At 42.6% G+C, this 144179-nt stretch overlaps 4 protein-coding genes and 1 long non-coding RNA gene across 8 annotated transcripts in view; 2 read left to right on the top strand and 3 right to left on the bottom strand.

Annotated features, from left to right (window-relative positions):
* LOC128426570 (cytochrome b-c1 complex subunit Rieske, mitochondrial) overlaps nucleotides 1-1220 on the top strand; it is a 3746-nt gene extending 2526 nt beyond the window's left edge. The window contains exon 2 of the mRNA XM_053413542.1: nucleotides 1-1220. This exon is cut by the window's left edge and continues 505 nt beyond it. Within this exon, the coding sequence (XP_053269517.1) occupies nucleotides 1-106 (106 nt within the window). The 3' untranslated portion in view covers nucleotides 107-1220.
* Nucleotides 1221-3688: 2468 nt separating this feature from the next.
* On the bottom strand, nucleotides 3689-15924 carry LOC128426628 (uncharacterized). Its single transcript, XR_008333280.1, has 2 exons — nucleotides 15778-15924; nucleotides 3689-10316 (listed from the first exon to the last, which is right to left on the bottom strand). It is a non-coding gene; the product is annotated as an uncharacterized LOC128426628 (long non-coding RNA).
* A 21317-nt stretch (nucleotides 15925-37241) lies between these two features.
* On the bottom strand, nucleotides 37242-113161 carry ubap1lb (ubiquitin associated protein 1-like b). Its single transcript, XM_053426002.1, is given in 5 exon segments — nucleotides 37242-37387; nucleotides 37390-37558; nucleotides 57615-57824; nucleotides 79731-80363; nucleotides 113060-113161. Coding segments are annotated over 5 exon segments (1260 nt in total).
* An 8512-nt stretch (nucleotides 113162-121673) lies between these two features.
* On the top strand, nucleotides 121674-123549 carry LOC128443728 (uncharacterized). 3 transcript variants are annotated; one of them, XM_053426000.1, is made up of 8 exons: nucleotides 121674-122021; nucleotides 122115-122185; nucleotides 122436-122612; nucleotides 122876-122934; nucleotides 123008-123070; nucleotides 123158-123220; nucleotides 123309-123440; nucleotides 123524-123549. In XM_053426000.1, the coding sequence occupies exons 1-8, from the start codon at nucleotides 121849-121851 to the stop codon at nucleotides 123542-123544; spliced, it is 759 nt and encodes a 252-aa protein (XP_053281975.1). In that variant the 5' UTR covers nucleotides 121674-121848; the 3' UTR covers nucleotides 123545-123549. The 3 variants fall into 3 exon arrangements, with proteins under 3 accessions (XP_053281975.1, XP_053281976.1, XP_053281974.1); XM_053426001.1 differs by having other exon boundaries at nucleotides 121674-121861; nucleotides 123309-123549; XM_053425999.1 differs by having other exon boundaries at nucleotides 123309-123549.
* Nucleotides 123435-125112, bottom strand: LOC128443702 (putative nuclease HARBI1). 2 transcript variants are annotated; one of them, XM_053425997.1, is made up of 4 exons: nucleotides 124459-125112; nucleotides 124265-124377; nucleotides 124073-124184; nucleotides 123435-123964 (listed from the first exon to the last, which is right to left on the bottom strand). In XM_053425997.1, the coding sequence occupies exons 1-4, from the start codon at nucleotides 124889-124891 to the stop codon at nucleotides 123594-123596; spliced, it is 1029 nt and encodes a 342-aa protein (XP_053281972.1). In that variant the 5' UTR covers nucleotides 124892-125112; the 3' UTR covers nucleotides 123435-123593. The 2 variants fall into 2 exon arrangements, with proteins under 2 accessions (XP_053281972.1, XP_053281973.1); XM_053425998.1 differs by having other exon boundaries at nucleotides 123435-123961.
* Nucleotides 125113-144179: the final 19067 nt, after the last annotated feature.

Below are 144179 nucleotides of genomic sequence, written 5' to 3'. Positions count from 1 at the left end.
CTCGCACTACGATGCTTCAGGCCGAATCAGAAAGGGTCCTGCACCCCTCAACCTAGAAGTCCCCTACTATGAGTTCCCAGATGACGACACGGTGGTGGTGGGATAGACGACTGCGTCAGACTGAAATCACATAGTACAACAGTTTTTTCTCTGGCTGTAACACAGCTTATATTAATCTGATAAAGGAAATGTTGAGGGGTATTTGTACTCTGTTTGTCTTATTGCTTTTGCTAGCAAAATAAACTGTTGACAGCAGCTTCCTAGAGGAAATAACACTGATGACCCCAAAACGTTATGACCGACATGCGTGTTATGAAAAACTTCTCCCGAACCAAGCAGTTTGTGATCGGGAGCACTCCACCTGTCTCATTGCATCTGAGAATTTCCAACCTATTCATTTGCCTATCTCTCCTGCATCCAACACATAGACTAGCAAAACTTTTAACATGACATACATCATACAGGGTTCCTACGGTCATGAAAAACCTGGAAAAGTCATGGAATTGTAAAATATTTGCAGGCCTGGAGAAGTGTTTGAAAAAAATTAAATCTCAAAAGTTTTGGAGAGGTCATGGAGATTTGTTATATTCATATTTTCATGTCGTTCATTTACCCTGCGTTTCAAATAATTCATGTACTTTTAAAAGAAATACGCTCAAAATATAAGCAGGCTTACACTCCTACTAATTGAAAAGTTCGGTTGGGAAGCAGGCAGGATAATGCTATATGCCAGGGAAGTGTAGATTTAACCATACTTGACTACAAATGGAAAAGTATATGTCATGGGTTACAACAGACAAAGACCTCAATCAAAGCATTGTCTGTCGTTCATTTGAGTCATTTAAGGTGTACTGTATGCTTTGTAATTCTCAGCTTAAATACAAATTGTCACTTTTTCATGTATACGAGATTTCACAAAATGTTTGATCATGAAAATTTGGTTTAAAGTTAATGAAAGGTCATTCAAAATGTGTATGAACCCTGATCATATTCCAGATGTTGACTTGTGGTATTGTTACGAGATAATCTACCACCTGTTAACAGTCTTAATGTTGTAGCTCATCACTGTATAACTGTCTCCCAATTTTTCCAAAGATGACAAAATTTTTCCAGTCTACTTCTGTTGACAGTCCTGAAATATTTAATGCCATGCAGCTGCTTCACATAATGAAAGGAGCAATCGGGTATGTCAATAAATATAAAAAAAGTATTTGACATCCCGCTCTGTGTTAGGACTTTCTTTGATTTAAATGATGATACAGTTGTAATTGGTGAAATATGAGTGCAGTATACATACAGCATCTGTATTTCTGGTGCTGCATGCAGGGTGGGGTCTTATCTTTGAAGAGTTGAACCACTTATGCAACCTGACTGGGCTGCAGGCACTGCTCATGCCACCAGTAGTGACAAGGACACTAGCAGATTACAAAACTAGAGAAGGGTAAGGAGAGAGCAATTGTCTGTTGCCACTGACAGTAACATGAGCAATTGTAATCCCCAAGTCTGAAGATGTATTCCACAGCAATCCCATATAACTTCCTCTATTCGATTCTAACAGTACATCCATGAATGGCTAGAACGGTCTCTATGTTACATGTAGTAATTCACATCTTATTAGATAGTTAAGCGTAAAGTATGCATAACCAAATCACAGTGTGTCCTTGCATCTTGCCAATAGTGAAATACGCAAAAGACTATGTCGGTGAGAGTTGAAGTTGGTGCCGCTGTCTGGGGCATCCGAGTTAGATATGGAAATCCCTAAGTGTAGACACAACAATGCACTGTTGGTTGGCCCTTTTTCTTTAACCTAACCTTGGGTACTGATGGAGTGTAGAGAGTATCTATGGAATTTGGACATCCAGGTTTTTCTGACTACCCATACGTGTGCCTCCCATCTAAATTTGTCATCTGAATTATATCCCTCTTAAATGTTATGTAGAGCCATTTCTTGGACATGGCTGACAGCGTATCTATTTGGGCCTGGAACAGTTTCAATTACATTGGCAGCACTAAGTCTACCCTGTTTTTCAATTGGAGAATGGGACCATCATAACTTCACATTTTTGGAAGGAAACGTGTCTGCTGGTAGTTGACAGACAACAGGAGTATCTCCACTAAGGTTCTTATTCTCATCACAGGAGGATGGCACATATTCAGGGTCCTACACATTATCCTTTGTCGCTTTTACTTTGACAAAATCTCACTGGCAGAAAACCTTTCGTCAGATCTTGTTTTTAGTTGAGTGAGCAGGAAGAGAAGCACACAACACCCAGATAAATGGTTTAGAAGGCTGCTGTGCAAGCCTCTCCATGTCGGGTGAACCATTAGTGGTTTGTGCACTACAGATATAAGTGAAAATCGGCCCCAAACAGGTGGAATTTTTTTAAAGTTTAGAATATATATGTTGAAAGGACCTGACTATCATCCTAAACATAAAAAAATCAAATGTGTGTAAAATATTGATTCTTCAAACATGTTCTATACACCTAAAACAGCCCAATTGACCCCAAATAACACTGATGTGTACAATATGCATACAGGACATTGAAAATACATAATCATGTAAATGTTATGCCTACCCAGCTGTCCCCATTAAATTAGGAAAAGTCATTAAATATAAACCCCAAAAAATTACATTAACCATTTATCTAGAGCAGGGGTTTTCAACCAGGGGTCTGCGGCCCCCTGGTGGTCCGCGACGGCATTGCAGGGGGTCCGCGAAATTCGCTTTGATATTTCAACAAATTTCCAGATTACTCTTGACTATCGTGAAAAATATTTAAAATAAGAAAAATATGTCTGAAATAATATAAAGGTGATGAGGGGAACCTTAAAACCGGCTTGGGGCTAGAAACTGCCGGTAGTTTGCCCCTGTGCATGTGTGTTAAAGGTAGATGTAGAAGAGCTAGGTAGAAAAACTCTCAGGAGGTCTTGGAGATGTAATTTGTATGATGGGAATTTGTATTCTCCCAAAAAGAAGACCCAAAAGGGCAGAGTTAATAATGAAAATATTAGATAAAACAAAAGAGCGAAAAACAAATACTTTGTAAAAATAAAAATAAATTGGCATAATAGCCTAAACAGTTAATTGCAATAACAGTCAACTTTTCCACGTTCGCTGGTTGAGAAACAATTTCTTAGGAGAGCTCTAGACATACACACATGGCAGTACTACTCACTTAGTAGGTCGGATTTGCTGCTGGTGATCATGAACTTAAGCTTAAACTTAAGTAGGCCTCAATTGTTTCTGTGATATTTTATGATTATCATTTGTGACATATTCTGTATTACTTTGTCATCTTCCCTAATCAGTTGTAGCCCCAGTTTATGTTGATTGTTATTGATCACCGTTACTTAAACGTTCTCTCAACATGTCAGCTACATGTCTGTACATTTAATTCATGAACGTTATATATTGACGTACATATGGTTCTGAGAAGCAGTACAACTACAAACTGCATTTTAATTTTGTTTTCAATTCTTAAGCACTGAAAATCAACCGTTTTTTGTTTGGGTTTTTTAAATAAAACCAACATGGAAAGCCAAATGTTAAAACTTCCTTCTATCCACATGCACGCGCGCGGCACACACACGCACGCGCTTCTTAGGCACATCAGTTGGCCACGGATTACTTTGTAGTCAGAATGGTGGTCCCTGGGATAAAAAAAACAGTCAAATACCCCTGATCTAGAGTACTGTGTGGTCATCTGATGACCAATTTGTTTTCTTTAATTAGTGTACTGATTGAACAACACCTACCATCATGTGGTTACATTACATTGCATAATTTAACATTACATTACGTAATGTAACCATGCTTTTATCCATGGCGACTTCTAATAAGAGCATTCAACAAGAGTTCCTTCCTGGAAACTTAAAAAATGATGGACATACACACTTAATAACACAGTAGCGTCACCTTGCTTAATCCAAATCAGTCACATTTAACAATCCTGCATGTTTTAATGTTGAGTTTGTTTTGCAGCTTGGTTTTTTAATATTTGGTCCACTATTTTCATATCAGTCATCAATTATAAACTAACTAATAAACAGTCATCACTCTAACACAAACTATTTCAACATCCCCAAAATATTTCTGCAGTTCAATTTACATGTGTAAGACAGACAGTGCACAAAATAATAATGCATTTGTGGATGCAGGTTTGTCTTAACCCTCTGTTCGAAATTGTATTATACAGGCCAAGGTGAAGTAAACTTCACACTAAGTTAAATAATGAAACACAGTCACAACACAAACCAACCTGTGAAACTACAGTTTTGTATGTACACAAAAAAAAAAAACATTTAACAATTTCCTCTTCACAGCGAATAGCTAATATTCCTAATAATTTTTTTATTACTGCTTTGATCTGGAAAATTATTACCTCTGCAACAAGAGGATTTCAACTGACTTAAATTTTTCTATATAGTTCTGATGAGGATGTTGTGAGTTGAATAATCTTTTTAACTTAACTCCTGACTGGCCAGATGTGTGAATCAGGAGCTCATACAATCATTTGAAAAATTGACATCAGTTTTGTATCATGTCAGGAAATTAACAATGCTGTTCAGTTTTTTTTGGTGGCTTAGGGTTAGTTGCTGCTTCAATCTCTCTGTTCCTTTCATAGAGGATGTTTCATTGTTTCTTACGCAAAAGAGGTAGGAAGCCTTGAAGTTCCTTTCCCTATCATTTAAAGAATTTAATCTAAAAATGGAGGTTGTTGATATACTCCAGGGTCATTTTACTCAGCAACATTCCGAGGCAAAATGGACTATTCAACCAAACCTAGGTTCACCCAATGCTCACAATTTGCAAACAATATGAAACCTTTGTGAAAAAAAGTAAAACACTGTATGCAGGTATGTTGTGAATCTGTATAATTAGTTTTATGACTGATAAATGGCTTTCAAAGAAACAGTAAGTCAGCTATTTAAAAAAAGCCACACAATGGAAGCATTTCTCTTGGCTAGAGTCAGGCTCCCCCCACGGGTGGGAGGCGTAACTCACTGTAGTAAATACAAGTTGCTGTTGGAGTTTTTCCATAGACAGTGGTACATGCACATTTGCTTACACGTAGATAAAAAAGGAACCAGCAACCACAGAACCTAAAGAGCCACGTGGACTAACAAGGTTGAGAAATGTTAAATTTTAGATGGATATACATAGTTTTATATATATCATATCATATGATTGCTATCGGATGGTAAATTATCGCTGAATATGTACTTTTCATTGACATGCAGACATTAGTATATGGGTTGAAAATGGACAATAAAATGGTACATGTTTAATGTCTATGGACTGTCCCATGCAGGCCAGTGGACAGACTAACTGCTTGAAGGGTCCATGGTCTGAAATTGTGGATTTCTTTCTGATAAAGTGTAACTCTGACTGTTCACCTTATCAGCTTTAGACTTGCATGATTATTCTTCATGACCTGAGGAAGTGCAGTATTGAATTTGGTGCGGTTTGGATGCAATACGTTCAAATTAATACAACCTTGCATTACAGGCAAACAACACAATGAAGTCAGTTGGGGCAGGGCTATGTGCCTTATCATTCAAGTCTTTTTCAATCTCCTCAGAAAAATGACAACAGGGGCTTGTCAGCTAAAAATACATGTAATACATGCAATATATGAAAAAAGAATACCAGTCATGTCCAACATGTCCATGGCAAACTAAGATGTTGACTCTGCTGAAATTCCCTCTTAATTTGAACTTCAATTGTCCTATTGTTGTTATTAAACTTTCTCAGTATTCCATTAAAACTCTCAACACTTTTATCCAAAGCGACTTACAATAAGAGCATTCAACTATGAAACACAGAACTACTATGAACAACTATGAAACAAACACAGAACAGCCAGAATCATGTAAGTACATTTACTAACACCAGAAAGAATAAACGGGTCCTCAGTCACATACTCATCCAATATAAAAGTATAATTTAAAAACGGTTATAACCGCTGCTTTGAGCAGCTGCCGTGTGAGTTCGTAGGAGGTGATGTAATTGTCGCAGGTGACGTTACGACCATGTAGTACCTCCGTTAAATCAAGCACTACCCGCAACCCCAATTTCCGTTCTGGGCGTCTGTTGCCCGGCTTTCAATCAATCAAATTTTATTTGTATAGCCCATATTCCCAAATTACAATTCGTCTCATAGGGCTTTAACAGGGTGTGACATCCTCTGTCCTTCACCCTCAGCAAGAGTAAGGAAAAACTACTAAAAACCCTTTTAACAGGGAAAAAATGCGTAGAAACCTCAGAGAGAGCCACATGTGGGGGATCCCTCTCCCAGGACGGACAGAAGTGCAATAGATGACACGTGCAGGAAAACATCATCAAGATTAAAGTGTTCAAGATTAAAGATTAAAGTCTCTAGCAGCATTTGATGAGGGTAAGCATCCCGAAGGAAAACCCCAACATGACATGCCAAGCAGTCCCGCTGCAATCACAGTCCATGGTCAGCAACCAGCAGGACCACGATCCACCATCCAGACCAGAACGCCACTCCAGTCCTGAGTCACCGTCCACCGCTCCCCACCACGAGCCGCCACCGCGGTCCAGGTCCAATGCCCGTACCCGATGCCAACGCGACACAGGATCAACCCACACGACACAGAATCCGCCACACTGGATCCACCACGCGACCCCCGGTGCGCGATCACCAAACCGCAATCCATGGTGCGGCCACAGAGGCCCTGGATCTGCGGGAGATAAAGCAAAGGGATTCCGGGGAAGGGGGATAGGGATGGAGAAGAGAAAGGAGAAGCTGGAAAAAGAAGCTCCATGTGTCATGTGTCATAAAATAGAACAAGTTACGTTCTGCCGCACTAATTAGCTCTAACTATAAGCTTTATCAAAAAGGAAGGTTTTGAGCCTACTCTTAAACGAACAGATGGTGTCTGCCTCCCGAACTGAAAGTGGTAGTTTATTCCACAGCAGAGGAGCTTGATGGCTAAAAGCTCTGGCTCCTACTCTACTTTTAGAAACTTTAGGGACAACAAGTAGGCCTAAATTCTGGGAGCGGAGTGCTCTAGTGGGTTTATAAGGTACTAACAACTCTTTAAGGTAAAAAGGCGCTATATTATTAAGGGCCTTGAAGGTGAGGAGGAGAATTTTAAATTCTATTCTAGATTTAACTGGAAGCCAGTGTAGGGATGCTAATACTGGAGAAATGTGCTATCTTTTCTTTGTTCTCGTCAGGACACGTGCTGCGGTATTTTGGACAAGCTGTAGAGTCTTTAACAACTTACTGCTGGAGCCTGATAATAATGAATTACAATAGTCCAGTCTCAATGTAACAAAGGCGTGGACTAGTTTTTCTGCATCTTTTTGCGAAAGGACGTCTGATTTTTGAGATATTACGCAAGTGGAAAAAGGCGGTCCTAGAAATTTGTTTTAAGTGACTATTAAAGGATAAATCAGGATCGAAGATCACTCCCAAGTTCCTGACTGCTTTGTTGGAAGCAAGGGCAATGTCGTCTAGCGCAGCTATATCATTAGATAATGTATCTCTAAGGTGTTTGGGGCCAAGTATTATAACCTCTGTTTTGTCTGAGTTTAATAATAGAAAATTGCGGGTCATCCAGGTTTTTATGTCCTTGAGACATGCTCGAAGTTTAGTTAATTGATTACTTTGTTCAGGTTTTATTGACAAGTATAACTGGGTGTCATCCGCATAGCAGTGGAAATTTACAGAGTGTGTCCTAATAATGTTTCCTAGTGGAAGCATATATGATGAGAATAAATTCGGGCCGAGCATAGAGCCCTGTGGAACACCAAGATTTACTTTGATGCGCACAGATAACTCATCATTAATTTGCACGAATTGGGAGCGATCAGAAAAGTACGATTTCAACCAGTTAAGGGCGGTTTCATTAATGTTAATTAACTGTTTGAGTCTTTGCAATAAAATTTGATGGTCAATTGTGTCGAAGGCTGCACTGAGATCTAACAGAACAAGGAGAGACACAAGTCCCTGATCTGAGGCTATTAAAAGGTCATTAGTGACTTTTGCCAAGGCTGTCTCTGTGCTGTGATTGGCTTTAAACCCCGACTGAAAGTTTTTTATATATTTTATATTATTTAACACTATTCTTCCAGTCTGTGGTTTACAACATGGTTGCTGGAGCGCCACTTCCTTTCTAGTTTTCTTGATAATTGTTTTAACTCATTTGTCTGGGAATTATACCACGGAGCTAATTTACTATGTTTGACATTTTTCTTTTTTAGAGGGGCTATGGAATTTAATGTTAATCGTAATGAGTCTGCAGAGCTATCGACGAGGTGGTCGATCTCAATGGAGCTCGGGTTTTTAAAGAATTTGTTCTTTATATCTACGGATAATACGGGTTTAAATGTAATTGGAATTATTCCCTTAAATTTTGCTACAGCACTATCTGGTAGACATCTAGAAAATGAGTTTTTTATTAGTGGCATATATTCAGTTATTGAAAAATCGAAGGTTATTAAATTATGGTCTAAGTTTGATAAAAACTCAGGGAATTCTGTTAAAAATTCAGTATAAGCCCTGGGAGCATGGTAAACTACAGCAAATATGATTGGCTGTTGGTGTTTCCTGGATTGGCGTGGAAGACTAAGAACCAGACATTCAAATGATTTGTAGCTGAGTTTAGGTTTAGGATTAATTGATAGACTAGAGTTAAAAATAGCAGCAACTCCACCTCCTCGCCCAAATTCTCTGGGAACCTGTGAATTTATGACTGGGGGGAGTAGATTCATTTAGACTGACATATTCATCAGGATGCAGCCACGTCTCAGTGAGGGATAATAAATCTATGTTGTAATCGGAGACTATTTCATTAACTAAAATAGCTTTTGATGACAGGGATCTAATGTTTAAAAGACCACATTTAAAAGTCTTAGTTCCCTGTGTTGTTTCAGAGGTTGTTTTAATTTGTATAAGATTATTGTGTGGAGTTCTCGCTCTGTTATTGTTTAATTTCAATAATTTAATCGGACGGTGGACAGACACAATCTCTATGGGGTTTTGTGACTGATCCAGAGGGAACGCAGAGAAGTGTTTAGCACTGCAGCTCTGCTTCCTGGTCCCAACTATGGGTTGTCATGTTATAGACTTAGTAATATTCCTAGATAAGAGAGCTGCTCCATCCTAAGTGGGATGAACGCCGTCTCTCATAACAAGACCAGGTTTCCTCAAAAAAGTTAGCCAATTATCTACAAAGCTCACGCCGTTTACAGGACACCACCTCGACAGCCAGCGGTTAAAAGACAACATGCGGCTAAACATGTCATCACCTGTTGTGTTAGGGAGCGGGCCAGAGAAAACTACTGTGTCTGACATCGTTTTTGCGAAAGCACACAACGACTCAACATTCACTTTAGTGACCTCCGACATGCGAAGCCGGGAGTCATTGCTGCCGACGTGAATTACGATTTTATTGTATCTACGTTTAGTTTTAGACAGCAGCTTTAGTTTAGATGCGATGTCGCCTGCTCTGGCCCCTGGGATACAATTAACTATGGTCGCTGGTGTCGCTAACCTGACGTTTCTCAGAACCGAGTTGCCAATAATCAGAGTTTGTTTATCAGCGGGTGCCTCGCTGAGTGTAGAGAATCTATTTGAAACGTGAGCTGGTGGCTCTTTAATCGTGGGCTTTTTAAGACTAGCACTATGCCCCCCTCCGGACCGTCACCCTGGGCTCCCTGCTGCACGGGACTAGTCAGGGGGCTGCTAGTTAAGGCTAGGCTACGTGCTAAGCTAGGTGGCTCCGCGGCTAGCGGTAGCCGGCTAACTACAGCTAACAGAGTTTCTAAGCTGCGGAGCCGAGCTTCTAAGTCGCTAAGCCTCGCCTCCATCGCTACCAACACACTACATTTATTACAAGTACCTCTACTGTTAAGGGAGGCAGAGGAGTAGGTAAACATAAGACACTCGGAGCAAGAGAGAGCAGTGGAGCAACAGGGAGAAAGAGAAGACATCGCTGCTATAGAGCTACGAGGGTGAGCTCAAACAGAACACAGAATCACTAAGCAAGATAGAGTATGGGTTGTTATGTGTGGGTGTTTAACTACAGACCGGTGATTTTAGCCGTAGTGCTACAGAGAAACAGCTGTGTTTAGCGGAGGAGATAATACAGAGAGCGACCACCGCCAGCAGCAAGAAAACATGAAATGATGCAGCACGCTTACCGTAATGACGTCACCGGCTTTCCGGTGTACACTTGCATCTTCCAAGCGTAGCTGGATTTTGCATTGCAGGTCACCCATGACTTGATCCCGTATTTAGCCGGCTTGCTGGGCATGTACTGGTGGAAAGGACACCGGCCTATGGAGAAGGATAAGAAGAAGAAGAAGGAGACATAATAATAACAATAATAATATTAACCCTACCGGTTCATCATCTCCAGGATGATGTTCTCTACCGTCGGCGTGATGAACAAGCGAAACGTCAAGGCTATTCACCGGCGAGGGACTTCGCATGCATCGTGGGGCCCAGACAGACCCCACTTAGAGCCGCATCAACGGCTGAGGAGGAGCAGCAGCTCCCCTCTCGGCCGTACGCCTGCGATGCCCATATTATTTCCCCGTTTCTTGACTTGAAGGTCTTTCTTTCCAAGCGTCCGGTGGGGGTGGGGGTGGGGGTGCAGCCGTGGTCTTGTCCCTCTTCTTCTTCGTCCAAGGATGACAAATCTGCAGAAGCATCACCCACTGGGTCGTAGTCCTTGTCGTCTCCGTTGTCTTCAACCTCATCATCCAAGTTGTCCTCCGCGTCGTCCTCAAAGTCGTCTCTGTCTTCTTCCCGGTCTGCCACTCATCTGGTTGTCTATCTGCTTCTAGGTCTGGCTCTTTTGCGTCCTCTTCGGGCTCAGAGGAGGGATCCTCGGAGAATAGCTGTTTCAATCGTGCAAACGCGCCAACGTGATTATCGTGGCATGGTCAGGGAGGGTGGCACACTGTGAATGGGACACCGGCTTCTATATATACCCCTCTTGATTACAATTGGAATCAGGTGTGGGTCTGGCTGATCACACATTGCAGCACCCCAGCGTCCTCCCTCGGGTCCAATTGCCCCATCTTTGGGTTACCCTAATCCTCTACGTGAAAAGACAGGGCTTGCACACACACACACACAAGGTAATACAACTTACATAACAATTCAGTAACTTCAGCCTTTTTTAACAGACTCAACAGTGCTTTCATGTACAAATTTGAAATAAAAAAGTCCATCTTCAGAGGAGTAGTACCTAAACAATTATGTAGCTTTAGCTGAGAATACTCACTCGCTGAATCTATGAAAACATCAAAACTGATCCTATTGACACTCCTTAACAAATACTGTTAAGGAGAGTGAATATATGGCACTCCTCTGCATAAAAATATCCCCTTCAAAGTAAAAGCACAGGATGTTTTTCTTAAAATATTTTTTTGGACAGGCAAAGGCCCGCAACCCACTGAAAACTGTTGGGAATCACTTTTCTAGACCCTACATATAAAGATCCCCCAAAACCCAATTTGTGACCTGGAGGCCTATAATTTGATACGAAACACTGCAGCTCACAAAAAAAAGGGGGGTTTGAACCTTCCAAAATCGAAGGAATAATTTTATGCCGCCCAGCTAAAATGTATAGTAAACTGGTGTGAACCAGACTACATAGCAAAGTGGAAAGAGACGGAAAAGAAATTGGGTGACCATCCCATTCAATTACATTGTTTACTTAAAAATGATGTTACATGTAGCCAATAGTAATTAGCCATTACAACCATTAGGTTGTACACAAGCCCTTTGAAGGACCAGGGTAAGCAGAAAAACTAGGAAAGCAAGGATTAGTAAAAAAAAGATTTTATTCACCCAAAGTATTTACTAAACTTGACATGGGTAACAAATTGTTAATTTGTTTTAACCTTAAGGTTTAACAAGACAAATTACACCATCTTAGCTCCTAACTGCAGGTATATCTAGTCTATGCTTGCCAGTCCTTAGATTACAGCTATCGCACAGATGAAGGTGACTCCTGAGAACAACCCCTAAAGTCTACAGCAGAATGGTGTAGTCCAACCATTCATCCTCCTCTACTTAAGCTGTGGTGTTGTAGCAGCTCAGTCTGTGCCAGGTTGCCGGGAGAATACAGGAAAGTAATTAACAATGCAATTTTAACCTCAGTAAATTTGACCAATTGGGTACACTCAATTTAGAAAAATAAATTGGGCTAAAGCAAAGATATTGTGTGTGGTGTTTCAATAATAAATACAACTTCACATTTAAGGGGCAGCAGCCACAACACAATCCACTCCCTCTGCTCTCACACACTGGAAGCTTGACAGGACCTTTGCAGTGATGTTGTTACGCCCAGGTCTATGCTGGATGGTGAAGTGATACGGCTGCATCGCCAGGTACCAGCAGGTGATACTGCTGTTGGCATCTTTCATTCCTTTCATCCACTTCTGGGCTTTGTGGTCAGTTTCCAGGATAAACTCACTCCCCAAGAGAGATTTTCCAGTGAGTCAAATGCAAGACACTTGTTTTCCACAGCGAAATAAGGAGTCTACCTTGGTACAACTTCCTGCTAAGCCACAGGGTGATAATCATGATCCTCTCCCTTTAAAAGTTCCCTGTTTGCAACACAAAGTCTTTATTAAAGATTGGACTACACAAAAGAGTGTTCTTAATTCCATGAGGTCCTTAAAAGCATGTTAATCCTCCTCACTCCATTGTAGCTGAGTAGGGCACATTCGGCGGTTCATATCTGTGATAGCAAGCAGTACAAGAGTAATAGTTTTGCACAAATCGTCTGCACCAACCCGACAGTCCAAGGAATGACTTCAATTGGCTGTTTGTTTGTGGACGCAGATATTTGTAGGTGTGTAGGTCTGAAGCCTAATAACCCTGTTGCCAATAATATAACCAAGATATTCTGTCTCCATCTTAGCAAACTGGCCCTTTGCAGGGTTGGGAGTTAGTTCAGCTTCCTGGAGGCTAATAGCTGCCTTCATGTAGTCCATATGCTCCTCCCATGTTTCACTGTGAACATTAATACAAGAAGCTGGATAGGAATCAAACTGAGATTTTATTTAGGGAGCAGAAATCTGTGCAAAATCTCGTGGTGCCATCAAAAGGCAGAAACAAACTAAAGAGTTAGACCCAGCTTGGCCAAAGGGGGTTACATTTGACGTGAGTGTGTGTAATGATATAGAGCTCAGAATAAAAAAATATACACCAAAGGATACATGATTAACATACCGTAAATGAAGAAGTACAGGATTGGCCAGCGGATGTTCGAAACCCTTATACGCTTCTCACTAAAGTGCCTACTGAAGCTACCTTTTTCACAGTAATTGATTTATGTTCTGCCTTCTTTAGCATTACATTAGCTGAAGACTCAAGACAGATGTTTGCATTCACATATAAAAGGTAAACAATACACATATGCAAGAATGCAGGAGCAGGTGAGCACAGTGTCTGGCAGCAAAGGGGAGCAACGTGGGACTTTAGAGGTCCATGAGGGTCCAATGGTTTCACCTGTAGTGTTGTTGACTTTGTTGGTAACTGAATCCATGATCTAATTAAATTAATTCAAACAGTAGCTGTTAAGTGCAGACAATGTGAACAGTAACCCAAGAGTAGCATCAAGGATAGAAACAAGAAAAAAAAAAATTAAGCAATAATGTATTATGTATATTGTATTTCTCCAAAAAAAACACGTTTAACACCTGCAGGTGCTTGTAAACAACATGAAAAATACTTTCTCTCAAAAAAAGCACATTGCTTCCCTTACTTTTCAAAGTACAATCAGAAAGACAATGTTATCACTTTTAGGTGCTTGTAAAGATGAAAAATATACTTTATTTTCTGAGAAACTGAAAAAAATGCACATTGCTTCCTTTATTGTTCGAAGTGCAAACAGAATGGATCTTTGTAAAAGAACAGCAGAAATGGGGCGCTGTCCTGTAGCCATCACTGATCACAGGATTTCCTTAGAATTATCGTGCCCGACAGAGCAGTCGGAGGTGGAAAGTTTGGAAAGTTCTGACATTAAAATTTATTTTGAAAATGACCCGTCTATTTGCCGATCAAGGCTTTAGATCAGGGTTCTTCAATTAGTTTGGAGCTGGGGCCGGTTCTTGAAACTGAGGCAAAGTCAGGGGCCGGAGGACATGAGTGATCACGGTAACAAGAAATTACAACAACATACTGAAGTTAATATATTTTATTTTGTAAAAGCTTTACAACATATGCCCAAGAGTACGCATAGGCCCAAGGATTCAACAATCAAACAAGGTGAGCAATAACCAAGCCATATTAACAGACAATTGGAGAAATGCAATTAACTAACAAAAACATGCACTTCATTGTACAAAGCTGTACCAACACAACTTTACTGGTCATTATCCTCAATACTTAAGATTAAACTGATTTGAGTGACAGGCAGAATCAAATGTATCTCCACCAACAACATGCATCGCATGGAACTTGATAGAATTGCAACAACTTAAAAGTGCATGGTAGTCTATCAAGGAAATGTGTTTAAAAATGAATCACTCAGTTCAGATGAACTGTATCAGTTGTTTGGAATTTACTCAGAACAACTTCTAAGTGCACCAACAAATACAAAATAAAACTGCATAGTAGGCCTCTGAATTGAATTACAACATAACAATGCATGACAATTAATGAGGTGAATAACATCATAATTAAATCATACTGTTACAAAAATGAACCTTAATTGCTTGCTTGACTAACATGCCTATTAACTTTCATGTAATTTGCCTACATTTGCCATCTAATGAGAGAAATGGCATCTTTTTGACTTGGCAAGAGCAGTGAAGTCAGGTTTATAAGTTGTCAGGGCAATGCGCATGCAGTCATGTAGATGCTGGTCAGTAAGGGATATGCGCTTGTGAGTTTTAATGGCATTCATGTGTGAGAATGATGACGCACAAGTGTATGTTGAACCAAACATTGTCAGAACAAAAAGTGCAAGATCCCTTGAGTGTGGCAATTTCTCACAGCTGACTTCATGGGTCCAGAATTTTTCAAAACCTGCCTGCTGCCATGGCTGACGCAAGTCACCTGATGACTGAATGTCAATGGTTTCCAGTTGTAAAGACCCCTCATCCACAGAGGATAAAAGCTCCTTTCCTTTCAATGCAAAGTCAGATTGAACGTTCACAGAGAAAGGATCCTTTACAAATGTCATAATGCCACTGGGGATTTATTTTATTTTATTTTATTCAATTTATTTAAAATTACAAATTAATTCCTTAATTAAAAGAAATTCAACCGATGTCACTAGAGTGTGGCAGATAAATACGACAAAATATAATGATATACGTCTAGCATAAAAACTGGGGTATTTTCTAAATATAATAATAACAAATGTGAAACTGATGTGTATTCTTATGCAACTTTATTAGCAGCGTCCTCGTAACATTGCACCAACAACACAACAGTGAGTAACAATGAATCAATCACAAATAAAAAACAATTATAAAGTGCATGAAAAATATATCTAACCACAACGCTGAATCAGTGGAAGCCCTGAGCCTGTTTCTCTGCAACAAGGCGGTCCCATCTAGGGCTAATAGTGACAATAACACCCGAAGTGTGTTGCTGATGTCTAGTCTACTCCGTAATTTCGTTTTGGTTGCCGTCACAGCAGAAAACTCCGCTTCGCACAGATATGATGTCGTAAATGGCAACAGAGTTTTTAGTGCTCTTGTGGCGATCTCAGGGTTTTCTGCCGTGACTTTAATCCAGAACACCGGTAGAGTTGTTTTCTTGAACATACTTTTAAGGCCGCCATCATTTGCGATCTCCAGCAGCTGATCTTCTCCTTGCACAGACATGCTGGATTCACCTGGTTTGTTGACAAATGGGTCCGACAAATACCGTCTGCGTTTGTGTTCAGCGAAAACGTGACGTGACCGAGACAAGCGTCTTGGCAAATACGTAAAGCATGAGTCATAACGGAGAGGATCCGGTCATTTTTCAAAATAAAACACCGTTCAGAATCAGATTATAAATAAAACGGAAATAGTGTAAGTTGTTTATTCTTTCTGGGCGGCCTGGTACCAAATGACCCACGGCCCGGTTCAAAATAAAGCGAAACTATAAAGTGCTATGAGTGAGTGCCATTTAAGTGCTACTTAATTGTTAGTTTAAACATTTATTGTATTTAAAAAATAAATAAATAAATATATATATTTTTTTTTATTCAAGCACTTTTCGAGCACACTCTGGGGGCCAGTCCAAAGCAGCTTGGGGGCCGGATTCGGCCCGCGGGCCGCCTATTGAAGAGCCCTGCTTTAGATTGATCTGTACCCCGCTAACATAGGATTGAGAAGGTCTCAGACCAGATGTCTCTGTGTCGATTGTTATGAGGGGCCAATCAGGCATAAAGTTGCCCAAGAATCTTGTAGTGTGAGGACAGAATTTGCATTTGTTTTTGTATGTGTGTGAGCGAGCATCCTCCATATTCCAATAGGTTATTTGATGAAGTACTTACAGGGGACTTCGGCATCGCCATCAACCTCATCTCAACCAGCCACCAGTGACTGAGGTGAGACATCTTCTCTATTAACCTCAAACCAACCAGCTCCCAGTGACCACAATGACCAACCTCTCCATCTACCTGTTGGCAATTTAATTCTTCTTCCACTTTTACTAGTGATGAAGAGGATCCTAGCTGCTCATATACATCCACAGTACCACCATTTGCTGCTGGAAAGAGCACAGGCTCTTCTACAACTGAATTTATCCATGTTGTTGGAGAGCCTGTCGAACCACCACCAATGGATCCTGCCAACTGGCTTACCCTCTCTGATAAAGTTAGGACAAAATTAATCAACAGAGAACCTTATAAGGTTGAGAGGTAATCTCTATTTTCGCTAAAAGAGAGGATGGAGGGAGTTGCCATTGTCATTACTTTTACTCAATATTAGTCAGTGGTGAGAAGCTAATTAGAAGCTGGCTTATCTACTCCATGAAAAAAAGAAGTCTGTTTTGCTTTTGCTGCAAGTTCTTTTCACAGAAGGAGAAGAAGAGGCTGGAAGAGCTGAACATACCCTTTGATGACTGCAGAGGGCAGTCATATGATTATGGTGCAAATATGAAGGGTAAAAGAAAGGTGTACAGGCCAGATTACTGGCAATCAACCCCCAGAGCTTTATATGTTCCATGTGCAGCTCACACATTAATCCTGGTGATGGCTGATGCTGCAGGAAGCTCCCAAGAGGCTGTTGGTTATTTTGGCTGGTCACAACCCGGCTCAGTGGCCTTGGCGAACTCACATTTTGCCAAGTTAACCGTTAGTTTGGCGTCGCGCAGGTGGACAAACAGCTTAATAATACGGCAGACATGATCTTCCCAGGTATCACTATAAATGACCACATCATCAAGATACATAGCAAGGGCCTCCAGCCCAGACACTACAATGTTCATATGACGCTGGGAAGTTGCCGGTGCATTCCTCAACCCAAAACTCATCACAGAATAGGAAAAAAGTCCAAATGGGGTAATAAAGTAGAGATCTCTCTCCCTCTCTGGGACAGCGGTACTTGCAAATACCCTCTGAGCAGATCAAATTTGCTAACAAAGTAGCTGAACCAACCTGATCTACACAGTCTTCCATGCGACCGACAACTCAGCAGCCCGCTTAGGTGCCAAATGGCCAAATACAGATTTTAAATCACGTAGTGACTCAACCATGCAGCCGGCGTTCATCGGGTGAAATCACAGCATCTTCCTCCTCTACAGACACCCCAACATCAGGTGAGCGTCTTCCAACAGTGAATGTCCCTAACAAAAGTTTCATAGTCTGCTGCGGCACTCTCCCTCCAGTTTCACAAAATGGCGACTCACATGGTTTACATGGCAGAGCTGAGTTGACTTTCTAAGTTTTGGCATAGAGGTAATTCTGCTCAGACACCTTCCACAAAACTGTAAAAGGGCCGTGGAACATGGCCTGAAGCAGTGAACACACGGGTGGTAACAAACCATTCGGGTGGTAACAAACCATTCACCTAATCAAGCAGAGGGTTCAGATTGAGCAACTTCATCATGCAGAAACGTTAATGGTCCACGCACCATATGACCAAACACAAGCTGGTAAGGACTAAATCCTGTGCTCTCCTGAACTACCCCACTGGCAACAAACAACAAACAGGGTTAACCTTCCTCCAAATCCTGACTCAACTCTACACAATAAATACTCAACAGAGATTTAAGGGTTTGATGAAACCTTTCCAACGCGCCTCAACTCTGAGCGGGGTAAGCTGAGGCCTGATTATGTTTTACACCCAGCTGTTTCAAAGCTTTGGAAAACAGACTGGATTTAAAATTTGTACCCTGGTCACTTTGCATCACCGTAGGGATCCAAAAACAGATATTAATAAAATTAAAGCTTTAATTACGGATTTATCAGTAATGGAGGATAACGCTTATGTAACCGGCACCAGATCTAGGGGAATCTGGACCAGCAGCAAGGGTTACACAGGCTAGGGAGCACTGCATAACCAATAGATACACACATCTGTGGATTTAAGAAGAGAGACTAGTTACACACGTCTTGCTCAGAAGGACCTCAGATTTAATATATTATATCACAACTTATAAATCTTCACACATCATTCATCTCAATTCTGTAAACATTATACTCAAAAATAAATACAAAGATGAAATGACATATACATAAATAATAATTAACAAGAATGACACACATTCACTGGACATAAATTACTACACTGACTAATACACACGCTACTCTGATTACACACATAGACACACACACCCTGAATATCTCTCATACACAAGTAACATAAACCAATTCCTGTTTATAACACTCTCTTCCATCACACATATCGCCATTTTACACTAAGCACGCACACACTCCAACTCATCAGTGGCCTCTCACAACATGGCGCGAACCGGCTGTGGCCGATAAAGTAAAGCTTATGCGCCAAGAGCTGGCTACAAATACTTTTACACCTTTAAGAACAATGTTACATTACAGAATTATTACAACAGTGGTTAAAACTTCAAAAAAGAAAAAGTACGTGCACCCGCCGACGGAGCCCTTAAGGAAGTCGAGTCACTAAACTATACATTTTCGTACTTTAACCACACGTTTTACTATCATCAACACTCATCTTAACTCTGACACTATACTGGTTATGAAACTGACTTTTGTCTTACTTGTGGATTTAAGAAGAGAGACTAGTTACACATGTCTTGCTCAGAAGGACCTCAGATTTAATATGAGGTGCGCACTACCTGAGCCTGTGCATACAGACGCCCCTCAGATCCACCGCTGCACCACAGCGCCACCTACTGACGTGGATTATAATTGTCATGACAAACTGTTTTAATGATTCAGTTGTCTTTTAAAAATAGGGGGGGGGGGGGTCTCTGTTAAACTAAAAACTAATTTCATTTCATTTTCAACCTATTACACATATGCAGCCGGATATCTCGTGGTCAGACACATTACTGTAAGCAAGTAATTACATCCCGACTTTGAGCGTGGTAAGGGACCAACACCCCTGCCATAGACTGTAAAACAAGTACAGAGTAAGAGTAGCGATTTACACTGAAAACCAGAACTAAAAAGCAGATGGCATCAACCCACCTTGTTTAATGTGTCCGGTCTTTTGCTGTCAAACGCGTGACACCCTCAGCCAAATGTCTCTGTCAAAAAAGAGAAAAGCGGACACAGAGTGCAGAGTTTTCCAAGAAAATTTGACCACATCCTATTTTTTAACAAAGGTAACTGGAAAACCTGTGTGTTTGCTGTGTTAGCAGCAAGTTTCTGTGCTCAAAGAATATAATATTCGGCGCCACTAAGAGACTCACCATGGCGAAAAATACGACCGCTTGCTAGGACAACTGAGAAAAGAGAACATAAATGACCTGCTAGCAGATCCGTTTATACCTGGAGCCGAGAGATAAGTGATGCAGCTTCAGCGATACTGTGAGGGTGAGTTCATGAAAACATGCAGGCTTTTGCCAACATAAGCCTTACGAGGAATACTGTGACGGATAGGATTGCCGATCTTTCAGCAGATTTTGATAGCCAAAATAACCATAAAGTCAAATCAAATCAAATCAAAGTTTATTGTCAAATGCACCAATGACAGCGGCATCGGAGCAGTGAAATTCTTGTGACATGGCAGGCAACATCTACGCAGTAGACGACTTTACAAAATAGAAAAATAACATACTATGTAACATAACATATAAAATAACATCGTAACATATAACATAGTCAAATGAAGCAGCAGTTTACAGGGTGAAGGAGTGGGGAATATTAAATTAAATAATATGAATATATGTATAACATATAACATAGGCTGATCAAAGTCCAAATGAAGCAGCAGTTTACAGGGTGAAGAAGTGGGGAATATTAAATAAAATTAATATATGTGAAGTAAGTGTATTTGTATGAGTGGGGGAGCAGAATGTACGTGGTGACTGTTCAAAGGGTCTGTGTTGATTGTTCAGAAGCCTAATGGCCTGGGGGAAGAAGCTGTTTGTGAGTCTGGTAGTCCGTGCTCGGATGCTCCGGTAACGTCTGCCAGACGGCAGCAGTGTGAGAAGTCCACAGCCTGGGTGGCTGTGGTCCTTGAAGATCTTCCTTGCTTTTCTCAAGCATCTTGTGCTGTAGATGCCTTGCACGGAAGGGAGATGGCAACCGATGATGCGCTTCGCTGTCTTTACCACCCTCTGCAGGGCCTTGCGATCAGCAGCGGAGCAGCTACCATACCAGGCAGTGATGCAGCCTGAGAGGATGCTCTCAATGGTGCACCTGTAAAGTTTGTTAAAGTTTTTGCAGCCATGCCAAACGTCTTGAGTCTCCTCAGGAAGTATAAGCGCTTTTGTGCAGTTTTGACCACAGAGTCTGCTTGTTTGGACCAGGTAAGGTCATCTGTGATGAACACACGAGGAACTTGAACTCTGAGACTCTCTCCACTACAGCTCCATCGATGGGTAACGGACCGTGACCCCCCCTCTGCAGCTTCCTGAAGTCCACGATCATCTCCTTGGTCTTGCAGACGTTGAGAGACAGGTTGTTCTCTTGGCACCATGTTTCCAAGCCTCTGACCTCATCTCTATAGGCGGTTTCGTTGTTGTTGGAGATGAGACCCAGGATGATGGTGTCGTCTGCAACTTTGAGGATGATGTTGGAACTGTGTGTTGCCATACAGTCCTGCGTGTACAGAGGGTACAGGAGGGGGCTGAGTACGCGGCCCTGAAGGGCCCTGATACTCAGAGTCAGTGAGGAGGAGGTGTGGTTGCCCATTCTCACCACCTGGGGTCTGCTCGTCAGGAAGTCCAAGATCCAGTTACACAGGGGGGTTTTAAGACCCAGGCTCCTGAGCTTGGGGACGAGCTTGGCAGGCACAATTGTGTTGAACGCGGAGCTGTAGTCCACGAACAGCATCCTCACATATGTGTTGACCTTTTCTAGGTGGGAGAGGGTGGTGTGTGTTGCCAGGGCGATGGCATCGTCCGTGGATCGGTTTGGGCGGTATGCAACTTGGAAGGGGTCAAGGGTGTTCGGAAGGATCAAGCAGATGTGGGTTTTGACCAGCCGCTCGAAGCACTTCATGATGGTGGAGGTCAGTGCTACAGGGCGGTAGTCATTTAAACAGGTGATGGATGATTTCTTAGGTATGGGGATGATGATGGCCTGCTTGAAGCAGGTGGGGACTGTTGATAGTTGTAGGGAGAGGTTGAATATGGAGGTGAAGACCTCCGCTAGCTGGTTGGCGCACCCCCTGAGGACACGGCCTGGAACTCCATCGGGCCCAGATGACTTTCGAGGCTTCACTCTTTGAAGCTCTCGCCTCACGTCAGCAACGGTCAGGGACAGAGTCCAGTCATCGTCTCGGTCCTCAGCCAGTCTCGCGGATGGAAGGGTGTTGGTTGCCTCAAACCGTGCGTAGAAGGTGTTGAGGTCATCAGATAGGGAGGCAGCATGTTGATCAAGACAGCTATTTCTCCCTTTATAGCCAGTGATGTGTAGCAGGCCACCCCACAAGCGTCGGGGGTCAGAGCTGAGGTAGTTGGATTCCAGCTTGTCCCTGAAGTCTCTTTTTCCATCTCTGATGGCCCTCCGCAGGTCACATCTCGACTTCCTCAAAGCCTCCGGGTCACCAGATTTATAGGCAGCACGGACATTACCATTTACCCAGGGCTTTTGGTTAGGGAAAGGGGAGGGGTTTGTAGCTGTTCCATATTTGCGAGTAACAATGGTCAAGAGTCTGGTCACCCCGGGTGGGAAAGTTAATATGCTGATGATATTTAGGCAGAACTTTACTCATATTAGCCCTATTAAAGTCACCAACAAAACAATAGAGACTGCCTCAGGGTGTGCATCCTCAAGTCTATTGTTACCTTTCTGGCGCAGTATCTCGGCTTCTCAACCCTAGTTGAAAGCTCACTGTTGACTCGGCTCGTTGTCTGGCCGGTAACCAGCCGTCCGGACCACTTTTCTCAAGGAGGAGGAGACGTTGTGGGAGTTTAACACCGCCACTTTCTTTATTCCGCAGGAGTCACACACTTTACACGCTATATCCTCTATCACTTTTCGTTGTTCCACACAATGTGTCGCCCCATCCCACAATGCACAGGTGCACTACCCACAATCCTTAGGGGTACTACGTCACACAAAACAACAACTAAGTTAAAGGGACAGGCCATACCTGCAACACTACCCCCACCTGGATGATGATTAAACCCTTAACATCACTCCAGCATGTATACATTATAAAGGAAAAGCATGAGACACAAATGGTACAAACACATTCCCCATAACCAAAAGCCCTGAATTCCCACAGTTCTTGAAGGCATCTTTACCCAGTGGAAACAGCTTAAAGCAGGAGGCAATGTCCATATAATGTCCATGAAGCATACTGCATAGATCCTTTTTTTATGCAAAACAAAGATGTCTGTGACACATACTGAATATAGTGATGCTATTAATCGTTCCAGTTACCTTATACTTGAAAATGTGACTAAAATGATACTGTTGTCAAACAACAATAAACATTCCATCTTCTTTCCGGTTGTTTACTCTCATACTGTGATCTCTATGGCGACATATTGTATAGCGAATTCAAAACAATAGAACAGTCAAAGGACTCTTTGACAACAATAAATAACTAGAAAAATAGGCCCATAAATAATGTGCAAAACATTATGAGGCAACTTTCATTGAACACTTTTAGTTACAACATGGAATCTTACAATTCAGGAACTCTTTTCTTATTTCTCTAAGTAGGGCAGCGATCCGCCTACACCCTGACTCAGGTTGAAGGCTTTGCACACTTCAGTGACCGACAAAGTTACCAAACCTGTCTGGTGCTCCTCTGGTCCGCTGGGACCTCCGGGCAGAGGTAATTGGCAGAGGGGAGTCACTTGCTGCTCCCCTTACCGGATGCTGAGTCCCAGGCTCATCCAGCTGTGACTGAGAATGGGGGTCAGGAAACAGGCTGATATCCGGCGTAGCAGGTGACGAAGAACTGGGGCCCTGGAGGTCCTCCACAGCAGGATCCTCTGTGTCTGATGATGTGTCCCACAGGTTGAGGGGCCCGATGACTGTGTCAGATGAGTTGAGATCTGGCTGAGGGGGCTCCACCTCTACAGGTGCCCAGGTGTCAGTGTCGTTGAAGACCCAGCTGTTGTCCAGTGGGGCCCTGGAATAATAGTGTTTGAGCTTGTCGTGGTGGACTACTTTGGCCTTGGCTCTTGGGCTCTTTTTAATCCTGTAGATCAAGTCGTCCAGTAGGCCCACGATGAAGTAGGGGCCCTCATAGGCGGGAAGAAACTTTCGCACCCTGTCTTTAACTCTTTTGGTGCCTTTAATCAGGTGCCAGACGGCATTTCCGACCTTATGTTGGACTCGACAGATGTTTTTGTCGTACTGTCTTTTAGCACGTTCAGAAGATTTCCCCAGAGCTTCTCGTGCCAGCTGGTGAGACAACTCTAACCTTTCTCTGAGCTGCATGACATACTCTGGTGGGGTGTTTTCATTGTCACTGTCAGGTGGCAAACCAGCGACCAGGTCAACTGGCTCAGTGATTTCTCTTCCAAAGAGCATCATGTTTGGTTGCTCTATAAGCCATGAGTGCATAGGGAATCATCAGATCCCAGTCCCAGTGACATCTCTCCGCAGTGGTAGCCAGGATTTTCTGAAGGGTGGCATTAAAGCGCTCCACTTGTCCATCTGACTGAGGGTGAAATGGTGTGGTTCGGGTCTTTTCAATTCCAAGGAGTTTACACATCCCCTGGAAAACAGCTGACTCAAAGTTAGTGCCCTGATCGCTGTGCAGGCTCAGGGGTGCTCCATACCTACACACCCACTCAGAAGCAATCTTTTCCGCCACTGTGGATGCCTGTTGATCTGGAACTGGATAGGCTTCTACCCATTTACTAAAATAGTCCTGAACTACCAGTATGTAGCGGTTATGTCTATCTGTTTCATTTAAAGGTCCCATCAGATCGACTGCAACCCTCTCCATGGGAGCACCAACTCGCACTGTGCCCATGGCGGCCCTAGGCGTTTTCTTTGGGCGAGCTTTTGCAGCACAGCTGGGGCAAGTGCGACACCAGAGAGTGACATCGTCCTTCATGTTGTACCAGTAATACCTGGTCTTAAGGCGTGTGAGAGTTCTTTCTACTCCAAAGTGTCCACCCACTGGACCGTCGTGCATCTGTTCCATCACTGAGTTGCAATACTTGTGAGGCAGTAAGATCTGAGGGTAAAACTCACTTCCTTCAGTGCAATAGAATTTCCTTAGTAGGACTCCGTCTTTCTGATAAAGTCTTTTCCACTGTGCCCAGACGGCTTTGGTGGTGGGACTGCAGTGTGCTATATCTGCATATGGTGGCCTGTCTCTCCCTTCATCCATCCACTTTTTCACTGGTCCTATGTCAGGGTCAGACTCCTGGGCAGTGCTAATCTGTTCTTGAGTCCAACCAGCGAATAAGTTGGTGTTGGGAGGCTCACTCACCCTGTTGATGCTTGGATGTAACAGGTCCTCACTGCAGGCATCCTCTACCCCCACTAGTGGTTGCTCTGTCGGAATCACCATGGCGATGTCAGCAGTGATGTCTGTTAGGTCACACTGGACCCCTTTGTGCTGGTGTTGGTCAATATTTTGCTCGGGCTCTGGCATCGTGCAGGGGCATGACTCCCTGCAGGGCCTCCTGGAGAGTGCGTCAGCATTTTGGTGGTGCTTCCCTGGGCGATGGACCACCTGAAAGTCGTACTCTGCCAGCTTCTCAAGCCAGCGAGCGAGTTGCCCCTCTGGCTCCTTAAACCTGGTTAACCAGCGCAGGCTGCTGTGATCAGTTCGGAGTGTGAACGTTCTTCCTAACAGATACTGCCTGAAGTGGGAGGTGAACTCTATGGCTGCCAGGAGTTCTCGTCTGGTGGTGCAATAGTTTTGTTCTGTGGATGACAGCCTCCTGCTTCCAAAGGCTAACACCCTCTCCTCGCCCCCTTGAACTTGGGAGAGGACCGCTCCGATCCCCCAGTCACTTGCATCAGTGTCGAGAAGCATCTCACCACTATCGAGGGGGTAGCCTAGGACAGGAGCTGTTGTCAGATGTTCTTTCAGTTCATTGAATGCTCCCTGGCATTCTTCTGTCCAGTTAAAGCGTGCATACTTTTTGGTGAGTTCGTGGAGCGGCTTAGCTATGGTAGCAAAGTTTTCTACAAATCTTCTGTAATAGGAAGCTAGGCCTACAAATTGACGCACCTCAGAGATGTTACGAGGTGCAGGCCAACCTGCCACCTTTTTCACCTTCTCAGGGTCGGTTGCTACACCCTGGGCAGAGACAATGTGCCCTAGATAGGCCACTTTTTCCTGGAACAGGCAGCACTTTGATGGTTTAAGCTTGAGATTAGCTTCACGTAGCCTGGTGAAAACTTGGCTGAGTCGTTCTAGCATTTCTGCGCCATCCCTCCCCAGGACGATGATGTCGTCGAGATACACCAGGCATGTTTCCCACTGCAGCCCAGCCAACACCCGATCCATCAACCTTTGGAACGTGGCAGGCGCGTTGCACAATCCAAAAGGCATCACATTCCATTCGAATAATCCTTTGCGGGTGCAGAAAGCTGCAGCTTTACGGGCTCTTGGTGTCAACTCAACCTGCCAGTAGCCTGATGTTAAATCCAGTGTGCTGAAATACTTGGCATTGGAAAGAGTGTCCAACGTGTCCTGGATACGTGGTAAGGGATAAGCATCCTTAATAGTTCTTTCATTGAGGAGTCTATAATCCACACATAGTCGTGTGCTTTGGTCCTTTTTCTTCACCATTACAATTGGGGCAGCCCAGCTGCTGTTGCAGGGTTGTGCTACTCCAGTCTCTAGGCTCTGTTGCACTTGTTGATCTGCTGCAATCTGTTTGTCTCTGGCCATCCTGCGTGGTGCCTGTTTTACAGGTGGCCCTTGGCTGGTCAATATATCATGCTGCACTAAGCTAGTGCGGCCAAGGTCTGTAGGACCCGTTGAGAAGACATCTCCATACGTCCGTAATACGCCAGCTAGCCGGACTCTGTCTTCCTCAGAGAGGCGGGCACCACTCTCAGCATACAGGTCCTGGAGGTGTCTGGGTACGTAGGCAGATGGGGCGTCAGTGGGCGCAGGTGCTGCTCGGGTGCTGCCGGTTGGGGATCCAGCTCCCCCAACACCTCTGCTGGCTGGAGAACCCCTGCAACCGTCCCTCTCTTCAGGGTGATAGACTCAGAACCAGGATTATAGACTCTGATGGGGATCTTAGAGGGTTGCTGAGTCTGAACAACGACGCGGGCCACCAGGACACGGTGCCTCTCAATAAAACCTTTGGTTGGGGTCAACATCATTTCTCCAGCTGTTGATGGACGGAGTCGGGCGGTGCCCGGCACTATATATTCACACCTAGACTGCAATATTGTGGTGCGGGCTACTCTGACAATATGCACCTCAGGCTGTGGGCTGGACTTGAAGCGAGGTATCTTCTCACCGAAGAGAGTTATTTCTCTGTGACCATAATCCAAGTGAGCCTGTGCCTGCAGCAGAAAAGGGTGACCCAGGATAACTTCCATGTTATTAGCTGTGTCTGCCATAATAAAGTTCACATTTGTAACCCTGCCTCCGGTTCGCACTGGCAGATTGACTTCCCCTTGGACTGTCAGACCCTCAGGACCGATGCCCTGCAGAACTTGCACGATGGATGGCTGGATTTGAGGTCTTGATTCATGGGGGATGGCGTTGAAATGACGAAGGGGCAGTACATTCCTCCGAGCACCAGAGTCTAGCAGAGCACATAATTCGAGTCCATATATCCGTATTGGAATACTCATTTCATCTTCTGAGCCTTTGGTGCAGGTGACCACTGTACCTGAGTCAGGAACCGGAGCCGTGCTGGCCCTGGGTGCATATTGTTTGGATTTACGGGGAGAAGTGCAGTTCCTCTGTATATGCCCCACCCCAGAACAGTTGTGGCAAATTACTTCTTCAAAGTTCGTTTTTACAGGCTTAGCTTTGTTGGACTGCCAGTGCTGGGGAGATCTTTGCGTTCTTACTGGTGTATAAGCAGGCTCCGCAGCTCGCTCATCAGCGACCCCCACTGGCTCTTTAAAGGCTGAAACACGGGCGCTCTCATGCCCCATAGTGGCCCTGGGTCTCCGTTCTGCAGCATTTCGTAGACCTGGCTGCATAAGTTGTGTGACGGCTCTGGCTGTCCGTCTGGTGGTTTCACGCCTGTGTGCTATCTCGTAGGCTCTCGCCAGGGTGGGGGGCTTCTCCTCCAGCAACTTTTGAACTAACTCAGCGTCAGCCAGGGCATTAATGAAGATCTCCACACTGATGCTGTCCTGCTCCGATTCTCTCCGGTCAGCATACACAATAGAAACCTTCTCGTAGATGTCGTCTCTTAGAATATGCAGGGGCTCGCCTGATCCTCTGACCCTCTGTCTCAGTTCGATGCCGATGGCTGCAGCATATTCGGAGCACGGCCCGTAGGCTGCCTCAATCTCATTCACAATCCTCTGATAACTCCACTGAGCAGATCTAGGATTCTTGTGGACGATGGCACCTGCGGCACCGGTCAGGTTGAATCTTAGCTGAACAGTCATAGTCTTTTCTGACCAGTGGTTTGCTTTAGCACAACTTTCAAACTGGTAAAGGAAGTCTTTCCATGAGCCCGTCCCATCAAACTGACTTGGGTGTAATGTGGGAATTCTTTCTCTCTCTCCATAACGGTCATCATCATCATCACTAATGTCCATATATTCACGCTCCTGCGCTGGGCAGCTGCGTGGTTCAGGCAGAGCCCTCCTGTCAGGCCGGCCACATTCACACCGGTCAAACTCCACGCTCCGTCGCGGTGCTGCTCCACAGTGGGCGGCTGGGCTGGGTTGAACTTGTGCTCCATAATGCTGTGTAACATGTTGGGGCATGCATGGGGTGAAAGGTACCACGGCTGGCTGAAGGCACGATGCATACGCTGAATCGGATGGGTTTGCCGACATCGAATGAATATTGTCCGTTGAAATGAAAGGGTTAGCTACCCTGCTTTGCACAGCTTTCATCGGTGTGGATGCAATGTTCTTTAAACAGTCACAATTGCGCTGAAAAGCGCTTATAAACTCACTGTTCGTGGGCACGTGCTTATCTGTCGGCTGGATAAAAGGGTTTGACGGCGCGCAGCAGCCGTACTCTGCCGCTCCATGCGCAGCTAACGTTAGCTCCATGCTCGTCATGAAGGGGTTAGTGCTGTCGCCATCCCCGGCGTATCCTCCGCGCGCCCGGTCAGCGATGTCCGCGCTAACCCGGGCAGCCTCTTGAATGTCCACCAGAAACGGATTCGTGTCGGAGTATGGTCTCACGACATTAGCATTAGCATTAGCTCCGATCACCGACATCTCCTCCGTTAATCCGCTCCAAACTTTTCTTGAAGTGATCCCGGACGAGCCCCCAATGTTACCTTTCTGGCGCAGTATCTCGGCTTCTCAACCGTAGTTGAAAGCTCACTGTTGACTCGGCTCGTTGTCTGGCCGGTAACCAGCCGTCCGGACCACTTTTCTCAAGGAGGAGGAGACGTTGTGGGAGTTTAACACCGCCACTTTCTTTATTCCGCAGGAGTCACCCACTTTACACGCTATATCCTCTATCACTTTTCGTTGTTCCACACAATGTGTCGCCCCATCCCACAATGCACAGGTGCACTACCCACAATCCTTAGGGGTACTACGTCACACAAAACAACAACTAAGTTAAAGGGACAGGCCATACCTGCAACACTATTAATAACTCCGTACAGATCGTCTAACGCGCACGTTTTGTCTGCCTGCTGCGGAATTTAAACAGCTGTGATTATAACGGAGCTGAATTCACGGGGAAGGTAAAAAGGGCGCACTTTTATCGATAGCAGCTCCAGGTCTGGTGAACAGCGTGTAGAAAGCACAACAACATCCGAGCTCCAGCCCCTCCACCTCTGCTCTTACCTGACTCGGAGGTTCTGTCCTGCTGGTTAATGGAAAACCGTCCAGAGTAACGGCGGAGTCAGGCACCATGGGATCAAGCCAGGTCTCCGTGAACGCCAGCACACAGCAGTTTGCGATGTCCCGCTGGAAGTCAATCCTTGCGTGTAGCTCGTCCGTTTTATTGTCCAGGGATTGAACATTCGCGAGTAGAATGCTCGGCAACGGAGGATTGCAGCATCTCGTCCGAGACCTACCTATGACATACACCACTACAGCGAATAACATTTTTAACACTCTCGTTGAAGTGCTGAACCGGGTCGGAGTGGACTGGACCTGTGCTGTCAGTGTGGCTACAGACGGCCAACCATCAATGATCGGGAGAAAAACAGGCGTTGTGACGAAATTCAGGGGAAGGTATAAGCTGCAAATGGAGGTCAAAGTTTTGGAAAATTTCGCTGTATTTTGCAACAGTAGGCATTGTGTTGCAAGTCATTCAAAATGGATCACGTCAAAACTGTTAACTTCATCTGAGCCAGAGGGCTGAATCACCGTCAGTTTGACAGCCTCCTCAGTGATAAAGACATCACTTGTGGCCTACCATACCACACTGAAGTAAGGTGGTTAAGCCGAGGTGCCATGCTGAAGCGTTTCTTTGATCTACGAGAGGAAATTTCGACAGTTCATGGAGAAAAAGGGCAGAATGGCTGCAGGACCTTTGCATTTATTGTGGATATTACAAAGCACTTGAATAACCTGAACAAGATGCTGTAAGGCCGTAAGAAAGTTGTGACACAATATTATGACAGCATACAGGCATTTAAGTTGAAGCTGACTTAATGGGAGACACAGCTGTCAAGTGGTGCTGCTTCTCATTTCCCTCATCTAAGAAATGTGCAAATGACCTGAGTTACTGCTGACATGAGTCGCTACAAAGACGGAATTGCTGCGGAAGTTTGAGCAGCGGTTTCAGGTCTTTGGTGAGCTTGAGACTGAGTTTGCAGTTTTTCGCTAACCATTTACAATTAAGGCTGCGGATCTGCCCGTTGACATACAGCTTGAGATAATTGACTTACAATGTGATCAGGATTTAAAGGACAAATTTGCCTCATCAGACTTGGACACATTTTATTGGTATATTTTGCCAGGATACCCCAAATTGACAGTCCTGGCAGCAAAAGTGTTGCGCAAGTTTGGGACAAAGTGTTCTATGTAATGAACATCACAAAAACAAAGCTTCGCTCAAGACTCACACACAAGCACTTGAATGATATTCTTAAATTGGCTGCTACGCTACTCACTGCGATTTTAAGCCTGACATTGATGCACTTGTGAGGGCTAAAAATGCCAAGTTTCAGGAGAAAATTAATCGGTGAGTTGACCTACTTCATGAAAGATAAGGCTTCAGACACTTTTGCATCCTGAAGAACACAGTTCTGTGAAAATGAAAACGTACTGTTGAAATATTTGACACTGAACATTGTGCAATATAATGTCAATCAGCAGCTTCAGTACAAATGAATTTGGTTTGATGTAACACTGTGGCTCGTGCACTGCCCGAACTTTCTTTCAATGTATAAATCCTATATTTTCAAGGCAGGAGGGGTAACTTAACCTGCTTACTTAATAGCTCCGTTTGTTTGTATTTTGTGGTGAGTCAGTTCAGGTGTACAGATAAATACACAGATGTGGAGATTTATCTATTTTAAATGTTTTTTAGATCTTGAGAAGTTTATTTTGTTATAAAGTCAAATACCATATTTTTCAGTTCCAAATGCCTGTGACTAAATGTTTTGCTCTGTAGATCAACTGTGATCTAAAGTTGTAATGCACATGTGTAAATGATAAACTGAGCACAGTATTGGTGAAATTAAACTTGTTTTTCTTAATAAATTTCAAGGGTTGTGAATCAGAATGTCTCTTACGAATATGGAGGTTTATGAGGACAAACGTTTAGTAATTTTTTTAATCAATCCAGTAATTGCTTCAATATCTGCGTAAATATGATGTCTGTTCCGGAGGCAGAAGCACTCATTGCCACAGGCAGCAGGGCTCGCTGCTCGCTTTGTGACGCGTTCGGCGTTAAAGCGAGGGAATCAGCAGAGGAGAGCCCAGGCAGATAAACAGCGAGCTGAGGTCTGAGTTTTTGGTCTTTATGTTTCTAGCTTATTGTAGAAAGACCTTAAAATAGGCCTTATCATCCAAAAACCTTCACCAATGATTTAAACATAGAGAAATATTGTCGTTATGTATGCGTTATTATGCTATGATTTTACAGGTCTGGCCCACTTGAGATCAAAGTGGGCAGTATGTGGCCCCTTAACTAAAATGACTTTGACACCCATGATCTTGGGTTTTTGAAGAATTTGTTGGTTATATCGACGGATAATACAGGTTTAAATGTAATTGGAATTATTTCCTTAAATTTAGCTACAGCATTATCAGGTAGACACCTAAAAAAGGAGTTTAATATTAGTGGCATATATTCTGATAATGAAAAATCGAAGGTTAATAAATTATGGTCTGAAAGAATTGGCTTACGCAGAAGTACTATTAGATGTTTAATTTTGACACCGTATGATAATACAAGGTCAAGTGTGTGGTTACAACAATGAGTAGGTAGGTGTACACACTGACTGAAACCAATTGAGTCTAGTACTGAAATAAAAGCTATGCTAAGGCCATCATTATTATTGTCAACATGAATATTAAAGTCACCAACAATAATATTTGTATCGTTCTTTAGGACTAGTTCTGAATAATTCTGAATAAGCCCCAGAAGCACAGTAAACTACAACAAATATGACTAAGAACAAGACATTCAAATGATTTGTAGCTTAGTTCAGGTTTAGGATTAATTGATAGACTGGAGTTAAAAATAGCAGCAACTCAACCTCCTTGGCCAAATGCTTGGGGAACAGGTGCATTTACATGACTGGGTAGATTAGATTCATTTAGGCTGACATTTTCATCGCGATGCAGTCACGTCTCAGTGAGGGACAATAAATACATTTTTTGATCTGAGACTAGTTCATTAACTTAAATAGTAGGGATGAGCGAGTACAGCATTATCTGTATCTGTATCTGTATCTGTTAACCATATGAATTATCTGTATCCGTATCCGTACTCGGAGTGGGCGGGGCCTAACCCGAAAGTGGGTGTGATTTAACCCGGAAGTGGGCTGGATTTCACCCGGAAGTAGGCCGGGTTGTCTTGAAATGGGCGGGGCTTTAACCAGTATGTTATTTTAAGCATGCAATTGATATGGGTTGATCAGAAATTGTTATATTTATTGCTGATTAGAAAACTATTACAGGACAGCATCAGCATTGAGCTTCAGATCAATGATTTTGATCACAATAGCAAACGAACTATTTACAGAACAAGTTTTGCAACAATGAATACAACACATGCTGTTGCAATTATGAAGTGAAATGTAATAACAAGTGTTTTCATACTCAATATAACTTTCTTTTTTAACTTTGAAATTTTTTTATGATTTTTTTATTTTAATTATTTTTTAATTTATTTCCACACCAGGTGTGTGTGAGTGTGTGTGTGAGTGTGTGTATGAGTGAGTAAGAGAGAGACAGAGAGAGAGAGTGGGAGTGTGTGTGTGTGTGTGTAGCTTAATTTGTAATATTTTTTATACAACTACTACCTAGAAAGTGTCAGACACTCAGTGCGTGAAGTAAAATAAAACTGGTTAGAGCCAACTGACGGTTTAATCTGCCGGTCCAACAAACTGACGGTTTACTAGCAAACTGACGGTTGGACCGGCAGAGAGAGGGAGAGAGAGAGAGAGAGTAGCCAGACGCTAGAGAGTAGTCAGACACTCAATGCGTGAAGTAAAAAAAAAAAAATCTCCGACAGGCAGAGACGCAACGCGAGTCGCTTTCTACCAGCACCACGTCTGAACGAACCCACGTTTAACAGAACTCTACTGGTTAATAAGTAAGTACAAACTGAAATAAAAACAAACTTCAAGCTGAAGAAACCCTAAACGTTAACGGAAAAGACCCGCGAACCTGAGTGACTGAGAGACAGAGAGCTGTTCTTTGAGTGAGTGAGCAGAGCGGTGTGTGAAGGGGAGGAGCGCTGTGACGCTGTGTGAGGATTTTCATTCAGTCCGAGCACAGATATTGACTCGTATTACTCGTATAATACTCGTGCTCGGCAAAAGTGCTTCATCCGTACCGGATACTCGTTTCAGCCGAGTATCCGGCTCATCTCTATTAAATAGACTTTGAGAGCTGCCCCATCCTAAGTGGGATGAACGCCATAGGTAGCACTTTGCCCCCTCCGGACAGTCACCCAGCCACCCTGGGCTCCCGGCTGCACGGGACAAGTCGAGGGACGGCTAGCGGGGGCTGGCTAACTACAACTAACGGAGGTTCTAAACTGCGGTGCCGAGCTTCTAAGTCACTAAGCCTCGCCTCCATCGCTACCAATACACTACATTTGTTACATGTACCACTACTGTTAAAGGAGGCAGAGGAGTAAGTGAACATTAGCCGATCAGAGTAGGAGAGAGCAGTGGAGCAAGAGGGAGGGAGAGAAGCCATCGCTGATATATTCGCCTCTTATACTACGAGGGTGAGCTCAAACACAGACATCCGGTGACACGCAGATGGAAAGACACAGAATAGCTAAAGCACCAAATAGTAGGGGTTGGTATGTGTAGATGTTTAACTATAGGCTGGCGATCTAGCCGTAGTATTATAGAGAAATAGATGTGATAGCAGAGGAGCTAGTTCAGAGAGAGCGACGACCACCAGCGGGAGGAAAACATGAATTGACTCAATTTGCTTATGGTAGTATGTCCTTGCTTACCGTATTACGGGATCTCGCTTGTCCGAAAAGCTGTGTGATTTCTTGCCAGATTTGCTCAAACTGTGTATTGAACTAGTCCGGAAGTTATTACTACCATTGCAGATGCCGGAGGAGCATGAAGCTCTGCACTGCTGTTTGACCTACAGCCTGCACAGCTGCATCAGTTAACATGGGCAGTCAAGTAATCATTTGAAAAACAAAATAAAATATATATTAATGAATTTAAATTTATTTTTCCTAGGCACGTGTTATTGAGAATATCACCTTTGTCTTCACAATGTCTTTGCTTTTTTCATGCCCCATTGTCAATGCTGCAGTACTCCTCCTACCATCAGTCTTCAAAGGCAACGCACAACAGCTGTTTTTAACTGAGGTGAAGTGTTCTGTCTCATGGTCTGTAATTATTTTGAGTTTTGTGTTTGTTGTACAACACATTCAAACACAACGTTTATTCTACTTTAAGGTTTCAAATTCATGTTTACAATACAATACATATTTTTTAATTCATCAGAATCTGATCAATCCAATAGACCAGAGTCTATTGGTCAGGAACAACATCAAGTTTCTTCTTTTTTTTGAATATATTAACTTTTCCCCAGCCTTCTTGCCTAACTGTTGGGACAAGTTTGAATGTGTTTCGTTAAAACATCTTGCCTATCCCCAAATTAATAAGACATTGTAAAGAAAATAGATGAGAAAATAGATGAACCAGTTCCCTCCTACACAGAAGGCCATCACTGTGAAGATGGATGGCACTTAGATGCTTATTGAAGGTGCCAGCGTGGACATCACCCATGACCTGGAATCTGCCTTTTTATTATATCACATCGTCCATGTTGAGTATCCTAAAAAGTTTAGAAAGACAATGCACTTGCCTGATGCGCTGTGGTGTCATGGAGGATTACTTAGATGTTCAACCATACTTTTAATTTGATGTTGCTTTTACATATGTTGTAATGAAAAGCTAAAACTGTTAATCTGATCACCAACACAATGGGGAAAATGCTGTTGTCAAGGTAAAGTCTATTTTTATTGTGAGGTTGAACTACTAATTCAAATGTTACACTGGAACACTGGACTGAATTGCTTTTTCAATAATAATAAATAATATTCCTTTCATAACTAATGTGCTATTGTTTTTCCAACGGAAAAACTTAATGGAGCAAGAACTTGGTTTAAGCAGGTAAATTTCAAAATAAGTAGTTTTAGTTTTCTAAAACAATTGTAGATTTTCAACAAACTCTTGCTGAGTTCTATCCATCCGCCTGAATATGTATGTACGTATGTTCATATGTATGTAAGGATAGATGGATACATTATTGATCCCGAAGGAAATTTTGTTTAGTTAGTCTAGTTCTCTTTTGGTTTTCTAAAGCACCCAATTGAACTGGTTCTTCAGGGAACCTATAACAAACGATTCTTTGTGGAACCTTATATGTTAGTTCTTTAAAAACCCCAAAAGGTTCATAAGAGAACTTATTGAAAAATGTTTCTTTGAAGAACCAATTAGTAAAAGGTTCTTTGCAGAAGCTAAAAAGGTTCCCCTATGACATTGCAGCGGAGAACAACTTTTGTTTTTTTTCAGGAGTTTAGGATCTTACGTGTCAAGTATAAGAACAAGACTCTGGTTTAATACATCTCACTATTACTTGTATTAGTTTTAATAATACATTTTTATGCCAAAACAAAGTGTGAAAATAACACACATCAAACATACATCCCCACCATTATTAGGTGTATTTATCACAGGGGGGAAAAAGCATTAAAAAAAACATCAAATAATAATAGACAGTGCACGGGGAGGCAGAAAATCCAGTAGGCTTATTTTGAAGCCTCTGCCTGAATATAGTTACAATTTCGAGTATTACGCCGGGTTCACACCGGACGCGGAAGCGACGCCGAAGTGTGGCGTAAGCGCAGCGCCAAGCCTTAAAAAACAGCTGGCTCCCATCCACTTCCATGTTAAACATTTGTGCTGGTCACACCAGACGAGGAAGTGCCGCGCTGCGCCGCGGCTGCCTAGCGCCGTGAAGCGATCATTTCGGCGTCGAGTCTTTTTTTTCCGCTTGACGCGAGCGTATCGTGCCAGGAAACACACTGAAAAATGATATTAAAAGATGTTGATGAAATATTTTATATGATATAAATAATCAAATATGCATCCCATACTTTGTATTCACCTTCTGTTGTCCTGGAGATTTAATTTTTACCACTTTTACCAACCACATTATTGTGGTTGGTAAAACCACAATCTGCCCATCCACTACAGCCACACAAGCAGCGATAAAGATAAAAAGAGAGAGAGGGGGAGGGGGGGGGGGCTACGTATTCTCCACATAGGCTTGAGTGGAGAATACGTAATTTACCCTCGACACCCGACATTTAACGGAGCAAACAGCGGAGATGTTCTTCAACATGGATGACATTAAATTAATAATTGAAGTGGAGAAGTACAGTGAGTTGAATGATCCTCGGAACATGTTGTATAAAGACAACACCAAGAAAGACACATGTTGGGACGTCGTTGCTTAATGTTGGAGCAACAAGTAAGTATATGCTTGAATACTACTGGATCAATTGGTGATATTATTAGCGCTGCCCGGCGCTTCAGCGTCGCTTCAGTGTCCGGTGTGAACAGCCAAGTGCCGGCGCGATAGGGATTAGCGCTTACGCCACGCTTACGCGTCGCTTCCGCGTCCGGTGTGAACCCGGCGTTAGACAATACAAAGTTGAGATCCAGATAATTATATTACCCATGAGAGTCAACAAATCAACAACAACATACATAATCTGGTAAAAAGGAAAACAACTATCCAAAAAACCTCATCATTATCCCCATAATCACACATTTAGTTACACTGTCAAATTTTGACTTCCCATAGAGGTTGCAGTTATGTAAAGTGTGAGTGTGTGTCTGTTTATCTGCTCCATCATGCCACACGCATCATCAGCTCCTCGAGGGCTCGTTCTCTGTGGTTCTCGTGGACCAGCAGAACCTCTTTGATGGTGTTCTGCTGGAAGCCCATCTCATTGAACTGACTCAGCAAATGAAGGAACTCCTCCGCCTCAAGAAGAAGAGATTATATATTGATTATTAATCTGTAATGTCTTGTTGTCTCTAAGATGATTAAAGAAGATGCTGTGGCTCTTTGAATGTCCCACCTTTGTTTCACAGTTTTGAAACATCTCCAAAGCCTCTTCTACCTCAGCCATGACATAACCCAGCTGACACAGGTGGTCACATGCTACCAGGTAACTTAATATCTGCAGACACAAACACACAAAAGTTTATTCATACAGGACACATCAAGAAGTTGTTGGACAAAAACAAATGTAGAAAAAATGCTCAAATTAAAGTTGTCTTTCACTGTCTGCATTCACCTGATCTGAGAGGGATGAGAAAAATGGTGGTCACCAATCTTACTGTATCGTTTACTGTGGTAAAAAAAAGTATCAAACTGTAAAAAGTATTAATTACAAAAGTATTCAATGCAGACTATGGGTGTTACACTATATTAATGATACATCATTGATATTGGTCGTACATATATTTAGGGCCTGAGCACTGACAGGGAGAGGCTAGAAAGTGGTCAAAATCTACGTATTCTGGAGGACCTTTCAATGGGGGTCGCAAATGGCTCAATGGCTCAATGGTGCCCCCCGAGACCCCCGGAACGTGTTCACATTGACCGATCTTCACATAAATCGATACACAGGTGTATCATGACAAGACAAACAAAAACGTTTAGGTGCAATTGGAAAAAAACGCAACAGGAAGCCTGCTATTTTGCATTTAATGTTCCACATTCCACATTTTTTACTTTGAGGTACTTGTACCAGGGCTTTCATCAGATCAACTTCAAACTGAGATGAGTGTCATCACAACAAGATGGAGATACAAAGTTATTAAGATAGATTTTTCGTCACACGGTGTGACCGTGGCGTGACGTCAAAGTTTGATTACGCGCCATTAAAACATGAGCTTCTGTATCTTGGACACATTTGGTCCAATCCAGTCCAAACCAGACATGTAAGACAAGAGTCGCGACCTGATGACATCTACAAAGACACCATGATTTAAAACGATAGCACCACCTGCTGGTTACAGAAAGTGAGGCATTTATCCTCGCTGCAGTGCCCAAACACATGTAACACGGAGACGAGCGCTTGGTCATCGAACGCTCTTTCTTCACCAACCGCAACAGACTTGAAATTGCCTGTGCTCGGGCCCGTTAGTGCTACAACGTAGCCCTAGTTAGGGCCCGAGCACCTCTGGTGAGAGGCCCTATTGAAATTAAAAGGATTATTCTGAGAATTTTTAAACATGCTCAAAAAGTTGTAAAAGTTTGCAGTAAATTAGAAAGTGGTTTAAATTGATGTATTCTGGAGTACTTGGAAATGGGCGTGGCAAAATGGCTCAACACCGCCACCTACGGAAAAGCCCCTCATTTAGCATTCACCGATCCTCACGAAAATCAAGACAGTTGTGTATCATCACCAGATGTACAAAAAAGCCTCTTGGAGCATTATGAAAAACGCAACAGGAAGCCCGCCATTTTTGATTTAGTGACTATTTTGGTCATATTCCATAATTTTTTACTTTAATACACTTCTCGTAGAGCTTTCATCAGATCAACTTAAAATTTAGACGACTGTCATCACAACAAAATGAAGATCTAAAGTTATCAAAGAAAAAACTTTTTGCCACACCGTCTGACTGTGGCGGGGCGTCCAATCAGCTCGCCATGACACACGAAAACGCTTTAACTTCCGTGTTTATGGGTCCATCTCCCCCAAACTACATATGTGTATCAACAGCCCCCCCCCCCCAAGATATTCAGATAGATTTAAGGAATGGGCGTGGCAAAATAACTGATTAGCGCCCCCTAAAGGGCAGCCATGGCACTACGATTGGTCTACATCTACAAAAATACATAAGGACATGTGTCTTTTCATGACAAAGAAATAAGTCTCTTGAACAGATATGCTACACCACACAGGAAGCCTGCCATTTTGAATTTGGAGGCCATTTTGCCCACTTTTACTTTGATGCACTTGTGGTAGAGCTTTCATCACATCAACTTAAATTTGAGATGAGTGTCATCACAACAAGATGGAGATAAAAAGTTATTAAAAGATACATTTCTACTCAGACGGTGTGACCTTGGCGTGGCCTCAAAGCTTGATTAAACGCCATCAAAACACAGGCTCCTGTATCTTGGACATATTTTGTCCAATCGAGTCCAAACTATGCACATAAGACAAGAGGCGCGACCTGAAGACATCTACAAAGACACCATGACTTCAAATCATAGCGCCACCTGCTGGCTACAGGAAGTGAAGCGTTTATCCTTGCTGCAGAACTTAAAACGCACGCAAGGCAGAGACTTGCGCTTGGTCATCGATCACGCTCTCTTCCCCGACCGCAACAGACTTGAAATCGTCTGTGCTCGGGCCCGTTAGTGCTACAACGTAGCCCTAGTTAGGGCCCGAGCACCGAAATCGGTGGGAGGCCCTATTGAAATTGAAAGGATTATTCTGAGAATTTTTAAACATGCTCAAAAAGTTGTAAAAGTTTGCAGTAAATTAGAAAGTGGTTTAAATTTACGTATTCTGGAGTATTTGGAAATGGGCGTGGCAAAGTGGCTCAACAGCGCCACCTACGGAAAAGCCCCTCATTTAGCATTCATCGATCCTCACGAAAATCTAGACAGTTGTGTATCATGACCAGAGGCACAAAAAAACCTCAAGGACCATAATGAAAGAATTAACAGGAAGCCCGCCATTCTGGATTAAGTGGCCATTTTGGTCATATTCCATATTTTTACTTTGATGTACTTCTCGTAGAGTTTTCACCATACCAACTTAAAATTTAGACCAGTGTCATCACAACAAAATGGAGATCAAAAGTTATTGAAAGATCAACTTTTCGTCATACCGTCTGACCGTGGCGTAGCGTCAAAGTTAGATGAAACGCCATCAAAACACGAGCTTCTATATCTCAGACATATTTGGTCCCATGGACTCCAAACTACACATGTAAGATAAGAGTCGCGACCTGAAGACAACAACACAAAAATCTTGACTTAAAATCACAGCGCCTCCTGGTGGCAGCAGGAAATGTCTTGTTTTTGGAACATTTTACACTTGGATGTATTTCTCCTCATCCACTTTGTGAAACCATGTCAAACTGTGTCAAATAGGTCTCAAGACTTACGATTACTGTGACTTTTCATCATGCGGATTATTAATGGCGTGTCATCAAAGCTCAACTCGCCATGACACACGGAATTGCTGTAACTTCCGTGTTCATGGGTCCAGCTCCCTCAAACTACATGTGTGTATCAACAGCCCACCCCTGAAGATATACAGATAGTTTTAAGGACTGGGCGTGTCAAAATAACTGACTAGCGCCCCCTAAAGGGTAGCCCCGGCACTACAATTGGTCTACATCTACAAAAATCGATAGGGACAAGTGTCTTTTCATGACAAAGAAATAAGTCTCTTGGACAGATATGCTAAAATACACAGGAAGCCCGCCATTTTGGATTTGGTAGCGATTTTGGCCATATTCCACACTTTTACTTTGATGTACTTGTTGTAGAGCTTTCATCAGATCAACGTGAAATTTAGTTGAGTGTCATCACAACAAGATGGTGATGAAAAGTTATTAAAAGATATATTTCTTGTCTCACGGTGTGACCTTGGCTTGACGTCAAAGTTTGATTACACGCCATTAAAACATGAGCTTCTGTATCTTGGACATATTTGGTCCAATCCAGTCCAAACCAGACTTGTAAGACAAGAGTCGCGAACTGATGACATCTTCAAAGACACAATGATTTAAAACGATAGCACCACCTGCTGACTGCAGAGAGTGAGGCGTTTATCCTTGCTGCAGTGCCGAAACGCTTGTAACACGGAGACGAGCGCTTGGTCATCGAACGCTCTTTCTTCACCGACCGCAACAGACTTGAAATCGCCTGTGCTCGGGCCCGTTAGTGCTACAACGTAGCCCTAGTTAGGGCCCGAGCACCGAATGGTGAGAGGCCCTATTGAAATTGTAGGCATTATTCTTATTATTATTAGGGCCTGAGCACCGAAATCGGTGAGAGGACCTATTGAAATTGAAATGATTATTATTAGGGCCCGAGCACCGAAATCGGTGAGAGGACCTATTGAAATTGAAAGGATTATTATTAGGGCCCGAGCACCGAAATCGGTGAGAGGACCTATTGAAATTGAAATGATTATTATTATTATTATTATTAGGGCCCGAGCACCGAAATCGGTGAGAGGACCTATTGAAATTGAAATGATTATTATTATTCTTATTAGGGCCCGAGCACCGAAATCGGTGAGAGGACCTATTGAAATTGAAATGATTATTATTATTATTAATATTATTATTATTTTGCTGTGTCGTTAATGAATTGGCTTTTTGAGGGTTTTACCATGCTCAAAAAGTTGTAAAAGTTTGCAGTAAGTTAGAAAGTCGTGAAAATTTACGTATTCTGGGGTATTTGGAAATGGGCGTGGCAAAATGGCTCAACAGCGCCACCAACGGAGAGCCCCTCATTTACGGAGATGCACCTCATTTAGCATTCACTGATCCTCACGAAATTGAAGACAGTTGTGTATCATCACCAGATGTACAAAAAAGCCTCTTGGAGCATTATGAAAAACGCAACAGGAAGCCCGCCATTTTTGATTTAGTGACTATTTTGGTCATATTCCATAATTTTTTACTTTAATGTACTTCTCGTAGAGCTTTCATCAGATCAACTTAAAATTTAGACGACTGTCATCACAACAAAATGAAGATCTAAAGTTATCAAAGAAAAAACTTTTCGCCACACCGTCTGACTGTGGCGGGGCGTCAAAGTGTGACGAAACGCCATCAAAACACGAGCTTCTATATCTCAGACATATTTGGTCCCATGGACTCCAAACTACACATGTAAGACAAGAGTCGCGACCTGAAGACAACAACACAAAAATCTTGACTTAAAATGATAGCGCCCCCTGGTGGCAGCAGGAAATGTCTTGTTTTTGGTACATGTTCTATTTTTATGTACTTCTCGGAGAGCTTTCATCAGATCAACAAAAAATTTAGATGAGTGTCATCACAACAATATGGAGATAAAAAGTTATCAAAGAAACAACTTTCTGACACACCGTCTGACCGTGGCGTGGCGGCAAAGTGTGATGAACGCCATGAAAACACAAGCTTCTATATCTTAGACATATTTGGTCCCATCGACTCCAAACTAGACATGTAAGACAAGAGTCGCGACCTGATGACGTCTACAAAGACACCATGACTTAAAATCATAGCGCCACCTGCTGGCTACAGGAAGTGAAGCGTTTATTCTTGCTGCAGAGCTTAAAACGCACGCAAGGCAGAGACGTGCGCTTGGTCATTGATCGCTCTCTCTTCCCCGACCGCAACAGACTTGAAATTGCCTGTGCTCGGGCCCGTTAGTGCTACAACGTAGCCCTAGTTATTATTATTATTATTTTGCTGTGTCGTTAATGAATTGGCTTTTTGAGGGCTTTACCATGCTCAAAAAGTTGTAAAAGTTTGCAGTAAGTTAGAAAGTCGTGAAAATTTACGTATTCTGGGGTATTTGGAAATGGGCGTGGCAAAATGGCTCAACAGCGCCACCAACGGAGAGCCCCTCATTTACGGAGAAGCACCTCATTTAGCATTCACTGATCCTCACGAAATTGAAGACAGTTGTGTATCATCACCAGATGTACAAAAAAGCCTCTTGGAGCATTATGAAAAACGCAACAGGAAGCCCGCCATTTTTGATTTAGTGACTATTTTGGTCATATTCCATAATTTTTTACTTTAATGTACTTCTCGTAGAGCTTTCATCTGATCAACTTAAAATTTAGACGACTGTCATCACAACAAAATGAAGATCTAAAGTTATCAAAGAAAAAACTTTTCGCCACACCGTCTGACTGTGGCGGGGCGTCAAAGTGTGACGAAACGCCATCAAAACACGAGCTTCTATATCTCAGACATATTTGGTCCCATGGACTCCAAACTACACATGTAATACAAGAGTCGCGATCTGAAGACAACAACACAAAAATCTTGACTTAAAATGACAGCGCCCCCTGGTGGCAGCAGGAAATGTCTTGTTTTTGGTACATGTTCTATTTTTATGTACTTCTCGGAGAGCTTTCATCAGATCAACAAAAAATTTAGATGAGTGTCATCACAACAATATGGAGATAAAAAGTTATCAAAGAAACAACTTTCTGACACACCGTCTGACCGTGGCGTGGCGGCAAAGTGTGATGAACGCTATGAAAACACAAGCTTCTATATCTTAGACATATTTGGTCCCATCGACTCCAAACTAGACATGTAAGACAAGAGTTGCGACCTGATGACATCTACAAAGACACCATGACTTAAAATCATAGCGCCACCTGATGGCTACAGGAAGTGAAGCGTTTATTCTTGCTGCAGAGCTTAAAACGCACGCAAGGCAGAGACGTGCGCTTGGTCATCGATCGCTCTCTCTTCCCCGACCGCAACAGACTTGAAATTGCCTGTGCTCGGGCCCGTTAGTGCTACAACGTAGCCCTAGTTCTTATTATTCTCCGAACAATGAATTGGCTTTTTGAGGGCTTCAACGTGCTCAAAAAGTTTTTAAACTTTCCAGTAAATTAGAGATTGGTGAAAATTTACGTAATCTGGAGTATTTGGAAATGGGCGTGGCAAAACGGCTCAACAGCGCCCCCTGGAACCAGCCCTTAGGTTCCCACATAAGCGATTTTCACCAAAATCTAGACACTGGTGTAACGTGAATAATCATAGAAAAAAGTCTCTTGGAGCATTATGAAAAACGCAACAGGAAGCCCGCCATTTTGGATTTAGTGGCCATTTTTGCCAAATTCCACATTTTTAGTTTAATGTACTTGTCGTAGAGCTTTCATCAGATCAACTTAAAAATTAGACGCGTGTCATCACAACAAGATTGAGAAAAAAAATGATCAACGGAATTTTTTTCCGTCACTTCGTGTGACCGTGGCTTGTCGTCAAAGTTTGGTTCCACGCCATCAAAACACGTGCATCTGTATCTCGAACATACATGGTCCAATCAAGTCCAAACTAGACATGTAAGAGAAGAGTCCCGGCCTGATGACATCTACACAGAAATAATGACTTAAAATCACAGCGCCCCCTGGTGGCACCAGGAAATGTCTTGTTTTTTGCTTGTCTTACACTTGGATGTATTCCTCCTCATCCACTGACCTCAACCATGTCAAACTGTATCAAATGGGTCTCAAGACATTGACAATGAAGGCATAAGATAACTGTACCTTTTCGTCAAACGCCATATTAATGGCGTGGCATCAAAGTTCATCAACTCGCCGCGAAACACGAAATTGCTCTAACTTCAGTGTTCATGGCTCTATCTCACTCAAACTAAATGTGTGCAACAACATCCCCCCCCTGAAGATTTTCATATGGTTTTAAGGAATGGGCGTGGCAAAATAACTGACTAGCGCCCCCTAACGGGCAGCCCCGGCACTACGATTGGCCGACATGTACAAAAATCGATTTGGGCATGTGTCTTTTCATAACAAACAAATAAGTCTCTTGGATAGATATGCTAGACTAAACAGGAAGCCCGCCATTTTGGATTTAGTGGCCATTTTAGCCCTATTCCACATTTTTACTTTGATTTACTTGTCGTAGAGCTTTCATCAGATCAACTTCAAATTCAGATGAGTGTCATCACAACAAGATTGAGATAAAAACTGATTAAGGGATTTCTTTCCCTTCACACCGTGTGACCGTGGCGTGGGGTTAAAGTTTGGTTACACGCCATCAAAACACGAGCATCTGTATCTCGAACATACATGGTCCAATCAAGTCCAAACTAGACATGTAAGACAAGAGTTTCGGCCTGATGACATCTACACAGAAATTATGACTTGAAATCACAGCGCCCCCTGGTGGCAACATGAATTGACATGTTTTACTCTTTGATGAACTGCTCCTGACTGCTTTAAGATATACAGCTCAAATGAGCTCAGTCAAGTCATTGAATCAAGGTCAGAATTGTGACATTTCCTCAAACCATTTAAACATTGAGGTGCGGCGAAGGATCATCCTTCGCCAAAGGACACGATGTTTTCATAAGTCCACTGTGCATTGTCCTATCACTACCAAACTTCTGTCACATGATAAGAGTACAAGCCTGAACAGCTCTATGTGTCAATATTTCCTCAGTGTCATAGCGCCACCTACTGATTATCCATGAAACAGGAAGTACTTTGTTAATCCACACTGCCTTATCCAACCGGCTCCAAACTTCTGACCTATGATCACAATCCTGATCTGAACAGCTCCATATATAAACATTAGTTCAGGGGCATAGCGCCACCTACTGATCAGTGTGAAAATTACATTGTGGTAAAATTTTCCAATTGACACGAAACTGCTCACGCTACATCAGAGCGGCTACTTGAACAGATCTATAAGTCTGTGTGTAATAATAGTGATGGCGCCACCTACTGGCAAACCTACTGCCGCAGAGCGCAAAACGCATGCAACGTGGAGAAGTGCATGCTCGATCGATGATGTGCGCTTAGTCATCGATCGCTCTCTCCACCGACCGCAACAGGCTTCAACGTGCGGGTGCTCGGGCCCGCAAGTGCTACAACGTAGCCCTAGTTATTATTATTTTGCTGTGTCGTTAATGAATTGGCTTTTTGAGGGCTTTACCATGCTCAAAAAGTTGTAAAAGTTTGCAGTAAGTTAGAAAGTCGTGAAAATTTACGTATTCTGGGGTATTTGGAAATGGGCGTGGCAAAATGGCTCAACAGCGCCACCAACGGAGAGCCCCTCATTTACGGAGATGCACCTCATTTAGCATTCACTGATTCTCACGAAATTGAAGACAGTTGTGTATCATCACCAGATGTACAAAAAAGCCTCTTGGAGCATTATGAAAAACGCAACAGGAAGCCCGCCATTTTTGATTTAGTGACTATTTTGGTCATATTCCATAATTTTTTACTTTAATGCACTTCTCGTAGAGCTTTCATCAGATCAACTTAAAATTTAGACGACTGTCATCACAACAAAATGAAGATCTAAAGTTATCAAAGAAAAAACTTTTCGCCACACCGTCTGACTGTGGCGGGGCGTCAAAGTGTGACGAAACGCCATCGAAACACGAGCTTCTATATCTCAGACATATTTGGTCCCATGGACTCCAAACTACACATGTAAGACAAGAGTCGCGACCTGAAGACAACAACACAAAAATCTTGACTTAAAATGACAGCGCCCCCTGGTGGCAGCAGGAAATGTCTTGTTTTTGGTACATGTTCTATTTTTATGTACTTCTCGGAGAGCTTTCATCAGATCAACAAAAAATGTAGATGAGTGTCATCACAACAATATGGAGATAAAAAGTTATCAAAGAAACAACTTTCTGACACACCGTCTGACCGTGGCGTGGCGGCAAATTGTGATGAACGCCATGAAAACACAAGCTTCTATATCTTAGACATATTTGGTCCCATCGACTCCAAACTAGACATGTAAGACAAGAGTCGCGACCTGATGACATCTACAAAGACACCATGACTTAAAATCATAGCGCCACCTGCTGGCTACAGGAAGTGAAGCGTTTATTCTTGCTGCAGAGCTTAAAACGCACGCAAGGCAGAGACGTGCGCTTGGTCATCGATCGCTCTCTCTTCCCCGACCGCAACAGACTTGAAATTGCCTGTGCTCGGGCCCGTTAGTGCTACAACGTAGCCCTAGTTAGGGCCCGAGCACCGAAATCGGTGGGAGGCCCTATTGAAATTGAAATGATTATTATTATTATTATTATTATTATTATTATTTATTTTTTTTTCCGATTAAACTTATTGGCTTTTTGAGGGCTTTAATGTGCTCAAAAAGTTGTAGGAGTTTGCAGTAAATTCGAAGGCGGCTTAAATTTACGTATTCTGGAGTATTTTGAAAAGGGCGTGGCAAAATGGCTCAAGAGCGCCACCTACGGAAAAGCCCCTCATTTAGCATTCACCGATCCTCAAAAAAAACAAAGACTATTGTGTATCATGACTAGATGCACAAAAAAGTCCATCAGTGCATTATGAATAACGCAACAGGAAGCCCGCCAGTTTGACTTTAGTGGCCATTTTGGTCATATTCCATATTTTTTCTTTGATGTACTTGTCGTACAGCTTTCATCAGATCAACTTCAAATTTAGACGATCGTCATCACAACAAATTGGAGATCTAAAGTTATTGAAGGATTACGTTTTAGCAAAACCGTCTGACCGTGGTGTGGCGTTAAAGTTTGATGAAACGCCATCAAAACACAAGCTTCCATATTTCAGACATAGTTTGTCCAATTGAGTCCAAACTAGACACATACGACAAGAGTCGCGACCAGAAGACATCACTGCAGAAATTGTGACTTACAATCACAGCGCCCCCTGGTGGCAACAGGAAATGTCTTGTTTTTAAGACGTGTTATGTTTTTATGTACTACTCGGAGAGCTTTCATCAGATCAACTTAAAAATTAGATGAGACTCTACAAAACAAGATGAAGATCTAAAGTTATCAATATTTAAACTTTTCATCATACCGTGTGACCGTGGTGAGGTCTCAAAGTTCGACTAAACGCCAATATAAGCGAGCTTCTGTAACTTAGACATATTTTGTCCAATCGACTCCAAACTACACATATAAGACAAGAGTCGCGACCGGAAGACATCTACCTAGAAATCATGACTTAAAAGGAAAGCGCCCCCTGGTGGCATCAGGAAATGTCTTGTTTTTGTACATCGTGCGCTTTGATTTATTTGTCGGAGAGCTTTCATCACATCAATTTAAAATTTAGACGGGTGGCATCACAACAAGATGGAGATCTAAAGTTATCAAAGAAACAACTTTTCGACACACCGTCTGACTGTGGCGGGGCGTCAAATCAGCTCGCCATGACACACGAAAACGCTTTAAAGGGGACATATTCGCTTTAAAGGGGACATATTATTTCCATTTCACCACAGTTGATATGGTTCCTTGGGTTCTTAATGAAATGTCTGTAAAATATTTTGGTAAAAATACCCCAAGGATAATTTAAAACAGCACCTTTATACTCTGTCTAAAACAGACCTCCTCAGATCAACCTGTTTTGAAGGCCCCGCCCCCCTCTCACCCCGCCCCCATCTTACCCCACCCCCTTTCACCCCTCTCATCCCTCTCATCCCTCCCCCTTCTCACCCCTCCCCCCTCTCATGGAGGTGTAGGACATGTGCTTGAATGTGTTCTCACTACAGAATGCATTCAACATCTATAGAGCAGATTATGGGCCTCGTGAAAATTTACGTATTCTGGGGTATTTGGAAATGGGTGTGGCAAAATGGCTCAACAGCGCCACCAATGGTGCTTTCCCTCATTTACGGAGAAACACCTCATTTAGCATTCACTGATCCCCACGAAATTGAAGACAGTTGTGTATCATCACCAGATGCACAAAAAACGCGCTCGGAGCAATATGAAAAACGCAACAGGAAGCACGCCATTTTCGATTTCGTGGCCATTTTGGTCATATTCCATAATCTTTTACTTTGATATACTTCTCGTACAGCTTTCATCACATCAACTGAAAATTTAGACCAGTGTCATCACAACAAGATGGAGATCTAAAGTTATCAAAGAAACAACTTTTCGTCACACTGTCTGACTGTGGCGGGGCGTCACATCAGCTCGCCATGACACACGAAAACGCTTTAACTTCCGTGTTCATGGGTCCATCTCCCTCAAACTACATGTGTGTATCATCAGCCCCCCTCCCTTGAAGATATTCAGATGGTTTTAAAGAATGGGCGTGGCAAAATGGCTCAACAGCGCCACCAACAGAGCTTCCCCTCATTTATGGAGAAACACCTCATTTAGAATTCACTGATCCTCACGAAATTGAAGACAGTTGTGTATCATCACCAGATGCACAAAAAACGCGCCGGAGCAATTTGAAAAACGCAACAGGAACCCCGCCATTTTCGATTTGGACCATATTCCATGTTTTTTATTTTCAAGTACTTCTTGGAGAGCTTTCATCAGATCAACTGAAAATTTAGACGAGTGTCATCACAACAAGATTGAGATCTAAAGTTATTGAAAGATCAATTTTTCGCCACACCGTGTGACCGTGGCGAGGCGTCAAAATGTGACTAAACGCCATCAAAACACAAGCTTCTGTATCTTGGACATATTTGGTCCAATCGAGTTCAAACTACACATGTAAGACAAGAAGCGCGACCTGATGACATCAACAAAGACACCATGACTTAAAATCATAGCGCCACCTGCTGGCTACAGGAAGTGAAGCGTTTATCTTGCAGCAGTGCGCAAATGCATGCAACGCTGAGACGAGCGCTTGGTCATCGAACGTTCTCTCTTCCCCGACCGCAACAGACTTGAAATTGCCTGTGCTCGGGCCCGTTAGTGCTACAACGTAGCCCTAGTTAGGGCCCGAGCACCGAAATCGGTGAGAGGACCTATTGAAATTGAAAAGATTATTATTATTATTATTTTTCTTCGCTCAGTGAATTGGCTTTTTGAGGGCTTTAACGTGCTCAAAAAGTTTCTAAAGTGTACAGTAAATTAGAAATGTGCGCAAGTTTACGTATTCTGAAGTATTTGGGAACGGGTGTGTCAAAACCGCTCAATAGCGCCACCTACGGAAAAGCCCCTCATTTAGCATTCACCGATCATCAAAAAAAACAAAGACTATTGTGTATCATGACTAGATGCACAAAAAAGTCCATCAGTGCATTATGAATAACGCAACAGGAAGCCCGCCAGTTTGACTTTAGTGGCCAGTTTGGTCATATTCGATATTTTTTCTTTTAAGTACTCCTCCTACAGCTTTCATCAAATCAACTTACAATTTAGACGATCGTCATCACAACAAAATGGAGATCTAAAGTTATTGAAGGATTAAGTTTTAGCAAAACCGTCTGACCGTGGTGTGGCCTCAAAGTTTGATTAAACGCCATCAAAACACAGGCTCCTGTATCTTGGACATATTTTGTCCAATCGAGTCCAAACTATACACATAAGACAAGAGTCGCGACCTGAAGACATCGGTACAGAAATCGTGACTTAAAATCACAGCGTCCCCTGGTGGCAACAGCAAATGTCTTGTTTTTCTATGTCTTACAGTTTGACTCACTTCTCGTAGGGCCTTCATCAAATCAACGTAAAAATTTGATGCATGTGTACAAAACAAGATGAAGATCTAAAGTTATCAAAATTTAAACTTTTCATCAATCTGTGTGACCGTGGTGAGGCTTATAAATTTGATAAACAAAATGAAAACACCATGTCTGTAGTTAATGGTCCAACACTGCTCTCTAGTGACTTAATATTGAATTACACCTGTAGTGCCAATATTAAGGCACCAGAGGTCAGTGTAACACCATGGTTTGATCAAGACACAAAATGTAACTATTGAAAAAGCCATTTCGTCCCCTCTTCCCCCAATTTAAATCTGTCTGGAGCCGCACAACATATTTGATAACACAGGTTATAAAGTTATATATATACATATATATATATATAGTTATACAATATATATAAAAACTATAGTTTGTTGCATTTATTAAATAACAGAACGACAATAAAGACAACTGTTGACATTTAACTGGTATTTTTACCTGCTACAAAATAGGAAAACACCATACTCTGACCATGGCGTGGAGTCAAAGTCTGATCACATGCCATCAAAACACGAGCGTCTGTATCTTGGACATATTTGGTCCAATCAACTCCAAACTAGACATGTAAGACAAGAGTCGCGATCTGATGACATCTACAAGGACACCATGACTTAAAATCCTAGCGCCACCTGCTGGCTACAGGAAGTGAAGAGTTTATTCTTGCTGCAGAGCTTAAAACGCACGCAAGGCAGAGACGTGCGCTTGGTCATCGATCGCTCTCTCTTCCCCGACCGCAACAGACTTGAAATTGCCTGTGCTCGGGCCCGTTAGTGCTACAACGTAGCCCTAGTTATTATTATTTTGCTGTGTCGTTAATGAATTGGCTTTTTGAGGGCTTTACCATGCTCAAAAAGTTGTAAAAGTTTGCAGTAAGTTAGAAAGTCGTGAAAATTTACGTATTCTGGGGTATTTGGAAATGGGCGTGGCAAAATGGCTCAACAGCGCCACCAACGGAGAGCCCCTCATTTACGGAGATGCATCTCATTTAGCATTCACTGATCCTCACGAAATTGAAGACAGTTGTGTATCATCACCAGATGTACAAAAAAGCCTCTTGGAGCATTATGAAAAACGCAACAGGAAGCCCGCCATTTTTGATTTAGTGACTATTTTGGTCATATTCCATAATTTTTTACTTTAATGCACTTCTCGTAGAGCTTTCATCAGATCAACTTAAAATTTAGACGACTGTCATCACAACAAAATGAAGATCTAAAGTTATCAAAGAAAAAACTTTTCGCCACACCGTCTGACTGTGGCGGGGCGTCAAAGTGTGACGAAACGCCATCAAAACACGAGCTTCTATATCTCAGACATATTTGGTCCCATGGACTCCAAACTACACATGTAAGACAAGAGTCGCGACCTGAAGACAACAACACAAAAATCTTGACTTAAAATTACAGCGCCCCCTGGTGGCAGCAGGAAATGTCTTGTTTTTGGTACATGTTCTATTTTTATGTACTTCTCGGAGAGCTTTCATCAGATCAACAAAAAATTTAGATGAGTGTCATCACAACAATATGGAGATAAAAAGTTATCAAAGAAACAACTTTCTGACACACCGTCTGACCGTGGCGTGGCGGCAAAGTGTGATGAACGCCATGAAAACACAAGCTTCTATATCTTAGACATATTTGGTCCCATCGACTCCAAACTAGACATGTAAGACAAGAGTCGCGACCTGATGACATCTATAAAGACACCGTGACTTAAAATCATAGCGCCACCTGCTGGCTACAGGAAGTGAAGCGTTTATTCTTGCTGCAGAGCTTAAAACGCACGCAAGGCAGAGACGTGCGCTTGGTCATCGATCGCTCTCTCTTCCCCGACCGCAACAGACTTGAAATTGCCTGTGCTCGGGCCCGTTAGTGCTACAACGTAGCCCTAGTTCTTATTATTCTCCGAACAATGAATTGGCTTTTTGAGGGCTTCAACGTGCTCAAAAAGTTTTTAAACTTTCCAGTAAATTAGAGATTGGTGAAAATTTACGTAATCTGGAGTATTTGGAAATGGGCGTGGCAAAACGGCTCAACAGCGCCCCCTGGAACCAGCCCTTAGGTTTCCACATAAGCGATTTTCACCAAAATCTAGACACTGGTGTAACGTGAATAATCATAGAAAAAAGTCTCTTGGAGCATTATGAAAAACGCAACAGGAAGCCCGCCATTTTGGATTTAGTGGCCATTTTTGCCAAATTCCACATTTTTAGTTTAATGTACTTGTCGTAGAGCTTCCATCAGATCAACTTAAAAATTAGACGCGTGTCATCACAACAAGATTGAGAAAAAAAATGATCAACGGAATTTTTTTCCGTCACTTCGTGTGACCGTGGCTTGTCGTCAAAGTTTGGTTCCACGCCATCAAAACACGTGCATCTGTATCTCGAACATACATGGTCCAATCAAGTCCAAACTAGACATGTAAGAGAAGAGTCCCGGCCTGATGACATCTACACAGAAATAATGACTTAAAATCACAGCGCCCCCTGGTGGCACCAGGAAATGTCTTGTTTTTTGCTTGTCTTACACTTGGATGTATTCCTCCTCATCCACTGACCTCAACCATGTCAAACTGTATCAAATGGGTCTCAAGACATTGACAATGAAGGCATAAGATAACTGTACCTTTTCGTCAAACGCCATATTAATGGCGTGGCATCAAAGTTCATCAACTCGCCGCGAAACACGAAATTGCTCTAACTTCAGTGTTCATGGCTCTATCTCACTCAAACTAAATGTGTGCAACAACATCCCCCCCCTGAAGATTTTCATATGGTTTTAAGGAATGGGCGTGGCAAAATAACTGACTAGCGCCCCCTAACGGGCAGCCCCGGCACTACGATTGGCCGACATGTACAAAAATCGATTTGGGCATGTGTCTTTTCATAACAAACAAATAAGTCTCTTGGATAGATATGCTAGACTAAACAGGAAGCCCGCCATTTTGGATTTAGTGGCCATTTTAGCCCTATTCCACATTTTTACTTTGATTTACTTGTCGTAGAGCTTTCATCAGATCAACTTCAAATTCAGATGAGTGTCATCACAACAAGATTGAGATAAAAACTGATTAAGGGATTTCTTTCCCTTCACACCGTGTGACCGTGGCGTGGGGTTAAAGTTTGGTTACACGCCATCAAAACACGAGCATCTGTATCTCGAACATACATGGTCCAATCAAGTCCAAACTAGACATGTAAGACAAGAGTTTCGGCCTGATGACATCTACACAGAAATTATGACTTGAAATCACAGCGCCCCCTGGTGGCAACATGAATTGACATGTTTTACTCTTTGATGAACTGCTCCTGACTGCTTTAAGATATACAGCTCAAATGAGCTCAGTCAAGTCATTGAATCAAGGTCAGAATTGTGACATTTCCTCAAACCATTTAAACATTGAGGTGCGGCGAAGGATCATCCTTCGCCAAAGGACACGATGTTTTCATAAGTCCACTGTGCATTGTCCTATCACTACCAAACTTCTGTCACATGATAAGAGTACAAGCCTGAACAGCTCTATGTGTCAATATTTCCTCAGTGTCATAGCGCCACCTACTGATTATCCATGAAACAGGAAGTACTTTGTTAATCCACACTGCCTTATCCAACCGGCTCCAAACTTCTGACCTATGATCACAATCCTGATCTGAACAGCTCCATATATAAACATTAGTTCAGGGGCATAGCGCCACCTACTGATCAGTGTGAAAATTACATTGTGGTAAAATTTTCCAATTGACACGAAACTGCTCACGCTACATCAGAGCGGCTACTTGAACAGATCTATAAGTCTGTGTGTAATAATAGTGATGGCGCCACCTACTGGCAAACCTACTGCCGCAGAGCGCAAAACGCATGCAACGTGGAGAAGTGCATGCTCGATCGATGATGTGCGCTTAGTCATCGATCGCTCTCTCCACCGACCGCAACAGGCTTCAACGTGCGGGTGCTCGGGCCCGCAAGTGCTACAACGTAGCCCTAGTTATTATTATTTTGCTGTGTCGTTAATGAATTGGCTTTTTGAGGGCTTTACCATGCTCAAAAAGTTGTAAAAGTTTGCAGTAAGTTAGAAAGTCGTGAAAATTTACGTATTCTGGGGTATTTGGAAATGGGCGTGGCAAAATGGCTCAACAGCGCCACCAACGGAGAGCCCCTCATTTACGGAGATGCACCTCATTTAGCATTCACTGATTCTCACGAAATTGAAGACAGTTGTGTATCATCACCAGATGTACAAAAAAGCCTCTTGGAGCATTATGAAAAACGCAACAGGAAGCCCGCCATTTTTGATTTAGTGACTATTTTGGTCATATTCCATAATTTTTTACTTTAATGCACTTCTCGTAGAGCTTTCATCAGATCAACTTAAAATTTAGACGACTGTCATCACAACAAAATGAAGATCTAAAGTTATCAAAGAAAAAACTTTTCGCCACACCGTCTGACCGTGGCGTGGCGGCAAAGTGTGACGAAACGCCATCGAAACACGAGCTTCTATATCTCAGACATATTTGGTCCCATCGACTCCAAACTAGACATGTAAGACAAGAGTCGCGACCTGATGACATCTACAAAGACACCATGACTTAAAATCATAGCGCCACCTGCTGGCTACAGGAAGTGAAGCGTTTATTCTTGCTGCAGAGCTTAAAACGCACGCAAGGCAGAGACGTGCGCTTGGTCATCGATCGCTCTCTCTTCCCCGACCGCAACAGACTTGAAATTGCCTGTGCTCGGGCCCGTTAGTGCTACAACGTAGCCCTAGTTAGGGCCCGAGCACCGAAATCGGTGAGAGGACCTATTGAAATTTAAATGATTATTATTATTCTTATTAGGGCCCGAGCACCGAAATCGGTGAGAGGACCTATTGAAATTGAAATGATTATTATTATTCCTATTATTATTATTTTGCTGTGTCGTTAATGAATTGGCTTTTTGAGGGCTTTACCATGCTCAAAAAGTTGTAAAAGTTTGCAGTAAGTTAGAAAGTCGTGAAAATTTACGTATTCTGGGGTATTTGGAAATGGGCGTGGCAAAATGGCTCAACAGCGCCACCAACGGAGAGCCCCTCATTTACGGAGATGCACCTCATTTAACATTCACTGATCCTCACGAAATTGAAGACAGTTGTGTATCATCACCAGATGTACAAAAAAGCCTCTTGGAGCATTATGAAAAACGCAACAGGAAGCCCGCCATTTTTGATTTAGTGACTATTTTGGTCATATTCCATAATTTTTTACTTTAATGCACTTCTCGTAGAGCTTTCATCAGATCAACTTAAAATTTAGACGACTGTCATCATAACAAAATGAAGATCTAAAGTTATCAAAGAAAACACTTTTCGCCACACCGTCTGACTGTGGCGGGGCGTCAAAGTGTGACGAAACGCCATCAAAACACGAGCTTCTATATCTCAGACATATTTGGTCCCATGGACTCCAAACTACACATGTAAGACAAGAGTCGCGACCTGAAGACAACAACACAAACATCTTGACTTAAAATGACAGCGCCCCCTGGTGGCAGCAGGAAATGTCTTGTTTTTGGTACATGTTCTATTTTTATGTACTTCTCGGAGAGCTTTCATCAGATCAACAAAAAATTTTGATGAGTGTCATCACAACAATATGGAGATAAAAAGTTATCAAAGAAACAACTTTCTGACACACCGTCTGACCGTGGCGTGGCGGCAAAGTGTGATGAACGCCATGAAAACACAAGCTTCTATATCTTAGACATATTTGGTCCCATCGACTCCAAACTAGACATGTAAGACAAGAGTCGCGACCTGATGACATCTACAAAGACACCATGACTTAAAATCATAGCGCCACCTGCTGGCTACAGGAAGTGAAGCGTTTATTCTTGCTGCAGAGCTTAAAACGCACGCAAGGCAGAGACGTGCGCTTGGTCATCGATTGCTCTCTCTTCCCTGACCGCAACAGACTTGAAATTGCCTGTGCTCGGGCCCGTTAGTGCTACAACGTAGCCCTAGTTATTATTATTTTTCTCCAGTTTAAATGAATTGGCTTTTTGAGTTTTTTAATGTGCTCAAAAAGTTGTAGGAGTTTGCAGTAAATTCGAAGGCGGCGAAAATTTACGTATTCTGGAGTATTTTGAAAATGGCGTGGCAAAATGGCTCAAGAGCGCCACCTACGGAAAAGCCCCTCATTTAGCATTCACCGATCCTCAAAAAAAACAAAGACTATTGTGTATCATGACTAGATGCACAAAAAAGTCCATCAGTGCATTATGAATAACGCAACAGGAAGCCCGCCAGTTTGACTTTAGTGGCCATTTTGGTCATATTCCATATTTTTTCTTTTAAGTACTCCTCCTACAGCTTTCATCAAATCAACTTACAATTTAGACGATCGTCATCACAACAAAATGGAGATCTAAAGTTATTGAAGGATTAACTTTTAGCAAAACCGTCTGACCGCGGTGTGGCGTTAAAGTTTGATGAAACACCATCAAAACACAAGGTCCTGTACCTCGGACATATTTGGTCCAATCGAGTCCAAACTTGACATGTAAGACAAGAGTCCCGACTGTGTCATATTGCTGCCAGTTATTTCAGCCCCTCCACCACCCCAGCATCCATCTGTAGGCTCCGACAGGGTGGGTGACAAGTACCTGCTAATCACTCCAATAATATCTATATAATCATATCCGGGTGAGTGATTAAGTTGGAGCCTAGATGCCAAACTTACCTGTTGCAATAAATATTTGACCTTGTTTGACCTATGTTTGACTGAATATGATTTATCACAATAATTTCTGGCACAATATATTTTCCGACAATTATTATTGTCATGACAGGCATTATCGGAAAGTGGGAATCATGTAAAATGTTAACTTTTGGACCCCACTGTTTACAGCAGATATGATGTTTTAATGTATGTGTCTTTATGTGTGCCCATACATGCACACTACACACGTATTGACCAGTATAATATAGCTGTCTGAGTTCTGTTTGAAGTGCAGAGAGCAAAGAAAAAGTCAGAGGTATCACTGTATGTGAATGACTCACCTGATCTGGGCTCTGCCGACCTGTCCTCTGCAGGGCAATGATGGCAGTATGGACAGGGTAGCCCTGGGCTGTGAAGGTCCCCAGTAGCTCTCTCTCCTCTGGGCTCAGAACTGACAGTAGCTCTGCAAACGAGTCTGAACCAGATGAGGGGATACTTCTGGGGTTCAAGGTCACAGGTGGGTTCACACAGGAATCTGGATTGGGATATTTCTTGAAAACAACACAGTGAAGTGAGTGTATGCGTTTCTAGAGCAGACAAAAGCAGTTAGGATAGAAAATGTAGCCTGGATGCCAGACGAACTTAGCCCCGCCCACAACATTTGAGGTCGGGAAGTTCGGTCTGGCATCGCTCCGTTGGGGAGAAACTGTCCCCGAACAGAAGCTGTTTGGACCAATCAAATTGTCAGGGGGGGCTTTATACGATAATGGACAGATGAATAACACTAACGTAATCAACCACGTCACCAAAGAGCGCTCGGGCCCCCGGTCTCTTTTCTCTGATGCCTCAGATGAACACACTTCTTCAGCCTGGTCTCCTTCGTCGTCTACCAATTTTTTTAACACGGTACCGCGCTATCCAAATCGTAAGCGCAGCGCCAAGCCTTAAATAACAGCTGGCTCCCATCCACTCCCATGTTAAACCTTTGTGCGGGTTCACACCGGAGGCTGAAGCCCTAGCACATTTGGCGCTCTAGGCAAGCTTCACTCCTGGCGCCCCCCCCTCCCCCAAAAAAAGAAAGTTTTCCATGAAAACTTATACAATTATTTCTTTCTTCGTCAAAGTTGCTTGGACACACACACTCTAACCATAAGCCTCAATGTGCTAGCATGTCATTTTACCCTAATGTTATATTCATTTTTTTAATGTCAAAATATTGGTTGGAGATATATGTTATGGGTCCCAAGATTGATACCACAGCAACAAAGTATATCTGTAAAATACAGCATATATGCAGCAGCAATAACGACACGGAGCCTTCAGTTCCTCATCCGGACTGCCTCTTATTCAAATTAAACACAATTTCAAGTACAAGCATTTCTCTGAGTGTAACTGCATTTTAAAGTGCATAAAACATACATTCAATTATTATGGTGTCCATTTCCTCCAAACATCTTAATATAATTATCACTCATAAAGAAATATAAACATTTACAATATAGACCTATTGAACATGAGCTTATAACTGGTCTTTATAAGGCACAACAACAATACATGACTTAATTACAGTCAGAGCTGAACTACACACTGTAAAGTAAACAATATACTATCGCAACCCGCCTGCAAGACGACGTGCAGGTAAAATAAACACCTATACAGGCAAAGGTAGCCCCTCCACCTAGTGCGCGAGTGTCTCCCCTCACTGCCCAGCGGAGTTTCTGAGTTTTTACCAGTCAACACGTCTCAATGACACCCTTGGTGATCAAGCGAAGCTTTAGGAGCTAACGTAGGGGACTCTCACCCAATACTAACCTGTAGAATACAGGATGAATGCAGCAGCAATAAAGACACGGAGCATTCAGTTCCTCATCCAGACTGCACCTGGCATGTGGGCGGACGTTACCCCCAAAGAGACAGTACGGGGTATGTTACGACCCTGGCTGTGTATATATGTTACTGTTCTGTTCCTCCTCCTAGAGTGTGAGCAGTCTTCTTGAGTGAGTGTGTGTGTGTGTGGGTGCCTGATTGCTAGCAGGTTGGACCTGCTGATTGGCGTGAGCCGCCTGATTGCTGCTCCAGGATTGGCCAGAGTGAAGAGAGGAGCCTACTTGAACCACTGACTGACTGCAGTCTTCCTCTCTCCACCAATTCTCTCAGATCCAACTGGGACCAGTGTCAGGCTGAATTATTGTTGTGTTGCGTATGTATGAAAATAGAAAAACTGTGTATGGTAGCCCTGTAGGAGGGAGAAGCCATTTTCTTTTACCCTTTTTTTCTCCTGTGTTTGAGAAAAAAGTTAGGGTAGGGTTAGGGAGTTAGGTAAGCTTTTGTCTTTTTGTTAACATTTTTGGTTTGTAGAAGGAAGGTAGATAAATAGATTGTTTTTGTTTGTTGTGTTGGCCTTCTCTTCCTCTGAAGTTAAAATAAAAAGCTACCCCTAAACAAAAATACACTCCTGATCAAAATCTTAAGACCAGTTAAAAAATTGCATGAATTTGCATTTTGCACTGTTGGATCTTAGGAAGATTCTAAGTAGAGCTTCAAAATGCAAAAAGAGGAAATGGGAACAAGAGACCAAAAGTTGTGAGCAGGCAATTTATTGAAAACAACAATTTAACTCAAATAGGCTGTTCATCAGCTAATCAAAAGTTTAAGACCACAGCCTTTAAAAGCCAAAATCTGTGCAAAAATTTGGATTCCATGTCAGTAATCACACTGTGAAGATCTCAAGATGGCAAAGGAAAAAAAGCTCACCGTCTTTGAACGTGGTAGGATTGTTGAACTGCATAAACAAGGCCTCTCACAACGTGTCATCGCTGCTGAGGTTGGACGCAGTAAGACAGTCATTTTGCATTTCTTAAAAGATCCTCAGGGTTATGGAACAAAAAAATCAAGTGGTAGACCCAAAAAAATCTCACCGGCGCTGAGCCGGAGGATCCGAATGACTGTCCATCAAGACACGGGACGATCCTCGTCCCAAATTAAGGCCATTACTGGTGCTGACTGCAGCCCAATAACCATCAGACGGCATCTGCGAAGGAAGGGCTTCAAAAAGAAGAAACCTCTTCAAAGGCCACATCTCCTTCAACGCCACGAAATTACCCGTTTAGACTTTGCAAGGGAGCATCCAACATTGGACATTCAAAGGTGGAAGAAAGTTTTATTCTCTGACAAGAATTTTTTTTACCTTGATGGTCCTGATGGCTTCCAACGTTACTGGCATGACAAGGAGATGCCACCTGAGATGTTTTCTAAGCGGCAAAGTGGAGGGGGCGCCATCATGATCTGGGGTGTTTTTTCCTTCAATGGAACAATGGAGCTCCAGGTTGTGCAGGGGCGTCAAACAGCAGCTGGCTATGTGGAGATGTTGCAGCGGGCATCCCTCATGACTGAGGGCCCTCGTCTGTGTGGTAACGACTGGGTTTTTCAGCGGGACAACGCTCCAATTCACAATGCCCGTCTGACCAAGACTTTTTTCCAGGAGAATAACATCACTCTTTTGGACCATCCTGTGTGTTCCCCTGATCTTAATCCAATTGAGAAAATTGGGGGATGGATGGCAAGGGAAGTTTACAAAAATGGACTTCAGTTCCAGACAGTGGATGCCCTTCGTGAAGCCATCTTCACCACTTGGCGGAACATTCGCACTAGCCTTTTGGAAACACTTGCATCAAGCATGCCAAAACGAATTTTTTAAGTGATCAACAATAATGGTGGAGCTACTCATTACTGAGTCAGTTTTTGACACTTTAATTTCTGTTTTAGGAGTTTTTTTTTTTTTTCTTTAGCTGTGGTCTTAAACTTTTGATCAGCTGATGAACAGCCTACTTCAGTTAAATTGTTGTTTTCAATAAATTGCCTTTTCACAACTTTTGGTCTCTTGTTCCCATTTCTTGTTTTTGCATTTTGGAGCTCTACTTAGAATCTTCCTAAGATTCAACAGTGCAAAATGCAAATTCATGCAATTTTTTAACTGGTCTTAAGATTTTGATCAGGAGTGTACCTTGTGACACTGGCCTACTTGGGAGTGGGAGAATGGGAGAAGCACCACATGTTATGTCTCTGGTTTCCCCTAGACCAGGGGCGTAACATGATTTGGGGGCTCGTCCATTCTTTTCTGTGTCGATCGTCGTCGTGAATCGGGTGAGTTTGATTGTTCTTTTTGTCCTCATCTCTGCTTGTTTGTTTGGCAGTTTTTTCTTTTGTGGGGGACGGCAATTATGGAGTTTAAATTGAAAGAGTTTACTTTAAGTCCGTCGATTGAGACATTAAAAAAATGTAAGAAAGCTGATTTAATTTTGATTGCAGAGTTTTTTGAGGTGGCTGTGCCAGGCAAATTTAAAAAGCGGGCGTTAAAGGAGCTCCTACTGGATAAACTGACTGAAAGGGGCTTGTTGGAGGAGCCAGCTCCTGTAGCGGGAGCTGAGCAGGGTGTACTGGCTGGCACTCCTGCCCCACTCCATGCCCTTCCCATACAGACTGGTATGTCTGCAGAGGAATTGTCATTGACTCTGCGCATAAGGGAGTTGGAGGTGGAGGCCATGCATCTTAGGTTGAGGGCTCTTGAGATGGAGCAGGGAGCTTCGGCTGCGGCCGTCCCTATACCACACAGTCACCCTTCCCGACCCCCCAGGACAGTTTTGATGTGAGCAGGCACATCGCATTAGTTCCACCATTTAGAGAGTCTGAAGTGGACTCGTATTTCAACGCGTTTGAACGCATCGCTGCTACGTTGAAGTGGCCGAAAAATGTGTGGTCTCTTCTGTTACAGTGTAAGCTCGTGGGTAAAGCCCAAGAGGTGTGCACGTCGCTGTCAATTGAGGACAGCTTAAATTATGAGGTAATGAAAGCCACCGTGCTGCGTGCATATCAGTTAGTGCCAGAGGCTTATAGACAAAAATTCTGAAAGTGTGAAAAAACTGTCACCCAAACATATGGGGAGTTTGCTAGGGAAAAAGGTGCTATGTTTGACAAATGGTGCCAAGCCTGCAAAGTTGAAACCTTTGAGGGCCTGCGTGAGCTCTTGCTAATGGAAGAGTTTAAAAATCGGCCATTTGTTTCAGACGGTTCGTGCTCTCTGGTCGGTGACAAACAGCGCGTATCGATCACTATCCTGCGGGATACCGGCGCTATGCAGTCACTCATTCGGGGCAGCATCCTTCCCTTGTCTGCGCATTCTTACTGTGGGTCGGATGTGTTGGCATGGTGGTTGAAAATGAGTGTTATTCGTGCCCCCTTGCACTTTGTTCAGTTACATTCGCAATTTGTTTCAGGTGAATTCCAGATTGCCGTGCGTCCTGAGTTACCGATAGCGGGGGTGGATTTTATCCTCGGTAATGATATAGCAGGAGGGAAAGTTTTCCCAACCCCGAGGTAATCGAAAACCCGACTGTAAATATGTGTGTTTCTGACCCAGAAGGGCCAGTTTCGTTTCCCCTGTTTCCCGTGTGTGCCATAACCCGTGCTCAGGCACGGAAATTTGAAGACTTGGTGGATCTGAGTGACTCGTTCATGGGCTCCTCTGACTCACCAAGCTCACCTTCCGAGGGTGAAATATGTGCACCGGTGACAGAGCTCCAGCCTGACGACGAACCCCTCAACTTACCGGTAAACAAGGAACAGCTAATTAAGGCTCAAGAAATTGACACTACTTTGTCCCATTGTTTTTCACTTGTAAATACGTCTGCATGCAAAAAGGCTGTGTCCTACCTGGTTGCTGATGGTGTGTTAATGCACCACTGGTCTATTGAATCTGTTTTTACGCACCAGTCTGTGCGCCAAATTGTAGTGCCACAGCCCTTCCGTCCTCAGGTCCTGAGTCTGGCTCATGATCACAGTATGTCCGGCCATTTGGGTGTCAGAAAAACATATCAGCGTGTCTTCCGTTACTACTTCTGGCCTGGACTTAAATCTAACGTGAAATTCTGCCGTTCGTGCCACACTTGCCAGATCTCCGGTAAACCCAATCAGGTGATTCCAGCTGCTTCATTAAAGCCAATCCCTGTCATCGGAGAGCCATTCGAGCATGTCATTGTTGACTGCGTTGGGCCCCTTCCATAAACAAAATCCGGTAACCAATACCTCCTCACCATAATGTGTGCCGCCACCCGGTACCCTGAAGCAGTCCCACTGCGCTCGTTGAAAGCCCCAGTCATCGTGAAGGCACTAGTCAAATTCTTTTCCACATTCGGCCTTCCCAGACATATCCAAAGCGACCAAGGCTCAAACTTTATGTCCAAAATATTTGCCTAGGTCATGATCGAGTTGAATATTAAGCCCCGTACCTCCAGTGCTTATCACCCAGAGAGCCAGGGTGCATTGGAGAGGTTTCACCAAACACTCAAAAGCCTGCTTCGTAAATTCTGCGTATGTATGAACGACGCAAGAGTCCCTTGGTTTTAGTCCAGCCGATCTAGTTTTTGGGCACACTGTGCGCGGTCCGTTACGTCTGCACCATTACCTGGTTGATCGGTAAAACTCAGGGAGACGTATTATGTAATCCTAACACCTGACCGCAGAAAGAAAACTCGCGTATGCCACATCAACATGCTTAAAAAGTATGTGGGTCGTGAGAACTGTGCCGACCCGTCCCCTGTTGTTGCACCTGTAGCCTCCATGTCTGTCATACAGCCCCCATACAATGCCGCGGATGATGGGCTGAATGACAGGCACAACTCTGTCCCCTGTGCGCCTCCGAAATTCTGAGGTTTTGAGTAAGTTAGATGTCTACCTTGAACATCTACTCGACTCCGCCAGGTCCGATATACGTGGTCTCATCCAAGACTTTCCGACTCTCTTTGGTGACATTCCCACCCAAACGAATGTAATCAAACATGATATTGTGGTTGAAAATCACAAACCTCTTAAACAGCGGGCTTATCGTGTCCATCCAATAAAACGTGCCATGATGCAAAAAGAAGTACAATACCTTCTTGATCACGGTTTTGCTGTCCCAAGCAGTAGCTCTTGGAGTTCCCCATCGACACTTGTCCCAAAGTCCGACCAGACCCCACGTTTCTGTAATGATTACCGTAAGGTTAACGCCAATACCAAGCCAGACTCCTTCCCGTTGCCGCTCATGGATGACCTCATTGATCGCGTAGGATCTGCCAAGTATGTGACAAAGTTAGACCTCCTGAAAGGGTACTGGCAGGTCCCACTAACTCGCCGTGGGTCCGAGATCAGCACCTTTGTCACGCCTGATCATTTCTTACAGTACACCGTCATGCCGTTCGGACTGAGGAATGCACCTGCCACCTTCCAGCGGCTGATGAATACTGTCCTGTGAGGAATAGGTGACTGTGAAGTCTATTTAGATGACATTGTGGCATATTCATCTACTTGGACCAAACATGTAAAAACCCTCCGTACGATTTTCGACCATTTGTGTGCCGCTTCCCTTACCCTTAACCCTTAACCTAGCGAAATGTGAGTTCGGAAAGGCCATCGTTACATATCTGGGCAAACAGGTGGGGCAAGGTCAGGTTTGCCCAGTGAGAGTAAAGGTGCAAGCCATCATTGATTTTCCCGTGCCCCAAATGTGTCGTGAGCTCCGTCGGTTCCTGGGGATGGCGGGGTACTACAGGGCCTTCTGTAGGAATTTCTCTGAGGTAGTAGCTCCGCTCACAAGCTTGGCAAGCCCAAAAACCCAATTCAAGTGGTCAGAGAAATGTCAGGCGGCATTCGAGGCCGCCAAAGCTCTCCTCTGCAGCGCTCCGGTTCTGGCCGCTCCGAACTTTCTACGTCCCTTTAAGCTGGAGGTAGACGCCAGCGCTCTCGGTGCGGGCGCGGTGCTCCTACAGGAGGATTAGTGTGGCGTTGATCACCCGATTTGCTATTTTTCAAGGAAGTTCAAAAAACATCAGCTTCACTATAGCACCATCGAGAAAGAGGCTTTAGCCCTTCTCTTGGCGCTACAGCACTTCGAGGTGTACCTTGGTTCCAGCTCGGTGCCTACAGTCGTGTTCTCCGACCACAACCCGTTAGTGTTTTTGACCCAGATGCAGAACAGTAACCAGCGACTTCAACATTGAGATCCGTTATAAAAAGAGGTTGGACAACGATTTTCAGGTGGGGAGATGTTACGACCCTGGCTGTGTATATATGTTACTGTTCTGTTCCTCCTGCTAGAGTGTGAGCAGTCTTCTTGAGTGAGTGTGTGGGTGCCTGATTGCTAGCAGGTTGGACCTGCTGATTGGCGTGAGCCGCCTGATTGCTGCTCCAGGATTGGCCAGAGTGAAGAGAGGAGCCTACTTGAACCAGTGACTGACTGCAGTCTTCCTCTCTCCACCAATTCTCCCAGATCCAACTGGGACCAGTGTCAGGCTGAATTATTGTTGTGTTGCGTATGTATGAAAATAGATAAACTGTGTGTGGTAGCCCTGCAGGAGGGAGAAGCCATTTTCTTTTACCCTTTTTTTCTCCTGTGTTTGAGAAAAAGAAGAGTTAGGTAAGCTTTTGTCTTTTTGTTAACATTTTTGGTTTGTAGAAGGAAGGTAGGGAAATAGATTGTTTTTGTTTGTTGTGTTGGCCTTCTCTTCCTCTGAAGTTAAAATAAAAAGCTACCCCTAAACAAAAATACCTTGTGACACTGGCCTGCTTGGGAGTGGGAGAATGGGAGAAGCACCACATGTTATGTCTCTGGTTTCCCCTACACCAGGGGAGTAACAGGTGCAACTGCTCCCGTGCCAAACGTTCCTCCTGAGTGCTGCGGTCATTCACTGATTTCTCTAATGAAACCACTTAAATTACTGTTAAAGTGATTAAATACAATATTTTGTAAAACTCTTTTTTTGTGCTCGGCGCAGTTTTTGGCGCCCCCCTCTGTGTGGCACCCTAGGCAACCGCCTATGTCGCCTGTAGGAAAGACCGGCCCTGGCGCCGCACTGCGCCAAGGCGGCCTAGCAACATGCAGCGATCTTTTCGGCGTCGAGTCAATTTTTTGCACTTGACACGAGCGTATCGCGCCAGGAAACACACTGAAAAAGGATTTTAAACGATATTGATGACATTTCACTCTGCATATGCTTCTTTTAGTCATTAATCAGAAAGCATCACATACTGTCATAGTTATCTGTTTAAGTTCTGTGTTTCCTGTTTTATTTTGAAGTTCTGATCTCCCTAATGTGTTTCCGTGGCGTGGCATTAAAGTTGATAACACGCCATCAAAACAACTGCACCGTGTCGGCTGTACAGATGTACAGATCTGTGCGGATCTGTGTAGTTGGCCACAGCACATCTTGAGTGCTTCATTTGCTTCATGCTGCTAGCTAGCTATTTCAGGTGTATCCGAGGTTTGCAAAAACGAAATTACATTACATTTGGCTGACGCTTTTGTCCAAAGCGACCTACAATTAGTACACTCAACATTTATGAGGGGCCATTTAGGGGTTCAGTATCTTGTCAAGGACACTTCGGCATGCAGATGGGAGAGAGTGGGGTTTGAGCCGGCAACCTTCTTGTTGGAGAACCACCACTCTAACCACTAGGCCACACCGCCACCGCCAATGAAGTGCTTTGGCAAATATCGTATCTATAATAAGTGTAGGGGGGCGGAGGGGATGAGATGGGGGAGGGGGGGGGGCATGTAAGAGAGACTCCCTTTTGGCATGTGACGAGAGAAGCATACGGGAGCTCCCACTGCTCCCACTGCGGGGCTGCGCTGGGGAGCTGGGGCTCTCGCAGCCAGGCTCACTGGGGGTGAGGGGGGCGGGGCACTCAAAACAGGTCATTCTGAGGAGGGCTCATTTTAAATGATCCTTGTGGTATTTTAACCAAAATATGTTACATATTTAACATGTCACATATGTTAAAGACCCCAAGGAACCATATCAACTGTGGTAAAATGGGCATAATATGTCCCCTTTAAAGGAACCACACCAAATCGCGGGAGTGTATTTTTCCAGAGTTTTTGGGTCGGTAGACATGTCAGATACCCAAATTAACGTGTAGAAGCACTACAAAAGTGGAATTTTTCCATAATATGTCCCCTTTAACAACCAGTACAGAGAGTACACTGGACATTAGAACCCACATTGCACCAGCCATCACCATCAACCAAAATATCGCAGTATCCTACCCCTGTCATTCTAATTAGCAATTTTCAGCATATTTCAATTCCTGACTTCATCAACACTGTATTGCACATGCGATAATTGTCAAGCCCTGTCCACATTTCAAAACCCCCATTCATATCCAAAATTCTTGGAAAGGTGGTTGACCCATTGGTTGCAGCGTTCTTTAGTCCGTGATGTTTATTTTATGATCTGGCGCAGGGCCTTTTCTGTGGATTCCCAGATAGCTGAACAGTCTGCACTAGACGAAAAGCTGAATTTCCGTCAGAGGAAACCTCTCGGAATTCACCCAAATTTCCCGCCAGTTAGTGCCTATTTACAGGACACGAGTTCCGCGCTTGCCAGCGACAATAACGGGTGGTAAAGGGCGGAAACATACAACAGGTCTGGAGAAGAAAGGAGGAGAGCCGCCAGGGAGCCACGGAGCGAAGGTGCAATCTAATTAGCATATGAATAAGAGTGAAGCCGCTGGTGAGAGCTTCTCTCGAGACACCATTGGATAAAACCACAGACCCTTGAAACGAAAAGTCAATAGTGATTGGCTGGTAGATCTTCTGCTATTGTTCACCCTGGATCATTGTAGTACACATGGGTAAACCCCTTCCACACAATATTAATGATATTAATTAATATACAGTTGTTACTAATAATTTATATATATTATTATTTATCAGTAAGCCTTTACCAAAAGCACTGCAGTTAATGAAGATTATACATGCATTCATGTGATGCTTGATGTAATATATTGAACATATTGTACAGGGGAAAAACATGAACAAGGTATATGTTGATTCAAAGCTTTATTAAATATTGTACAAACACAATTGGCCTAGCTAGTGAAAAACTAATCATGTGAAGCTTGAAATGTCTCTTTGCCGCCTCTTGGTCATACGTTCTTTGTGGGACTCTGTCCGAATCTGCCCCAGTGTTTATCCATGTCATCTGTCCCGCTGTCAACTGTAAACACAATCATTACAATTAGCACAGTTCCATGACAACATACACCTATAAATGTAACAATGATCTAATGCAGTGGTTCTCAACCTTTTTTCAGTGACGTACCCCCTTTGAAAAAAAAAATTCTGCCAAGTACCCCCTAACCAGCACAAAGCATTTTTTGTTGAAAGAAAGATGTAATGTGATTTATTAATCCTTGTAACTAGACACATTCAAATTTAAAACTCCATCAATGTCCATAACATTGCTCATTTGTAGTGGTCTCTCTTGAACTATTTGGAAATAAAAAGATATAAAAATAACTAAAGACTTTTATTATTATCTCAATATAAATGAAGATTTGTGCACATCAAAATAATTATCAACTTAAAGTGACCTCTTTTGGGATCATAATAAAGATATGTTCTCAAACTGAACTCATGAACTTAATTATAGCTAAACACAATTCCCAAAAATAAAAATAAATCATTAACTTAGTTTTAAATAAAAGATTAGCTCTCTTTTTAAATATTTATCATCTTAAAATATCTTCTTTAAGGATCGAAAAGAATACTGACAGGTAGCTTCTTTCCGTTTGCTTCTGGGAGGCTTTTCGCATCGTGTCTTGAGATGACCTGAATTCAGAAAGTTTCCTCTTAAAAAACTCAGGTGGCTTAGCAACATGACTTTCATGTTTTGTCTGGAGATACCACTGAAGATGTGGTGGCTTAATGTCACTGTTGGCTAATCTCTCCCAACAGAAAAAACAAAAAGTGAAAATAACCCAGTCTATGTTATTGTTAATAAGTGTCTTTCTGTTATTTTATTGTGAAATATTTGCTCGCTTTAAGGTCATACAATTTCATTTCCGCTTTTGTATTACATGCTTTTATTTTGAAAGGGTACCGGTAGAGACGCGGACTTCTTGTTATGAATCATTAACTTCACAATGGAAAACTTTTACGTAGGGAAGGCTCTCTGCTCTGGTTTCGCCTTCTTTGGTACTTGTCCCTCCGTGTTTCAGCAGCATTGCTGTTGCACTTCAACTCGACTCCATTGTTGAAGTTTTCAAGGCAGGCTATGACAGGTGATGACAGGTGGCGTGTGCCAGGTTGGGTCAAACCATCGGCATAATTAAATTGAAAAGCCTACTGAATATAAAATTGAGTTCATGAACTTACACTTATATTTTATTAAATATTTGTTAAATAACAATTTTTCAAGGATTTTTGATTGGATGCTAATTTTAAATTTATTTAAAAAAAATCTCAAGTACCCCCTGGAGTACCTTCAAGTACCCCCAGGGGTACGCATACCCCCATTTGAGAATCACTGATCTAATGAATCTAACCTTACCCTCTTTCTTCTCTGTCGACTCCAAAACTTCTAAATGCTGCTACAAGAGCTGCAAGCTGTGGTTGGATGTACAAGAAGCTCCTTCATACTGGCTCATAGTGGGTCTTAGTATGTCATAGTACAGGCAGCTGGAAAACAACATGAGTAACATGAGTATATTATTAATAAATGGAAATAGCCTCGCTGCATCACCGTTGGAAGCAACAAAACAGAATCACACAAAAACAGTTACTTACATAAAATGGCGTCATTTTCCGCACTGCAAATCCGGACCTGCAGCGAGTCAAGGCCTAATGTGCAGTAACTGCCTTGTTGTGTTGGCTCAGGCTGTGAAAACACGATGATGAAATTGATCAGATAAAGTAAACCTGGAGAATTTATTTTATACAGCACAGCGCATCTCTTCTTTAATCCTACCCTCATCCGGTTCGTGGTGCTGGCCATTTGCATCAGCGGTGTGAAGAGACAGAGATTTTTTTTCTTCAAAATACAACAGGACAAAAAGTCACGTTTATGAAAACTTAACAAGAACAAACTGTTAAATTTAAGCAGTTCATACATATTTAAACATGCGCTACTTCTGCACAGGCACTCGATGCTCTATTCTTATTTTAGAAACTTTCTTGCTAATCCAACCGTTGTTAACACGCTTGTAGCTTACCGTAAAAATTGGTGCTGTGCGCCCGTCTTCTTCACCTATTCTCGGCCACACTAGGACCACGGCTTTGCTTTCCCAAGCACTCATCCTCTCCTCCTGAGAAACAGTGTCTAGTCGACTTCAGCAAGTTATCTACCCCGGAAACAGAGTCACTCGTTGGTCCTCGCAAACACGAGCCGGAAGTTTCATGTCTGCGGGAGAAAGACGCTCCATTCACAAAAATGTGATTGGACGAGCCCTCAGGTGATGACGCTAACGACTGACGGGACGTTTTCTGAGTAAAACTTCACAAATGTCCTTTTCACATTTGAAGCATAATAGTTTTCAAATGTACTTTTATATGGGATGAGTATGTGACTGAGGACCAGTCTATTCTTTCTGGTGTTAAGTAAATGTACTTGCATGATTCTTGCGGTTCTGTGTTTGTAGCCTCATATTTGAGGCATGGAATACTGAGAAAGTTTATAACAACAATCAAATTATGAGGGAATTTAAGCATAGTGAACAGCTTTTTTTTGTGCATTTATTAGTCCCAAACACATGCACAGACATGCAGGTAGGGAAATTTAACCTCTGCTTTTGACCCATCTGGTGCAGGACACACAGAGCACAGAAAGCAAGAAATTGACCATGTACGGCGCCCGGGGAGCAGATGCTGGGGGAGTAAGGTGCCTTGCTCAGGGGCACTAGACAGGGTAGGAAGAATCCTCTTGGATTTTTGGACAGATCAAGGTTCGTCTTTTAGTTTTTTCTCCGTGGAGTCGAACCAGAGACAAACCAGAGACCTTTTCTGCCCATAGTCCAAGTTTCTGCCACTAGTCCACCGCCTCTTCCATGGACATGTGAATATGGTGCTCCCCATCCGGACAGATATTTTTATGGAAAGCGAGTAGAACTTTGGAGCTTCCAGGGCACAAAAAAACCTCATACCCAGCATAATTTCCTCCTGTTGAGCGGATTGCTGGTAGATGTGTGGTTAACACATCCACTGTGCATTTAACCAACACAAAAGAAAAAGTAACTGTAATCATGCCAATCTGCACAGTGGTTGAGGTTTGGGATAGTGTTCATGGGCAATTAAGCCGGAAGAGGTGGGTTGTCAGTCCTGTTCAGGGAAACAGACTTACTGAGCCTCATTGTTTTGGATTATAATAAAATGTTGAAATAAAGTGCACTGTTACAATTTTTTTTTCATAGCATTGACCTTTGCTCATGGTATACAATGATATTCATTATAGCACACTTACTTACTTAAGGGAAACAATTTACAAATTCAGGTTTTATATTTATGTTAAGCCTGGCGCGCTTACGCCAGATAGTTTAGTTGAAACCTTTTAGAAAAAGGTGTTGTCTGCTCTGAGTGAAACTATCCTGATTTGAAATTGTAAAGCTCAGAGCATTGTCATTTGCATTTGAAAGCCTCCCCTAGGCTTAGGAGCAGGGCGGTCACCTCCAAACATTCCCAGGCTTGTAAAACTGCCAGAAACTGTCAATTCATGACAGTTTTCTGTGCTGCCTGCAGATTCCTGTGAACAGCCTTTTACCGAAAATTCTCCCAAAATTTTCTGCGACACTTACTGACAACTAACTAAATCTTCTTTTCATGCAGTGCTGATGCTGGATGGCCCAATAAAACCCCTGCAGCCAACCTCCACAGGTAAAATTATTGCTTTCGCAGGATGTTGGACCAGAGTATCAGGTCTGGTCTTAGGTTAGTAGTGACAATATGTGATGGGACTGTAAGCTGCTTGCCCCACGTCCACCTACATTTCCTAGTCTTGTGACAAACTTATAATGCGTTATGTGTTATTAGGGTTGCAAAATTCCGGGAATATTAAAAGTTGGAAGCTTTCCATGGGAATATACGGGAATTAACGGGAATTATTTGTGTAATTTATACTAACTGTATTTACCTTGTCATATACACACATAAATATAAACATTTTGTTTTGTCATAGGCTGATTTGAGCCCTGAGGAAACTTTTGGCACTTGACTATATGCTTCTGCATCTTTGTGTCATTCTTAACATAGGTCTTTGCACAGTATTTGCAAATGTACACAGCCTTTCCTTCTACATTGGCTGGGGTGAAATGTCTCGATACATGAGATAGTGCAGTTGGAATTGTTCTTTAGAATAAGATGTAGTGTGCATGATGCTGGGAATTATGTTTTCATTGCTCAGCGTTAAATTTTCATTTTTTTTTTTTCAAAATTCTCATCTCCTCGTGTTGTAATGAGCACGGACGTAATTTGGGGGGGGGGGACACAGGGGACATGTCCCCTGCGCTTTTTCAAAAGGCCGTTCTGGTCCCCTGCAGTTTTCACCGTCCGGAAAACCATGTTACGCTATGGTAAACAGAGACTCGTCAGGCACTAGGACCAAGCGGAAAACGGCCGCTCGAGCTGAAGCCAGTTTGCTTTCGTTTAGACCTGCCCACAAGCTCCTCCATTGGCTCTGCATTCCTTGTGTGATTGGCCATCCCCGCTGTCACTCCATCAGGTTATAAACAGCACCAGGACGCACACTGGTCTGCCAGTTGGGGAGGAGGCCGTGTTAATCTTCCGCTGTAAGTTGGGCGTTTGTTTTGCCTGGGCCACGTCAGCTGGAAGGATTGTAATATCAGAGGTTTCATTTAAATTAACGTTTGAATCGGTGTGTGTGTGTTTGGTAATTAGGCGCAGCCAGGATGTCTAAAAAAAGAAAAGTGGACATAAGCGACTTCTTTCAAAGTCAAAGTGTAAGTTACTCAAAGAAATGCGTTACACCATCCTGCGACACCTTCACTGGCTCCCAATAAAGCAGCACGTCCACTTCAAGATCCTCCTCATCAATTACAAAGCTCTCAGTAATCTTGTAAGGCTTCAGGAAGAGCTCAGGATGCTCACAGTGAAGCCGGTTCAATGATAGGAACTAACTACAGTTTGGCCAAAAATGCTTCGGTTTCAGTGGTTTGTCTCTCAGCGGTGTCAAATGTCACAGGAGCCGCTGCGGGTGACTGCTCTGCTCTGATTGGTGGGCTCCACCAGGCCCTGACAAAATTTCTTTAGAAATGTTCTAGTTGTTGTTATTATTATTATTATCATTATTATTATAACAGTAGAGCCTCAACAATGCAACGGATTTTAAAAAGCTTATATTTAATGCCAAAGAGATACACTTATTTTCATGTATTATTTTTTATGTTGAAAAGCAGCAACATGTTATGTTGTAAAACACTAACAATGAAAGATTTAGGGAAAAATACAATAAAACCTCGGATTACAAATGTGATTTTATACATCAATACTCATAATAATTGTGAAAAAAAAAGTTTTTTCCTCTATAACCGTATCATTAAAATTGATGATTGTTGCACCCCAAACTGTCCCACTGCTCATGTCACATGCATCAATATATTTTTGTCAGGTGACGGATAGTAGAGATGCAGAAGGAGATCTAGGAGGAGAGGCTGGAGGAGGGAGAGCAGGAGAGGCTGGAGGAGATAGAGGAGAAGAGGCTGGAGGAGGGAGAGCAGGAGAGGCTGGAGGAGATAGAGGAGAAGAGGCTGGAGGCTCACAGGTGAGGTTGAAAGAATAAACATATGTTAGTTATGAGATTAAACATTGTGACAAATGTTAGGGTGATGATAATCTGTATCAGAGCTTTCAAAGTTCAAACATCAACAACAAAGTTCAACGTCATTATTGTAATTAATTAAATTATAAGTTGCTCATAGATATTCCACCTTTTGTTATGTCTATCTTAGCTGGATCAGCAGCAGCCAGGGGTCAGTGGATGCTCAGGCAATAAAGGAGAAAAAGGTGAAAGAGCAGGGCCAGATCAGATAACTCAGCCATATCAGCCCAATCCAAAAGAAATAGCGGTTCAAAAACTTGCAAACAGAACCCTACATTTCCAAGAGAAATGGTTTAAAGAATTTCCTTGGATTCATTACAGTCATAATGTGAATGGAGTCCTGTGCTTTTACTGTGTTTCAACTTGACAAGTCTTCACTGGCGAAAAACACTGATTCAGCATTTGTCTCTGCTGGGTTCAGAAATTGGAAAAAGGCTGTGGAGAAATTTACAGATCATATAAAAAGCAAGTCTCATAAGCTTGCAGTTACTACACATTGTCAAAAAGCAAATCCAATTAATTCTCAGCTTTCTAGTGCATTGGCAGCATCACAGCAAAAGGCAAGGGCATGCTTGATGAAGATCATGAGCTGTGTGCAATTCCTAGGCAGACAAGGCCTGGCTCTCAGAGGCAATGAATCTGAGGAAGGAAATCTTTCTCAGTTACTCAAGTTGAGATCAGATGATGACTCCGTGCTGTTCGAGTGGCTTAATTCACGTTCTCATGATTACACAAGCCCCAAAATCCAAAATGAGATGTTGAGCATAATGGCAAACTACATTGTCAGAGATATAGCCACTGAAATCAGATCACAACCACAGTTTGTCACATACACCAAGAAAGGATTGATGCCTTGGACAGGAAGAAACTCTGCCAGGAATTCATCATTGCCAATGACCGAAGACAACATGTGTTTGGAAGCTTCATGTAGCTGAGAAGCCGCAAATATACTAACTGAGGCTGGTGGATCTGTTAACCTCGTCACTGTGTGAAAGAAACAAAGAGATAACAAATACAGTGTTATCAGACAAACCGTGTAATTATAAATATACACCCTTTCACACCTTAATTGCCACGATCATCCTGTAAGGCTTAACAAGACGAGAAACTACTATAACTGCCTAAAATGACAGTGGTTCTGTGTTACATTAATTTTAAATAAATTTGATCACTTGACTACTTACACTGAATTATGGACATTTTATTCAATTTCTCCCCACCTGTGATATTCCTGCCAGTTTGACCTGCCCACCACTGGGTAGTGCTATGTAAATGAGGTCTGTTTACCATATATTCCAAAAATAAGTGTAAAATTGGTGCTACTGAGATGGAGTGAAGTTGACTAACAAGGTGAAACACAGAATTGGGTGATAATGTTTTGCTACATGCTTTACAACCAGACAAACCAAAAAAGGGAACAGTAAACTTAAAAGTAGCAACAGAAAACTAGAAGAACTACTAGAAAACACAGTGAACTGAAGAGTTTTATAAAAAATATTTGTGTCCCCCCCACCTCTGAAATCAAAGTTTCGTCACTGGTACTGAGCAAACAAACACTAACTTACTTCATGTACTCATCAGGTCCTAATAACTAATGGGTGTTTATTAGTTAAAGTGAGAGCAGGTCAGAGTGGCGGAGGAGACAGAAACTCCAGCTCGGTACAAACCAACTGCACCAGAGAAACTCAGTGTTTTCACTGTTACCAACAGTGAAAAACTGTTCTTGAACAAAGTCACCGACCGGCTGCTTCAAGTGAACGAGCGCTGATCTCACTGTGTGTGTCTCTCTGAACAAGTGAGCCAGGGCAAGGTGGCGGAGCTGTCTGGGAGCACACACGCATTCGCCCGCTCCTGTTATTTCACATGATGGCCTGATACTGGGATTTAAAAATACAACCTGAACGTCAGTCACGTTCACGTTCATAATACGAAAACGAATTTTTATCAGTTAGTCTGTCATGTTGCGGGCAACTGAAGATGCCTGTGCTGGAGGTTTCTTCCAGTTAATAAGACACTTTTTTTCTTTCCCCACACTAAAGCGCTTGCTCATTGTGGGAAATATTGGGTTTCTCTACAATGTTTAAGGTCTTGTCTTAAGTGCTTAATGATAATGTTTATATACGCTATACAAATGTAATTGCTAAGTCACTACACATTTTACAGCAGGCTGGAGAAAAGTAACCATTGGATGCAGCTTTGCTAGGATCCTTATCCTATTAATCCTGATGAATCTCTAACAACTTAAAAGGATTCAGGGAACAGACTTTACAGTCTATTTTCAGGGATGAAAACATTCGTGTGTGCTGAAAAAACATATAAGACGAGGATGAATTTCCTCTTCCAGTTACTCAGCATCTATTGCAGTTCTGTCCATCCTGGGAGAGGGAACCGTCAGATGTAACATGTAAACTTTTTAAGGTTTATTTTTTCCTGACTGACGGTTAAGGACAGTTGATGTTGCAAGTTGTTTAGCCCTATGAGACAAATTGTGATTTGTGAATATGGGCTATACAAATATAATTTGATTGATTGATTGTGTTCATGTCATCATGACTCATTGTTCCGGTTTTAAGTAAGTATATCTAAACCAATCTGCAGGAAAAGTCAACACCCTAGCTCAGACTGAGGGTTATCTTTAATGCAGGTTGCAAAGCATTAACTGCCTAAGCCGTTCTATAATCTGTAGATCCAACGTGGATTGAACAGCATTGTCAAAGCATGGTGACAGATTGTGGTTTACAACTAAAAAAATATATTCGTTGATTAATAAAAATTCACAGATTACCTAAGCTTTTCATCAAATTATTATTCTATATTGTAGCATGATGGGGTTTGTGGTTTTTAAAATCATAGGATATATACTTTTTTGCTCATTGTTGTTTTTGTTTCTTACTATGTTGTTTTGCTCTTTCTTTTGCTCTTGTTGCACTGTACCTGCGCTGCTGCTGTAAACCCTCAAATTTCCCCACTGTGGGACTATTAAAGGATTCTAATAATAAAACCACTCAAGTTCACATTTTTATGATGAGATTACTGTGTGAAACATAGTAGTCATCCCTTGTTGCTGTGAATTATCATCTAACATCAGTTAATTTCTACTCAGTGGAAAGTGTACATTTTCTGCCTGCCAGTAGCGCTGTCCATCAGTGTTATTGATTATAACAACAGTGCACGAACCATGTTAATTTCGTTGACGAAAACGATGACGAAAAATATTCGTTAACGATCTTTTTTCCATGACGAAGACGAGACGAAGACGTAACGAAAACGATTCTTTGAAAATAAAAACTATGACTAAATCTGTTTTTAACTTTCGTTGACGAGACAAGACGAGACGAAAATGTTGGTGGTTGACTAAGTCACAATAATTTATTTAAACATCATCGTATCAGGCCGTCATGAAGTATCAGGAGCGGGCGAGTGAGTGTGTCTGTGTGTGTATGTGTGTGTGTGTGTGCGCCCCAGATAGCGCACTGGTCCCGAGGCTCCGCCCCCGCCCGCTCACTCGCTCAGAGAGACACAAGATCTGAGCTCGTCCATGTGAAGCTGCTTCTTAACAGTGGAAACAGTGAAAACACAGAGTTTCTCTGGTCTCAGCTGATCAGAGATCAGCGCAGTAGCTTCTTGATCAGAGCAGAAGCTGCAGGTGGTTTGTACCGATCTTCAGTTTCTGTGTTCGCCTCCAGTCTAACCTGCTCTCACTTTTTGTTTTCACATTTAAAACTAAATATATATTTTTAAGCTATTAGGCTGCAGCTATATGTTTTTATTTATTTCAAAATAGGGTACTTGTTATTCAAATAGCCCTACAAAGTTCTGTGTTTAATTTATTTCAAAGTAGGCCTACACTTGCCTGTGTATTTTCTTCTCTTCATAAGTGTTCTGTGTTTTTCTTTGTTGTAACAGGTACAAATAGCAATAAAATGTCAAGAGTTTTCTTTATTGTCGTTTTATAATTTCTTAAATGCAACAAACTATAGTTTAGTATAGTATAACTTTATATTAAACTTTATTAGCTTTGTTATCAAATATTTTTTGCGGCTCCAGACAAATTTTATTTGGGGGAAGAGGGTGCAAAATTACTCTTTTGAAAGTAAAGGTTGCCGACCCCTGCTATAGACCTATGCTGGTAGGGATAACTAATGGACAACCAAAGTACTGCAAGCTGGACTATTTTGCAGTTTTAGACACAACACAGGGTCCCTGGGCCTGAGAAGGGAAGAAAAGGAGTTTAATTTGGCTATTAAATGTGACTAAAACTAGACTAAAATGTATTTAGTTTTCATCGACTAAAACTAGACTAAAGTGTAATTCGTTTTCGTAGACTAAAACTAGACTAAAACTAAGAAGGATAAAAATGACTAAATGTGACTAATATGCATTTTCGTCAAAAGACTAAGACTAAGACTAAATCAAAAATATCTGCCAAAATTAACACTGGCACGAACAAAGCAACAGTAATAATCTTGGATTGAGCAATAGTGCACAATATCTGCTAAAATCATCACTAAAATAGTGACGAATACATTTTAGGAATAGAATTACGGCTACAATTATGAATACATTCATGGATAAAAACACTGCCAATGAGGTAACAGGAATTACTAATCTCATGATCATTCAGCTTGTAAACAGGCCATTAGGCACCACTTTAAATTATAAATTGACTGTAATCATATCACGCTTTCTTTTCTTAAAGACCACTCAAAGCGCTTTACATTACAGTTTTGCCATTCACCCATTCACACACACAATCATATAATGCAAATATGTGCGGCACTTTCTCAATCATACATCACTTAAACACTGTCGTCGGTTTAGTATCTTTCCCAAGGAGCTAGAGATCAAACAAACAACTTTCTGGTTAGTGGATGACCTATCGTATCTCCTGAGCCACTACAGTCGCCTAGTGTACTGTCAGCAACACTCAAAAGTGAGTTCAACTGCAATGGTTCCTATAACGTGTGATTGTATAGTAAAATTATAAGCAAGCACAACTACAATTACTCCTAATTAAGTATTTTTGTTTTGTTTTCCTAATTCATCTGTTCATCACACCCCTGTCTCTTTTTGTTAGATATGTTAAGCTATTATGATACCAAAGTTATTACGAACCTAACAGCTCCAAGGTGCAATGTTGTAATTATTGCACCTTCATGACTCTTGTTTGTCTTATAAACTTAGAGGACAGTTCCTACAAGTTGGCACTTTGACCTCACTGTTTTTCCAGATACAGTATGTGTAGGCACAGAATATTAACAGTTACAAATGTATCAGTGTTTATGATGTGTACCTTGATGGAAAAACACAGAAAACACATACTGTGGGTGATATAGTTAAAAATATCAAAAGACAGATTATGTCAAATGGAAGAGTAGATTAGATGAAACATTACAAGTGTTTAAATTCCAAGTAGTAAACTGCTAATTAAATTAGCATTTTTTTTTTCTAATTAATTTTTCTAATTAACTATTTATTATTACAATTTTAATTATTTCCCTTTATCCTTGGAATGATGACTTTCATCTGTGATGTTTCCCTTTCTTATTTACAATGATTTTTCTATTCTAATCTTTACAATATCAGTTTGAGCATTTTTATTTAAAATTTCACTTATTTCATGGCACTATACATATTTCGCACTCTCATTTTACAAAACTTTCTATTTCCTTTTCCGTCTAACTTCATGTGTGGCCTTATTATTCCTTCAAGGGTAATACAATAATAGTCTCTTTATTTTTACCATTTAATTATAAATATGACCAAAACATTTTTCAAACAGCACTGTCTACAGATATTAAAATGTTAATATCTTACCATTGTCCTGTAGTTAGTAATGCTGGACAGCATTTGGACTGTATTAGCTCTGTTGTTGGGACATCGGATGGTGACTGCAGAATTGGAAACTATGGTGTTGGGTGTCTTGGTGTGAAGAATTCTGTCAGAGAAAAGACTCTGCGCTTGGTTGTCTTCATTTCGATCAAGTTGTGAGGACATCTCCAGCACAGACAGGGAGCACTGTCGTGGATTCTTCCTGCGCTGGTGTGGCAGGCTGCTCAAACAGGCTGGAGGGTTCAGCAGGTCTGCAATAAATGCTTTCTGATGACCACGCTGGCGTGAAGCAGCTCCATTTGGGTGGATTGTCATTGACACAGATGATTTTGAATTCTGGGCAATGCTCTCCCCTTCATTTTCAGAATCTGAGATGGTAAACTTGGTGCGCATTATATCGGCGTTGAGGCTGTTGGAGCGCTGTTGAGGGTTGGGCTCCCAGAAGTCCGAGCTATGTCGGTTTGCCACACAGCTCTGCTGAGTGCTGCTAAACATCATCCAGTATGGAGGACAGGATGGCAGCAGTCCTGACGAGGAGGAAGAGAGCTGAGGGTGATGATGACTGGTGACGCCACTTTGCAGCCCTATTAGCACCCAGTTCTCCAGGCAGAAGTCATACTGTTACATGGAGACACAACATATTAGTGATAGAGTCACTTAAAGGTGACATATATACAGACCTATTAGTCTTATGGGAGTGGACATCAAAATATTGTGTAAAGTTCTGGCTAAAAGGCTAGATCCACATATCCCTTTTTTGGTGCACAGTGATCAGAATGGGTTCGTACAGACTCGTCAGGGATTTCATAACATAAGAAGGGTTCTCAACATAATCCACTCTAAAAATAATACCAGGGATACAGCGCTGTTATCTCTAGATGCTAGACAAGCGTGTGGCATTATTTGATCAATTTGTTACCAAGATATGGACTTGGGGGAAAGTTATTGAAATGGACAGAATTATTATATACCAACCCTACAGCACGAGTAATGATGAATAACAACTTATCAAACCCGTTAACGCTAGAGAGGTCAACTCGTCAGGGCTGTCCTCTCTCCCCACTATTGTTTATTTTGGCCATTGAGCCTTTAGCCATGTCCATTAGAGCCGAAGCCAATTTATCAGGAATAACAATCGGTGATCATGAACATAGGATATTGTTATTTGCAGATGATGTGATTGTCTTTTTGTCAAACTTATCAAACAGTGTCCAGACATTATTACATTTAATTAATAGATTCGGTCAGTTCTCTGGATACAGTATCAATAATGCAGAATCTTCTATACTTTTCCTGAATAAAGATGAAAGAACTAATCCAGTTATAACAACACCTTTTTCTAATGCGAGGGAAGGCTTTACCTATCTTGGAATTAAGATTACCCCCCAAATTAATACAGTTGTTCAAGCAAACTATGACCCGTTGATGAGAGAGATACAAGATTTACTTGAAAAATGGACATTGCCAATATCATTGATTGGCCGGATCAACATAATTAAAATGACTATCTTGCCGAAATTCTTATATTTGTTCAATCACTTCCAATGTTACTGCCAAAATCCTTTTTTAAAGAAATTAATAATGCATTCTGTAGGTTTATCTGGAACAACCGAAAACCTAGATTAAGACTCAGATTACTGTATTTGCCATATGATAGGGGTGGATTACAGATGCCCAGTTTACAGTGGTATTACTGGGCCGCTCAGCTACGCAGTGTTATGTTTTATTTTGTCACACATTCCCCTCCAGCATGGGTTCATATTGAGCAAGCATCAATATCTAAGCTCCCACTAAGCCTATTTTTATATTAAGCAGACTTTAAAACTTTAAAGGAAAAAACTACAAATCCCTTCCTTAAAAACTCTATTGATATATGGTTCAAAGCTCATAGACATGTTGGTGATACACCTCCCATCTCTCAATTTTCACTTAAATTTGGAGTAATGTGCAGTTCATTCCTGGCCGGGCAGATGGTGGTTTTCAGGTTTGGGCCGACAGGGGGGTGCAAAAAATGTGAGACTTATATGTTCAGGGCACTTTACTAACATTTAACGACCTTTGTTTGAAATATTCAATTCCAAAGAAACACTTTTTTAAATACTTACAATTGAAGCACTTCATTTCATCAAAGTGTCATCAGAACACAAAAGAACCGCCGCTGTCCTGCCTTGAGGATATTGTGTTAAAACACATAAATGGGAAACGCCAAATCTCTATATTATATACAGTACTTGTCTCACATGATGAGGAATCTAGTCATGACAAAAGGAGGGCATGGAGTTTAGATATTAAGGAAGATATCGAAGAAGCTGAGTGGGCGACAGCTTGTCTAAAAGCTCAAACACAAACCATTAATACTCGCATGAAACTTCTACAACACAAGTGGTTAATGAGGACATACATAACCCCTGAGAAACTTAATAAATGGTCCCCTGGCATTCCAGATACTTGTGTGAAATGTTCGACTGACAAAGGTACCTTGATCCATTGTGTATGGGAATGTCCTAAACTGGTAGCTTTTTGGAAAATGGTTGTTCAAACTCTAAGTAAAATCACAGGTATTCAGATACCCTGCGTAGCAAAACTTTGTATTTTAGGGATATACCCAGATTGCTTTACTGTCAAATCTAAGCGTAAGACTCTGATCAACCCCGGCCTCCTGCAGGCCAGGAGGATGGTTGCTTTATCTTGGAGAGAGACTGAAGTATCGTCTACACAATCTTGGATCATAGAGATGGCAATGTATGTTACATTAGAAAAGCTAACCTATGTAATCAAGGGTAAAGCACAGGAATTTGAAGAGGTGTGGGCACCCTTAATGGACTTTCTCAGGAAACGGTAGATTATATCTATCTGTAGGGATATCGAGTGTGACTTTTTTTATTTAATTTAATTTATTATTGTTTTACGTAGGTATGTAAGTTTGTGTGCGTGTTTATCTTTATTTTTATTTTTTTTTGTATGTATGTGTATGCAGTGAAGTTCACCTGCATTTCATTGTGCAACTTGTGTGGTATGTGTCAATGTGTTTTGTATTGGAAATAAATTGTTCAAAAAAGAAAGGTCCACATTCTACAAACTCCCAAAAAAAAAAGGAAAAAAAAAAGTGACATATTATGCCCATTTTACCCCAGTTGATATGGCTCCTTGGGGTCTTAATGAAATGTCTGTAACATTTTTGGTCAAAATACCACAAGGATCATTTAAAACAGCAACCTTTTTACCCTGTCTAAAAAAGCCCTCCTCAGATTGACCTGTTTTGAGTGCAGCTTTACGTCTTCTCAAGGAAACCTCCTCTCAAATCAAGCTTTTCCAAACTTCTAGCAGCGACTCAATGTCCTGTAGGTAAGATTCAGCATTTGAGCACACAGCTCTACAGCAACGCTAACGCCGGGTTCACACCGGACGCGGAAGCGACGCCAAAGCGTGGCGTAAGCGCTAATCCCTGGCGCGCCGGCGCTTGACTGTTCACACCGGACGCGGTAGCGACGCCGAGGTGCCGCGCATTACTAATAATATCACATACTTCTGCTGTTATCAGCCTGCAGTAAAAACGGCATTCAATAATTTTTTTCAAGCATATACTCTTTTTTGGTGTTGTCTTTATACAACATACGCTGAGAATCATACAACTCAAGTTACTTCTCCACTTCAATTATTAATTTAATGTCATCCATGTTGAAGAACTTATCCGCTGTTTGCTACGTTAAATGTCGGGTGTCGAGGGTAAATTACGTATTCTCCCTGCAAGCCTATGTGGAGACTACGTAGCCCCCCCCCTCTCTTTTTATCTTTATGACTGCTTGTGTGGCTGTAGTGGATGGGCAGAGGGGGACATTTAATAATGTGGTAAAAGTGGTCAAATTAAAACTCCAAGACAACAGAAGGTGAATACAAAGTATGGGATGCATATTTGATAATTTATATCATATAAAATATCGTTTAAATAATTTTTCTGTGTCTTTCCTGTCACGATACGCTCGCGTCAAGCGGAAAAAATAGACTCGACGCCGAAACGATCGCTTCACGGCGCTACAGCGTCCGGTGTGACCGGCACAAAGGTTTAACAAGGGAGTGGATGGGAGCCAGAGCCTTGGCGCTGCGCTTACGCCACGCTTCGGCGTCGCTTCCGTGTCCGGTGTGAACCCGGCGTAAGGCAGAGACCAACCGGCAGGACGAAATTGCGGAACTGCAACTCCCTTTTCCCCTTTCTAAGGACTGGTAACATGAACTGGGCTTAATAATTATACTAGACTAAGCAGGACTGTTTATTCGATTCTGTGCGTGTTTATAAGTTTGATATATGCTGTGACATTGTGTTTATAAGTTAGATGAAAGTTAAATGTTAGTTACGTTCGTCACAGGATCTCTCTGACCCTTTCATTCTCTGACTTAACATTTACACAGACACGCATATCTCTACACCTAGTTACCTTCCCCCTCTATCGGTCGTAAAGCAACCTATCTTAGGGGCCATCTTAAAAGCCCACAGGAAGGTGTTACTCTTTTGGCAAGCCACCATTTTGAGCCCCCCCCCCCCTCCGAATTTACATACCAACACTCACATACACATCCTTGTTAGTTAGAACGTTTGTTAAGTAATTTCTGTTTTTATACTCTATTATGTTCATAATAAATGTTTTTCTTTCACAAATGTTCTGTCATAAATGTTGCATAAGTGAACTTTGCCAACCGTTACACTGTTAAGAGCTCCATAATCTCTCTATCAATAATTTCTAATTGAACTTGATCTAAATGAGACTGATCTTAATCAATAAATTGGCTATCTTTTCCCTTCTTTGAAGGGTGGTGCCCCGAGAGAACTGTAACCAACTAAAGTTATGATCTAATATTAATATGTATTTTATTTTGATAACCAAATTTATTGAAGGCCTAAAGGCAAACCATTCTATGATATCACTTTTTAAGCACTATTGCACAACAATCACGTAGTTTACTTTCTTTGTAAGGCTCTCAAAATTAACGCGTTAACAAGGAATGATTCATTTGTGGGATTAACGTGTCATTTTTTAAAATGCATTAACGCATGCGCAGAATGACCCGCTCCATGTATGTATACCCGCCCCAACTTACTCGCTCAGAGCAACACACACAGTGAAATCATAGCTCGTTCAGGTTAAGCAGCCGGTCAGTGACTTTGTAGAACAACAGTGAAATACAGAGTTTTTCCGGTCACAGCTGCTCAGTGATCAGCGCCGCTGCATCATGATCAGAGCAGAAGCTGCAGTTGGTTTGTCCTGAGCTGGAGTTTCTTTGTCCTCCTCCACTCCACTCTCAGATTTCACATTTAATTGTGTAAAGGTTTGGTTGTTTGTTTAATTTAAAAAAGAAAAGAATAAAGTGTTATTCAACCATCCTATATTTGCTAAAAAAAAAAAAAAAAGAGCAAAGGCTAAGATGCCCCATTCTTTAGGATAAAGGTTATCTTTAAGTTTGATAAAAAGAAAAGTTCTAAATAACCTATGTTTGCTCAGAGGCATAGCAAAGAGACAGACAAATTGAATTATGGTTAGGTGTGTTTTGGTTTGATTTTATTTTTCAATCTTAATAATGGATTGGACTTGTCCTTAATAAAAAAAACTAATGTTAAATGTATCAGCATTCTGTCATATACCTTTCCATTCCCACAACAATATAAATTTTTATCGTTTGACAGCCCTATTTGTGTGTATTGGTAAATTATTAAATTAGTGCCATATTACACACTTTTATTGATAGTTTGATCAGGTGGGTTAAAGTTTAAACATGCTGTGAATACGTCTTGAAAATGCCAGTCTTCTACCTGTTCAAGGCATATCGCCACTAGAAGATTTAGAAAAAAAAGAAAAGGTTACATTAATAATAATAATAATAGTACATTTTATTTATAGGCGCTGTTAGACTATCATTATAGAGAAAGCTATTCTCGTTGTTTTACGGTAACAGTATTGGCCGTTATATTAGTGGTGTTACGGTTTCTGCGTGTATGACGTGTATGTTGTCAGTTCCCTTGTAACCTGTGCATGACACGGATGAATAGAGCCGGTGCACATGAGAATAAAATACTTATTAAACAGACGGTCCGCTCATACTTTTATGCCAAGTTACACTGCGCGAGTCAGACAACTTAACAGGCGCCTTCCAGAGCACTCAAGGTCAGCTTACACAGCAGATAAAAAACAAAACAACATAGGAAACAACGTATCAAAAACATCAATAAAAAAAATGAAATGAACAGGGAATAAAAATAAAGTAGTTTTAATTAAATAAAAAGAAAACATTCACGTAATTGGTTTTCTGTCATTGTAATGTTACTTCAAAGATATAATATCAGAATGCCGGGCAATTTAATTTGTTGGAGTGGGCACTCTATTTTATGAGCTAGGCAGGCCCACTGAGAAGATCTTAAAGGAATTTACAAATTGTTAGCATTGTCTCATCCAACTCTAAACCATCTTGCATCTTAGACCAGGAGAGTGCCCCTAAAAGTAGTGCACAATCTAATTCCTCTGGCAATGGGATCCCTGATTTCTACCACACCATGACGCGGTTAAGTCTTTATTCCATGTGCTCCTCAATGTTAGACGTCATTGCTCCTCTAAAAATACATATATAACACTGACCCAATGGGGTAGGTGTTATACTCTCCCAACGCTCTCCCGAAGTTAACAAGCTGCATCCTTGTACTTTCTTCTCCCACAAGCTTGATCCCCCGGAGAGGAACTATGATGTTGGCAATCGGGAGCTACTTGCTGTGGTGTTGGCGTTGGAGGAATGGTGACACTGGCTCGAGGGTGCGGAGCACCCCTTCATTGTGTGGACCGACCATAGGAACCTTTCCTACATCCATTGTTGAGATATCTATGTTTCTCTGTATTTTGTGATTATATTTTACCTATATCCTGTGAACAAATATTAGCTGTTTAATCCATATAATCTATAATGCTACAACTGTTTCTTATATTTGGAATGATGTATATCTTTTTGACTCAGACGCAGGGTCAGGCCCAGAGCACGACCACTGAAAGAGCAGGTATCAATCTGAATGCCAATCTGACCCAAAATACAATTCGGAGAAAAGTGTGTGATGGAAATTCATTGTATCAGCCAGAACTAATACAATGAGGTGCTTCATGAAACGTGGTGAGAAAAAGATATGAAATCCTCCTGAAATGTTTAATCTGCTGGGTCTCTCCACTGTAGCAAGCTCCCTGTTTGCCAAGGCCACAGTAGTGGGACACCTGGTCAGTTGAAAGTGATGTGCTTGCAAAAAACTGCACTTTGAGGAAACAGTGTACATCTGGCCAATGGCTGAATTCCCTCAGGGAAAAAGAACCGCCTCTGTGCCCACCCTGTGTCTGATTATATATACTGTGGACTTAGGATTGAACTGGGCTTCTTCTCAACATGATCCAGTGAACCTGGTGACGTGTCCGGCAGAACCCCAGAGACTCTCTGTAAGTATTTCTTTATTTTACAATAAATGTTCAATTTCCAGAACTTCATGTATAAGTGTCTAATTATTCCTTCTCAAATTCTGGATCAACAAACACGTTTGTCAAATCGCCGGAGGCGAGGTCAAGTTTAGTGCCTGGCGACGACAAAATTGGTGACCCCGACGTGATCCAGTGAAGGAAAAAAGGACAGATCGTATTGACGATAAAATGACATCTCGAGGATCTCGTTGTTCACAGTGAAAAGACCGGTCAACCTAAAACAGGCGAGCAGCGACCTTTTTATAACTAAAACGGCTGTGATTGGAAAAATAACTAAATTAACTGTGAACAAAGAGAAATACGAGATGTAAGTATATAAGAGTGAAGTGAAGGAAATTGTAAGGGTCTGGGACCCTATGGTTTGGAACCATTTACATTTATTGAAAGGATCTGGGATCCTATGGCCTGGGGCCACACTGAGAAGTGTTTGGAACACTGAAAAAGTGGTGCTTGGAGCACGCACTATAGATACAGATAATTTTAGAGTCTGGGACTAAGAAGTGTTTGGAACACTGAAAAAGTGGTGCTTGGAGCACGCACTATAGATACAGATCATTTTAGAGTCTGGGACTAAGAAGTGTTTGGAACACTGAAAAAGTGGTGCTTGGAGCACGCACTATAGATACAGATAATTTTAGAGTCTGGGACTAAGAAGTGTTTGGAACACTGAAAAAGTGGTGCTTGGAGCACGCACTATAGATACAGATAATTTTAGAGTCTGGGACTAAGAAGGGTTTGGAACACTGAAAAAGTGGTGCTTGGAGCACGCACTATAAATCATTTTACAGTCTGGGACTGAGAAGTGTTTGGAACACTGACAAAGTGGTGCTTGGAGCACGCACTATAAATTAAAGGGTCTGGGACCCTATGGTTTGGAACCATTAAAGGATCTGGGATCCTATGGCCTGGGGCCACACTCATATCTGTGTCCGGAGTCGGATATGAAGTGAAAAAGGGAATCAGGGATTTCCTAGTCTGGGACTAAAGGGGAAAAGTGTGGGGTGGTTTTCTGTGACATCAAGGTAATTACGAACACAAAGAGTGTTTTGAGTCACAGTTCTGAAAGGGTATTGAGGGTTGGAATAGATATTGGCAGAATATTAATAGATTGTGGAAAAGTGTGTATTTTGGTTGTGTTAAACACCCAGAGAACGGGCGCTACTGAAAATATTTCTGTAGTAGAAGCTTCCTGTTCTGACCAAGTATACATGGCAATGTGTCCTCCACATCTAAGTTCTGCCAACAGTATTTGATAAAAATTGTGAAAAAAGTAGTTAAAGAAACAAACAAAATGACGACTACTAATGCAACATTCCAGGAGGTGATTCATTTGGCCCTTTTGAAAGAAAATAAAATGTCGACCTGCCGTAATAAAATAGAGGCGGTCATTTTAAAAGCCATAGAACACTCTGTGGATCGTGACAAAGCCAGAAAAGAGGAACAGAGAAAATTACACAGGTGGATTAAACAGGGATGGATGATCCCAGTCATTTAAAAAAAAAAAAAAACACTTCCCCCAATAACACATAGGCTGTCGGTACTAAAAGGGAAAGAATTACTAATATAATAATTATAAATTAATATTGATTATATAATATAGGGAGTTCTTTCTGAAAGAACTAGTGTGAATGAAAAAGTGTGTCTGTGAAAACGAGAGAGGAGGAGAGGAAAAAGAGTCAAGGTCAGCTTGCTGACTGAGACAGAGAGGGAAACGACTGACTGAGACACAGAAAAAACTGACTGAGACTGAGAGAAAACCGACTGACTGACAGAGGAAAGACAGAAATAATACAAAAACTAGACTAGAGGTGATATACGCCTGCCATTTGATGTATGTTGTATGTATGGATGTGAGGGTAAAGGATATGCCAAAGAAAGTAAAAGAATGTTGACTGAAGGTTTGAGAGATGAACTAAGGACGAGAAAGATAAAGCTATGTTTAGGAATAAGAAAGATCTATAGGAGTGAGATGTTTCAATTCAGTAATATCTTGCTCTGAGATGGATAATAGAATGTAAAACTTGAGTGGCAAAGAAAATAGGGGAAGAGAAGTGGGAATAGAACGTTTTTGTAAGTGCACAGGATGAAAAGAGGGAGATAAGAGTGTTTGGGAGTCGGAAAGCCATCTGGGAAAGGCCAGAATCCTTACAGGTTGCAACTGGCATTGAGACCATAAGGAGGCTTGGATGTTTGTTTGTCTGTTTGTTTGTTTTTACTATTGCTTCATTCAGAAGTAAAAAACTCCAAAAGAAATTGTTAAATTTACACTTTTGGTACCAATTTGTTATTTTGGATTTTTCCAATATATCCAGTCCATTAGAGGAACGGAGAAAAGCTTTTGGTCTCCAAATTATTACACAAAATCCAATCATTAAATAGCTTATTCTCACACAGCAGGGATAATAGGATACACCGGTTTAATATTTCAGACAATTTATTATTTGATTCTTAATATAACTTCAAGGATGAGTGATTAACCAAATCACATTAATGTGTCCTTTAAAAGTCCATCTCTAGGTACAGTTAATGTGCAATTTTTTTTAATTTTTTTTAATTTTTTGGGGGGGGGATTTTTCTTTCTCTGTTTTGTATTATTTTTGAGCCATTTTACATCTTTACAAAAGTGTAACCCTCATCTGTGGTTTTGTGACAATGAAGATGATAATTGTTTTTGTTTTGTAGTATGGAGAACTTGATTCTCTGATGCAATGAGCTCCGTGAAGCTAGACAGAGCTGATCTTGCTTTGCTCTGCTCAGGTTTGATGAGAAGAGGAAATGCTGTTCTATTTACTTGTATTTCTTAGAGCTGAAAATCATTCATGTGCTTTCTATATGAGCAAAATCAATCATATCATGATGAGAAATTCAAACTTTACTTTAAACTTAATTCTGTGCTGCCTAGAATTAGATTTTTTTTTTTTTTTGGTTTCACCTGAAGTTGCTTTAATTCCACATTCAAATCATCCATTTAAGATTAAATAATCAAGACATGTTTAATCTATTTACAGTTGGCCTTTAAAATAGGAGTTTGATTCACCCTCCATGTAATTATTGTTAGACTCTTGCGACCTGAAAATAAATATGTTTCACCATTGAAAGAAGAATAAATATTATTCCAATTAAAGCGACAGATGTCTTAAACACTTTAACTCAAGTGTTTCATCTTAAATGAAAAGCACAAACCATAGTACGAGCCCCCTTGTTTACACACTTGATTGAATACCATATCAATAATTATATTTTAATTACTTTGCAACACTTTAACTTTTAAAGAACCAGAAGAAGGGAATTTATTTTTGTTGTTTTTGTTTCACCAATAATCTTAACATCCAATGCTCTTAATTTGAAAGAGGTTGTTAAGCTCTACTTTTTGTTTTTATTTTATCATAAAGGAAAGTGTGGCAGAATGACTTTTATTAATTTTGTTTTGTTTTGTTTCAGCTGTCTCACACATTTGTCCTTTGTATGTGATGCCTGTTTTACCACAGGGCTGTTTGACGTCAAAGCTTCTGAATTATGATGTAATGAAGCAGTCGATGACTTTTGAAAAATGGTTTGAACACAAATACTCAAATGCTGTTAAATTTGCTGCTTATTGAAATTCAGCTTGTTAATCATTTAATATTTCATGAAATGCCAAAGATTTCTGTCGCTTTTCTGCCACTTTTTGAATCTTTTATTTTTTAATGTCCACTTATTTGGCTATTACTCCTCAAAATTGTAAAGAAATTGTTGACCAAAAAAGATGGGTCTACCTGTATGTCTTGTTTTGATTATTTGTTTATTTTCCTTTTCAAATATAAGCTTATATAATTTACTGTAAACTCAGTTACGCACTGCAGCATATTAATCACTTTTCAGTTTGTTTTCCTTTCAATCTCTGGGATCTGGGCTCCATGTCTCCACAACCCACTCCCATCCGGTGTCAACTCCACCTCCTCCACCCTGACCGACTACGCCCTGCGCCTGGCTTGTACAGTGCAAGCTTAAACACCTGGCCTGTAGGCGAGTATCAATTCCACGAAAGGATCTTTACAAGGCTGAGATCCAGATCACTGACTCTTAAAATTAAAAAAGCCTCACTGACAATTCTTGACAATTTTGTCAGTGAGGCTCTTGACACCATCCAGGCGTCTAAACTCTCGTCAGGCAAGGTTGGCCCTGTTCTTGGGAAGATTAAATTTTACCTTGACTTACCGTCCAGGTTCAAGGAATGTGAAGCGGACTGCCCTGTCACGCCAGGTCCCGTAAACTCGTAGGAGGAGGCCACCGCTGAACCAGAGACCATCATACCTCTGTCCTGCATCATTGCTGTCCTCACCTGGGAGGTCGAAGCCACGGTCCGTCGGGCTCAGACCACCCAGCCTGACCCAGATACTAGACCTCCTAACGCCGGGTTCACACCTGACGCGGAAGCGACGCCGAAGCGTGGCTTAAGCGCTAATCCCTAGCGCGCCAGCGCTTGGCTGGTCACACCGTACGCGGAAGCCATGCTGAAGCGCCGGGCAGCGCTTATAATATCACCCGTTGATCCAGTAGTATAAAAGCATATACTTACTTGTTGCTCCAACATTAAGCAACAGAGTCCCAACATTTGTCTTTTTTGGTGTTGTCTTTATACAACATGTTCCGAGGATCATACAACTCACTGTACTTCTCCACTTCAATTATTAATTTAATGTCATCCATGTTGAAGAACTTCTCCGCTGTTTGCTCCGTTAAATGTCGGGTGTCAAGGGTAAATCACGTATTCTCCACTCAAGCCTATGTGGAGAATATGTAGCCCCCCAACCCCCTCTCTCTTTTTATCTTTATGACAAAAAATCCACTACAGCCACACAAGCTGTAGTGGATTTTTTGTGGGCAGAGGGGGACATTTAATAATGTGATTGGTAATGTGGAGTTAAAAGAGTAAAACTTCAGGACAACAGAAGGTGAATACAAAGTATGGGATGCATATTTGATCATTTATATCATATAAAATATGTCATCAATATCGTTTAAAATAATTTTTCAGTGTGTTTCCTGTCGCGATACGCTCGCATCAAGCGAACAAAATTTACTCTATGCCGAAACGATCGCTTCACGGCGCTAGGCAGCCCCGGCGTGGCGCGGCACTTCAGTGTCCAGTGTGACCAGCACAAAGGTTTAACATGGGAGTGGATGGGAGCCAGAGGCTTGGCTCTGCGCTTACGCCACACTTTGGCGTCGCTTCCGCGTCCGGTGTGAACCCGGCGTAACTGCCTCTTCGTCCCAGACGCTGTCCGCTCTGAGGTCCTACAGTAGGCACACTCCTCCCGCCTTACCTGTCATCCGGGGATCTTTCGAACCATCTCGTTCCTCAAGCGACGCTTCTGGTGGCTGACCATGGACGCGGATACTCTGTCATTTGTAGCAGCCTGCACCGTCTGTTCCCGGAATAACACCTCCACCAAGCCCAGCTCTGGTTTGCTCCGTCCTCTGCCAATTGTCGGTCGTCTGTGGTACCACATTGTCCTGGACTTCGTAACCGGTCTTCCCCCGTCTGAAGGTAATACTCACAATAATTTCACGTTTCCACGTTTCTCCAAGGCTGCTCATTTCATTACCCTGCCCAAACTACCCTCTGCTCGGTAGACTGCTGACTTATTGGTACAGAATGTGGCCCTTTGTCAGACATCGTCTCAGACAGAGGGCTGCAGTTTACGTCCCAGCCTGTCTTCTGGATATCACCCCCAATCCAACGGCCAGACCAAGCAGGCCAATCAGGAGATAGAGGCGGCACTCCGCTGGGTCTCCTCTGCTGAGCCATCGTCCTTCAATGCTCAGCTGCCCTGGACGGAGTACGCCCATAACACTCTCCCTAACGCCTCCTCCGGTATGTCTCCCTTCCTCTGTTCTCTTGGCTATGAACCCCTTCTGTTCCCAGATCAGCAGGCCGAGATTGCTGTCCCTTCGGTCCAGGCCAATATGGGCTGCTGTCGTGGCACTTTGAGGCGTGCTTGTGCTGCCCTGCTCCGTGTTTCCTCTAGGATTCGGACCCAGACCAACCGTCGCCGTACCCCGGCGCCCTCTTATGCTCCAGGGCACAGGGTATGGCTTCTCTCCAGGGATCTCCCTCTCCAAGTGGACTCAAGGAAGCTTGCCCCCCGGTATTTTGGTCTGTTTGAGGTACAGGCTGTGGTAAACCCCTGTGCTGTCGGTTGAAGCTCCTTGCCTCCTTTCGTAGGATTCCCCCCACCTTTCACGTGTCCCAGTTGAAGCCTGTTTAGTCCAGCCCCCTCTCTCCCCCTGATGCTGTCCCCCCCTCCCCCCGGATGGTGGGCAGTGGTCCCATTTTCACGGTGCGGCGCATCCTCGGCATGCAGCGCCAGGGGCGTGGCTTCCACTACCTGGTGGACTGGGAGGGTTATGGCCCTGAGGAAGGCTGTTGGGTCCCCCGGCGGGACATCTTGGACCCCTCCCTCAACACTGACTTCAGCCGAAATCACCCCGACCGTTTCCAGAGGGCGCCGGGTGGCACAATCGCAGCAATGGTGGCATGGACAACCTAGACCATGTGATCGGAACATACAGCTGCAGGAGGATGACCGAGCGCTGGCCCCTGGTTATCTTTCACAACATTATCGACGTCTCTTCCTACAACGCCTTCGCGACATGGAGAGAGATCAACCCAGACTGGATGCTGGGTAGCTGAAAAAGCGGAGGGGGTTCCTAGAGCAGCTGGGAAAGGCTCTCGTGACTCCGTTCATCGAAAGAAGTGAGCGTATCCCCCGCACAGAAGCCGTAAAAGCCGCCGCCGCACAGAGAGCTATAATCCACATTTATGCTCGACCCGAGCGTCCGGCCTCTTCCACGGCCCTAGCAGCAGCCCCGCTCAGGGCGAGTAAGAGAAAGAGGTGTAAGATATGCCCGTAAAACTCTCACTGTGTGCTGCCGGTGTGACAAATACATCTGCAAGGGCTGCCCAGGTGTCTATTGCCCTATGTGTGCGTCCTAATTTAGGGTGGCCAATGTGAGGGGGCCAACAGCCGGGGGAAGCAAGGACAACACAAGGGTTAAGGTCTGGCATTACCCAAAAACCTACAAGGATTCACTGTTGTATCTCCTAACTTACGTCATGTCCCAAAGAAGCATGTCCTCCAGCCCTCTTTAAATTATTCTAACTATCCTACTTGATATCTATCATATACTGCTCCATGTCAACTGCCTACTGCATGTCCTTGACTATTATAAATGTGCCTGTATCCAGTCAGTCCTAAAAAAATTAAAAAGAGTGTCTTCACGTACCCCCAGGGGTACCTGAGAAAGTTATAGCCAATCCGCTTTGGGAATTTCTACGGAAAGTAATCTATATTAAGAATTTCAGTCAGGGTTTAGCACATATAACAGAACGGAGACAGCTTTGGCAAAAGTCCTATTAAACTTAGTAAGTAAATAAGACGCACACCGAGCGAGCGGGCGCTTATCTCCATTCATTCGCCAATTTGATGATAATTGATAATATTTTTCCAGAGCTCTCAGTCTATGCTACATCAAGTTCACCAAGTCTCTCAGGCTTATCTCTCTCTCTTTTTCCTTCAGTCATTCTTTCCCCATCTCGCTCCGGCCAGAGAGCTAAGCATCATGCACGGGTTCCAATAGCCGAGCCAGAGTGCACACAGCCTTGCAGGACAGAGAGCCAGGCCAAGTGCACGGGCTCCATTGAACAAGCCACAGTGTGCAATGACCCATCTAGACGCACACGGAGGGAGCGCCACTCCTCACCTGTATTTGGTGTTTATTTTTTCCAGCTTTCCAAAGATCCAAGTTAATGCCCTACATACCTTTCTCTGTGATGAAGATTAACAAAAATCCACACAGGATTTGTCTCACTGACCTTCACTCCATCTTGAGGGTTCCCACAGCAAATAACCTAACCCCAAACATTAATGACATCTAGCTCTTGCACATGTATATAAAAGAAGAATGTAGCCTACCTTAATATGTTTTTCTTTTAGAATTGAGCTTCAGATTGTGTTTTTGATCACAATAGTAAGATAACTACTCAAGTTTTTTATAAACTGAACAGTAAATCAATGAAGACAACACATGCAGTATTAAGAAGCATTAAGTAAAATGCAGGTTTTCATACTCAACATACGTATCTCAACGAGTTTTCATACTCACACATTTTTTTTTATAGATTTTTCTTTTTTCTTTTTAAAAATGACATTTTGTGTGAGTTTGTGAGAGAGAGGAACACTCGCTCCGTGTGTTTCTAGTCGGGCATGATGCACTCTGACTCAGCCAGTGGACCTCGTTCGAGCCACCAGGCTCTCGCTTACCGTCTTGTGGATAGGAGATCTGGCTATGTGTGCTTCTAGCCGGGCTGGTGCACTCTGACTTGACCAGTGGAGCCCTGCATATTACCTGGCTCTCACTCACTCACTCGACTGGTGGAGAGGAGCGCTCGCTCTGCGTGCGTCTAGCCTGGAATGGTGCACTCTGACTCGACCAGTGGAGCTCGTTCGAGCCGCCTGGCTCCCACTCGATCACTCGGCTTGTGGAGAGAAGATCTGGCTATATATGTGTCTAGACGGGCATAGTGCACTCTGACTTGGCCTGTGGAGCCCGTGCATGCCGTCAGGCTCTCACTCGGCTGGTGGAGAGGAGCGCTCGCTTTGTGTAAGTTTAGCTGGACACATTCTGACTCGGCCAGATATATGATCATAGTTAACGATGTTAAACGTCAGTATCCCAGTGGACAGAGGGGCAACTACATGATTGTAATGTGTGGCGTTGCTGGCGCAGCAGCAGTGAGCTTTTTATAAGCTCTGTGTACAGGAGGAGCTCTGTGTGTGGCTCGCCTATAAAGGAATGACATGGACACAGCTATCCAATGAGGATTTCATTCATCACAGGTATGGTTATTGACACATTTTTTTATTTGGATGGTACTTGTGCCCTGTAAAATAACATTATCGGTACCGTATACCCAAATATCCGAATATTCGGCCTAACCCTATTTATTTGTGAGAGAGGTTGTGTGAAATGGCTGTAAGATGAAGCAAAGCTACCCAAGCTGTTGAGAATAATGGTAGAAGTGGGAGGGTGGGAAAACGTTTTTGGCAACACTGCTAAAGGTTACAACCCTTATATACAATTTTCAGATACATAACATAAGGTTAATGTTCTCACAATAGCCTTATCTCGGAGATAGGGCCAAGTAACATGAACAAGTGAACAGAGTAATACTACATCAACTGACGTAGCCAGGTAAGTCAGAGTTGCTGGGGACCTAAAGATATATTGCACTGTTCCAAAGCAGGTCCCCATGCTCTCTCAAATCTTTTCTATGTGTTTCCTTCGTGGAGACGCAGTTTTTCAATTTGTATAACGGTCAACATTTCCTTGAGCCAGCGTGTAAAGCAGGGTGGAGAAGTAGACTTCCAATTCAAAAGAATACATTTCTTAGCGAGCATCATCCCTACGTGTGAGCAGTTTGTGTATCTGCTCACCGCGAGCATATCAGTGTGTGGAAACACACTGAAAAATTTATATTGATGACATATTTTACATGATATAAATGATTAAATATGCATCCCATACTTTGTATTCCCCATAGACAGTTTTGAATTTTACCAATTTTACCAATCACATTATTAAATGTCCCCCTCTGCCCATCCACTACAGCCACACAAGTAGTCATATAAATAAAAAGAGAGGGGGGGGGGGCATTTACCCTCGACACCCGACATTGAACGGAGCAAACAGCGGAGAAGTTCTTGAAGATGGATGACATTAAATGAATAATTGAAGTGGAGAAGTAGAGTGAGTTGTATGATCCTCGGCACATGTTGAATAAAGTCAACACCAAAAAAGAGCAACAAGTAAGGCTGATAACAGCAAAAGTTATTGGCGCTGCGCGGCACTTCAGCATCCGGTGTGAACCTGGCATAAGTCACTGCAGAGCATCCAAGGATGGCCAGATCGCGGTTTGGCTGAATGTCTCCAGAATAGGCTTTTAAGACCCGATGTGAAGTTGTAGTCCAAAAATTATACTGAGTAGGGAAAAAACAACCCTACATTTATCACATTGAGAAGAGACCGATGGGAAAATGCGATTTAGCTTTGTTTTTGAGTAATGCAGTCTATGCAACACCTTGCACTGGATTCATCTGTATCGTGAATTTATAGAATAATTAATCTGAGTCATTGGCACTTCCCAGAGCTCAGCTGATATATCTGAGTTCAAGTCCCTACCCAGGCCTCCCTAATGAGGTCAGAAAAAATCTGACCAGCCAGACATTCTACACATTTTGCTACTAGATGCTTGGAGTCAGGAGGGAGCAATTTCAAGGAGAGACGAGTGTTGGTGGACTTAAAGTCTTGACACACTTCCCGAACGTAGTTCCTGGCTTGAAGATATCTAAAAAGATTTGAGTTTGGAAGATTAAATAGGGTACAAATGTTTGCTTCGCTCAAGGAGGCTGGGAGCCTCTTGTTTTTAAAAGTATCGCAAACCATTCTTATTAATATAGGTGTGAGAGCATTTTGAAAAGCATTGTAAAACTCTGGCCAAACCCATCAGGTCGCCTTTCAAGCAGGGAATGGTTTTATTTTCTCCTGTACCTCAGATGACGTCCAAATTTGTCCACAATAGGCATCCAATTGTGGGAGTTGAAGCGGTTCGAAGAAACGATCTAAGTCTTCCTGTGTAGCTGTTGATTTGGACGTGTAAACATCTGAGTAAAACTCCTGAAATCGATTGTTGATATCTTTCAAGTCAGTAAGCATCAGGCCAGATTTGGATTTAATGTTATAGATGGCTCGTTTAGCTTGTTCTTCCTTTAATTGTCTTGCCAATAACTTTTGTGGTTTGTCGCCGAACTTAAAGTTTCTCTGTTTTAGTTTGGAAAGTGTTTTACTTTACCAATCCGTTCCCCCAGAATGGAATTGTATTCATATTTCAATTTAAGAATATTATTATAATCTGATTGGAGCAAAGAACTTTTATAAACCTGTTCAGAAACCAGAACTTCTCCATCAATCTAATCCAATCTATTTCTCCTGGCCCTTTTCAATGTAGCTTCATAAGAAATAATATGGCCTCTAATATAAGCTGTAAGTGTTTCCCACATTGTTGAGTTACTCACCTTCCCGTTGTCATTGATCTCAAGAAACTGTGAAATATTCGTTGTTATATACTTTTGAAATGATTGATCTTGGATTGAGGGGATTGAAATGCCAGGTAGGGGAGAGCGGGATAATGTGGGACATCGGGTAATGTGAGACACCCCCTGTATCTAGGCAATGGAACACATTTGTGGTCATTTGACCATCATGTTTTCAAGACCCTCCCATCCCCCCCTTGCCATGAAGGAGAAGTTGGTGCTGTTGCTGTGGAAAGTATGTTTTTTCACAAAAATTAGTTTTTTGCATGTAAAAGTACATTTTCTTGCTCTGAACTTAATCAACTGTTGTGTCAAAACAAATTGAATCAGGTAGAAAAACTTATATCATACATGTTGGTGAACTTCCAACATATAAAGCCAAGTGATTGATGCTAGCTGAAGATTAGCCTGAATTGCTGAGAGATGTTGTTTTTTCTAAAACGGTGGCTGTCGGGTAAAGTGGGACAAATGCTGTAATGCATGAAGCACAAGTTAAGTTTAGTCTTAAACATATTTTAGTGTTATATTACATTATATATGTTTTATTATAAACATTGTAGAAAAGCCATCATGCCAAGAAACTATACACCAGGACAGTGTTAATTTTGGCAGCTATTTTTGATTTAGTCTTAGTCTTAGTCTTCTGACGAAAATGCATATTAGTTTTATTCACATTTACTCATTTTTATCCTTCTTAGTATTAGTCTTGTTTTAGTCGACGAAAACGAATAACATTTTAGTCTAGTTTTAGTCACATTTAATAGCCACATTAAATCCTTTTCTTCTTTTGAAATAAATAAAAACATATAGCTGCAGCCTAATAGCTTAAAAATATATATTAGTATTATATTTAGTTTTAAATATGACGGCCTGATACGATGATGTTTAAAAAAAGTATTGTGATTTAGTCAACCACCAACATTTTCGTCTCGTCTCGTCTCGTCAACGAAAGTTAAAATAGATTTAGTCATAGTTTTTATTTTCAAAGATCCGTTTTCGTTACGTCTTCGTCTCGTCTTAGTCATGGAAAAAGATCGTTAACGAATATTTTACGTCAACGAAATTAACACTGCACCAGGAAGAGACAACCTGGGCCAAACACCCCCTGCAGAGATGGAGAGTGCAGCCGCTGAGGTCATGCAAGGAAAGAAGTCCTTAAGAAAAGCTGGAAGGGATAGAAATATTGACAAGACAACCCTCAAAAGATTCATAAAGAAAAAAGAAAAAGGGAAAGTAAAGTCAGTAGCCGGAGTGGCTACCACGCACCAAGATGGCTGCCGGGAGGACTGCATCTCCCAGAAGGCACTGCTGGGGGAGGTGCCAATGCCTTAGCCCTCATTAAAGCTGGAGCTCAGGTGTGGGAGCGAGAGGAGAGCACAAAGGAGTGGAGACATACACAAAGCGACCGGCATGAGTATCTTCCCTAAACGTGTATGCCATAACTTATGTTAATAGCTCATGCATGTCCATTAGCAAGACACAAGTTAATTATACTTGTTTTTGTCTTTTGGCTAATTAGCTGTAAGCTGGAGGCACTGGTCACTTTGTCCTTTGTTTATCACCACTCAGCTCCACAAAAGAAAAAACAGCACAACTGGGGCAGTAGGTGGGAGAAATCACTCTGGACACTTTAGAGAGAAGTGTTCTTTTTGTGGCTTCCGATGTCCGACACAATGTTTCAACTTCTGCTGTGAATTTTTTTCTCTTATAACTTCAACTTCATTGGTTCAGCATTCCACTTGCTTCATGACTAATGGATATCCCTATATGGAGAAATAAACGCGTAGAAGTAATTACAGAGAGAATCACCCGCCTATCAATTTAGAATGATTATGATTCACAAACATACGCATGGTGGTGAAAACAAAATTGGCTTGTGTACATGTGTCATGCATCCTGTGTCAATTTCCTGCACACACTTATTGTCTGTGGAGAGTAAGAACATTTCTGCGCATATGTTAGTGGATGATGGCAATTATCTTGTGTGTTATGGTTTTACTTTATTAAAAGGAGATAGCAGTCTGTCATCAAATCAGAAATCCTTTTGGAGGTAATGTGACTCAAGTCTTTCTGATGATTACAGTTTTCATTTCAATTTAATTATTGCCTGCTATTATTAAAACTTCCTTTCTTGTCTAAAGTCCTGGAGAAAGGAGTTCTAAGCCATTTCTATTCAAAAATAATTTAAATGAATAGTTGTAAAGGTCACCAAAGTGCACTTTATGTACAGGAAATGTGTGAGGACAGATAAATCTGTGCCTCTTACCTACATGCATATAGTCTTTGCATATTCAAATTGTCAGAAGTCTTAAATTATAAGGACAAAGGAATGGGGCGGCTGTGGCTGAGGGGTAGAGTGGTCGTCCTCCAACCTGAAGGACGGCGGTTCGATCCCCAGTCTGACCCATCTGCATGCCGAAGTGTCCTTGGGCAAGATGCTGAACCCTGAATGGCCCCCCTTAGAATAACAAAGTTCTGCGATTAGATGCACTTTATGAATGTGTGTGTGAATGGGTGAATGTAAAACTGTACTATAAAGCGCTTTGATTGGTCTTCAAGACTAGAAAAGCGCTATATAAATACAAAACCATTTACCATCTCTCTTTCTTTTTTTTCAGTGCGGGCTGGTGAGCGACCAGTGACGTTGGAGTATCTGCGGACCTGAGGACCTTCAAGGGATTATTTCTAAGAAACTGGATTATTGACTGGGCGAAACTTTCAGGGATTACTGTAAAGACTGGACAATTTTTTTGGGCGGTCAGAGGTGGTGAGGATAGCATGGACGATTTTTGTATTGTTTGCGGCATCCCACAACTCCATACCTACGTGAACTTTGATTTGGGACAATTTTGGGGGTTCAGGGTTACATGTTATGAACTATTTCGTTGTATCAATCAATCAATCAATCAAATTTTATTTGTATAGCCCATGTTCACAAATCACATTTTTGTCATAGGGCTTCAACATGGTGTGAAGTCCTCTGTCCTTAACCCTCAACAAGAGTAAGGAAAAACAAATATAATCCCCTTTAACAGGGTAAAGATACGTAGAAACCTTAGAGAGAGCCACATGTGAGGGATCCCTCTCCCAGGACGGACAGAAGTGCAATAGATATCAAGTGTAGAGGAAAACATCATCAGGATAAAGGTTTTAGCAGCATTGTTGAGGGTAAACAATTTGAAGGATAACTGAAGGTCAGATACTTGAAGGAGAATCTGAGGAGGAATACTATATGTCAAGCAGTCCTGCTGCAATCATAGCCTATGGTCAATAGCCAGCAAGATCATGATCCACCATAAAAATCAGATGCCACTATAGTCCACAGTCATTGTCCACTGCCAACCAATTAGGATCCATCATCAGCTTCCAACTCGGTCTTTGTCCACCACCATTATCTGATGCCAACGCGATAAAGGATTCGCCATTATTATTATGTTCAGCCCGCACGATATAGAATTCACCATAATGGATCCACCATTGCGATCTCTGATACGCAATCCACAAATCTTAATCCATGATGATGTGGCCACAGCTGCGGCCCTGGATCAGCGGGCGATAAGGCAAAGGGACTACGGGGAAGGGGAACAAGGGTCAGAAACATGTATTGATGTGATATCCTTAGCTGCATGTTGAATTTCAACCCTCCACTGTGCATTTCTCCATCACATGAACAGATAATTGCCAGCATCCTGCACATTACAGCAGGGCTATTGAGGCCTGCTGTAGTGTGCAGGACTAGTCCGATGATATTACTGGGGAAAATATATAAGCATGCTGATTGAGGATTGTTCATCTGTCCATCTAGCCTATTTCTATTCATTTGTCCATCAATTGTAAAATATTTTTAAAGACAATTCCAATTGTTTGGCCAACTATTTATATCTCTGGCATTGCATTAGTGTGTTTTTACAAGCTTTTTTCTCATCTTATTCTACAGAACAATTCCAAGTGCACTATCTCATGTGTGGAGACATTTCACCCCAGCCAATGAAGAAGGAAAGGCTGTGTACATTTGCATATACTGTGCAAAGACCTATGTTAAGAATGACACAAAGATGCAGAAGCATATAGTCAAGTGCCCAAAGTTTCCTCAGGGCTCAAATCAGCCTATGTCAAAACAAAATGTTTATTTTTATGTCTGTATATGACAAGGTAAATAAATTACCCACACAATTTCCAGTTTATTCCCGTTAATTCCCATTAATTCCCGTATATTTCCGTTAATTCCCATGGAAAGTTTCCAGCTTTGAATATTCCCGGAATTTTGCAACCCTACTTGTAATCAATGATACAATGATACAGGCCGAACTCGTGGGTACACTGAGGCTCAAGGTAAATCTGACTGGCTACTGGTTTGTATGGCATTTGGCCCACAGACATCAATACCTCTATGCCACAGACATCAATACCTCTATGCCTTTTTGAACTAAACGCTTACTATTTTAGAACATATGATAAGTTACGTTCTACCGCACTAATTAATGCATACCGCCATTGATATTGTCAACCTTCTAGACCTATAGCAGCATAACTAAGAGCAGGTCTAAGACAAGCCTGGACCAGCTCTAACTAAAAGCTTCATCAAAAAGGAAGGTTTTAAGCCTACTCTTAAACGTACAAGATGGTGTCTGCTTCCCGAACTGAAAGCAAGAGATTATTCCCAAGGAGAGGGGCTTGATGGCTGAAAGCTCTGGCTCCTACTCTACTTTTAGAGACTTTAGGGATGACAAGTAAGCCTGAATTCTGGGAGCGGAGTGCTCTAGTTGGTTGATAAGGTACTGACAGCTCTTTAAGGTAAAATGCCGCCATATTATTAAGGGCCTTGAAGGTAAGGCGGAGAATTTTTTATTCTATTCTAGATTTAACCGGAAGCCAGTGTAGCGATGCTAATACTGGAGAAATGTGCTCTCTTTTCTTGGTTCTCATCTTGACACGGGCTGCGGCATTTTGGACAAGCTGCATGAACTGTGGGACTGTATGCACCTGGGGTTTGGGGGAAATATCGATGCATGCGATTTGTTTTAAGTTGCGTGTTGTGTTCACTTTTATTTTACAAGCTTATTTTCAATACAGATCATTTAATCCAATGTTCTGGGTATATTACGTTATTATATATATGATTTTATATCTGGTGGGGCCAGATGACAAGGTCTATTATTCGTTTATTGTTAGATGGTCAGGTGGCGCGGCGTCTGTACACAGCCTGACAGATTCACCCTTGCTCCTTTAAAAAAGTGTTGTAGTTTTACCTTTTGCATCCTAAGCAAGGTGAATTGTTACATAGTTTCAGTCTGGTTTTACTGAAACTACTCTTTTAAGAGTTTCTAATGATCTGATTTTAACCGTTGATTCAGGACACTCTGCCATTTGGTGCTCTCAGACCTGACGGCTGCTTTTGACACTGCTTCGTCAAGTTTGAGTAATTGTGTAGGAATTAAAGGTGCTGCACTCAGTTTGTTTCTTTACACTATATATACCGGTTTAATCACATTTATATTTTTTTATATTTCTTTTTCTTTATATTCCTTCACCCAACTACTGCAGGCTTATCTTATAATGCAATTGGGATAAATGGCTTGATCCTCTATTGTTTGTAGTGCGGGAGGTGGCATAACACCCCAGGGCATACTGGACCTGCTTAGAGAAAACTGGAAAGAAAGTCCAAGCCCAAGTAAGAATGAAATTCAGTACGTTCTGGATAGCGAGCAAAACTCCACACACTTGGACAATTTGCTCCATGCAGGTCATCAGCGCCTATACAACAGAGGAGCCAGGCTGAGACAATTCACACCAGGATAAAGAGTACTTGTATTGTTCCCCTCTTCTTGCTCTAAATCATCCGCCAAGTGGTAAGGGCCCTTCATGGTCAAACGGCGAGTTGGGGGCTTAAACCAGTGATCCATTCAATGCCTGCAACTAGTCCAAACTTATTCTACTGGCCTCCTGACAGGAAAGAAAAGAGGGACCATTATACACCTCTGTGGTGCTCCCTTCACTGAATTTCGGTTTGTAAGAGGATTGAAACATTTATTGTCAACTTTTAAATCTCTTAATGAACGGGCAACGCCTTACCTAGCTGAACTCCTTTATGTTCACCCTCCAGTTAGAGAGCTGAGGTCAGCCACTCAGCTGATCCTAGATTTGCTAAAAACAAAGCTCTTCACCGAAGGTGATCAAGCCTTTGCAGTACACTGCACGAAAAGCCACATTTTCTGAAGCTGGAACCCCACCTCAATTCCTTGCAGTTCCTGGCAGTTTTCTGTGCTGACTGCAGGTTCCTGTGAACAGTTATGAACCTGAACTTCCAACGAAATTTGCAGGGGCATTAACTGACGCAAATTCTTCTATTCATGCCGTGGTAGCTGCCCCAAACATGTGGAGCACCTTACCACTCCATATTAGTATTTTAATATATTACTTATTGCTGTTTTCTTGTTATACCTTTTACTTTTTAAACCACTTCGGACTACCAAGTTGTTTTAAATGCTATATAAATTATAAGTTAACACTGACATTATTAACACAAAATTACTATGATTTAAAATAAAAGACTGGTTTCAACCATTTCATAAAGAATGATAAAGCTTGGGGTCTTGCATGACCTGGACCAAGATGGGTGAGTAGCCTAAAAGCTCAACACAACCGAACGCAAACTTAATAAAGAAAAACACCAATGCGTTGAAGCTTTTGAGTACACAGAGTGAACATGTCAAAACCATCTGTAGCAAAACCGTGTGAGATTTTCACCGGGACACGCATAGATACACGAAGATACCTACTGCTACTACCACCCCGGCGACAGCGACAGAAGCTAGCAACATGGCTAGTGTAGCTGATGTGCTCACAGAGTTGAAGTTCCTCCGCACGGACTATAACCATTGTCCGATGTGGTAAACTCAGTTCTGGCAAGTAAACATTCACTCTAGATCGAGTTCATCGCACGCTGGTCCTGGCCAAACCAAAACAGATTCAAGATTTTTTTATCTGTTTTCTAAAGAACCACAAGAAGGAATTTCTCTATCGCGAAACAAGGCAGAGAGAAATCAAGCATGACGGCGACAAGCTTTCTTTCGCAAAGGATTTTTTCTGCAGAAACGGTTCATATTCAACGAGGATTCACTACAGTTGTGAAGCAGTTTTTCGATATGTGATCTTTTTGAGGATTTCAACATAATCCTTGTCAAATGAGAGTGCTGAACAAGTGGAAATTGCATTGGTTCTATAGAGAAGACGAATAGGGGTTTACATTAAGATAGAAGACATTATGGTGGTTTGGTTATTTGTTGTTCATACCGCTGTTTTTTCCCCTTCCAGTGTGTGATATATTTGTATGTACAGTATGAATATTGTTTTGGCAGGATAAACAAAAATTACAATCTTATCACATTACTAAAAAATATTATCTATGGATAAAACAAAGTCAGAAATTAAGATTACTTGTTGGAATTTTAAGGGCTTAGAAATTGACTTAACTGAATCAAGTTATAAATCTAATATACCTTCATTTAGAAAAAGATGGCCGTGCCAAGTTATTTATGCTTCAAAATTATTCAAGATTATTATTATTCAAGTTGCTGCTATTATTACTATATACTGCTATTATATTGGTATAATTACTATCATATATAAATATATATTATATACTATATATACTGTACTATCTTTTTATATACTGTCTAACAATAACATTACCATCATATCATCAGTACTATTACCATCATCTGCCACTGCACCTTATCTACCTATTTTATCTTTTGTTTCTGTTTTTATTCTTTCTACCGCAATATTTTATATTTTATATTTTATTCTATTGTATTGTATTTTATTGTATTCAAATGTACCAGCTGCTATGACGACTTAATTTCCCCTCGGGGATGAATAAAGTAATCTATCTATCTATCTATCTAAGATGCAAATGGGATATATTATTATACAGATGAGCCATATTTCACATAAAATGTATTTAATTCAAATTTATGGTCCTACCGTGGACACAAGGATCGTTTTCAAGCACTCCCACTTCCATTACCGAGTAACTTTGTTAAGAACAGTATATTTAGCTTAAGTTATTATATCCACCTTATGAAGGAGGAAGACTTCAGGTCCCTAACCTTAAGTGGTACTATTGGGCTACCCAACCAAGCTCTACAATGTCTTATTTATCCTCATCCACACCACCTGCTTTTGGGAATATTGGACAAAAATCTGCTTCAGATTTGCATATAAAGCAATATTTATATTCCTCGGATATTAAAACGCTGAAAAAGCAGACAAAGAATCCTTTTGTAAAAAACACAGTATCTGTTTGGAATGCAGGACACCAGTATGTTGGTGAAATGATAACTTTGTCACAACTTAATCCTATCTGGTGAAATGGACTATTCACACTTGGTAGATTGGATGAGGGTTTCAATTTATGGTTTGTTACATTTGAACAGAAATAATTTTCCTCAAAAATAATTTTTCATATATTTGCAATTAATAAGTTTCATAGCATAAAAATATAAGACAATGACGAACACACACTCCGCTATCAGTTATTGAGGAAGTTACGCTTAATAATTTGGATAGTACGAGACACATTTTGAGATCTTATAACCTTTTGGCTTGGAGAACAGACACTGATAGAACAGACAGAAGATATTAGTGAGGAAGATTGGGAAAGGGCATGTCTAAAAGCAAAAAAAAACTAAATTAATACACGGTTAAAATTGTTCCAGTGCAAGTGGTCTGTGTTAAATGCCTAAATGAGAACTTTCGTAACCCCGGTTCTCTGAGTAGCATGAGTGAGATGTCTCACTATGGGATACGCCCCTCGCGTGTATTCACAGAAGCACTTATACCAATTCGCAAGCCCTGATAGACTGGCAGTCGTGACGTCCACGTCAAGGTACATGTAGTACCTCGCAAATGTGAGGGGAGAAGACCAGCTAGCTGCAGCGCAGATGTCTTGGATAGAGACTCCCTTGAACAGGGCCCAAGATGTCACGAGACCTCTAGTAGAATGTGCCTGTAAACCAGTCGGAACCTGAAGGCCCGAGCTGGAGTAGGCCAATGCAATGGCATCCACTATCCACTGAGAAAGTCTTTGTTTGGTGATAGGTTTGCCCCAGTGGGGCTTAGCCCAGGACACAAACAACTGATCCCCTTTCCTAAAGCTCCTTGTCCTTTCCACATATGTGTGAAAGGCACGGACAGGGCACAGCTTGTGTAACCGCTGCTGTTCTGCAGAACCAGAAGGAGGTGGCTGAAAAGCTGACAGTTCCACTGGGGAGCATGGAGGAACAAATGCAGGATTCAGCCTCAGCGTCACACCAAGGTTCCCCGGGGTGAACCATATACATGCTGGATGTACAGATAAAGCGTGAATACCACTCACTCGTTCAGCTGTAGCCAAAGCCAATAACAGAGCCACCTTTAGGGATAACGTTTTCATGTCCACGTTAATGGTTCAAAAGGATGACTAGAGAGGGCTCCAAGCACCACTGCTAGATCCCAAGATGGTGACATATTCTTAGAGATGGGCAGCAACCTCTATGCACCCTTCATAAAACGACAAACTAGGAGGTGTTGGCCCACTGGTTTTCCATCAAATCTAACATGGCAAGCGGAAATAGCTGCCAAGTAAACTTTGAGAGTAGAAAATGCCCTCTTTTGATCAATCAAGTCCTGCAGGAAGAACAGGGTTGTACCAACTTGACATTGAAAAGGCTTTTCCTGTGCCTTAGCACACCAATCCTTAAACAATCTCCATTTACAGTCATAGAGAGACCTAGTGGATGATGCTCTGGCATTCTGAATTGTGTTAACAACATTCTGTGATAATCCAGTCAGGCTCAGATTAAACCACTCACAGGCCAAGCCAACAGGGCGAGACGCTCCGGATGAGGGTGAAATATCTGTCCGCACGCCTGGGAGAGCAGGTCCCTGCGTAGCGGGAGAGGCCATGGGTGACCGTGGAGGAGCTGTAGCACTTCAGCCAGCCAGTGCATGGACTGCCAGTGAGGGGCGATCAAAACTAGTGACAGACGATTCTCCCGCACCCTGAGCAGTGTCGGGGGAATCAAAGCCAGGGGGGGAAACGCGTAAAGCGGGATGCGCGGCCACTCGTGAGCGAACGCATCCAGCCCCAGCGGTGCGCTCTGGTCGTGCAGGGAGAAGAACAGTGGGCACTGTGTGTTCCCCCCCGACGCAAACAGATCCAATGTCGCACGGCCAAAATGTGACTAAATCTGACCTACTACAGGCGGGTGAAGTTTCCACTCCGCGTAGAGAGGATTTCCCCTGGACAAAAGGGCCGCACCCACATTCTGAATTCCGGGAACGTGGGTCGCTCTAAAGGAGAGGAGATGCACCTCGCCCCATAATATCAGTCTGCGTGCAAGAGTGTGTAACTGTAGAGAACGTAGACTCCCCTGACGATTGATATACTCCACCGTGGTCGTATTTTCCGTCCTCACTAATACATGATGTCCCCAGAGGAACGGCAGAAAATGTTTCAGCGTCAGAAACACTGCCATCAACTCCAGATAATTTATATGGTCATGTTTGAGATCCGTGCTTCACATCCCATTCGCGGATCTGCCCTCGAACACACCGCCCCAGCCTGACAGGCTGGCGTCCGTTGTCACCACTTTTCTGGCGCCCACTTTTCTATATTGCACCCAGGCGCACACCCGCTGTCAACAAAGACGGCTGTTGCCATGGTCGCAGCGCGAGGACGCAAGACGCTCAAACGGTTACACTGCGGCGTCTTTGGCGCACAGGATCCAGTCTGAGAGAAGACACCCGATTCTGGAAATCTCTCATGTACAGCCTGCCCAGCCTCACCACCAATATTGTTGAGGCCATCAGTACCAGTAACCTGAGGCACAATCCATATGTGACCCGACGTGTTATGGCAAAATGAGTGAGCGTGGATATGAAAGTGCACACTCTCTCGGCTGATAGGCGAGCCGTGTAGGTCAGTGAATGTAACGTGAGACCCAGAAAAACAATGTCCGCTCTTTCCCTGTTCACCACAAAACCCAGATCGGCCAGGTGTGTCAGCACAATGCCCATGTGCGCCGCAGCCTCTTACTCTGAGCGCGCCAGCAGCAGCCAGTCGTCCAGATAAGAGGCCACGCGTATACCCCGCTTCCTGAGAGGGGCTATAGTGGCGTCGACACATTTCACAAACACCCCCGGGCTCATAGACAGGCCAAATGGGAGTACTAGGTGCTCGTACACTGTGTCCTGAAAAGCGAACCTCAGATATTTCCTGTGCGGAGGATAAATGGGAATGTGAAAATATGCGTCTTTCAGATCGCTTGATCTGAACCAATCCCTTGGCCGGATCAAACGTATCAGCGTTGAGTGTGTTAGTATGCGAAACTTGTATCTCCTGAGATACGAGTTCAAATTGCGAAGTTCCATGATGGGACATAAGCAGGTCCCCGTTTTCTTTGGGACCAGGAACTCCCTTGTATAGAAACCTTCCAGTCTCTGCTTGTGTGGCACTATTCGTCTGGCCCTTTTTTTTTATTAGAGCTGATATATCTTTCCGTAACACCCGGGCCGACTCTCCCTGCGCACGGGAAGTGATGAGGCCGTGGAAAGGGAGGGGAATTGTGTTGAATTGAAGCCTGTAGCCTTTGGCCAGTGTTCTCAATACCCATTTTGACAATATGCATGCTTTCCAACTCTCATACCTCAAAGTTAGGGGGGAGTGAAGCTCCGTCTGACACAGACGATCTCTGGGGGCCCGTACCAGCTGTACACTTCCGAGTATTACTGCAAATGCGCGGTCTGGTAGGCTCGGGTCGAGCCAAACGGGCTGTTTCACCACAGGTGGGATGCTGCTTCCCCCTTGTCGGGTTATGGGGGACAACAGTGTGCTCTGCACCTCTGTGTTTGGTTGGTTTTGTTTTTGTGTTTTTGTGATTTTGTAACCCTGCGCCCTCGGCTGTGAGCCTGGATGGGTCAGTTGAAAACATTTTATTGAAATTATTATGAAAATTCCCTTTTTGTAGTGCTTCTACACGTTAATTTGGGTGTCTGGCATGTCTACCGTTACAAAAACTCTATGTCAGAAACTATACGCTAGAGTGCGTCGAATGGGAATACGACCAGAATTGACATCACAGTTGGTCTACATGGCATTGCCATGTAGACCAACTTGTAGCCTTTAACACAAACTGTGTGTGAGTGCTTGTGAGACATTGATGTGGTGTTGAACAATCCCACATCTGAAACATGTCTCTTCACCTCTTGACAGGGATGCACAAACTGAGCTCTGGGCCCACGTGTCGCCGAGATTGATGGGTGGGACTGGATAATTTCTCCTCTAACGCACGGGATAGGACTGCCAGGGAACGGGTGGCAGCTCCCCTCGTGGTGGGGTTGACCGATAAGTCGCCTTCTTCTTTCACCTGGCCTGCTGACTGGGTGACGGGCCCGGTTGAGCAGCCTGGGTTGACGGGGAATAGAAGGGCTTTCTCGGCCAAGCGGGCTTGGTGTCCGGGGGGCTGTTGGTGTTCGCACCTGGTGGAGCCCTGGGGTGCTTCTGGATGTGGAAAGCAGGGGGGTTGCTCCTAGAGGTAAGCTGAGCTCTAGAGCCTCATCCTCCTTCTTCTTCGCCTCGCAGCCCTTTTGCAATGAGGCGATTGCAGAACCGAAGACACCCCCGGAGACAAAAGGCATGTCCAGGATGTCCTCCTTTTCGCTTTCGGACAGATTGGTCGGATTCAGCAATCTCGTCCTGTCTTGTGAAACCAACATCGACATACACTTCCCCGCCGCCTGTACAGCGCAACACTGGACACGTAGGCAGATATCCGCGATTGTGGTGATCTCGTCTCACTCGGGCACATCGGCTATGTCATCAAAAAGCTCAGCTTGGTAAGCTGACAACATGGAGGTGACGTTGAGAGCCCTTACTGTCAAAGCCGCTGCTTTATAAGCTCGCTCAGTCATGGCAGATTGGAAGCGATCGGCTTACATGGGGAGGGTGGGGGCCCTGGATGAGGCAGCTGAAAGCCGTGGATGAAGGTGAGCTGCCACCAGGGGTCCATGGGAGGCATGCGGGCCATGGCATGCTTGTCCATCCCTTCATCATCCAGGGAAGACGCACCTTGGTTTTGCTGGAGTAAGGGTTTTGCTTCCATGAGGCGGTAACTTCCTCCAGGAGTTCCGGGAACACCGGGAGAAGTTGTCTTGCAGCCCGTTTAGCTTGGGGTAATTTCATTCCCTCATAGCGGGACCTCGGGGCCTCCGCCACGACCGCGGGCCATGGAATCATCAGTCTCTCTGCGGCGTGTTTACGTGCATCATGCATATTGCCGCTAGGCTGGCGGCATAATTGCCTCAACCGAGCCCTCTGAAACTTGGAGAGCGGAGAGCCTGTGCAGGTGGAACAAAGCAGAATTCAAAATCCTCGTCGTCACCGTCCGACAGCAGACAATCCTTGCCGTCGGACTCATCCTCCTCCTCATAATCCAACATGAGGGGTGGCTCCGTTAGCGGGTCCAGCAAATCCAGCGTGGAGCCCCAGTGCCGAATCTCTGGTTCTGGAGTGTCCTCCTCGTCCACACCGGGTTGGGGTTCCACGGTAGTGGTACTGGAAAGGATCGGGTCCCTCTGAGAGACGCTAGCTTGGCATGCTAGTCGTCTGCAGAGATTCTTCACTGTGAAGCGAGCTTGCGTTGCTGATAGCGGCGCGGGCATGTTCCAGCCTGAGACACGCAGAGCAGACCTGGTGTATGTCCATGCTCGAGATTTTATTTCCACAGGTGCACAGGCGATTGGCATCGCCTAGTTGCGAGGTGGAGGGAAGCTTTGCAGCTTAGTCCATTTAGCTTAGTGTGCTAAAGGGGAGCGAATTATCTGGAATTATAATCTCTGTTAGCTAGCTCCGGTTGCAGGCAGTGGTGGTGACCACAGGCTCCTGGTGCCGTTAGCGAATTAAATTGAAAAAACTACCTATGGTGAAAGCAGTCGGATCGGCGTTTCTACCACTATCGTCCGGCGATGGAGGTGTTAGCTCTGGTCTATGGACAGCAGCTAGTTAGCATCGACGCCGATTAAAAATGCTTGTTCGTGAAGCGAGAAGAGGTTTTGAATGACGTGTGACGCCGCGTCCACCGTAGTAAAGGTGCGGTACCTTGATGCGATGGTCAAGACTGCCAGCCTATCACGGCTGGTGAATTGGTATAAGTGCTTCTGTGAATACGCGCGAGGGGCGTATCCCATAGTGACACATCGAAACGAATGCTAAGAAAAAGAACTTTGATTCACTGCATGTGGGAATGCCCTAAGATTCAGATGTTTTGGGGAAATGTAGTTAAATGTTTATCCCTGTTGGTTAAAAGTAATATTCCATTGAGGCCAATGTATACTAGGAATCCATGTAACATGGAATGATTGATCCTGCCTTTTTATCACTTTTTATTTTATTATAATTATAAATATATATATATATATATATATATATATATATGTTCATTTGATGTTTATGTAGTTATATACACCTGAAAATTCAATAAAAATATGCTTTAAAAAAAAACTGGCAAAACTGTAAGCACAACTACAGAAGCCAAGAAGGTGGAGTGTATGTACTTTTGTGAGCATCGTGTGTTTGTAGAAAAGTGTTATGTTTACAGGTGAGGTAACACATTTATTGTTCAGCTTTGTTAATCACACTCACCTCTGTGTCCTGCAGTATGTTGAGATAATCAGTGAAGACTTTGAAATCTTCTTTGACTTCCTGTGAGACAGCCTGTGGCATCTTTAGAGGGACCCCATCCATACTACTCAGTTTACAGAGAGAAACAAAAACAGAGTTTGATATATATATATATATATATATATATAGGTATATATATATATATATAGATATATTTACACCATATGTCATTCATTAACTCACTAGCCATGCTGCTTATGTTATGACATTTTTTACCATCCTCACACATTACTGTATATGCCACTATAGATTATGTACTCTATAATTTAATATTATATTATATCTGAACAGGAGAATATTGCCTAATTTCCACAGATACTCCATTCTCTCTTTAAGTAGCACCAAAGGTCAGGTTAAAGATAAGGGCCAACCGACAGTACATTGTAGTGCCTACGCATATGCTGGGTTTACACAGCATGTGGAAGCGCAGCATCGCGCAGCGACAAGGAAAGCCAGGCGCCTCCTTATCAACCCCCCTTAAACATTTTTGTGGTTCACATGGGCTGCGATGTGCCGTGCCAGGGGTGCCTGCCGCTTTCCACGAGCGTATCGCGCCAAGAAACACACACAAACGATTTTAAACAACATAAATGACATATTTTATATGATATAAATAATTCTGTTGTCCTAGAGTTTTAATTTTCCCAGTCACATAATGAAATGTCCCCCTCTGCCCCTCCACTACAAGCAGATATACAGAGAGAGAAAGAGAAGGGGGGGGGGGGTTGTACGTCTGAAGAAGCCTCACAATTGACTTCAATTGTATTGGATTCCGCTTTGACAAAGTATACCCCTGACAATCAAGGAGTGTTTTGTTGTCTCAAATACCCATCCCATCGACATAGGGGTGATTAGAAAATGAGTGGATTTAAGCTTTTTTATGAACTTTTCCTTTAATTACTTTATTTAAAGTTTTAGTTGCAAATATATTTCTGAATTTTTTATTAATCATATTGTCAAAATCAGCACAAGATTTATGGCAATTGCATTTTTGGCAAAATGCTATAACACTCTTACACTAACATGTACGCTTCAATAATAAACAGGTGATTTCATAAACGGTCCAGTGTCCATTTATTACGGTTGGGGTATTAAAATATTGAGAGAAGCAGCACCTCTATTACAGGAATATTTCGCTCCTGTTGAAGTGACCTTTTGTCTCTCTCCACTGCTAACAGTATTAGACAGCAGGTCTACTATACAAATGAACAAATATCCACATTTTGTCACAGTCTAGCAAACAAACTGTCTTTGCTGTCCTACAATCAAATATTTGCCTCAGAAACGCCAACCAGACAGATGGTCCAAGACTTAATGCAGTAAAGAGGACAGGTGCTCCATAAGCTGTCTGACATACAAAACACAAACACTTACAGCCATACCATTAATACAGGTAGTTGGTTATGATGTTGAGGTATCTTTTTACCTGCTACTTGTGTGTATATGTATTTGACGCAATTTATCCTTATTCCTTTGTGTTTGTGAAGTACAATAAATTCAAATGTAAAGTTCACTCTAATCATTTAAAATACCATAATAAAATTAAAGAAAGTGGTTACGTTAGTTTTCCAATTTGAACTCTAAGTTTGCATATTATAATAAAGAATTGTTAACCTACCTGTGTTTCGTCGAAGCTGTAATGAGAGTGTATACTCTCAGGTGTTTGTGGGTGTCTCTGAGAAAAGCTTCAGCAAACGGCTGATTAAATTAGAAGAGGTGCTTTATGGAGAACCACCTGGAAAACTAATCCTTGACCTACAGTAAACCCAATCAGCTTATTTACACACACACACACACACACACACACACACACATGCAAACACACACTTTACTGAAAGCAACCAATCTATTTTTATTATCAATCTATGTACAGTGGATTTAAAAAGTCTACACACCCCTGTTCAATTTCAAGGTTTTTGTGATGTAAACAAATGAGACAAAGATAAATCCTGTCCAAACTTTTTCCACCTTTAATGTGACCTATAAGGTGAACAATTCAGTTGAAAAACAATCTGAAATCTTTTAGGAGGAAAAATAAAAAATATAAAACTTACCATAACCTGGTTGCATAAGTGTGCACACCCTTAACCTAATACTTTGTTGAGGCACCTTTTGATTTTATTACAGCACTCAGTATTTTGGGGTAGGAGTATAATAGCATGGCACATCTTGACTTGGCAATATTTTCCCACTCTTCTTTGCAAAAGGGCTCCAAATCTGTCAAATTACGAGTAGATCTCCTGTGCACAGCCCTCTTCCGATCACCCCACAGATGTTCAATTGGAATCAGGTCTGGGGTCTGGCTGGGTCATTCCAAAACTTCAATCTTCTTCTAGTGAAGCCATTATTTTGTTGTATTGGATGTATGCTTTGGGTCGCTGTCATGCTGATTGGTGAAATTCCTCTTCATCTTCAGCTTTCTAACGGAAGCCTGAAGGTTTTGTGCCAAAACTGACTGTTTTTTCTTAACTGTTCATAATTCCCTCCACCTTGACTAAGGCCCCTGTTCCAGCTGAAGTAAAACAGCCCCAAAGCATGATGCTGCCACCACCATGCTTCACTGTGGGTATGGTGTTCTTTGGGTGAATGTGCAGTGTTGTTTTTGCGCCAAACATACCTTTTGGAATTATGGCCGAAAAGTTCAACCTCGGTTTCATAAGACCATAACACATTTCCCCACATGCTTTTGGAGACTTCATGTATATTTTTGCAAAATTTAGCCGGACTTGGATGTTTTTCTTGGTAAGAAAAGCTTCTGTCTTGCCACCCTGCCCCATAGCCGAAATATATGAAGAATACGGAAGATTGTTGTCACATGTAGTACACAGCCAGTCCTTGCCAGAAATTCCTGCAGCTCCTTTAATTTTGCTGTCAGCCCCTTGGAAGCCTCCCTGACCGGTTTTCATCTTGTCTTTTCATCAATTTTGGAGGGATGTCCAGTTCTTGGTAATGTCAATGTTGTGCCATATTTTCTCCACTTGATGATGGCTGTCTTCACTGTGTTTCGTGGTATATCTAATACCTTGGAAATTATTTTGTACCCTTCTCCTGACCGATCCCTTTCAATAATGAGATCCCTTTAATGCTTAGGAAGCTCTTTGCGAACCAAGGCTCTTGCTGTAAGTTGCAACTAAGAGAATGTCAGAAAAATCCTACTAGAACAGCTGAACTTTATTTAGGATTAATCAGAGTCACAGTAAATGGTGGTAGGTGTGTACAGACTACTATTTAAAAAGTTTGAATGTGATTGGTTAACTTTGAATACAGCCACATCCCCAGTTATAAGAGGGTGTGCACACTTATGCAACCACATTATTTTAGTTTTTTATTTGTATTTTTCCCTCTGAAAGATTTCAGTTTGTTTTTTCAATTGAATTGTTAACGTAAAAGATCACATTAAAGGTGGAAAAAGTTCAGACAGGATTTATCTTTGTCTCATTTGTTTACATCACAAAAACCTTGCATTTTAACAGGGGTGTGTAGACTTTTTATATCCACTGTACCTTCCTTCTTAACTAGAAATACTCTAGACAATTGTTATACCTTTCTTTGCTTAAAACTGTCTCTTCTAATCAATGTTGTAAATATTGTAATTTTATTGATGTGTCATCTATTGCACTTCTGTTCGTCCTTGGAGAGGGATTACTCATGTGGCCCCTCTCTGAGTATTCATAGTTTTTCCTTACACTTATTGAGGGTTAAGGAAAGGGGATAGTTCACTGAAAGACGAAAATTCACTCATTATCTTCTCACCACTATGCCGATGGAGGGATGGGTGAAGTGATAGAGGCCAGAAAACACTTTTGGAGATTCAAGTGTAAACAGCGTTGCAGCCAAATCCTCCTTCTTCAAACTTCAAACACGCAAGCACAGCATACAAGCTTTTGCCCAAGGGCAAGCACGGGGTGCTTGGTAGCATTGCCACTGCCGGATGCGGACATAGAGGCTTAAAATATGGTGTAAATGACAGACTATTTACGATTTGATTTTCCATGTTTAGGCATTCGGCAACAGCCTCTATATCCATTGATGATTTGCAGTGTATAGCCCATTATACCCAATGTTGGGACAGTGATTTTATGAAATCGAAGGCCTCCTCCTCGGCCTATATGTGTAGTCAAAAGCCTGAAACCACATGTTCCTTTGTTCTGGAGATACCAGAGCCAGAGTCTCACAAGGGACACAAGGGTCAACTCCCATTGGTCACTCTGGCTCCCATGACTTGTGAGGTCCCGGGCCACTTTAAAGTCAGTTCTCCCCCTCTTCGATCTCTTTCTACAATCCCTCCATGGAGAGAAGGCTGTCCTGAATCGCCGAGGGGAGAAGCCTGGCTGCTCCAGCTTACATCTTCTCTTTCCATGCAACTCTTCGAGGGGAGAACAAAGGTGTAGCTTCCAACTCATCTCACCAAGGAAACCTATTCGCAACCCAAGCTCTACCAAACTCTGAGCAGCGACACGATGTCCTGCAGGAAAACTTCAACCAGCATCTGAGCTACACAGCTCAACAGAACCGCGAATGCAGAAACCACACAACCAGCCAGATGACTTCACAGAACTGCGAACTACACAGCAACTTCCTTTTTCCCTTTTCCACTGACGGGTAACACAACTGGGCTTAATAATTATACTAGGCTAAGCAAGGATGTTTATTCAATTCTGTGTGATGTTTATAAGTTTGATATGTGTTGAGAGATTGTGGTTACAAGTTATTTGAAAGTTAATGTTAGTTATGCCCTTCAGAGTCTTTCTTTACATTTCTCTGACTCTTTCTCTGACTTAGAATCAACACAGACACACGCATAATTCTTCAACTAATTATCTCTTCCCCAGCTACCTGGCGTAAAACATTCCAATAGGGGGGGAAGGTGTTAGCTTTAGGGTGACCAGTGCTGTGCAATAGTGCTTAAAAAGTTTTACCATAGAATGGTGTGCCTTTAGGCCTTCAATAAATGTGGTTATCAAAATAAAAAATAAAATATTAATATTAAGGCTGTCAACGTTAACGCGTTAACGCGTGCGATTAATCTGGAAACCTTAACGCGTTAATTTTTTTTTAACGCAAATTAATCATATCACCAAGTCTGACCACAACAACCTGCCGTAGTCCTCCCGCGCGGATGTTTACCTGCCTGTGGGTGAAGAAGTAGCGAAGTGATGAGTAAGGAGACGGACCCCGGTGTGCTTAACGGCAAATTTAGATTTAAAAAGCTTCCGAATGGGAGTTTAGATAAAACCAGAGTTGTGTGTACATACTGCAGTGATGAACTGTCTTTCCACCGTAGTACAACGAGTCTGAAGTACCATCTCCGTGCAAAGCACATCTTTGCTAACACAGACGCTAACACCGAGACGAGTTCAAGCCGTGCTCGTCAAGCTACACTGGCAGCGGAGTGCAGCAGAGTCGGCTCTGTCAACAAGACGACAACAAATAAGCTAACTAATGCTATCGCTAAATGGGTCGCATCCGACTGCAGACCCATCAACATCGTTGAAGACAAGGGTCTTCGAGACATTATCCAGATCGTCTCAGGGGACTCATCCTACAAAACGCCTTCGAGGGGAACTATTGTCACAAGAATCCATGAACTATATGGAAGTGAAAAGGAAAGGAAAGTGGAGCAGCTGGCACGAGCTTCATTTATTGCACTGACAGGAGACCACTGGACATCAGTAAGCAACCATAACTACCTCGGCATAACAGCTCATCTAGTAGATGATAATTGGCAGCTGCACTCATTTGCGTTAGGTGTAGTGAAAACAGAGGAGAGGCATTTCGCCGAAGCATGCGCTCGCCAGTTTCTTGACGTTGCTAAAGAGTGGGGGATAACGGAAAGGGTCATCACTATTGGAACAGATAGTGCTCGTAATATGGTAGCGGCAGCCAGGAGTCTACCATTCGAGCATATGCCTTGTGTAGCGCACATTATTCAGCGGACGATCACGGTGTCTCTCCGTGACAGCGGGTTTGATGGTGCATTAGCCAAGTGCCGTAAAATCGTTGGACATTTTAAACACAGTCCTGCAAACACAGCGGAGTTGAAAGTTCAGCAAGCTTCCCATGGACAGACAGAAGAGTCACTCATCCAGGATGTAGCCACACGGTGGAATTCAACACTGGAGATGAAAGCGTATCCAGCACAACAAAAGGCAACACTTGCCCAGCAGAAGCACAACTTGGCCACCCTAACCTCAGCTGAATATGACCGGCTAGCAAATTTGGAAACACTGCTGGAGCCATGCAGGTAAAGTGATTTTCCTAGTCGCAACTCATTTATTTTCTCCAATATATTTTCTTTTAGAAATAGTTTTAGGCCTGTTCGCTATGAATGAAAAAAGTAGTCTATAATTCTGTCTTTGTGTGTTTGAAGGTATGTTACTGAGCTCTTGGGGGGTGACAAATATGTTTCCTGCTCTGTGGTTCTGCCTGCACTCTGCCACCTTCTGCGTACAATGGAGATTTCAGATGTTGACCCAGCCTACATAGTGCGCTACAAGGCTGCATTCAAAGGGGACCTCAACACACGAAAGGAGAACACAAACCTGTCATGGTTAAAGCTAGCAACAGCTCTAGATCCCAGATTCAAGGACCTCAGGTGCCTGCCCAAAGCAGAGAGGGAAGAGGTGTGGCAAAAGCTGAGTCAGATGCTGAAGGACAGAGATACTGAATCACAGCCCTGCAGCGATGAAATGGAACCAGAACCACCAAAGAAGAAAGTGGCTCTCCTACTGTTGGGGTCAGAGTCAGAGTCTGATGAGGATGCAAATTTTAATGACAAAACTCTGGACAGGTACAGGGCAGAGCCCAGTGTCAGCATAGACACATGTCCACTTCAGTGGTGGTCAGTGCACACTGGTGCCCATGGCAGGCTGGCACAGCTTGCACAAAAGTACTTGGCCACACTTGCCTCAACAGTGCCATGTGAGAGACTATTTTCTTTGGCAGGCCACATTGTACAGAAGAAGAGGTCAGCTTTGTCATCTGAAAATGTCAACAAGCTAGTTTGCCTGAGTAACTGGTTAAAAGAAAAGTAGACGATGAATTGGTTGACTGAAGTCATGTCACACAACACCTTTGCACACAGTTATTGTTATTGAATTAAGTGTGTGAAAAGGACTGTTCACTTTGTTTCTTTTAAGACACTTATGACATTCAGTTTATAATTCAGCTTTCAGCCCACTCAATGTAATGTTGACTTTATTTGGGTGAAATGTTACCTCACAGTTTACAGACAAGCTGTTTATATTTACTTTGTAGCAGAAGATAACAGTTTCTCATATGCTTATCTTCTATTTAAGTTGGCAGATCATTATGGATGTTTTTGGCAAAGCTAAGCACTCCATGAGACTTTGTATTCAGTATAATGATGAGGCCCTTTAATCAGTCAAACCTCTATGCAGTCATAGAGTAGAGCCCAATTTCAGAGGGGTTTTCACTACAGTGGCACACAGGTGCCCGTGATGAGAAGGTTAAAAAAAAGACTGTTTGCATTTTATGGGTGTTGTTGCTCTGTGAATTAAGATATTCTAATTGACTGGGATGTAAAATAAAGTTTTAAAAAGCCCTAACCACTTTGTCATACATTCTTTATTCAAACACTGTAATTGTAAATAGTAGTATTTTAATTGTGTGATTAATCATGATTAATCACAGCCTATTGACTTGATTAACTTGATTAATTTTTTTAATCGATTAACAGCACTAATTAATATTTAAAATATTAATATTAAATCATAACTTTAGTTGGTTAAAGTTCTCTCGGGGCACCACCCTTGAAAGAAGGGGAAAGAGCCAATTTATTGATAAAGATCAGTCTAATTTAGATCTAGTCCAATTAGAAATCTCAATATTTTACTATTAGAGATTATATAATGAACAGTGAAGGTTATGGAGTTCTTATCGGTTAGCAAAATGCACTTATGCAATATTAATGACAGAGATCAAAGCTTCAAAGGATTTAACCTTCATCCTAACAGCTCAAATCGTGACATTTCAGATCCCTGGAAAACCAGTCATTATTCCTATAGGTTCATAACAAATGGTAAATGGTAATGATTTTGTATTTATATAGCGCTGTTCTAGTCTTGATGACCATTCAAAGCGCTTTACAGTACAGTTTTACATTCATACAGTACATCTATACGCAGCACTTTGTTATTCTATGGGGGGGCCATTAGGGGTTCAGCCTCTTGCCCAAGGACATTTCGGCATGCAGATGGGTCAGACTGGGGATCGAACTGCTGACCTTCAGGTTGGAGGACAACCACTCTACCCCCTCAGCAACAGCTGCCACAACAACCAAAGAGTCAACATCCACGAACAGCGACAAATAATAAAGTAAAACATATATTTCATCTGTCAGGGAATTTGTGAAGCAGATGGAGCCAGGATACAGAGTTCAACAAAAATACAATTTTTAATGAAAAAGGTAAAAACGGAAGAAACAAAAACACAAGAGGGAAAACACAGGAGGCTTACACGGGGGGATCAGGACAGGAGCTCAAGAGACAAAGGACACAACATACACTTGAGGACAGGGGCCCGTTTCACAAAGCAGGTTCAACCAACTCTGAGTTAAAACCTTAACTCTGGGTTGAGCAACTCTGAGCTGTCAAACTCTAAGTTTTCGGTTTCAGAACAGGTGATAACACTTAGTTCAATCAACTCAGAGTCAAGGTAACCCTGAGTGAAGCTTGTGCATGAGGATATAAAAAGCCTTCATCAATGGAACACAGATAACATGATTCACCATGGCAACAAGTGGTAAACAGCCTCGATCCTCCTACTTCTCCCCAGTGGAGTTGGAAATATTAATGACTGCGTATGCAGAAAGTGAGCATATATTTTTAAAAAGAAGCAATACTGTGGCAGCAGCAAAAGCGCGGGATCTTGCGTGGCAGGAAATTGCTGACCGAGTCAATGCGTCAGTATTAATTTGAGAAAAAAAAGAAATGTTTTGTCTTGAATGTTCCACTTATTCAACAATTATATTCCATATGTGTGTCTGTGAGCACAGGTGCAACCCAACAGGCACCAAACGGACTTGGCAGCAGCTAAAGATGAAATATAAAAATGTAGTTCAAACAGGTAAGGTATAATAAAGTACAAGCAATTGTGATGTTGTTTAGCCTGCCCTCATTAAACAGCATTTAGTGGCTACATTCAACATGTGATGGATATATTTAAGTAATTAGGGAAATCTGCAAAAAAAAGAGAAATCCCAACACTGCCAGTATTTAATATTGTCTCTATGAAAGCAACACCTAAATGCCTTTTATACATACAAGTCTCCAAAGTTGTGTTTTCTGTATGTATTTAAATTTGACCTCCATTATAGCCAACAGAAAAAAGGCTGAGGCCCGCAAAACAGGTGGCGGTCCACCACCACCACCTCTCACAGAGGCTGAAAAGATGGCCCTCAGTCAGAACAGTGGACGACCCATTGCTGAGGGCATCTCTGGGGGGAGTTCATCGGACCCACCCACGCCCCAGGTCACAGGGGCCTACATAAGAGGTAAGTTATTCAAATGAATGGCATGTACGTTAATCCTTTTTCTAGTGTTCGCTCAGTAATGGCCACCCATTCATCTTAGACACAACTTAGTTGGCACACTGATTTTTCTTGTAGCAGTAAGCTACAGTTCTTTGCAATTGGCTGCTTTTGCTTTCAGATATCAATCTATTTTAAGGTGACTCAGAGTTTGAAAAATTGTGTTTAAATTAGGTGGGGCACTTTTCTGGGTAATCATCAACTGTCTAATCTTCATTTTCTACCAGTTACTGATGGTGTAATCTGTCTCGTTGAGCCTTCTGCCATAACAGACCTCCATGCTGTTGTAAGTACTCTTAATATTCCACAGATTTTTCATAATTGGTAGAATATAACACACACATTCTGTTTCATTACAGGAGGATGATGAAGAAACCTTATCAGCTGCCACAGAGAGGGAAGATGCAGAGAGGCCTGCTGAAGTATACACCTTTTTTTTTTTAAATAACTTTGGCTCAGTTAATAGTGTTGTTCCACAATACAACTTGCAACTTCTTTCTCTCTAACAGAGCCATGCTGGAAATTACAATGGGGAAGAAGGTCCATCAACCTCCACAGCACAGCTTACCTCAGTAAGATGTTGTTCAGCATTGACCCACAACTTACAATGACACTAAATAGACATGGCACTGAAATTCAATGTCATTTATGTTCCTATAGCTCCCTGTGAAACAACTTTACAAGGTATATTTAGAATCTCAAATAAACAAATCACACCTAGAAATGGAGCACATAAGGCTGCAGATCACCAAAACAGAAAAGGAAATACAACTGCTGGACCATCAGTTAAAGGTGGGTGACGTGCCCACAGGTGGATGTTTTTTAATTGTTTCAACAACAAAGGATTAACAACTGTACAAAATTTGTCCTTCTAGGAAATAAAGAAGACCTCATAAAATGAGATGCATATTGTCGTTCTTGAACATTGGGGAGGTGATGGGTCAGTTAGAAATGATTGACACATATCATGTCTCTAACAGCTCTTCCATCTCGTGTATCAGCAGGGGGGGTATGATTAATACCTGGATCACAGGGGGAAAGAGTAGGACATTGTTCTCCTCTAATAGTGGCAATGTTGTGGAGAACCACACATGCCACTATAATGTCACAAGCTCTCTCTGGGGTGACCCTGAGCCTACGAAGGCACTGGAACCGGGCCTTGAGTATCCCGATGGTCATCTCCACTCTGGCTCGTGTCCTGCAGTGAGCCAAGTTGTAGTGTCGCTGTGGGCCAGGCTCAGGGTCAGGGTAAGGGGTCAGCAGATAGCGCTGGCAGGGGTACCCTCTGTCTCCGAGTAGGTAACCATCGAACTCTACTATGATAATACAAGATACAGTTTGTTTCAGCTGCAATAGGAGGAAACAAAATATTTGATCATAGGATATAACTATATACTGTATATAAATTATATATATAAACTCACCACCGGCAAATCTGGCACTCAGTGTCGACTCACGAAACATTCGTGAGTCATGCACAGACCCAGGCCACTTCGCTTCCACATTGTTAATCATGTGGGCTCCATCACATATGATCTTCACAGTGGAGAACAGTAATTAGCTGTATGGTGTAGTGTATTTAATTTGGAATGTTAAAGGCTACTATTTAGGCCTACCTGCACATTAATGCTGTGGACAGATTTCCTATTCACATAATCTCCTTCATTTATTGAAGGAGCGATGATAGGAATGTGAGTGCCATCTATGCAGCCAATCACACCTGGAAACCCTAAAATATATCAAATTGACTGATTAGTGCTTCAAGTCTCAAAGCTTTATGACATAAATGAATTACTGCTTAGACTGATACCTGCAATTCTGTGGAACTCTTCTTTGAGAAGTCTGGTGGGTCTGTGACTTGGGAACACTACAAACGTGCATAGTAGCCGTTTCAGTGCAAGTGTCACATTTCGGACAGCCCGACAGACAGTTGCCTTGGACACATGCTCTGCATCACCGACGTTATACAAAAAACTGCCGTTGGCAAAAAAACGAAGTGCAATACAAAGAATTTGCTCGGAACTGAGAGCATGTCCACGATGCGTCATGTGAGCGATGTGAGGGCTGAGAATATCGTTTATATAAATTATAGATGATGCAGAGAAACGGAAACGCTCAAACAGATACTCATCAGGGAATGATAAAACATCCAATCGGGGTCTAATAATCCTCTCCCGGTGGAGATGTCTGCGGAGTATCTGCGCCTCGACATCAACTGGCTCTTCAATAAAAGGACACGCCATGTCTGCCACTGCCTTCAGTCTGCAGGCTTCAACTTAAGAGCAGGAGAAACTCGGGGTTAGTTGAAGAAAACCTGCCAGCGAGCAGGTTAGGTTCACGGAGTATGTTGCCAGGGTAACTGACTCAGAGTAAAGCTGAACTGGCTTTGTGAAACTGAAAAACCAGAGTTTCCCTCATCTCAGGGTTAACTAACTCAGAGTTTTCACTAAACCTGCTTTGTGAAACGGGCCCCAGGCGAGCAGGGCAGGAGAGGAGCGGCGAGGAGAGCAAGACAGGACATCAAGATGGTTTAGACAAACTTAGACAACGATCCGATGAGGACAAAGGGAAGCACAGAGGCTTATATATACACACAGCAAAGGCAGGGGCAATTGAACACAGGTGACCACATGAGGACTGGTGCAGACAATCACAGAGAAAGGAAGTGAAGAACACACTAGGAGCAGGACTTACAAAATAAAACAGGAAACAGAAAACACTATTAACAAATAGGCTGAAAAATACAAACTAAAATGACAGACCGTTACATCATCAGTAGATTCCAGACTTTACATGTGTTCCTTTTGGTTTAAAACAAAGCTCCTAACAAGCAGAAGGAGGGTTTATTACTCAGAATAAAAGCATGACTGTCACAACAGTCTGCAATGCATTGTTTTTATTTCTGTCTCTTCTGTCATGTCAAATCCAATCATCCTAACAAGCCTCTTATTACTCACCTGCTCCCCATTACCTCATTAGTTCCTATGTATTTATACCGGTTAGGTGCATTCACCCTCCGCCAGATTGTCTAGTGTGTTCCTGCTAAGTTATCCAGCTTTCTATTCCTGTGTTCTTGCTTGCCCGTTCCTGGACTGATCTCTACCCTGTTTGGATATTGGATTCCCTTTTTGCCTGTTCCTTCGGCAGTGTGGGGGTGGGGCGTGAAGTGGGGAAGAGACAATCTTCTTCCTGGTTCACAGTCCAGTTGTTTTCCATCGAGCTCAATATGGTTTTGACAACACTTCACCCGGTAGAGAGGCAGCACGGGGTCTGCTCAACCTCACCCAGAGCGGTCGTACAGTGGCAGATTACTGTATCAAGTTCCCACAGATTGCTGCAGAGAGTAAGTAGAACACACCCTCCCTGTTTGATGGCTTTTATAATTGACTGTATGAGGACATTAAGGATAAATTGGCGGCATGGGAGCTCCCAGTGGGTGTGAATCCCCTAATCTCTCTGGCCATCCGTATCAACAGATGTCTCCATGAACACCATGTTGCTGCCTCCTTACCGTCTCTATGATTCCGCCATCAACCTACTTCCTTCTTGTATCTTGTATCTTGTATCCTGGCTCCACACCACCAAAGGTGCTTAAGGGACTTTTTGTCTCTCTCCACTGCTAACAGTATTAGACAGCAGGTCTAATATACAAATGTACAGTGCCTTGCATAAGTATTCACCCCCTTTGGACTTTTCTACATTTTGTCATGGTATAACCACAGATTAAAATTTATTTCATCGTGAGTTTATGTAATGGACCAACACAAAATAGTGCATCATTTGGAAGTGGGGGGAAATATTACATGGATTTCACAATTATTTACAAATAAAAATCTGAAAAGTGTTGAGTGCATATGTATTCACCCCCTTTACTGTGAAACCCCTAACAAAGATCTGGTGCGACCAATTGCATTCACAAGTCACATTTGCAAGTCACATAATTAGTAAATAGGGTCCACCTGTCTGCAATTTAATCTCAGTATAAATACCCCTGTTCTGTGACGGACTCAGAGTTTGTTGGAGATCATTACTGAACAAACAGCATCATGAAGACCAAGGAGCTCACCAAACAGGTCAGGGATAAAGTTGTGGAGAAATATGAAGCAGGCCCTAAAATAATATCCAGAGCTTTGAACATCTCTCTGAGCACCATAAAATCCATCATAAGAAAATGGAAAGAATATGGCACAACCGCAAACCTACCAAGAGGAGGCCGTCCACCCAAACTGAAGAGTCGGACAAGGAGAAAATTAATCAGAGAAGCAACCAGGAGGCCCATGGTTACTCTGGAGGAGTTGCAGAGATCCACAGCTGAGGTGGGAGAATCTGTCCACAGGACAACTATTAGTCGTCTACTCCACAAATCTGGCCTTTATGGAAGAGTGGCAAGAAGAAAGCCATTGCTGAAAGGGATCCATAAAAAATCCCGTTTGGAGTTTGCCAGAAGCCATGTGGGAGACACAGCAAACATGTGGAAGAAGGTGCTCTGGTCAGATGAGACCAAAATTGAACTTTTTGGCCTCAATGCAAAACGCTATGTGTGGCGAAAACCCAACACTGCCCATCACCCTGAGCAAACCATCCCAACAGTGAAACATGGTGGTGGTAGCATCATGCTGTGGGGATGCTTCTCTTCAGCAGGTACAGGGAAACTGGTCAGAATAGAGGGAAAGATGGATGGAGCCAAATACAGGGAAATCCTTGAAGAAAATCTGATGCAGTCTGCAAAAGACTTGAGACTGGGGCGGAGGTTCATCTTCCAGCAGGACAATGACCCTAAACATACAGCCAGAGCTACAAAGGAATGGTTTGGATTAAAGAATGTTAATGTCTTAAAATGGCCCAGTCAAAGCCCAGACCTCAATCCAATAGAGAATCTATGGCAAGACTTGAAGATTGCGGTTCACAGTCGGTCTCCATCCAATCTGACTGAGCTTCATCTTTTTTGCCAAGAAGAATGGACAAACCTTTCCATCTCTAGATGTGCAAAGCTGGTAGAGACATACCCCAAAAGACTTGCAGCTGTAATTGCAGCGAAAGGGGGTTCTACCAAGTATTGACACAGGGGGGTGAATACTTATGCACCCAACAGATGTCAACTTTTTTGTTCTCATTATTGTTTGTGTCACAATACAATTTATTTTGCACCTCCAAAGTACTATGCATGTTTTGTTGATCAAACGGGAAAACGTTTATTTAAGTCTCTCTGAATTCCAGTTAGTAACAGTACATAATGGGAAAAAGTCCAAGGGGGGTGAATACTTATGCAAGGCACTGTACAACATGCAAACAAAGAATGTCCACATTCTGTCACAGTCTCAAAAACAAACTGTCATTGCTGTCCCACAATCAAATATTGGCCTCAGAAACACCAAAACGCTAACCAGGTAGTCCAAGAGGACAGATGCTCCATAAGCTGTCTCTGAAATTCAAAACACAAACACATTCAGCCATAACATTAAAACAGGTAATTAGGGCCCCAGCACCGAATGGTGAGAGGCCCTATTGAATTTGTAAGGATTTTTATTATTATTATTAGGGCCCGAGCACCTCCGGTGAGAGGCCCTATTGAAATTGAAATTGAAATGATTATTAGGGCCCGAGCACCGAAATCGATGGGAGGCCCTATTGAAATTGAAAGGATTATTAGGGCCCGAGCACCGAAAGGTGAGAGGCCCTATTGAAATTGAAATGATTATTATTAGGGCCCGAGCACCTCCGATGGGAGGCCCTATTGAAATTGAAAGGATTATTAGGGCCCGAGCACCGAATGGTGAGAGGCCCTATTGAAATTGAAATGATTAGTAGGGCCTGAGCACCTCCGGTTGGAGGCCCTATTGAAGTTGAAAGGATTATTTTAATAAGGGCCCGAGCACCGAATGGTGAGAGGCCCTATTGAAACTGTAGGCATTATTCTTCTTATTGTTATTATTATTATTATTCTCCGAACAATGAATTGGCTTTTTGAGGGCTTCAACGTGCTCAAAAAGATTTAAAACTTTCCAGTAAATTAGAGAGTGGTGAAAATTTAGTATTTGGAAATGGGCGTGGCAAAACGGCTCAACAGCGCCACCTGGAACGCAGCCCCTAGGTTTCCACATAACAGATTTTCATCAAAATCACAGGTGTATCGTGAATAATCATACAAAAAAGCATCAGGGAGCATTATGAAAAACGCAACAGGAAGCCCGCATTTTCGATTTAGTGGCCATTTTGGTCATATTCGATAATTTTTTACTTTAATGCACTTGTCGTAGAGCTTTCATCAGATCAACTTAAAATTTAGACGACTGTCATCACAACAAAATGAAGATCTAAAGTTATCAAAAAAATTAACTTTTCGTCACACCGTTTGACTGTGGCGGGGCGTCAAATCAGCTCGCCATGACACACGAAAACGCTTTAACTTCCGTGTTTATGGGTCCATCTCCCTCAAACTACATGTGTGTATCAACATACCCCCCCCCCCCAAGATATTCAGATGGATTTAAGGAATGGGCGTGGCAAAATAACTGACTAGCGCCCCCTAAAGGGCAGCCCCGGCACTACGATTGGTCTACATCTACAAAAATACATAGGGACATGTGACTTTTCATGACAAAGAAATAAGTCTCTTGAACAGATATGCTACACCACACAGGAAGCCCGCCATTTTGAATTTGGAGGCCATTTTGCCCATATTCCACACTTTTACTTTGATGTACTTGTGGTAGGGCTTTCATCACATCAACTTAAATTTGAGATGAGTGTCATCACAACAAGATGAAGATAAAAAAATTTTAAAAGATACATTTCTACTCAGACGGTGTGACCGTGGCGTGGCCTCAAAGTTTGATTAAACGCCATCAAAACACGGGCTCCTGTATCTTGAAAATATTTTGTCCAATCGAGTCCAAACTATACACATAAGACAAGAGTCGCGACCTGAAGACATCTGTACAGAAATCGTGACTTAAAATCACAGCGCCCCCTGGTGTCAACAGGAAATGTCTTTTTTTTGGTACGTCTTACACACGGCACACACTCTAAGAACAATTCCGTAGCGACATTGGGACTGCATGCACACGGTGAGGCAGTGCACATGTGTGATGTGTTGTACTGCTATTTGTTTGATCTGTTTACTAGCTCTAATAAATACTGTATAAGTTATATTTTGCTCCTGAATTGAACTGTGTTAAAGGGGTTCACATAGAAAATATATGTTCAATTATGTGAAGGGTGATTTTCATTACTATTATACTATTGGGGATTTAGCACTTGCTAAACATTGTAAGAGCAGCTGTTCAAAGGAGCACTACGTCTCTTAAGTGTTTACATCGTTACTCTCAGGCAAACTTCACTGAATTATTTTGTTAAATATAAAGAAATTATAGCCTTGTAACTTTACAAGAACAGACAGTGTCATAGATAATTTGCGGCTAATGTCCACTACCTATTTCCTAAGCTGAAATGATTATGATCTGATTAACTTTGAAGTAATATTTGATTTTTACCATGTAAAAGTCTGTTAAGCAGTTAACCTGGGACATGTATGACTTTACATATCTGTGTATTTGTGTTTAAAGTTCCTCTATGATGTCCAGCCTGAGACACTGGAATCCAACCAGACTGAACACTGACTCCAGGTACAGACCTGTTTTCATTACTTACAAACAATCAAAGTATTGCACATAATACATAATGTATTAAATAATAATGCAATACTTTTAATGTGAAATAACTCCATACTGTACATTCATTGTCATGCTAGTGCACGTTTTAATCAAAAAGCATATTCAAATCGATTTTTCGTCCCACCGTGTGACCGTGGCTGGGCGGCAAAGTTTGATTAAACACCATCAAAACATGGGCTTCTGTATCTTGGACATATTTTGTCCAATCAAGTCCAAACTAGACACATAAGACAAGAGGCACGACCTGAAGACATCTGTGCAGAAATTGTGACTTACAATCACAGCGCCCCCTGGTGGCAACAGGAAATGTCTTGTTTTTGGTACGTCTCACACTTTGATGTACTTGTCGTAAGGCCTTCATCAGATCAACTAAAAAATTAGACGAGTCTCTTCAAAACAAGATGAAGATCAAAATTATAACTTTTCGTCATACCGTGTGACCGTGGTGTGGCTTAAAAGCTTGATGTGCGAAATGAAAACACTTGTTTTCATTTCGACCATGTCTGTCTTTCATGGTCTTACACTGCCCTCTACTGACTTAATATTGCCGGCAAACCTCGAGTTGGTAAAATTTGTGCCTGGGTCAAACCACGGTCTTACACTGCCCTCTAGTGACTTAATATTGCCGGCACACCTACCAGTTGGTAAGGGGGAAACCAAACCAGCTTGTTTCACCACCTGCAGCAAAAATACACTGTGGAGCACAGCCAGGCTATGAAGGCCTGCGAGGAAGCGAAACGAGCAGCTGATGATTTTGGGGGGGGGGGGGGAAGTAAAGAAATTACTCAACAGAGCATCGCTTGAGCACTCGCTAGTTGCGCTCCATATGATAGAAGCAAGTGATGGAAATTAAATTACAGATGCGGTTACATAAACGAGGAGGGCTTAAACAACTAGTTTTAAACACTGAACCACTTCAGGAATAAGAGTCCTTACTCTTGCTGAGGGTTAAGGACAGAGGATTTCACACCCTGTTAAAGCCCTATGAGACGAATTGTAATTTGTGAATATGGGCTATACAAATAAAATTTGATTGATTGATTGAACCATACATCAGCCTGGCCGTGCACTACATCGACAGCGACTGGAAGCTGCACAACTCCCACCTCAAGACAAGTTTCTTCCCTGATGATCACATGGGAGAAACCGTTGCGAGCGGTTTGAGGGAATTTTTTAACTCATGGAATCTCAAAGAGGACAAACAGGTGTGTGTGACAACAAACAGCGGTAAGAACATATTCCAAAATCATTGTCCTCTCTATTGGAGCCCCCACTCCCATGCCTTTCCATAATTGCTGGCAGTCCAAAAACAATTATTGTAATTGCTCATATTGCCATAAGCAATAATTCCTGCCTTTAGTTCTCAAACATGTTCAAGTGTTTTTGATGTGTTTTCATTAGTCTATTGCACAGATTAGACTATTACAAATAACATAATTTATTCAATCTGTTTTAAAACTGATAATGGAAATTGCAGCCACCACTTTGGGAGAAATTTGTGATAAAAATATCTTCAGATATGTTTGTTAGCACCTATAGCTTCATGACAATCTGATCTGCTAAAAATACATTAAAATCATGTCATCAATGTCATCTGTGAAAATTTGTATCTTTCATTATCTTCAGAGAGGAGTGTAAAAGACCCCGGGATTGAGAGAGTAGTGGAAGTCTGGAAAAAGATTGTGGCTTTCTTTGCTCACAGCTGGAAGCGGCAGTGTGCACTCCAGGATGCGCAGGTGGAAATAGACTTAATACAAAATGGTCACAGAATCTCCCACACGATGGGGTGCAAGACAAAAGATGATCCAGCGGCTGTTGGAACAAGAGAAAGCCATCACACAGGTCTTGGCTTCTGAAAGGTCAACCAAACACCTGGTGCTAACATGGCCAGATTTAGAGGTTCTAAATCTTGTGAGCAAGGACCTGGTTCCTCTACTTGAATTCACTGGTGCATTCTCTGCTGAAGACTACGTCACCATTTCATGTGTGAAGTCTGTTCTTCAGTTATTCAGTAATGACATCCTACAGGAGAATGACACGATGTCTCACTATGGGATACGCCCCTCGCGCGTATTCACAGAAGCACTTATACCAATTTACCAGCCCTGATTAGCTAGCAGTCGTGATGTCAGTGTCATTCAAACACCTCTTCTTGCTTCACGAACAAGCTACTTTGATCCGCATCGATGCTAACTAGCTGCTGTCCATAGATCGGAGCTAACACCTAGACGCTAGTTGAGAGAAAAGCCGATCCGACTGCCTTCACCATAGGTAGTTTATTTATTGAAACTAGATACCGCGTTCATTTCCTAGCAAGCTAACGGCACCAGGAGCCTGCGGTCACCACATTGCCCGCTACCGGAGCTAGCTAACAGAAATTATCACTCCAGATAATTCGCTCCCTTTAGCATACCAAGCTAAATGGACTAAGCTGCCAAGCTTCCCTCCACCTCGCAACTAGGCGATGACCTCTCGAGCAAAGACACACACCAGGTCTGCTCTGCGTGTCTCGGGCTGAAACATGCCGGCGCCGCTATCAGCAACACAAGCTTGAGTTCCCACTACACCCGCTTCACAATGAACAGTGTCCGCCGACGATTAGCACGCCAAGCTAGTCTCTCTGAGAGGGACCCGATCCTACAGTGCCACTACCGAGAAACCCCAACCCTGTGCGGATGAGGAGGACACTCCCGAACCAAAGATTTGGCTCTGGGGCTCAACGCTGGATTTGCTGAATCCGCTAACGGAGCCACCCCTCATGGCTCAGGCTCTCAGCTCTCCAAGCCCAGCAAAGGGCTCAGGCGAGGCAATTATGGCCCAGCCTAGCGGCGATATTCACGGTGTGTGTAAGAGCGCCGATGGAGACTGAAGATTCGATGGCCCGTGGTCCTGGCGGAGGCCCCAAGGTCCCGCTACAAGGGGAAGAAATACCCACAGCTAAAATGGCTGCGAAATAGCTTCTCCCGGTGTTCCCGGAGCTCCTGGAGGAAGTAACCATCTCATGGAAGGAAAACCCTTACTCCAGCAAAACCACCATTAAAGGTGCTTTCTCCCTGGATGTTGAAGGTATGGACAAGCATGCTATGGTCCGCATGCCGCCCATGCGGACCAGCTCACCTTCAGCTGGCAGCTCACCTTCACTCACGGCTGTCAGCGGCCTCATCCAAATTACCCAGTGCCACCCCTACCTTTCGGCGATGCGTGGGCCTGGAGACAGTAGTGAGACATCTCCCTCATGCTACTCAGAGAACTGTGGTTACGACAGTAACCTAAAAATCCCCTAATGTGTTGGAAAATGCATCAGGTGAACTTTCCTTGGATCAGCCTTTTAGCGAGGAAATATCTTTGCATCCCATCTACCAGCACTGCCTCTGAGAGGCTGTTAAAAACTGGAGGAAATGGTGTAACTTGTGAAAAAGATCCGCTCTGAAGCCAACATCAGTGAATATGCTTGTCTTCCTTATGAAGAATCTAAAGCTCTGACTGTGATATGTCTGCCAGCCAAAACTCTAACTCTAAAAGTGTTAACTTGTAGAGTCCCAGCACTGGTACTCTACCTCACTTGATGGGAATCCCATCAAATTGACAGCATTTTTATTTTATTTTTATAAGCAGTAAACACTTCATGTTAGATGCCACACTTTTGCATTCTAATTCATCCATGACAGTAGCTAATTGATATATTAAGGATGGGAAATTGCCTTTGTTTGCACTAATACATGCAGTTGCCTGCAAGCACCAATTAAACCTTGTTCAATATTTATTTTCTATATCGTCATATATGGTGTAACGGACTGTTAAGTTTATGTTCTGTTTTATGACTTATTTTCAGCTAAGTACACCATGTTAAATAGGTATTGAGATGTCCTGAGGGTCAGTGAACAGGTCGGGTTGGGGCACGTGACAGTTCTAGACCAATGGCTGTGGGTTTTTGTGGGATGGCAGGCTCTCATTGGCTGATGAGTTGGCGGGTCAAGGGTGAATTAGGAAGGGGAGTGAAGAATAAGGTTGTTGATGTAAGAGTGTCAGAGTTACGAACAAGAAGTGTGACATGTTCGTTGGACTTTAATTAAGTTACAAATAAAGAGAGAAGTTCCCTATCGTCCACAAGCGAGGACCTTAAATTGGTGTCAGAGGTAAAAATGTCGCCTCCGGATTCCGCTAGGTGCTCACAGCAGGCTACAGTGACTTTTGCCGTGTTAGCAGGATGACCTTAAAGAAAATTAAGCAGGAGAAGGAAACCGACTGTCTGCAATACAACAATGCTGACGAACACAGAGAGCGGGTGAGAGAAATGACCCTGAGAATGGCTGGAGGGGCTGGCTTCAATCAGGGACAGTTGGAGGGAAGAACGACGGCCAACAGCTCGCAGGTGGAGGCGCGCAGAGAAACCCTCCCGTCATCAGTGAAAACCCCCAGATAAGACGGGAAAGCTAAGTTGGAAGCATTCCATGAACAATTTGAACAATTTTAATCCGGAGAGTGGTGCGCGGAGGAGAAATCCCCCCAGCTCCCTATGTGCCTGCAATAGGAGATTTAATACATGACACAACAAACAATTATCTTCTGGTTTTTTAATTCTACCATCTGCGGATGGTGGCTCAAAGCTTGTAACACGGTGACAGATACAAGTCATTTGGCCCTGAACCATCAAAGGTCCACTTCATTTATGCTTAGACAAACTCCTCCTCACAGGAGAAGAAAGTTTATCCAATCAGCTCTCTGCATGTACTGACAGAAGGCTTAGACATTTGGTCTCCTTCAACATACAAGAGATCCTCTTTGAAGTCTTACAACACAATGGAATCTGGAATCTGCTGAGACTCTAGGTGTGAATAACATCTCTCTTCAGAGACCCCCATCTCTGGTCAACAACTATCATAGCTCCTCTGCTCCATCTGCTTGACTGGCCCCTGCTGTGAAAAACCTTTTGTTTTAGCAACAGGCACAGGAGTCTCGAAGCAATACACATCTGAACAGAGGAAGTTACGAAAACATCTTAGTGTTACAAGTCTAACTATAGAAACACATTTTGTAATAATATTCTCTATATATACTAACTTGAGAATTAACTTGTTACTAATCTGTTATTTCATTAAACATATCTAAATACAGAATGTCCCATTACAGTGCCGTACTGCTCTGACTAGCTGTTGCTGCTAAGCCCCGCTGATAGGAGCGACTATGATACGTTAGTGGGGGCTTTAAAGAGAGGTTCAGATTGTGATCAACAATCGCTCTGAACTGTGCAGTAGACAGGGTCAGCCTAGTGAGCTGGTGAGGGATTTCGCCAACGTCATACAGGGGCTGGTCAACTGCACTTTTACTCACATGCCCCCTGTCTGACATAGTGAGTTATCATTTCCTGCAGGCCTATTGCCAGCTGACCTGCATATCCAGACATTACTGGCCTATCCCAGGTCCCTCCAGAAGGCTTTGGAATTAGCAACAGAAAGAGAGATGCTGTGTGCTGGGACATGGGAAGCTGCAGTGGATATTACTGCACAAGTGAGAGCTGGGCGTGGAGCCGAGTTACGTACAGCAGAACCTGCCTGAGTGGAAAAACGAACACAGCACGTGCCTGCCACCACACTGCGAGAGGAGCGGTCCCCAAGACCTCTTTCAAGGGTCTGCTGGGGATATGGACATCCTGGCCACCTGCTTCGACAATATCCTCGCAACCCGGCTAGTCAGGGAAACGAGCCAGGGACCACATAATCGGGACGATGTGGACCCCCTTCTCAGAAAAACCACCGTAGACCCAGAGGTTTTAGCCAATTACAGACTGTTGCGGGTGGAAATCAAAGGCAGGAGTCGTCGTTCTCAAGTTAAAATTAAGCAGGTTTATTCAGAGGTCACAGGTCAGGAAAACGCGGTGTCCAGCAATTGAACATGCATGGGCCTCTAATTCTATGCAGGAGGCTGCACAGGAAAAATGGCGCTTAAACAGAGCGCGCACATAGGTTATATATTGATATATTGGGCGTGACAGGGGTTCTTCTTGGATTGGTCAAAACTAGATGGAGGCCGCTGCATCTAGACGGGACAGTGCCTCATCCTCTTGGAATGTCGCGTGATGAAGATATCGTACGTGCACTTCGTTGTCCTGGTTACCAGAGGTCATAATGTTCCTGCCTCAAAGCAGCTGCCTTAGTGTGTTGTGGGGGAGAGATTTTAGGCCAAGGTCTGCTCATTATCTGCTGTTGGTATTCCACTTTGTGTGTATGTGAATTGAAACAGGGAGCTGGGATGTGTGGTGCAAAGTGTTGACTGTTCTACAGAGTGTTATAAAAAGGTCAAAGGAATGTATGTGGTGTATATCAATAAATGTATGTGTTATGTATGTGGTGTATGTCAATAAATCTATGTGTAATGTATGTGGTGTATGTCAATAAGACCAATATCTAATCTCCCCTTCCTGTCTAAAATCTTAGAAAAAGTAGTAGCCAATCAGCTGTGTGAGTTTCTCTAGGAAAATAATATACAGACTTACAGTCTGGGTTCAGAGCCAATCACAGCACAGAGACAGCCTTAGCAAAAGTCACTAATGACCTTCTAATAGCTTCAGATCAGGGACTTGTGTCTGTCCCTGTTCTGTTAGATCTCAGTGCAGCATTTGACACAATTGACCATCAAATTTGGTATTATGCACACTCCAGTTAGTGAAGTGAGATCAGCCACTCAACTGTTCCTCGACAAACCTCAGACAACAACATTAGCAAGAGGAGATCGCGCTTTCGCAGTGGCCGCCCCAAACCTGTGGAACAACATACCACTTCGCATTAGATCTGCCCTGTTTTTAACACTATTTAAATCACTATGAAAAACGCACCTGTTCTCACAGGCTTTCAGTTGAGTGCGTTTCAGCACAGATGATTTTATTTTTCTAAACGTATTTTTCTTATATTTAATTTTTCTTATTATTTTTAAATATTTGTATTTTACATTCATAATTTTTATTTTATCTGTATTACTTAAACTTAAATGTAGGTTTAATGTATTACATTTTTACTGTCCTTTGGTCGTACCACTCCACTTGTAAAGCACTTTGGTCAACCAAGTTGTTTTAATTGTGCTATATAAATAAAATTGACATTGACTCCTCCAAGGTGCAGGCAGTTACCAAGTGGCCTGTGCCCTGAACTTGCAAAGATCTCAGTTCCTGGTGTTTGCAAACTGCTATCGCTGGGGAACCAGAAACAGCCGCTGTTTTTGCAGCTGCATCTGCTGCAGCATTTCCTGTAGAAACTGGGTCAGACGTGTTAGTGTGAGCTTCACATTTAATGGTTGCAGGAAGAAGGATGGCATCAAGCAAGGCATCAGTGTGGATTGACCCCGATGGTAAACCATTTTTGCCACATGTGCTCTTCCATTGCTATGCCACACAGAAGAGATCACTTGGGCAAAGCGGGGAAGCGTAAAGCCATAAATTCATCATGGTATATATGTGGTTTCTGCTCTCTGTCCCCGGAGTCAAACCTCAACATGGAGAAGCAGTGTTCAGTTTCTATACTCCACATCTGTAAAACAAGCTCCTAGAGAACTGCTTATCTGAGTTTATTTAAATCAATGCTAAAGATGTTCCTATTTGTCACAGCCTTTTATTAAATCAAATGACTACTCATTTCCTACACTGCACTGTTGTTTTCACTCTTTTAATATTAAGAACAACCAATCTAAAGTCTCCCAGTCTACACAGTTTTACTCTTTACAAAATCTAGCAGTTAAAAAAACAAAACTTTTTAACTTAATTACATCTCCAGAATTTAAAATAATTGATAGTGTTGTTTTTAATTGTAACAACGTGTTTACAGCTTCCTTTCGTCCTGACGTACTTGAATTAATCCCCAGCTGTCCAATCAGAGCAGACTAGGCTTTCTAGCAAGGGGGCTGCAGGAGCTGAATCCAGTTATTTCGGAACATTGGAGCCTGTAAACTAGGGATGAGTGAGTACACCAATATCTGTATCTGTATCGGTTCAACCTACTAAATTATTTGTATCTGTACTTGGAGGTGGGCAGGGCTTAAACCTGTAGCGGCTGAAAGTTGGTATTGTACCGAAAGCCTGACATGGATATGGGTAAATTTATTGTTTATTAGAAGACTATTTACAGAGCAGCCTTAGAATTGAGCTTCAGATCAATGTATTTGATAAAAAGAGTAAGAGAACTATGCAGAACAAGTATTTTATAAACTTCAGTAAAACAATGAACATAACATATGCAGTAGCAGGTTTTCATACTCAACATACTCAACTCAACGAGTTTTCATCCTCAACATTTTATTTTACTTTAACAAAATTATAATTAGCCCTTGTGTTGTTTTTGGGTCGGATTGACCCAGAGTGTGTGTGTGCGTGTGTGTGTGTGTGTCTGCATGCATGCGATTGATCATCCGCAAGCCCTGGCCGGTCAGGTGCCCCAAACTAAAATTATAGAAAAAACATCACAGCGGCTGAAAGAACTCTATTAGCAATCAGCTAAATAGCTGATAAAATTACCTCAAACTCAGGCGGTTTTTCACTTTGTTGGCTTACATTGCACCTTAATAATGTGGGAGTAAATCCGCCAGGTAAAGGGGTTTTCCCTTTTTGTTGGTGAAAATCACATTGAACTTTTGCAGTCTTACCATCACACATGGTGGGCATGCCGGCACTGTGTGGAAAGGCTTGTTGATGATAGTAAACACAGGCTGGAAGTTTTGATAGCTATTTAAACATGTTCATCATAATTTAATTAGTGAATTATAATGTTGTACAATGCACCTGATAGACTGCAGTCAGTAGCATGCAATAGAAATTGTTTTCAAAATTATATTTGGTAATTTCGGACTACAAATACATATCTTTTCGGGTGTGGCGTGCCGGCCAAACGAGACTTAATGTAAGTGCCTAAAGTTTTGGCAACCAAGAGACCCGAGGCTGCTCTTTAATTGGTTGTTGCAGATATTCCACGGGACGCAGCTCTTTGCTCCCAAGAAGCGACTTACAATGTATTTCAATTCACATCTGCTGTCACTGAGGTTACTCCCACTTTTTCACAAGAAGATATATCATATATCAACTTCAATTGGAACTGCGATGAATGCTGTAATGCTTTAATAAAAAAACATCCTTTACAGGGCGTTCACTGGAAGAAAAAAAGAGAGAATATAGGAGCTTGCTCTGGATTCACAGATTCAGCAGCCTGCATGTGATCAAGGATGGGCTTACAGCCAAAGCTTTTGCCGCTCTTGTTATGAGAAACGGAGTTGGTTAACTTGATGTGCTGTAAGTAATGCCTTTTATTGCTTCCACTGTTTGCTTTTTCACAGTGCCGGCATGGAGCTACTGTTGAAAACGATGGGGGTGCGAGACTTTAAACACCTACCTGAAAAATGCAAACGGCATTAAAGTGGCCGCAGCCATTTAGAAAACAAAATGCTTTGTGCTTGTGCTGCTTCATTGATGATAAAAATAACGTACAGGAAATTGAAAAATAAGTCATTTGTTAATTATTGAATAATTTCACAATAAATAAATTATGCAAAATAAAAAAAATTCAAACTAAGTATTGTAGTATAACCATCAGGATACACTTGATGAGTGACCTGAGTGTGGTGAAAATACACAATATTACAGGGAAGTTATTGAATATCTCCTTTTTTCCTACGCACTCGTCTCACAGTCGAGATTTTAATTAAAAATTTTAGCTTGTCTGTGTGTGTATGTCTCTGAAGATGGCAATAGAACTGAATTTTAAACAAATGAAAAGAAGGATGGGGACAGGAGCAGTTTGGGCCAGATATATGGCCTTCACACAATGTTTATAATAACCGTTGAAGCTTGGTGTTAATCTTGAAGTTGGTTAGAATGTGTGTGCGTCACATCGCTGGGCAGTCTCACACCTCTCTTGATAATAGGTCTGATAAGAGCCGCTGCCTGTTGTGAGACTGTGAATTTGTGGCTAAGCGGCTACTATACACTGCACTTTAACTTGTTCCCATTTCTAACTTGTTATATTAAAGCATAACTGTGACGGCCTGCTGGCCTGTACCTTTCCATGACAGGTGTCTAACCCTCTGTTTGTGTCCCTGGTCTCCGTGTGCAGTGCTGCTGATTGGGGATAACGAGCCGTAACTGGGTGCACCTGGTACGCAGGTGTACCGGACACCTTGAAAGCTCTGGCTCCTCCTCCTCCGGGGCTCGACCTGCAGCAGACACAGGCTGAGCGAGTGGGCTTGGCCAGCATCGGGGGGTCGTGCTGAGCATTCATTTTGTCTTGTGGATTGTTTTGTTTGAATATCTGCACCTCTGAGATTCTACAATAAACCCTTCCGGGAACATCGTAAAACTACCGTCCGCTCTGTCGTGTCATTCATACGCTGGGTGTGACATATGGGGGCTCGTCCAAAAGAAAGAAAGAAACGCCAGTTTTGTAGTGAAGTTGGATAATTAGGGGTGGTCATAAAGTCCGAGTGAAAATATTGAGGGATACTGGGGCTAGTGGGTCTTTTATATTAGGGTCAGTGTTGCCTTTCTCTAATGCGTCTTACACTGGGAATTCGCTTTTAATTCGTGGAATTGGCTTAAACACAATTTCAGTGCCGTTGCACACTGTCTCTATTGAGTGTGAACTAGTGGAGGGAGACGTGGAGCTTGGTGTTCGGCCTGCACTACCTATTGATGGCATCTCAGTGGTGCTCGGGAACCAGCTGGCAGGTAGACGCATCTGGTCAGATACGTCTTCTCCTCTGGTGGTTACTGAAGAGCCGCTGTCAACTGATGAGAGTGCTGAAAAGTATCCGAAGGTGTTTACCGCATGTGTAGTGACTTGCTCTGCCAGTCGAAAAACTGAGACCGAGAGAGTGCAGTCAACTAAATCCAAATCTTTTTCGCTCGCTGATTATCCCGTCTGTGTATCACGTGAGGAATTGGCAGAAGAGCAAAAATCAGATGAGACTTTGAAATCACTCTTTGAACTCGTTAACGTTGACAACGAAATTCGGAATAAAGCGGGGGGCTACTTCGTTAAAGACGGCGTGCTGTTAAGGAAGTGGTCTCCTCACGCCGATTGCTTTGTTGGTGATCCAATTTTCCAGGTGGTGGTGCCTGCTAAATTTCGTCTGCTGGTACTCGAAACCGCTCATGATAAGCTCGCTGGTCATGCCGGTGTACAGAAAACGTATGATCACATTTTGCGCTATTTCCACTGGCCGCGAGTTAAGCGCGACGTTGCCAGTTTTGTAAAAACGTGCGAAACATGTCAACTTACAGGTAAACCCAATGTGATGCTGAAGCCGGCTCCGTTGCGTCCGATTCCGACTGCGAGTCGACCTTTTGAGCACCTTATCATTGACAATGTTGGGCCTCTCCCTCGCTCTAAAACAGGCTGTGAGTACCTGCTCACGGTTATGTGCCAGACCACTCGCTACCCGGCTGCTTTTCCATTACGTTCTATTAACACGAAAGCAATTGTTAAGGCACTGAGTCAATTTATTTCAACTTTCGGGTTACCGAAAGTTGTGCAGTCTGATCGGGGGAGTAACTTTACTTCCAAATTGTTCAAAGACGTTCTCAGGCAATTGGGAATTCAGCAAAATCTGTCAACCGCTTATCACGCTCAGAGCCAAGGTGCTTTGGAACGCTTTCATTCAACGCTGAAATCACTGCTTCGTGCATATTGTGTCGAGTTAGGGGGCGATTGGGAGGAAGGCCTGCCGTGGCTGATGTTAGCAGCCAGGGGGGTCACGCATGAGAGTACTGGCTTTAGTCCAAATGATCTTGTTTTTGCGCACCGTGTGCGTGGGGTGATGTCAGTGCTCCATGATCAATGGACTGATTCAAAACCGCCTGATAATTTGTCTGAGTACGTTCTGGGTTTCCGCCGCCGTCTTTCCTCTGCCTGGAGAATCGCTAGGGAACGGCTGGAGGAGTCCCAGAAGAAAATGAAAACACTCTTCGATCGTCGCACGGAGCACAGAACGTTTGTTGTTGGTGATTTAGTGCTCGCGCTGCTTCCGGTACTTGGTTCACCGTTTCAGGCCAGGTATGCTGGACCCTATAAGGTCCTGCATTGTGGTCTGAATGATAATTACGTGATCTTGACCCCCGACAGGAGGAATGTCACTCAACGATGTCATGTTAATCTCTTGAAACCGTTCCATACTCGTGAGGAGCGGCGCGCTTTGAAAACTATCGATCCCGTGGTGCTAGTGGACAGCTCCTCGCTGGTTCGCGCACCTTTGATGGTGGCAGCATCAGAGGGGGAGGAGTTTAACACAACCAATGATTGCGTATTACAAGGACGTACAAGGACGACACAGGCACGGCTCACGGTTAATCTGGCAAAGTGTGAGTTTGCTGGAGCGACCGTGACCTACCTGGGTAAGGTAGTGGGGCAGGGGCAAGTGCTCCCCATCCGTGCCAAAGTACAGGTTATTGACGAGTTCCCTGTTCCTGCTACAAAACGCGAGTTAATGCGCTTCCTCGGAATGGTGGGATTTTACCGCTGCTTCTGTCAAAACTTTTCGTCAGTAGTCGCGCCATTGACTAATTTACTAAAAGCAAAGGCCACTTATACGTGGACAGAATCCTGCCAAAACGCGTTTGACTCTGTTAAAGCTCTGTTAAGCTCCGCACCCGTTTTGATGGCTCCACGACTGGACAAACCATTTAAAATTCAAACGGATGCCAGTAACGTTGGCGCTGGAGCTGTGCTAATTCAAGAAAATGACACTGGCATAGAACATCCTGTATGTTTCTTTTCTCGAAAATTCAAGAATTATCAATTGAGTTATTCGGTAATTGAGAAGGAGGCCCTCGCGCTCGTATGGGCACTCCAGCATTTCGAAGTGTATGTGGGTGGGCATTGTTCGGCCGTGGTTGTTTATAGCGACCATAACCCACTTACGTTTCTACAGTCTCTCCAAAACCCAAACCAACGGTTGATGAGATGGAGTCTCTTTCTTCAGCCGTACAATCTGGATATTCGCCACATTAGGGGCTCTGAGAATGTGGTTGCAGATGCCTTGTCACGAGCCCATGTGTGTGCGTAGTAGTGTGCGTGAATGCTAGTGTGTGCGAGAGTGCTTGTGAGAGTGGTTGTGGGTGTCAGTTGGTATTTCTTATACTCTAGCCAATTATTTAGCTTTCCGGGTGCTGGTAATGGTTTGGTGGGAAGTATTTCAGGGTAGTTTTTTTGTTCTCCACTTTTACAGGCTAAATAAATTCACGGTGTAATTTAATGCACGATGTATGTAATGTTTATATGTTTTGGCTGGATTTTGGTTATGTCTATGGTGTGCACATCTGGTGAGCGGTGGTAGTGTGATAGGTGAAAACCAGGGGTCTCCATCTTTTAAGGGGGAGGGTGTGACGGCCTGCTGGCCTGTACTTTTCCATGACAGGTGTCTAACCCTCTGTTTGTGTCCCTGGTCTCCGTGCAGTGCTGCTGATTGGGGATAACGAGCCGTAACTGGGTGCACCTGGTACGCAGGTGTACCGGACTCCTTGAAAGCTCTGGCTCTTCCTCCTCCGGGGCTCGACCTGCAGCAGACACAGGCTGAGCGAGTGGGCTTGGGTATTCGTTTTGTCTTGTGGATTGTTTTGTTTGAATATCTGCACCTCTGAGATTCTACAATAAACCCATCCGGGAACATCGTAAAACTACCGTCCGCTCTGTCGTGTCATTCATACGCTGGGTGTGACAATAACTCCCTTAGATTTATTCAACATCGCACAGAGTTCAACCAGCTGCCCCAGGTTCTGGAGGGAAGATAGAGAGGCTTGTTTTGTTTGGAGGATGCGAATGTTTACACAAACAGAACATAGAGCCGATAAAGCAGGAACACGATATTCTTTACTCCAATAAACAACAAC

This window comes from Pleuronectes platessa, chromosome 1 (assembly GCF_947347685.1).
Source record: "Pleuronectes platessa chromosome 1, fPlePla1.1, whole genome shotgun sequence".
Taxonomy (NCBI): domain Eukaryota; kingdom Metazoa; phylum Chordata; class Actinopteri; order Pleuronectiformes; family Pleuronectidae; genus Pleuronectes; species Pleuronectes platessa.
Note: the sequence above shows the minus strand (reverse complement) of the source record. Positions and strands in the feature narration are given on the sequence as shown.

What these genes read in the sequence shown, in the direction of transcription:
- LOC128443728 (XM_053425999.1), top strand. Translation starts at nt 121,849, where the DNA reads ATGGCAACAAGTGGTAAACAGCCTCGATCCTCCTACTTCTCCCCAGTG. An exon ending in ATGCAGAGAGGCCTGCTGAA is followed by an intron (nt 123,071 to 123,157) that starts GTATACACCTTT and finishes TCTCTCTAACAG; the next exon opens with AGCCATGCTGGAAATTACAA. An exon ending in CCACAGCACAGCTTACCTCA is followed by an intron (nt 123,221 to 123,308) that starts GTAAGATGTTGT and finishes ATGTTCCTATAG; the next exon opens with CTCCCTGTGAAACAACTTTA.
- LOC128443702 (XM_053425997.1), bottom strand. Translation starts at nt 124,891, where the DNA reads ATGGCGTGTCCTTTTATTGAAGAGCCAGTTGATGTCGAGGCGCAGATA. An exon ending in AGAGTTCCACAGAATTGCAG is followed by an intron (nt 124,378 to 124,458) that starts GTATCAGTCTAA and finishes GATATATTTTAG; the next exon opens with GGTTTCCAGGTGTGATTGGC. An exon ending in TCCACAGCATTAATGTGCAG is followed by an intron (nt 124,185 to 124,264) that starts GTAGGCCTAAAT and finishes TCCACTGTGAAG; the next exon opens with ATCATATGTGATGGAGCCCA.